The following is a 132,500-nucleotide window of genomic DNA, read 5'->3' as shown; positions in this document are numbered from 1 at the left end:
TCTAGGCTACGTGTGACATATTATATCATCCCGTATTGTAATACACCTGGTGTCTCTACCTGTCTGTAGGGGTTAATATAGCTTCATACCTGGTGTCTCCACCTGTCTGTAGGGGTTAATATAGCTTCATACCTGGTGTCTCTACCTGTCTGTAGGGGTTAATATAGCTTCATACCTGGTGTCTCTACCTGTCTGTAGAGGTTAATATAGCTTCATACCTGGTGTCTCTACATGTCTGTAGGGGTTAATATAGCTTCATACCTGGTGTCTCTACCTGTCTGTAGGGGTTAATATAGCTTCATACCTGGTGTCTCTACCTGTCTGTAGGGGTTAATATAGCTTCACACCTGGTGTCTCTACCTGTCTGTAGGGGTTAATATAGCTTCATACCTGGTGTCTCTACCTGTCTGTAGGGGTTAATATAGCTTCACACCTGGTGTCTCTACCTGTCTGTAGGGGTTAATATAGCTTCATACCTGGTGTCTCTACCTGTCTGTAGGGGTTAATATAGCTTCATACCTGGTGTCTCTACCTGTCTGTAGGGGTTAATATAGCTTCATACCTGGTGTCTCCACCTGTCTGTAGGGGTTAATATAGCTTCATACCTGGTGTCTCTACCTGTCTGTAGGGGTTAATATAGCTTCATACCTGGTGTCTCTACCTGTCTGTGGGGGTTAATATAGCTTCATACCTGGTGTCTCTACCTGTCTGTAGGGGTTAATATAGCTTCATACCTGGTGTCTCTACCTGTCTGTAGGGGTTAATATAGCTTCATACCTGGTGTCTCTACCTGTCTGTAGGGGTTAATATAGCTTCATACCTGGTGTCTCTACCTGTCTGTAGGGGTTAATATAGCTTCATACCTGGTGTCTCTACCTGTCTGTCGGGGTTAATATAGCTTCATACCTGGTGTCTCTACCTGTCTGTAGGGGTTAATATAGCTTCATACCTGGTGTCTCTACCTGTCTGTAGGGGTTAATATAGCTTCATACCTTGTGTCTCTACCTGTCTGTAGGGGTTAATATAGCTTCATACCTGGTGTCTCTACCTGTCTGTAGGGGTTAATATAGCTTCATACCTGGTGTCTCTACCTGTCTGTAGGGGTTAATATAGCTTCATACCTGGTGTCTCTACCTGTCTGTAGGGGTTAATATAGCTTCATACCTGGTGTCTCTACCTGTCTGTAGGGGTTAATATAGCTTCATACCTGGTGTCTCTACCTGTCTGTAGGGGTTAATATAGCTTCATACCTGGTGTCTCTACCTGTCTGTAGGGGTTAATATAGCTTCATACCTAGTGTCTCTACCTGTCTGTAGGGGTTAATATAGCTTCATACCTGGTGTCTCTACCTGTCTGTAGGGGTTAATATAGCTTCATACCTGGTGTCTCTACCGGTCTGTAGTGGTTAATATAGCTTCATACCTGGTGTCTCTACCTGTCTGTAGTGGTTAATATAGCTTCATACCTGGTGTCTCTACCTGTCTGTAGTGGTTAATATAGCTTCATACCTGGTGTCTCTACCTGTCTGTAGGGGTTAATATAGCTTCATACCTGGTGTCTCTACCTGTCTGTAGTGGTTAATATAGCTTCATACCTAGTGTCTCTACCTGTCTGTAGAGGTTAATATAGCTTCATACCTGGTGTCTCTACCCGTCTGTAGTGGTAGGGGTTAATATAGCTTCATACCTGGTGTCTCTACCCGTCTGTAGTGGTAGGGGTTACTATAGTTACATACCTGGTGTCTCTACCCGTCTGTAGTGGTAGGGGTTACTATAGTTACATACCTGGTGTCTCTACCCGTCTGTAGTGGTAGGGGTTGATACAGATGTCTTTCTGTTTGGATCCGAAGGCGAATTCACAGCACTCCAAGGCCTTGAGTTCGTGATGAGACTGTAGGTCGGGCCACCTCCACACTCTGCAGTAGATAACGTGGGGGAGACCCTTCCTGTGAGACACCTGGAGACGACCGTCCAGAGACCGAGGGATGGTCACACACTTACCTGTTGGAGGAGGTAGAGAGAGAGAGATTGGATCAGAGGTGCTTCAGAATAAGCTACAAAAAAGGGAACAGTTTTGGAACAGGTTGGTTCCTATAGATGTGTACTTCCTGTCTGTTATGGACACTGGGGAGTGATGTGTTTCCTGGTCCTAGCTGTGACATAATCTCTGGATAAACACTCTTTATCTGGTCACACACACACACACAGCGACTGTTTTACGTGCTCCTGACCAGTTCTGATATTTTTTTTGCTCCTCATAACTTTAAAAATGTTTTATTTTTTACATAATGTTCCCGTCATCGTTTCCTGTGATGAAAAGATCTTCTGGACATCAGAACAGAGATCACTAACCTCCATTTGGATGAACATTTCTACTTTCAACAGGTCGACAACGCAGGACTTCCTGCTCATCCCAATCCAGGCCCTAAAATCCCCGAGGCCCGGAAGCGAAAAGAGATGGGCGACATAGAGGCCGACGTGCGGCCGCCCTGATGAAACTATGGTGACGCATAAATAATAAATAAAGTAAATATAATATAATAGGGTAAATAAAGCCCCTCTGTAGTCGAACTGATCCGTTCGAGACCATCCTATGAACTGGACCTGAAGAATTGTAACATCCTACGCTTCCTGGGAGTCGTGGCTAAACAAGGACATGGATAATATACATCTAGCTGTTTTTATTTCTGTCCATCGGTGGGACAGAACGGCATTATTACAAGGGGGGGTCTAACATCTCTAACATTAAGGATCTCTGCTCACCTCAGACAGAATACCTCATTGATAAGCTGTAGACTATACTATTTACCGAGAAGAGTTTTCATCTATATTTTTCGTTGCTGTTGATTTACCACCACAAACCGATGCTGGCACTAAGACGGCACTCGATGAGCTGTATAGGACCATAAACAAACAAGAATATGCACATGCAGAGGCAGCACTCCTAGTGGTCGGTAATTTCAATGCAGGAAAACTGAAATCCGTCTTGTCTCATTTCTACCACATGTGCAACTGGAGGCGAAAAAAACTCTACCTTTACTCCAAAAATAGAGATGTATACAAAGCTCTCACTCACCCTCCATTTGGCATAACTGACCATAACTCTATCCTCCTGATTCATACTTACCAATAAAAACTCAAACAGGCACATCAGTTACTGGCTTCAGTAATAAGTGTATCGACAAAGTCATCCCCACAGTGACCGTACGTACATATCCCAACCAGAAGCCATGGATAGCAGGCAACATTCGTACTGAGGTAAAGGCTAGACCTGTCGCTTTCAAAGTGTGGGACACGAACCCGGATGTTTATAAGACATACAAAACATCAATACAGGACTAAGATTGAATCCTACTACACCGGCTCTGACACTCGTTGGATGTGGCAGGGCTTGCAAAATATCACGGGTTACAAAGGGAAACGCAGACGCGAGCTACCCAGTGACACAAGCCTACAACACATCCGCCACACTGACCCTTAACACGGAGGCCTCTCAGGGGTGAGTGCTCAGTCCCCTCCTGTACTCACTGATCACCCACGACTGCGTGGCCAAGCACAACACCAACACCATCATTAAGTCTGTTGACGACATAACAGTGGTAGGTCTGATCACTGACGGTGATGAGACAACCTATAGGGAGGAGGTCAGAGACCTAGCAGTGTGGTGCCCGGATAACAACCTCTCCCTCAACGTCAGCAAGACCAAGGAGCTGAGGGGTCGAGCAGACCCCCATTTACATCGACAGGGCTGTAGTGGAGCGAGTCGAGAGCTTGAAGTTTCTCTGTGTCCACATCACTAAGGATCTATCATGGTCCAAACACACCAACACAGCAGTGAAGAGGGCACGACAAAGCCTCTTCCCCCTCAGGAGGCTGAAAAGATTTGGCATGGGGCCCCTCAGCTCCTCAAAATGTTTTACAGCGGCACCATCGAGAGCATCTTGACTGTCTGCATCACCGGCTGGTGTGGCAACTGCTTGGCATCCGACCGCAAGGTGCAACAGAAGGTAGTGCGTACGGCCCAGTACATCACTGAGGCTGAGCTCCCTGCCATCCAGGACCTCTATACCAGGCGGTGTCAGAGGAAGGCCCTAAGAATGGTCAAAGACTCCAGCCACCCCATTCATAGACCTTTCTCTCTGCGGTACCAACGCACCAAGTCTGGAACTATCAAGACCCTGAACAGCTTCTACCCCCCAAGCCATAAGCCTTCTAAATATACTGAACAAAAATATAAATGCAACATGCAACAATTTCAACGATTTTACAGAGCTTCAGTAAGGAAATAAAGAAATCAGTCAATTGAAATAAATGCATTAGGCCCTAATCCTGGATTTCACTCGGTCATAGGTGGGGCATAGGCCCACCCACTAGTGTGCCAGGCCCAACCAATCAGAATGAGTTTTTCCCCACAAAAGTTCTTTATGACAGACAGAAATACTCCTCAGTTTCATCATCTGTCCAGGTGGCTGGTCTCAGACGATCCCACAGGGGAAGAAGCCGGATGTTGAGGTTCTGGGCTGGCGTGGTTACATGTACTCTGAGGCTGTGAGGCCTGTTGGAAGTGCTGCCATATTCTCTAAAACGAGGTTGAAGGTGGCTTACTGTATTGTATGGTAGAGAAATTAACATTCATTTTCCCCTGGTGGATTTTTCTCCAGCTCTGGTGGACATTCCTGCAGTCAGCATGCCAATTGCACACTTCCTCAAAACTTGAGACATCTGTGGCATTGTGTGGTGTGACAAAACTGCACATTTTAGAGTGGCCTTTTATTGTCCCCAGCACAAGGTGCACCTCTGTAATGGTCATGCTGTTTAATCAGATTCTTCATATGCCACACCTGTTATCTTGGCAGTGGAGAAATGCTCACTAACATGGATGTAAACAAATTTGTGTTTACAACATTTGAGAGAAATAAACTTTTTTCACATATGGAACATTTCTGGGATCTTATATTTTCAGCTCATGAAACATGGGACCAAACATTTGACATGTTGCGTTTTATATCTTTGTTCGGTGTAGTTAGTTAAATAGTTAACCAATAACTACCCACTAACCTTTTTGACTGATCACATACGCTACTGCTACTGTTTACTATCGCTAACTTTATTCCTATAACATAAATATTATGTTCATATCTACCTCACTTACCTCATACCCCTGCACATCGACTAGGTACTGGTACCCCGTGTATATAGCCACGTTATTACATGGTACTTCCTGTATATAACCTAGTTATCATCGACTCAGTACTGGTACCCCGTGTATATAGCCACGTTATTACCTGGTACTTCCTGTATATAACCTAGTTATCATCGACTCAGTACTGGTACCCCGTGTATATAGCCATGTTATTACCTGGTACTTCCTGTATATAACCTAGTTATCATTGACTCAGTACTGGTACCCCGTGTATATAGCCACGTTATTACCTGGTACTTCCTGTATATAACCTAGTTATCATTGACTCAGTACTGGTACCCCGTGTATATAGCCACGTTATTACCTGGTACTTCCTGTATATAACCTAGTTATCATCGACTCAGTACTGGTACCCCGTGTATATAGCCACGTTATTACCTGGTACTTCCTGTATATAACCTAGTTATCATCGACTCAGTACTGGTACCCCGTGTATATAGCCACGTTATTACCTGGTACTTCCTGTATATAACCTAGTTATCATCGACTCAGTACTGGTACCCCGTGTATATAGCCACGTTATTACCTGGTACTTCCTGTATATAACCTAGTTATCATTGACTCAGTACTGGTACCCCGTGTATATAGCCACGTTATTACCTGGTACTTCCTGTATATAACCTAGTTATCATTGACTAGGTACTGGTACCCCGTGTATATAGCCATGTCATCGTTACTCATTGTGATTTTTTTTTTTTTACATGTTATTACTTTTCTATTGTGTCTCTATTTTCTTTCTCTCTGCATTGTTGGGAAAGGCCCTGAGTAAGTAAGCATTTCACTGTTAGTCTACACCAACGCATGTGACAAATAAAATGTGATTTGATCAGACAGGGTTACTCACTGGGCTGTCCGGGACAGCTGAGGGCCTTCTCCAGCTCCTCCATCGCTCCCTTCTTCTTCTTTAGTTTCTTGACCAGAGAGTCCACAGCCTTCTCTGCCCACTTCTCCTCTTCATCCCCTTGTTTCCATCCCAGAAGCCTCTTCACTGCAGGGCTGGTGAAGGAGAAGAGGGACGTGATGGAGGTGGAGGAATGCATGATGAGGGAGGGAGGGTGCTATGTAGAGATGGATGGGTGGTGCTATGTAGAGATGGATGGAGGGAGGGATGGTGCTATGTAGAGATGGATGGAGGGAGGGAGGAGAACCACCACTTCGGGTGAAAGAGGGAGGGAATGTGATGAGAGAGGGGGGGGGACAGGGGAATAGAAGAGGAGCGTGAGGAATGGACTGTTGCCCAGATGGCTAAAGGAGAGCAGGAACGAGGGATCAGGGATGGAGCTCGAAGAGGAGTGTGTGGAGTCTATGTAAACAGAAACGGGGGTTCATTAGTTCCGTTGGTGCTTCCTGAAGAGACCAGGAGTAGGGAGGAAGGTCTGGAACGGAGGTGGGAATGTTGGAATAATCCCAAATATCTTATTTTTCTCTCTCTCTCTCTTCCCTCTCTCTCTCAGCAGAAATACGGTCTGGTCAGAATGGTAGCCTCCGGTCATGAATGTTATTCCTCGTGCAGGTCAGGTTTCAGTCATCTGACCAGAGAAGAGAGAGATGAAATTAGGCGCTAATTTAACAGAAACAAAGAGCTGTTCAGCGGGGCTGTGAGTCATATGAACCAGAGGTTAAATACAACAGAAGACTTAGGAGAGAATTAGGACTAGGACACTGAATCCAGTCTATGGGGACTATAGGGATGTTCTATGACCTTCAGAAAGTCTTCATACCCCGCTGACTTATTCCACATTAGCCTGAATTCAAAAATCGATTCAATAGATTTTTTTTCTCTCTCACCCATCTACACACAATGCCCCATAATGACATCGCAATACCCCATAATGACATCACAATACCCCATAATGACATCACAATACCCCATAATGACATCACAATACCCCATAATGACAAAGTGAAAACGTGTTTTTAGAAGTTGCCGGAGAGGAAGGAAACTGCTCAGGGATTTCTATCTGCATTGTGTCCCACCACCCGCCAACCCCTCATTTACACTGCTGCTACTCTCTGTTCATCATATATGCATAGTAACTTTCACCATATCTACATGTTCATACTACCTCAATCAGCTTAACTAACCGGTGTCTGTATGTAGCCTCGCTACTTTTATAGCCTCTCTACTGTTATAGCTTCTCTACTGTATATAGCCTCTCTACTGTATATAGCCTCGCTACTTTTATAGCCTCTCTACTGTATGTAGCCTCTCTACTGTATATAGCCTCTCTACTGTATATAGTCTCTCTACTGTATATACCCTCTCTACTGTTATAGCTTCTCTACTGTATATAGCCTCTCTACTGTATATAGCCTCTCTACTGTATATATCCTCTCTACTGTATATATCCTCTCTACTATATATAGCCTCTCTACTGTATATAGCCTCACTACTGTATATAGTCTGTCTTTTTACTGTTGTTTTATTTCTTTACTTACCTATTGTTCCCCTAATACCTTCTTTGCACTATTGGTTAGAGCCTGTAAGTAAGCATTTCACTGTAAGGTCTACACTTGTTGTATTCGGTGCACGTGACAAATAAACTTTGATTTGATTTGATGAGGCCAATGGTGACTTTAAAACAGTTACAGAGTATAATGGCTCTGATAGAAGAAGAATGAGGATGGATCAACAACATTGTAGTTACTCCACAATACTAACCTAATTGACAGAGTGAAAAGAAGCTTGTATACAATCAAATATAAAAACATGATTCCTGTTTGTAACAAGTCACTTTGGTAATACTGCAAAAATGTGGCTAAGAAATTAACTTTATGTCCTGAATATAAAGTGTTATGTTTGGGGCAAATCCAACACATCACTAAGTACCACTCTTCATATTTTCAAGCATGGTGGTGGCTGCATCATGTTATGGGTCTGCTTGTCATCGACAAGGACAAGGGAGTTTTTAAGGACAAATAGAAACAGAATACAGCTATAACCATCTGCAAAATTCCAGAGGAAAACCTGGTTCAGTCTACTTTCCAACAGACACTGGGAGACTAATTCACCTTTCAGCAGGACAATAACCTAAACCACAAGGCCAAATCTTCACTGGAGTTGCTTACCAAGAATACATTGAATGTTCCTGAGTGGCCTAGTTACAGTTTTGAGTGAAATCAGCTTGAGAATCTATGGCAAGACATAAAAATGTATGTCTAGCAATGATCAACAACCAACTTGACAGAGCTTGAAGAATTCTTTAAAGAATAATGGGCAAATATTGTACAATCCAGATGTGCAAAGCTCTTAGAGACTCAATCAAAAAAAAGACTCACAGCTGTAATCGCCGCCAAAGGTGCTTCTACAAAGTTTGGACTCAGTGTACATCCCTCTGTCTCATAGCGAGGAGCCCCACAGTCTGGCCAGCATAGGTCACACCACTCACAGATGGACGAACAGACAGACAGACAGACAGACAGACAGACAGACAGACAGACAGACAGACAGCATAGGTCACACCACTCACAGATGGACGGACAGACAGACAGACAGACAGACAGACAGACAGACAGACAGACAGACAGACAGACAGACAGACAGACAGACAGACAGCATAGGTCACACCACTCACAGATGGACGGACAGACAGACAGCATGGAAACGGAAACATTCTGATCCATGCTTTCTCTCTCTCTTGCTTGCTCTCTCTCTCTCTCTCTAGCTCTCTCTCTCTCTAGCTTGCTCTCTCTCTCTCTCTCTCTCTCTCTAGCTTGCTCTCCTACTCTCTCTCTCTCTAGCTTGCTCTCTCTCTCTCTCTCTAGCTCTCTCTCTCTCTCGAGCTTGCTCTCTCTCTCTCTTTCTCTAGCTCCCCCTCTCTGCCTTGTAGTCAGGCTGACTACAACATTACCTAATGTGCTATTCATAAGCTACTGTACTGGTAGATGGAAGAACTCAGATATTTGCTTTAAATAAACAACTTTAATGTGACAGCATCCTTTCTCTCTCTCCTTCTCCTCCCATACAAAAAGAGGGGATATGTATTCCATTGTAAAACAGTCTAAGGAAGCCTACACAGAGTAGTCCGGTAGTTGAAGTCGTTTATGTGGTCTTGTAAAAGAGTGATTCTTGTGATTTTCAGTCCTACGCTTTCTCCTGAAAAACCCTGGCTACTGTTTATGATCTGTTGCTCTTCATGAACCATGAACCTCTCTTGGACTGAGATGACAACAAAACGAATGTATTGTGATAATCATGATATTTCTGGATTAAAATCCATACCACATATAAATAATGTACTAGCCTGGGGAACATAGGAATGCCAAACATGCCGTGAGCAAGCATCACTATAATTCAGCAGCAGACACGTGAGTTGAGTTATGCTGTGCCGACGCGCAGCACTCTGTTCGAACGGCTACAGGACAGAAACTCTTATCTGTTCTTCAGTTCAGTCAGTCACGGTCAATTAAGAAATTCAATCATCTGACACCACATATTTAGTTTATATGTTAGTTGGAAAAGTAGCCTATAATAACAGCGTGGGTTTGTATTTTGGCAGAATGTGGTGCGCACTTCAGGCGCTCAACGCCCACTGCACTTGAATGCGGCAGTGCGGCACCAGCGCGTCTGTTCCGCTCTGCCTGCGTTGACTCCTTTCTGAAGCTGGCGTCACTCAGTCTACGGGCTGAGATAGGCTTAATTACCTAATGCTTTATCATCAGCACACAACCCCGAAGGTAAACACACCAGTTTCCCTTTACTACGAGAACGTTTTTTTCTTTTGTACATGACATGTTGAGGACGAGGTCCCCTCCCCAGCCCCCTGCACAGTTACACACTATCACAGAGCTACAAGGTAACCGCTTTCCGCTTAGAAGTAGGTTACATATGCATGACAATTTCGTCCTACTATTTCACAATGTTGTTTCCCACTATAGCCAAAAAAGCTAACCATGCTTTTAAACGGCACATTAACTTCCTATGAACACACAATAACCTAAGATCATTATTAAATATAAGGTGAAATAAAAAAGTTTGAGATAAAATAAAGCTAATCAGACATTTGAAAATGTCTGTCATGCTGTTCAACAGTCATCATGTTGATATTGTTTCACCTACCTACACTGTAAAAGGGTTACTGTGAATTTGACAGTAGCTTACAGGCAAATACAGTAAAATGCTGTATTTCATATTACAGCACACCTACTGTAAAATTAATACAGTATCAAAGCAAGTACACACTGTAAAATACAGTAAAAAACAAATTCTTCAGTAATCTGAATGAATTCATGGATGTTTGAAATTCATTGAGGTGAGGGGTTTTATTTCCCACGTGGTATACTGTAATAAGGACATATGATTGGTGCGAGCAGTTTGGCAGCTAGGTAAAGCTTTTAGACATTAACGTATATGAATTAATATTATTGGTGTTTTATATCAGTGGCACTTCTAAAGGCCTTAACAAATGCTTCCAAACTGGCAGTGACAACATGGCCTAAATGCTCAACTCTTTTAAGGTTTAAGACTTGCTGCCACTACAATCTGTCTCCTACACACATTGAAGGGGCTCTATAACCATATAGGAGTTAAATTGGTACAGCATTCTCACTCAGGGGTGCAACATGTAGAGCACGCCTCTAGATATGTCAATGAGCCAGAATCAACAATACCGTGCACCCACTAGTGGTCAAAAGGTTTTTGTCACTCCAAAAATACAGTATGGTACTGTATTCTGCGGGGTGGAATTACAGTACCGTTCAAAATACAGCAATTCCATTCCCACCCACAACATTTTCCCACAATGCACCATAATTTACAGTATGCCGCAGTAAAAAGTTTGAGAGTATTTTACTGTTGATAATACCCAAAATGACCGTATCATTTACCATTTTCCATTACACTGAACCCTTAAACAACATGCTCCTGCAAGTGATAGCCTACAATAACCCCTAGAAGACCCACACAAAGTTATTAATATCCTTTAAAAAAGGTACATTTTTCATCTCTCACCTCTGCCGTGTGATGTCCATTCACTACAGCGCTTCACTGTTGTGAAAGACGGGGGCAATTCCTTTCCCTCTGTTCCTGCGTGTGATGTCTGGCTGCCCAGTTGAGCGTGGCGCGGATAGAGCAAGGTGGGGAGCGTGTTTGCTTGGAGCCCTTGAGCCTCCACGAGCCGAGCGGAGCGCCACAACCCCGGCGTCAGCCAGGCTGGAGCCGCAGTGCCTGCGTGCCAGATCCCTCCGCCAGCCAGCCTGCCCCTGGAACTTTCCCAGGATTCGAGAAAGATTCAGACAGACAGCAGCGGTGTGCTCTCTCTCTGTCACTCTCTCTCTCTCTGTCACTCTCTCTCTCTGTCACTCTCTCTCCCTGTCTCTCTCTCTCTGTCTCTCTCAATTCAATTCAATTCAAGGGCTTTATTGGCATGGGAAACATGTGTTAACATTGCCAAAGCAAGTGAGGTAGATAATATATAAAGTGAATATATAAAGTGAAAAACAATTTTAAAAAATTAACAGTAAACATTACACATACAGAAGTTTCAAAACAATAAAGACATTACAAATGTCATATTATATATATACAGTGTTTTTACAATGTACAAATCGTTAAAGGGCACAAGATAAAATAAATAAAAATCTCTCTCTCTCTGTCTCTCTCTGTCTCTGTTTGCAGCTCATCCTAAAGTCATGATCGACAACACTGCAAAACTATTTGGAATTCTATTGCTCTTACAGAATTAATAGCCCACTATGAATAAATGAATGAATGAACCTAGTAGAGTGAATATGCATGGTTGGGTAGGCTGAGTATAAGGTAGGAGGATATTTTTTTATTTATTTAACCTTTAACCTTTAACTGACATTGATCGGCTCAGAATTATGAAAATGTTTCAAAACATTATTTTTCCACTTATCAAATATCTGTCACTCTATGTTGTGTAATGTTGATGTCTGAAATGCACAACATAACAACTTAATATCCTATTATTCTACTCCAGGTTATTAGGAGAGGGGCGGCAGGCAGCCTAGTGGTTCGAGACAGGTAGCCTAGTGGTTAGAGGCAGGTAGCCTAGTAGTTAGAGACAGGTAGCCTAGTGGTTAGAGACAGGTAGCCTAGTGGTTCGAGGCAGGGAGCCTAGTGGTTCGAGGCAGGGAGCCTAGTAGTTAGAGACAGGTAGCCTAGTGGTTAGAGGCAGGTAGCCTAGTAGTTAGAGACAGGTAGCCTAGTAGTTAGAGACAGGTAGCCTAGTGGTTAGAGACAGGTAGCCTAGTGGTTCGAGACAGGTAGCCTAGTGGTTCGAGGCAGGGAGCCTAGTGGTTCGAGGCAGGCAGCCTAGTGGTTAGAGGCAGGTAGCCTAGTGGTTAGAGACAGGTAGCCTAGTGGTTAGAGGCAGGTAGCCTAGTAGTTAGAGACAGGTAGCCTAGTAGTTAGAGACAGGTAGCCTAGTGGTTCGAGGCAGGGAGCCTAGTGGTTCGAGGCAGGGAGCCTAGTAGTTAGAGACAGGTAGCCTAGTGGTTAGAGGCAGGTAGCCTAGTAGTTAGAGACAGGTAGCCTAGTGGTTAGAGACAGGTAGCCTAGTGGTTCGAGACAGGTAGCCTAGTGGTTCGAGGCAGGGAGCCTAGTGGTTCGAGGCAGGCAGCCTAGTGGTTCGAGGCAGGGAGCCTAGTGGTTCGAGGCAGGGAGCCTAGTGGTTCGAGGCAGGGAGCCTAGTGGTTAGAGGCAGGTAGCCTAGTAGTTAGAGACAGGTAGCCTAGTGGTTAGAGACAGGTAGCCTAGTGGTTAGAGACAGGTAGCCTAGTGGTTAGAGGCAGGTAGCCTAGTAGTTAGAGACAGGTAGCCTAGTGGTTAGAGACAGGTAGCCTAGTGGTTAGAGGCAGGTAGCCTAGTAGTTAGAGACAGGTAGCCTAGTGGTTAGAGACAGGTAGCCTAGTGGTTAGATTGTTGGACTAGTAGCCAAAAGGTTACAAGATTGAATCTCTGAGTTGACAAGGTAAAAAATCTGTGGTTGTGCCCCTGAACAGGCAGTTAACCCACTGTTCCCAGGCCGTCATTTAAAATAAGAATGTCTTCTTAACTGACTTGCCTGGTCAAATGAAGGTAAAATAAATAGAAGGTGTTGGCTAGAGAGCACCACAGCATGTGTGAATATTTTAGTCCATTTTTTTTTTTTTTACAAAAAAATCACCCCATATAATGATTATTGTAATGATTACACTCTACAACTTTCCCTTGTAAATGTACAACATTTTCAGATAAATACATGTAATTTTAATTTACAAAAAAAGTACTTTACTGTAAATTGCATGGGATTGGTGCAAACAGGTTGGCGGCTGCTAAGTCTTTTCATATTACAGCAAATTAAACACACATATATATATATATATGGGGCCTGGTTATCAACAGGGATGATTGTGACACAGACACCGTTGACCTTGTTCCCGCCCACTGACCAATCATCTGACATGTCAGTTAGGGTGAGGTTGAAGCTGTCCATGATGCTTACATTACAGCCAATTAAACACACATTAATATGGGTATTCCGTGGAGCCTTTTTTAAAATTTATATTTTACCTTTATTTAACTAGGCAAGTCAGTTATAAGAGGGTAGTGACACCTAGAGTGGTGATGACGAGGACAATTCCGTGGAGCCTTTTTTTAAATTTATATTTTTTTAAATTTATATTTTACCTTTATTTAACTAGGCAAGTCAGTTATAAGAGGGTAGTGACACCTAGAGTGGTGATGACGAGGACAATTCCGTGGAGCCTTTTTTTAAATTTATATTTTACCTTTATTTAACTAGGCAAGTCAGTTATAAGAACAAATTCCTATTTTCAATGACGGCCTAGGAACAGTGCCTGTTCAGGGACAGAACGACAGATTTGTACCTTGTCAGCTTGGGGGTTTGAACTTGCAATCTTCCGTTTACTAGTCCAACGCTCTAACCACTAGGCTACCCTGCCGCCTCTGTCTCCACGAAGTTATTTAGTCATTCATTGTAGCCATTGGCATCCTGTAGGGTAGTGACACCTCTAACATGCCTTTAACCACTAGGCTACCTAAACTCTATTTTCATTGAGTTTTCTCTTGTCAATCAATAAAGTTAAATTTAATCAACAACTAAGAAGGTTAAAGGGTACAGGAATGTACATACACTATATTTACAAAAGTATGTGGACACCCCTTGAAATTAGTGGATTCCGCTATTTCAGCCACACCCTGTTGCTGACAGGTGTATACAATCGAGCACACAGCCATGTAATCTCCATAGACAAAACATTGGCAGTAGAAGATCTCAGTGACTCTCAATGTGAAACTGTCATAGGATGCCACCTTTCCAACAAGTCAGTTAGATCAAATTTCTTCCCTACTAGAGCTGCCCCCGGTCAACAGCAAGTGCTGTTATTGTGAAGAGGAAACGTCTAGGAGCAACAACGTCACAGCCGCAAAATGGTAGGCCACACAAGCTGGGGCTATTTTTCATGGTTTGGGTTTGGCCCGTTACTTCCAGTGAAGGGAATCTTAACTCTACAGCATACAATGACATTCTAGACGATTCTGTGCTTCCAACTTTGTGGCAGCAGTTTGGGGAAGGCCCTTTCCTGTTTCAGCATGACCATGCCCCCGTGCACAAATCAAGGTCCAAACAGAAATGGTTTGTCGAGATCGGTGTTGAAAAACTTGACTGGCCTGCGCAGAGCCCTGACCCCAACCCCATCGAACACCTTTGGGATGAATTGGAACGCCGACTACGAGCCAGGCCTAATTGCCCAACATCAGTGCCCGACCTCACTAATGCTTGTGGCTGAATGGAAGCAAGTCCCCGCAGCAATGTTCCAACATCTAGTGGAAAGCCTTCCCAGAAGAGTGGGGGCTGTTATAACAGCAATGTTCCAACATCTAGTGGAAAGCCTTCCCAGAAGAGAGGAGGCTGTTATAACAGCAATGTTCCAACATCTAGTGGAAAGCCTTCCCAGAAGAGTAGAGGCTGTTATAGCAGCAATGTTCCAACATCTAGTGGAAAGGCTTCCCAGAAGAGTGGGGGCTGTTATAACAGCAATGTTCCAACATCTAGTGGAAAGCCTTCCCAGAAGAGAGGAGGCTGTTATAACAGCAATGTTCCAACATCTAGTGGAAAGCCTTCCCAGAAGAGTGGAGGCTGTTATAGCAGCAAAAGGGGGGGGACCAACTCCATATTAATGCCAATGATTTTGGAATGAGATGAGCAGGTGTCCACATACTTTTGGTCATGTAGTGCATCTGGCTGTGTTGTCAAAATCACTACATGTCCTATTGAGTCAAACGACTTGAAACGTCCAGCAACGCCTGTGAATCTCAAAACCGAACTTGAATCCTTAACACTTAGGCTCCTTCCTGTGTGGTGCAGCGGTCTAAGGCACTGCATCTCAGTGTTAGAGGAGTCATTACAGACACCCTGGTTCAATCCTCTGCTGTATTTGGGAGTCCCGTAGGGGCGGTACACAATTGGCCCAGCGTCATCTTGGTTCGGCCATCATAGTAAAAAAGAATTTGTTCTTGTTTAACTGGCTTGTCTAGTTGAATAAAAACATAAAAACAATAATTTGCCACTTATGACATGAGTGACAGATAGCTCGAACCAGTCATGACTATTCAATAAAACAACACATTTTCAAGTGAATTTCTTAGTTAAATGATTGTATAACTTAGCAAATGGGTTTGGAAGTTGAGGGTGGAGTATTTATGAAGTTAGGCAATGAGGACGAAAACGAGCATAGTTCAGCTAGCCAACTACTTTTGCCAAGGAAAACCGGGGACAGGATATAGCTCGGCGCACATGTGAACTATGCTAATTCAGGACAGATTGTAGTTTTTATGCCTGGATATCGGGTGCTGTCGGCAAACGGTTTGATTAAAGAAATTCAGAGACTGAAACGAATACATCATATTTAAGGAGAACAAATCGATATAAATGCAATAAATCAGCTGTGACTTTCAATATTAAAACAAAGCTTAAAACGATTTTTGAGTGAACCTGAATCCAGAAGATAACACCCGGTACTCTTGCCGCTCTATGTATATGGTATACAGGTAACTGCAAAAATGAAGGAAACACCAACATAAAGTCTTAATAGGGGGTTGGGCCACCACGACCCACCAGAACAGCTTCAATGCGCATTCTCATATCTTCTACAAGTGTCTGAAATGATTGGTTGAGCCTCGTCAGTGTATTAGTCAGAGTACTTCTGTGCCTAATTTGAATCTTAAATAGCCCTGTTTCTATGCAAAAAAGGGATGAGGAAGGACCAGAAATATTTGTGAACTGTTTGATACTGGGATGATAGAAACACACATTCACTGCGTGCTTAGCGCTTCTCCGTGGGCGGGTTGGATGTAGGTACCTTGAGTCACGACCCACTCTGCACAGACGTCAATTAAACGTATATTCCACGTTGGTTCAATTTCATTTCATTGAAATGAGTGGAAACAACATTGATTCAACCAGTGTGACAGGTCTCCTGATTACTTTTCCACACTACGCTCTGGACACGATCCATCAGAGTCCCGATAAATATGGTTCGAGAGGATCTTTCTCGAAATGGATGCGCTTAAAATCGGAAGTATTGTTAAGTTCCACAGCAGTTGCTGTAAACTGTGAAAATGTCAAACTTCTAGACTGACTGTCGCCAGTCGGGCTTGCGTCATTAACGGACCAGGCACGGCACTCAGACAATACGGGTTGTATACATCCGCAATGAACAGCAGTCCGAGGGGGCTCTAGGATACTGATGCAAATGGATTAACTAGTATCACATGTTCATAGAAATGCATCAGCTTGAAGTTGATAATAAATAAAGAGAGAGCTTCTATGGCGTTTTTTGTAGGACATTATTGTTTATAACCTATTATAAACAAATCACAGGTGGGTTTTGTTTCATTATTTTCTTTATATTTTAGGACTCAATAACCTAACATTATGTCGTCACAATCGGACTTCTTGGGCTAAGGCTAGTAATATTTCGTTCTGGGTGTAGCTCAATAAACAACATAATTGTAACAACCAAATATGATATACTATAGGCTGTTATTATTAGAGGCGGCAGGTCGTCTAGTGGTTAAAGCGTTGGACTAATAATTGAAAGGTTGCAAGATCAAATCCTCGAGCTGACAAGGTAAAGAACTTTCGTTCTGCCCCCTGAACAAGGCAGTTAACCCACTGTTCCGAGGCCGTCATTGAAAATAAGAATTAGTTCTTATTAACTGATTTGCCTAGTTAAATAAAGGTAAAAAAAAAAAATGATGAGCAGAACATGTGTCCTATTAAAGGGAGGGTGATAGGAGGATAAAACCTGATCACATGATGGATATCAACTATATACTGTATATACACTGAATAGGTACGAATCACCTGCCCTTCCAGAGAGCTTAACAAAGGCTTCCAAACTTGCAGTGATGACAGGCAAAACACACCAAGGACATGGCAAATGTGCTACCTCTCCAATACACATTTCATCTTTGGGGCACTAATACCACCTATGAATTGCATTGACACCCGAACTCTTATTCACAGGCCCCATAAAATGCTTGCCTTTTACAAGGCACGCCTTAAAATATGACAATGAGCCAGAGACAACAATACCATGCACCCATTAGTGGTCAAAAGGTTTTAGGTGCTCCAGAGATATGGTATGGCACTGTTGCTTTGGGCTAAAATCTTGTTTTTTTTATATACAATAAAACTAACAGCAATGTAACATATTCATTATTTACAGTAAATTGTTGCATTTCGCAATGCACCCTGGGAGATTTTAGATGTAACTGGTGAATGATACCGTCAGTTCCAATGAAACCTTGGTTTAACAGTATATTACTGTAAAGAAGGACTGTATTCCAAATGGGAGCGTAATTCGACCCCACGGAATGCAGTAAGTACGGTAAATCTGGAGCGCCAAAAACCTTTTGACCACTAGTGGGTGCACGGTGTTGTTGTTTCTGATTTATTACAATATTTTAAGGCACGCCTTGAAAAATACAACAATTTTGTTGCACCCGTGAGTGAGAGTTGTGTATCAATTCAACTTACAGGTGGTAGTAGTGACCGAACAATTAAATGTGTATAAGAGACAGATTGAAGTGTCAGTAAGCCGTTTCTATGGTGTCAAAACTGAAGTAACACGAATCAAAATACAAAACAAACAATAAACATAACGAAAACCGAAACAGCCTAATACTGGTGCAAACTAACACACGACAGACCTAAGGACAAAAGGACAATCACCCACAAAACCCAACACCAAACAGGCTACCTAAATATGGTTCCCAATCAGAGACAATGACTAACACCTGCCTCTGATTGAGAACCATATCAGGCCAAAAACAGAAACAGACAAACCAGACACACAACATAGAATGCCCACTCAGATCACACCCTGACCAAACAAAACATATAAACATACAAAGCAAACTATGTCAGGGTGTGACATATGGCCTTTGTCTGTTTTTCCTGGTAGTCTTTGCAATACATATGGTTAATATACAGAATATTTGATAAATAAATACAAATTATATACAGTGCCTTGCGAAAGTATTCGGCCCCCTTGAACTTTGCGAACTTTTGCCACTTTGCGAACTTTTGCGAACTTTTCGGCCCCCTTGAACTTTGCGAACTTTTGGGACACAATCATGAAGTGGAACGACATTTATTGGATATTTCAAACTTTTTTAACAAATCAAAAACTGAAAAATTGGGCGTGCAAAATTATTCAGCCCCTTTACTTTCAGTGCAGCAAACTCTCTCCAGAAGTTCAGTGAGGATCTCTGAATGATCCAATGTTGACCTAAATGACTAATGATGATAAATACAATCCACCTGTGTGAAATCAAGTCTCCGTATAAATGCACCTGCACTGTGATAGTCTCAGAGGTCCGTTAAAAGCGCAGAGAGCATCATGAAGAACAAGGAACACACCAGGCAGGTCTGAGATACTGTTGTGAAGAAGTTTAAAGCCGGATTTGGATACAAAAAGATTTCCCCAGCTTTAAACATCCCAAGGAGCACTGTGCAAGCGATAATATTGAAATGGACGGAGTATCAGACCACTGCAAATCTACCAAGACCTGGCCGTCCCTCTAAACTTTCAGCTCATACAAGGAGAAGACTGATCAGAGATGCAGCCAAGAGGCCCATGATCACTCTGGATGAACTGCAGAGATCTACAGCTGAGGTGGGAGACTCTGTCCATAGGACAACAATCAGTCGTATATTGCACAAATCTGGCCTTTATGGAAGTGGCAAGAAGAAAGCCATTTCTTAAAGATATCCATAAAAAGTGTCGTTTAAAGTTTGCCACAAGCCACCTGGGAGACACACCAAACATGTGGAAGAAGGTGCTCTGGTCAGATGAAACCAAAATTGAACTTTTTGGCAACAATGCAAAACGTTATGTTTGGCGTAAAAGCAACACAGCTAATCACCCTGAACACACCACACCCACTGTCAAACATGGTGGTGGCAGCATCATGGTTTGGGCCTGCTTTTCTTCAGCAGGGACAGGGAAGAGGGTTAAAATTGATGGGAAGATGGATGGAGCCAAATACAGGACCATTCTGGAAGAATGATGGAGTCTGCAAAAGACCTGAGACTGGGACGGAGATTTGTCTTCCAACAAGACAATGATCCAAAACATAAAGCAAAATCTACAATGGAATGGTTCAAAAATAAACATATCCAGGTGTTAGAATGGCCAAGTCAAAGTCCAGACCTGAATCCAATCGAGAATCTGTGGAAAGAACTGAAAACTGCTGTTCACAAATGCTCTCCATCCAACCTCACTGAGCTCGAGCTGTTTTACAAGGAGGAATGGGAAAACATTTCAGTCTCTCGATGTGCAAAACTGATAGAGACATACCCCAAGCGACTTACAGCTGTAATCGCAGCAAAATGTGGCGCTACAAAGTATTAACTTAAGGGGGCTGAATAATTTTGCACGCCCAATTTTTTCAGTTTTTGATTTGTTAAAAAAGTTCACAAAACAATACAGTTTTATATCTTTATGTTTGAAGCCTGAAATGTGGCAAAAGGTCGCAAAGTTCAAGGGGGCCGAATACTTTCGCAAGGCACTGTATATACAGTACCAGTCAAAAGTTTGGACACCTACCAATTCAAGGGTTTTTCTTTATTTTTACTATTTTCTACATTGTAGAATAATATTGAAGACATCAAAAACTGTGAAATAACACATATAGAATCATGTAGTAACCAAAATAGTGTAAAACATAGTGTAAAACAAATCAAAATATTTGATATATTTCATATTCTCAAAGTAACTACCTTTTGCCTTGACGACAGCTTTGCACACTCTTGGCATTCTCTCAACCAGCTTCACCTGGAATGCTTTTTCAACAGTCTTGAAGGAGTTCCCACTTATGCTGAGCACTTGTTGGATGCTTTTCCTTCACTCTGTGGTCCAACTCATCCCAAGTCATCTCAATTGGGTTGAGGTCAGGTGATTGTGGAGATCAGGTCATCTGATGCAGCACTCCATCACTCTCCTTCTTGGTCAAATAGCCCTTACACAGCTTGGAGGTGTGTTGGATCATTGTCCTGTTGAAAAACAGATGATAGTCCCACTAAGCGCAAACCAGATGGGATGGCGTATCGCTGCAGAATGCTGTGGTAGCCATGCTGGTTAAGTGTGCCTTGAATTATAAATACATGAACATGCGGAGATCATCTGTTCACCTACTCCGTGTCTTTGTTGGAACCAAAAATCTCAAATTTGGACTCATCAGACCAAAGGCAAAGGATGGCTACTTTGAAGAAGCTCAAATATAAAATATATTTTGATTTGTTTAAGACTTTTTTTTGGTTACTACATGATTCCATGTTATTCCGTGTTTTTTCATAGTTTTGCTGTATTCACTATTATTCTACAATATAGAAAATAGTACAAATAAAGAACAACCCTTGGATGAGTGGGTCCAAACTTTTGACTGGTATCGCCCGCACGCGCACACACACACACACACACACACACACACACACACAGCCTTCGGAACGTATTTATGACTTTCTCCAAATTTTATCAAGGATCTCTGTACTTTGCGCCATTCGTCTCCCAGTCCCTGCCACTGAAAAACATCCCCAAAGCATAATGCTGCCACCACCATGCTTCACCGTAGGGATGGTGCCAGGTTTCCTCCAAACGTGATGCTTGACATTCAGGCCGAAAATGGTTATCCTTCTGGAAGGTTCTCCCATCTCCACAGAGGAACTCCAGAGCTCTTTCAGAGTGACCATCAGGTTCCTGGTCACCTCCCTGAGCAAGGCTCTTCTCCCCTATTGCTCAGTTTGGCCGGGCGGCCAGGTCTAGGAAGAGTCTTGGTGGTTCCAAACTTCTTCCATTTAAGAATGATTGAAGCCACTTGAGGACATTCAATGTTGCAGAACTTGTTTTGGTTCCCTCCTCCAGATCTGTGACTCAACACAATCCTGTCTTGGAGCTCGATGGACAATTCCTTTGACCTCATGGCTTGTTTTTTTTGCTCTGACATGCACTGCCAACTGTGGGACCTTATATAGACAGGTGTGTTCCTTTCCAAATCATGTCCAATTAATTACATTTTTAAAGTTGTAAAAACATAAAAGCTATTCAGTAGAAACAGGATGAACCTGAGCTCATTTTCGAGTCTCATAGCGAAGGGTTTAAATACTTATGTAAATTAGGTATTTCTGTTTTTTATTTGTACCAAAATTGCAAAAACATTCATAAAACCTGGTTTCGCTTTGTCATTATGGGGTATTGTTTGTGGATTGATGATGAAACACATGTATTTAATCCATTTTAGAACAAGGCTGTAATGTAACAACGTGTGGACAAAGGGAAGGGGTCTGAATACTTTCTGAATGCTCTGTGTCCAGGTAACTGCCAAAATAAAGGAAACACTTGAGTAACCCCTTCATTGATCTAGGCAAATTCTTAATTACAATGACGGCCAATACACCAGCCAAACCCGGATGATGCTGGGCCAATTGTGCGCCGCCTTATGGGACACTCAATCACAACCACAATACAGCCTGGAATCGAACCAGGGTGTCTGTAGTGACGCCTCAAGCACTGAGATGCAGTGCCTTAGACCCCTGCGCCACTCTGGAGTATATTGAAAGTATATTGAAAGCAGGTGTTTCCACATAAGTGTGGTTCCTGAGATAAGTAAGCAATTCACATCCCATATATCCCATAATGCTGGTTAGGCCATTATTTTGGCTACGATGGCTATGCCCCCATAGGGTGATAATGCCCCCACCCACAGGTCACTGAATGGTTTGATGAACATGAAAATGATGTAAACCATATGCCATCTCGTAGCCACAAGAATCCCAATTGAACACTTATGGGAGATTCTGGAGTGGCGACAGTGTTTTCCACCACCATCAACAAAACACCAAGTGATGGGATTTCTAGTTTGGTGTCATATCCCTCCAATAGAGTTCCAGACACTTGTAGAATGAATGCTAAGGTGCACGAAAGCTGTTCTAGCTGCTGGTGGGCCACCTCCCTATTAAGACACTTGGTGTTGGTGTTTCCTTTATTTTGGCAGTTACCTGTATATAGAAGGACTATTTGGAAAAATGACTTCCAGACTGGGAGCTGCAGCAGAACCAGATGAAGATGGAGAGAGAGAGGAGGGGGGAGAGAGGGAGGGGGAGAGAGGAGAGAGAGATGGAGGGGGGAGAGAGGAGGGGGAGAGAGAGAGAGAGAGAGAGAGGGAGAGAGGAGGGGGAGGGGAGAGAGGGAGAGGAGGGAGAGAGAGAGAGAGGAGGGGTAGAGGGAGAGAGAGATGAGAGAGAGAGAGAGAGAGAGAGGGGGAGAGGGAGAGGAGGGGGAGAGAGGAGAGAGAGATGGAGAGAGAGAGAGGGGGAGAGAGAGGAGGGGGAGAGCGGAGAGAGAGAGGGAGGGAGGGGAGAGAGAGAGGAGGAGGGGGGAAAGGGGAGAGGGGAGAGGAGGGGGAGAGATGGAGAGAGAGAGAGAGAGAGCAGGGGGAAGAGGGGAGAGAGAGAGAGGAGTGGGGGAGAGAGAGAGGAGGGAGGGGAGAGAGGAGCGGGGAAAGGGGAGAGAGAGGGGGAAGAGAGAGATGGAGAGAGAGAGAGAGGGGGAGACTTACAGGCAACCAGCAGGACAAACAGGAAGTACAGGGAGAGAGATACAGACAATCAGCAGGACAAACAGGAAGTGCAGGGAGAGACATACAGACAACCAGCAGGACAAACAGGATGTGCTCTCCGGGGCTCAAGGAGGCAACCCGTAGACACATCCACATTATTAGCCCGGTGCCAAACCTCAGCCTCGCACTACAACCCAGTAAATTACCCAGAGACTTCATTTAGTCAGACCGCAAGAACTCTGTGTGCTTGTGTCCCAAATGGCATCCCAGTCCCTATATTGTGCACTACTTTTGACCAGGGACCATAGGGCTCTGATCACAAGTAATGCACTAGCAGATGGGGTGTCATTTGGGATGTATTCTCTGTTATGTGGAGGAGATGTTTCGAAACAAGTGCCCCTCACAGGACCTATCAGTCAAAAAAAAAACAATAGAAAAGTACAAAGGAATGTATGGGAACCAGAGTTAATCTGGGTTGCTATGGGAACCAGAGTTAATATGGGTTTCTATGGGAACCAGGGTTAATATGGGTTGCTATGGGAACCAGAGTTAATATGGGTTGGCTATGGGAACCAGAGTTAATATGGGTTGGCTATGGGAACCAGAGTTAATATGGGTTGCTGTAGGAACCAGAGTTAATATGGGTTTCTATGGGAACCAGAGTTAATATGGGTTGCTGTAGGAACCAGAGTTAATATGGGTTTCTATGGGAACCAGAGTTAATATGGGTTGCTGTAGGAACCAGAGTATATGGGTTGGCTATGGGAACCAGAGTTAATATGGGTTGCTGTAGGAACCAGAGTTAATATGGGTTTCTATGGGAACCAGAGTTAATATGGGTTGCTGTAGGAACCAGAGTTAATATGGGTTTCTATGGGAACCAGAGTTAATATGGGTTGCTGTAGGAACCAGAGTTAATATGGGTTGGCTATGGGAACCAGAGTTCATATGGCTTGGCTATGGGAACCAGAGTTAATATGGGTTGCTGTAGGAACCAGAGTTAATATGGGTTTCTGTAGGAACCAGAGTTAATATGGGTTGGCTATGGGAACCAGAGTTAATATGGGTTGGCTATGGGAACCAGAGTTAATATGGGTTGGCTATGGGAACCAGAGTTAATATGGGTTTCTATGGGAACCAGAGTTAATATGGGTTGCTGTAGGAACCAGAGTTAATATGGGTTTCTATGGGAACCAGAGTTAATATGGGTTGCTGTAGGAACCAGAGTTAATATGGGTTTCTATGGGAATCAGAGTTAATATGGGTTGCTGTAGGAACCAGAGTTAATATGGGTTGGCTATGGGAACCAGAGTTAATATGGGTTGCTGTAGGAACCAGAGTTAATATGGGTTTCTATGGGAACCAGAGTTAATATGGGTTGCTGTAGGAACCAGAGTTAATATGGGTTTCTATGGGAACCAGAGTTAATATGGGTTGCTGTAGGAACCAGAGTTAATATGGGTTGCTGTAGGAACCAGAGTTAATATGGGTTGCTGTAGGAACCAGAGTTAATATGGGTTGCTGTAGGAACCAGAGTTAATATGGGTTGCTGTAGGAACCAGAGTTAATATGGGTTGCTGTAGGAACCAGAGTTAATATGGGTTGCTGTAGGAACCAGAGTTAATATGGGTTGGCTATGGGAACCAGAGATAATATGGGTTTCTATGGGAACCAGAGTTAATATGGGTTGGTTATGGGAACCAGAGTTAATATGGGTTGGCTATGGGAACCAGAGTTAATATGGGTTGGTTATGGGAACCAGAGTTAATATGGGTTGCTGTAGGAACCAGAGTTAATATGGGTTTCTATGGGAACCAGAGTTAATATGGGTTGGCTATGGGAACCAGAGTTAATATGGGTTTCTATGGGAACCAGAGTTAATATGGGTTTCTATGGGAACCAGAGTTAATATGGGTTTCTATGGGAACCAGAGTTAATATGGGTTTCTATGGGAACCAGAGTTAATATGGGTTGCTGTAGGAACCAGAGTTAATATGGGTTGCTGTAGGAACCAGAGTTCATATGGGTTGCTGTAGGAACCAGAGTTAATATGGGTTGCTGTAGGAACCAGAGTTAATATGGGTTGCTGTAGGAACCAGAGTTAATATGGGTTGCTGTAGGAACCAGAGTTAATATGGGTTGCTGTAGGAACCAGAGTTCATATGGGTTGCTGTAGGAACCAGAGTTAATATGGGTTGCTGTAGGAACCAGAGTTAATATGGGTTGGCTATGGGAACCAGGGTTAATATGGGTTTCTATGGGAACCAGAGTTAATATGGGTTGGCTATGGGAACCAGAGTTAATATGGGTTTCTATGGGAACCAGAGTTAATATGGGTTGCTGTAGGAACCAGAGTTAATATGGGTTGGCTATGGGAACCAGAGTTAATATGGGTTGCTGTAGGAACCAGAGTTAATATGGGTTGCTGTAGGAACCAGAGTTAATATGGGTTGGTTATGGGAACCTGAGTTAATATGGCTTGGCTATGGGAACCAGGGTTAATATGGGTTGCTATGGGAACCAGAGTGAATATGGGTTGGCTATGGGAACCAGAGTTAATATGGGTTGGTTATGGGAACCAGAGTTAATATGGGTTGCTGTAGGAACCAGAGTTAATATGGGTTTCTATGGGAACCAGAGTTAATATGGGTTGGCTATGGGAACCAGAGTTAATATGGGTTGCTGTAGGAACCAGAGTTCATATGGATTGCTGTAGGAACCAGAGTTAATATGGGTTGCTGTAGGAACCAGAGTTAATATGGGTTGCTGTAGGAACCAGAGTTAATATGGGTTTCTATGGGAACCAGAGTTAATATGGGTTGGCTATGGGAACCAGAGTTAATAGGGGTTTCTATGGGAACCAGAGTTAATATGGGTTTCTATGGGAACCAGAGTTAATATGGGTTTCTATGGGAACCAGAGTTAATATGGGTTTCTATGGGAACCAGAGTTAATATGGGTTGCTGTAGGAACCAGAGTTAATATGGGTTGCTGTAGGAACCAGAGTTCATATGGGTTGGCTATGGGAACCAGAGTTAATATGGGTTTCTATGGGAACCAGAGTTAATATGGGTTGCTGTAGGAACCAGAGTTAATATGGGTTGGCTATGGGAACCAGAGTTAATATGGGTTGCTGTAGGAACCAGAGTTAATATGGGTTGCTGTAGGAACCAGAGTTAATATGGGTTGCTGTAGGAACCAGAGTTAATATGGGTTGCTGTAGGAACCAGAGTTAATATGGGTTGCTGTAGGAACCAGAGTTAATATGGGTTGCTGTAGGAACCAGAGTTAATATGGGTTGGTTATGGGAACCAGAGATAATATGGGTTTCTATGGGAACCAGAGTTAATATGGGTTGGTTATGGGAACCAGAGTTAATATGGCTTGGCTATGGGAACCAGGGTTAATATGGGTTGCTATGGGAACCAGAGTGAATATGGGTTGGCTATGGGAACCAGAGTTAATATGGGTTGGTTATGGGAACCAGAGTTAATATGGGTTGCTGTAGGAACCAGAGTTAATATGGGTTTCTATGGGAACCAGAGTTAATATGGGTTGGCTATGGGAACCAGAGTTAATATGGGTTTCTATGGGAACCAGAGTTAATATGGGTTTCTATGGGAACCAGAGTTAATATGGGTTTCTATGGGAACCAGAGTTAATATGGGTTGCTATGGGAACCAGAGTGAATATGGGTTGGCTATGGGAACCAGAGTTAATATGGGTTGGTTATGGGAACCAGAGTTAATATGGGTTGCTGTAGGAACCAGAGTTAATATGGGTTTCTATGGGAACCAGAGTTAATATGGGTTGGCTATGGGAACCAGAGTTAATATGGGTTTCTATGGGAACCAGAGTTAATATGGGTTTCTATGGGAACCAGAGTTAATATGGGTTTCTATGGGAACCAGAGTTAATATGGGTTGCTGTAGGAACCAGAGTTAATATGGGTTGCTGTAGGAACCAGAGTTCATATGGGTTGCTGTAGGAACCAGAGTTAATATGGGTTGCTGTAGGAACCAGAGTTAATATGGGTTGCTGTAGGAACCAGAGTTAATATGGGTTTCTATGGGAACCAGAGTTAATATGGGTTGGCTATGGGAACCAGGGTTAATATGGGTTTCTATGGGAACCAGAGTTAATATGGGTTTCTATGGGAACCAGAGTTAATATGGGTTGCTGTAGGAACCAGAGTTAATATGGGTTGCTGTAGGAACCAGAGTTCATATGGGTTGCTGTAGGAACCAGAGTTCATATGGGTTGCTGTAGGAACCAGAGTTCATATGGGTTGCTGTAGGAACCAGAGTTAATATGGGTTGCTGTAGGAACCAGAGTTAATATGGGTTTCTATGGGAACCAGAGTTAATATGGGTTGGCTATGGGAACCAGGGTTAATATGGGTTTCTATGGGAACCAGAGTTAATATGGGTTGGCTATGGGAACCAGAGTTAATATGGGTTTCTATGGGAACCAGAGCTAATATGGGTTTCTATGGGAACCAGGGTTAATATGGGTTGGCTATGGGAACCAGAGTTAATATGGGTTTTTATGGGAACCAGAGTTAATATGGGTTTCTATGGGAACCAGAGTTAATATGGGTTTCTATGGGAACCAGGGTTAATGCATCTGAATGCATCAGCCAAATGTCTGTAACAATGTGGAAAGATCACTGAAAGAAGTGGCTTGCGCTTCCCAAATGGCACCCCACTACTCCCTTTCTAGTGCACTTTGGCCAGGGCCCATAGTACTGTGGTAAAAAGGTAGTGCATTATATAGGGAATAAGATGCCAACATGGGACACAATCTGAGAGAAGACGTGTTCTCCTCTAGGTGCAGGTCTAGGATCAGTTCCCTCTCCCCCAATCGTTAAGACAGGGAAATGCTAAACTGACCCAAGATCAGAGGAAACTTCACCTTACACCATTACAGGGTTGGCACCCCTCAGTATTCTCCACAATATGGTGATTATTGTAGAGAATTCGAAGGGCAGCCTTGGACGAGACTCAAAAATGGGCACAGCAACTGTCAACCCAACACCTTACCCATAATGCAAAGAGATCCTAACCCCTTGACAAGTTGTTGGGTTAAGGTCACTACGATATTTAGAATTATATTTTGCATTTAATTTCTTCTAAGCCACATTACCAGTTACAACATGTGATAATAATTTACATCAAGAAAAAAAAAAACATTAATCATTAGAGCTGATTTTCATTTAATTTGGTTCAGTCCTTCTACATTACAGACATACTTATACAACCAATTAACACTCATTGAAAATGACACCTTCAATTTTACCTAACCAAAATCATGCTAAAAACCAGAACATGATCCATTTGATCCCTCAGCGACACCGTCAACATTACTCTTCACCCACACAAACAGTTTGACAGAAATGTAAAAAAAAAAAAATGAGTAACATGGTACACGGATTGATCATGTGGTGCGTGTATCTGTAACCGTGGCAATGGCATGTGCATGTTACCACGGACACCACAAACCCTTTTTCAGGTGAAGCAAAGAAACGAGTATTCTGAACCTGGCAATAGGCGGGACAGACCGGGACCTGTCAATCAATCATCTAAAGATTTCTCAGCCAATGGCAATGTTCGGAAGAGAACATAGCCCTCCCATTGATACCTTCATTTAACCAGGCAAGTCAGTTAAGAACAAATTCTCATTTTCAATGACGGCCTAGGGACAGTGGGTTAATTGCCTGTTCAGGGGCAGAACGACAGATTTGTACCTTGTCAGCTCGGGGATTTGAACTTGCAACCTTTTGGTTACGAGTCCAACGCTCTAACCACTAGGCTACCCTGCCGCCACCAAAATCTCAATAGTCTAAAAATAGCTTCCTCTCCTCAATCTGCAAAGGACATTAAAGAGCTGAACAGGTGAAAATAAACTCCCAGTAGGCATTCTCTTCAATGCTTTCACCTGCTAGGTCAGATCAGTGCAGCTGGAGGAGAGGACACAAGGAGAGCAAGCCACATCAAGACTATTGAGCCGCAGCCCACAACGGAGTTCACGGTAATCCCGTCCAACGAGGAAGTTCATCTGTCCAATCGGAGGGCTGTCCCGTTGTGCGAGGGCTGATGTGATTGGCTCTAGTCGGTCTTGCGAGGGCTTTCCAGTCTCCAGGCACCAGTGACGTAACGCAGGCGGATGAACACCAGGTCTCGACCCATCTGTAGCCAGCTCCACACTGGCACCAGCTTGGACCCTACAACAACACATGACACATTAAGGGCTGTGTCCAGGTTGAACTCCACTTTGCCTCGAGCTTAAGAAGAACAGTCCTTAGCTGTGGTATATTGGTCATATACCCCACCTCCTCGGGCCTTATAGCTTCCTTATACCCCACCCCACCGGGCCTTATACCCCACCCCCTCGGGCCTTATATCCCACCTCCTCGGGCCTTATAGCTTCCTTATACCCCACCCCACCGGGCCTTATACCCCACCCCCTCGGGCCTTATAGCTTCCTTATACCCCACCCCACCGGGCCTTATACCCCACCCCCTCGGGCCTTATACCCCACCCTCTTGGGCCTTATATCCCACCCTCTTGGGCCTTATATCCCACCCCCTCGGGCCTTATACCCCACCCCCTCGGGCCTTATAGCTTCCTTATACCCCACCCCCTCGGGCCTTATACCCCACCTCCTCGGGCCTTATAGCTTCCTTATACCCCACCCCCTCGGGCCTTATACCCCACCTCCTCGGGCCTTATAGCTTCCTTATACCCCACCCCACCGGGCCTTATACCCCACCCCCTCGGGCCTTATATCCCACCTCCTCGGGCCTTATACCTTCATTATACCCCACCCCCTCGGGCCTTATATCCCACCCCCTCGGGCCTTATACCTTCATTATACCCCACCCCCTCGGGCCTTATACCCCACCCCCTCGGGCCTTATACCCCACCCCTCGGGCCTTATACCCCACCCCCTCGGGCCTTATACCCCACCCCCTCGGGCCTTATACCCCACCCCCTCGGGCCTTATAGCTTCATTATACCACATAACCAGCTTATAACACCTCAAGCCAGCAGGCAGCCTAGCGGTTAAGATGGGTTATAACCTTATAACACATTATAATGTACTAGAACAGCATGTTTGGTCTGGGTGTTACCGCTGCACTGCAGAACTTCACAGCACATTGCTGAGAGAAAGTCATGTTTCAGGCCTACGTGAATAAAGTCGACCCAAACAGCCCAGACAGGTTTGATTAGGTTAAAACTCGAAGCTACAGTACGTAAGACTGAATACGACACTACTGATTATCCACCTTAAAACTCACCTCTCTCACTCCAGTTGTGTGCGCGTATGTGTGTGTATTAGGGTTGAATAGCGGTAACCGGGTTACTGAGATTTCCCCACACAAACCATCTCCCTTTTCCCGGGATAAATAGCTGTGAGAAACCGGTCAATTATATATATATATAAATATATATCCCATTTAGCAGACGCTTCTGTCCAAAGCGACTTACAAGTCGGCTGGGGCCACTACTTTTACATATGGGTGGCCCCAGCGGGAATCGAACCCACGACGCTTGGCGTTGCAAGCGCCATGCTCTACCGACTGAGCCACACAGATAAATTATTTATATGAACAGCATGCTGTGAAACGGAACTGTTAGATTATACGCAATGTATAAATCTGTCTTCTCCACGGGTCATGACCTAATCTCTGCTATCTGCATGATCAATCATCAACACTCAGGGTGAGGACAGACAGCACATTTCAGTATGAACGCATCATCTCGTCATGTTCAACATTTTTGTTGTTGTTGTGAATGATGGGTTATGCATAGGCTAAGCTAAGCTTCGAACTTATAGCCTCGGTCTCTTGTGCAATACACACCTGAGCTCCCACTGGACCCTCTCCTTCATGTTCCTAGACGAGACTTGAACAGCTTGCTGGACATTTCTTATACTCATGGACTATTGGAAGAGGGACGCAAGTTCTTGTTTGCCGAATGTTGAATACAGCAGCCAATAGAACTCACGGCCACAGGCCAGGTAGTTTGTAAGAAGAGTGGATGTGTGATGGCATCAGGCTATGTAACAGTTATCCTATACCCTTCAATCTTCGTGAAGAGGAGTGATCGACCGTCTACATCTCATTTCCGAGTCCAATATTATTCAAGGATGTCATTAGAATGATGAAGTGCAATGAAACAGTTGAAAGCGAGGAAAGAATGAAGCAACGAGAGAAAGAGGTGGTAGCTAATAGCATTATGGGAAATATTATGAAAATATATATATATATATATATTTATATAAATAAGTCAGCCTACTAACTAAATATTAAAACAAAAAAATTCAAAATTTAAATGAAATTCGCCACGTCCTGCACCATAATCACGTTCTCTCCCAGCTTCCTGGTTTGAATGAGAAGCGTAAATCCAGTCTATATAATACAGTATAATTCAATACAGTACCATAATACAGTTTACACTCAAACGTTAGCCTACTGGAGCCAGCTTCATTCATTTACCCAAGAGGCTACATGTAGGTCTGTTGGATAACAGCACAATTATTTTGGCTTTTATGGGCTTGTGATCATTAAATATCTTTAACGTAGGGATCATGAAATATTTTTAACGTAGGGATCATTAAATATCTTTAACGTAGGGATCATTAAATATCTTTAACGTAGGGATCATTAAATATCTTTAACGTAGGGATCATTAAATATCTTTAACGTAGGGATCACTAAATATCTTTAATGTAGGGCTCATGTAGGGATCATGAAATATCTTTAATGTAGGGCTCATGAAATATCTTTAATGTAGGGATCACTAAACATTTTTAATGTAGGGATCATTAAATATCTTTAACGTAGGGATCACTAAATATCTTTAACGTAGGGATCACTAAATATCTTTCACGTAGGGATCACTAAATATCTTTCACGTAGGGATCACTAAATATCTTTCACGTAGGGATCACTAAATATCTTTCACGTAGGGATCACTAAATATCTTTAACGTAGGGATCACTAAATATCTTTAACGTAGGGATCACTAAATATCTTTAACGTAGGGATCACTAAATATCTTTAACGTAGGGATCACTAAATATCTTTAATGTAGGGATCATTAAATATCTTTAATGTAGGGATCATCAGAGTCAGGTAGCATCAGGTTAGAATGTTCATGCTGATCAAAGCTCTAATCAAATCCAGACAGTTATCTGCTTTAGAATGACACTCCCGGTTTTGTCGGGAAATACAGGACTAACTGGGAGAAAAGTTTATTTTCTCGGGATGCAACATTTTTAAAATACTGGGGAAATATTCAACGCTAGTGTGTATGTTTAAGTATGAGAGACTCACACATCTCAGTCTAGTTGACAGACTTACCTTCTATCTCAGTCCAGTTGACGGCCACCTCGGCTATGGGTATCTGAAAGCACTGAGCGATATACAGCAGCTCCACGTCAAAGGCCCTGTGGAACAGTACAACATCCTAGTTACAATGTTTTTACAACGACGACAAGAACAACAACAACAAAGGCCCTGTGGAACAGTACAACATTCTAGTTACAATGTTTTTACAACGACGACAAGAACAACAACAACAAAGGCCCTGTGGAACAGTACAACATTCTAGTTACAATGTTTTTACAACGACGACAAGAACAACAAAGGCCCTGTGGAACAGTATCACACCATATTCAGTGCTAGTCCTTGACTAGTAAACTTTGTTGTTTTTCCGTCATGATCAAGTTGTTTAGGGAGCCTATACCAGTGCACCGTTCATTCAAATTGTAGTTATTTGAAGGACAGATTGTGTGCTTAATGGTCTCGTCCAGAGAGAGTGACCGTACCATTGCTCCACTCAAATTCAAGTTGTGGTTATTGTGAGTTAGTGTTCTCGTAAAGTGAGAGACCGGACCACTGCGCCAGAGAGAAGGTCTTGCACTTTCCCCATACGTTTTCTTGTTTAAATTAAGCCATCGAATTACTACGTAATAACCATCATTCACAACTTGCAAATATAAATGAGAGGTAAAATTTGCTCCTTCAGATAATTTTTTGAAGGGGTTAGAATAGAACTACAACTACCCCGTTAGTATAGAATTTCTTATAGCAGGTAAACGTTGGTATAAGAAAGAGAGAGACCTTACTATCGCTCCACATGCAGGGAGGATAATTATTTTAACTAAGTAGAATACAATACGGGGTAAACACCAATACATTTTGGTATTGGGTGAGCGGTTAAGTTAGCGTTTTGGGGGGGGTGGACCTTACCATCGCTCCACATGTAAGGAGGAGAAGGTTTTGAGGGCGGCCTCGCGGGTGAAGAGCTTGAAGCCACACTGTGTGTCCTTGATGCCTCGCACACAGAAAAACCAAACCAGGAAGTGGAACCCATACATCAGGAACGTACGGAACATGGACCGCTAACATGGAAACACAAACAAAACAAATCCATCTACAAGACCTTGGTGTGTTGTTTTTTTGGGGCATCTATGCATTTCATCACAGGGTTACTTAGGTGAGAGAGTGAGTGAGTGAAGAGAGATGGCAAAAAGAGATGGGAGAAAGCGAGAGAGAGATGGGAGAAAGCGAGAGAGAGATGGGAGAAAGAGAGAGAGATGGGAGAAAGAGAGAGAGATGGGAGAAAGAGGTGGGAGAAAGAGGTGGGAGAAAGATGAGAGAGATGGGAGAAAGAGAGAAAGAGAGAGAGATGGGAGAAAGAGAGAGAGAGATGGGAGAAAGAGAGAGAGATGGGAGAAAGAGAGAGAGATGGGAGAAAGAGGTGGGAGAAAGAGGTGGGAGAAAGATGAGAGAGATGGGAGAAAGAGAGAGAGATGGGAGAAAGAGGTGGGAGAAAGAGGTGGGAGAAAGATGAGAGAGATGGGAGAAAGAGAGAGAGAGATGGGAGAAAGAGATGGGAGAAAGAGATGGGAGATGGGAGAAAGAGAGAGATGGGAGAAAGAGGTGGGAGAAAGAGGTGGGAGAAAGATGAGAGAGATGGGAGAAAGAGAGAAAGAGAGAGAGAGATGGGAGAAAGAGAGAGAGAGAGAGATGGGAGAAAGAGAGAGAGAGAGAGATGGGAGAAAGAGAGAGAGAGAGAGATGGGAGAAAGAGAGACAGTACCGAAGCGACTGCCTCCTCCTCCAGGTGTGCTCTGGACCCACAGGATATAGCCATGTTCTCCTGTAACACACCAGCCTTTCGTTATTTAACCGGGAGATATACAGAAAGTCCCATTGAAATCAAATCAACATTTGATTAGTCACATACACATGTTTAGCAGATGTTATTGGTCACATACACATGTTTAGCAGATGTTATCGCAGGTGTAGTTAAATGCTTGTGTTCCTAACTCCAACAGTGCAGTAACATCTAACAATATACAACAATACACACAAATCTAAAAGTAAAATAATGGAATTAAGAAACATATAAATATTAGGACGAGCAATGTCAGAGTAGCAATTAATAAAATACAGTAGAATAGAATACAGCATATACATATGAGATGAGTAAAGCCCTATGTAAGCATTATTAAAGTGACGAGTGTTCAATGCAGTATAGACAGTAGTTATATAGGATGGTGTGTATAGACAGTAGTTATATAGGGTGGTGTGTATAGACAGTCGTTATATAGGATGGTGTGTATAGACAGTAGTTATATAGGATGGTGTGTATAGACAGTAGTTATATAGGATGGTGTGTATAGACAGTATAGACAGTAGTTATATAGGATGGTGTGTATAGACAGTAGTTATATAGGATGGTGGGTATAGACAGTATAGACAGTAGTTATATAGAATGGTGTGTATAGACAGTAGTTATATAGGATGGTGTGTATAGACAGTAGTTATTTAGGATGGTGTGTATAGACAGTAGTTATATAGGATGGTGTGTATAGACAGTAGTTATATAGGATGGTGTGTATAGACAGTAGTTATATAGGGTGGTGTGTATAGACAGTAGTTATATAGGATGGTGTGTATAGACAGTAGTTATATAGGATGGTGTGTATAGACAGTAGTTATATAGGATGGTGTGTATAGACAGTCGTTATATAGTATGGTGTGTATAGACAGTAGTTATATAGGATGGTGTGTATAGACAGTAGTTATATAGGATGGTGTGTATAGACAGTAGTTATATAGGATGGTGTGTATAGACAGTAGTTATATAGGATGGTGTGTATAGACAGTATAGACAGTAGTTATATAGGGTGGTGTGTATAGACAGTAGTTATATAGGATGGTGGGTATAGACAGTAGTTTTATAGGATGGTGTGTATAGACAGTAGTTATATAGGATGGTGTGTATAGACAGTAGTTATATAGGATGGTGTGTATAGACAGTAGTTATATAGGATGGTGTGAATAGACAGTATAGACAGTAGTTATATAGGATGGTGTGTATAGACAATAGTTATAGAGGATGGTGTGTATAGACAGTAGTTATAGAGGATGGTGTGTATAGACAGTAGTTATAGAGGATGGTGTGTATAGACAGTAGTTATAGAGGATGGTGTGTATAGACAGTAGTTATAGAGGATGGTGTGTATAGACAGTAGTTATAGAGGATGGTGTGTATAGACAGTAGTTATAGAGGATGGTGTGTATAGACAGTAGTTATAGAGGATGGTGTGTATAGACAGTAGTTATAGAGGATGGTGTGTATAGACAGTAGTTATAGAGGATGGTGTGTATAGACAGTAGTTATAGAGGATGGTGTGTATAGACAGTAGTTATAGAGGATGGTGTGTATAGACAGTAGTTATAGAGGATGGTGTGTATAGACAGTAGTTATAGAGGATGGTGTGTATAGACAGTAGTTATAGAGGATGGTGTGTATAGACAGTAGTTATAGAGGATGGTGTGTATAGACAGTAGTTATAGAGGATGGTGTGTATAGACAGTAGTTATAGAGGATGGTGTGTATAGACAGTAGTTATAGAGGATGGTGTGTATAGACAGTAGTTATAGAGGATGGTGTGTATAGACAGTAGTTATAGAGGATGGTGTGTATAGACAGTAGTTATAGAGGATGGTGTGTATAGACAGTAGTTATAGAGGATGGTGTGTATAGACAGTAGTTATAGAGGATGGTGTGTATAGACAGTAGTTATATAGGATGGTGTGTATAGACAGTAGTTATATAGGATGGTGTGTATAGACAGTAGTTATATAGGATGGTGTGTATAGACAGTAGTTATATAGGATGGTGTGTATAGACAGTAGTTATATAGGATGGTGTGTATAGACAGTAGTTATATAGGATGGTGTGTATAGACAGTAGTTATATAGGATGGTGTGTATAGACAGTAGTTATATAGGATGGTGTGTATAGACAGTAGTTATATAGGATGGTGTGTATAGACAGTAGTTATATAGGATGGTGTGTATAGACAGTAGTTATATAGGATGGTGTGAATAGACAGTATAGACAGTAGTTATATAGGATGGTGTGTATAGACAGTAGTTATATAGGATGGTGTGTATAGACAGTAGTTATATAGGATGGTGTTTATAGACAGTAGTTATATAGGATGGTGTTTATAGACAGTAGAGACAGTAGTTAAACAGGATGGTGTGTATAGACAGTAGTTATATAGGATGGTGTTTATAGACAGTATAGACAGTAGTTAAACAGGATGGTGTGTATAGACAGTAGTTATATAGGATGGTGTGAATAGACAGTATAGACAGTAGTTAAACAGGATGGTGTGTATAGACAGTAGTTATATAGGATGGTGTGTATAGACAGTAGTTATATAGGATGGTGTGTATAGACAGTAGTTATATAGGATGGTGTGTATCGACAGTAGTTATATAGGATGGTGTGTATAGACAGTAGTTATATAGGATGGTGTGTATAGACAGTGATATAGTATGGTATGTATAGACAGTCGTTATATAGGATGGTGTGTATAGACAGTAGTTATATAGGATGGTGTGTATAGACAGCAGTTATATAGGATGGTGTGTATCGACAGTAGTTATATAGGATGGTGTGTATAGACAGTAGTTATATAGGATGGTGTGTATCGACAGTAGTTATATAGGATGGTGTGTATAGACAGTAGTTATATAGGATGGTGTGTATAGACAGTGATATAGGATGGTATGTATAGACAGTAGTTATATAGGATGGTGTGTATAGACAGTAGTTATATAGGATGGTGTGTATAGACAGTAGTTATATAGGATGGTGTGTATAGACAGTAGTTATATAGGATGGTGTTTATAGACAGTAGTTATATAGGATGGTGTGTATAGACAGTATAGACAGTAGTTATATAGGATGGTGTGTATAGACAGTATAGACAGTAGTTATATAGGATGGTGTGTATAGACAGTATAGACAGTAGTTATAGAGGATGGTGTGTATAGACAGTATAGACAGTAGTTATATAGGATGGTGTGTATAGACAGTAGTTATATAGGATGGTGTGTATAGACAGTAGTTATATAGGATGGTGTGTATAGACAGTAGTTATATAGGATGGTGTGTATAGACAGTATAGACAGTAGTTAAACAGGATGGTGTGTATAGACAGTAGTTAAACAGGATGGTGTGTATAGACAGTAGTTATATAGGATGGTGTGTATAGACAGTAGTTATATAGGATGGTGTGTATAGACAGTAGTTATATAGGATGGTGTGTATAGACAGTAGTTATATAGGATGGTGTGTATAGACAGTAGTTATATAGGATGGTGTGTATAGACAGTAGTTATATAGGATGGTGTGTATAGACAGTAGTTATATAGGATGGTGTGTATAGACAGTAGTTATATAGGATGGTGTGTATAGACAGTAGTTATATAGGATGGTGTGTATAGACAGTAGTTATATAGGATGGTGTGTATAGACAGTAGTTATATAGGATGGTGTGTATAGACAGTAGTTATATAGGATGGTGTGTATAGACAGTAGTTATATAGGATGGTGTGTATAGACAGTATAGACAGTAGTTATATAGGGTGGTGTGTATAGACAGTAGTTATATAGGATGGTGGGTATAGACAGTAGTTTTATAGGATGGTGTGTATAGACAGTAGTTATATAGGATGGTGTGTATAGACAGTAGTTATATAGGATGGTGTGTATAGACAGTAGTTATATAGGATGGTGTGAATAGACAGTATAGACAGTAGTTATATAGGATGGTGTGTATAGACAATAGTTATAGAGGATGGTGTGTATAGACAGTAGTTATAGAGGATGGTGTGTATAGACAGTAGTTATAGAGGATGGTGTGTATAGACAGTAGTTATAGAGGATGGTGTGTATAGACAGTAGTTATATAGGATGGTGTGTATAGACAGTAGTTATATAGGATGGTGTGAATAGACAGTATAGACAGTAGTTATATAGGATGGTGTGTATAGACAGTAGTTATAGAGGATGGTGTGTATAGACAGTAGTTATAGAGGATGGTGTGTATAGACAGTAGTTATAGAGGATGGTGTGTATAGACAGTAGTTATAGAGGATGGTGTGTATAGACAGTAGTTATAGAGGATGGTGTGTATAGACAGTAGTTATAGAGGATGGTGTGTATAGACAGTAGTTATAGAGGATGGTGTGTATAGACAGTAGTTATAGAGGATGGTGTGTATAGACAGTAGTTATAGAGGATGGTGTGTATAGACAGTAGTTATAGAGGATGGTGTGTATAGACAGTAGTTATAGAGGATGGTGTGTATAGACAGTAGTTATAGAGGATGGTGTGTATAGACAGTAGTTATATAGGATGGTGTGTATAGACAGTAGTTATATAGGATGGTGTGTATAGACAGTAGTTATATAGGATGGTGTGTATAGACAGTAGTTATATAGGATGGTGTGTATAGACAGTAGTTATATAGGATGGTGTGTATAGACAGTAGTTATATAGGATGGTGTGTATAGACAGTAGTTATATAGGATGGTGTGTATAGACAGTAGTTATATAGGATGGTGTGTATAGACAGTAGTTATATAGGATGGTGTGTATAGACAGTAGTTATATAGGATGGTGTGTATAGACAGTAGTTATATAGGATGGTGTGTATAGACAGTAGTTATATAGGATGGTGTGTATAGACAGTAGTTATATAGGATGGTGTGTATAGACAGTAGTTATATAGGATGGTGTGTATAGACAGTAGTTATATAGGATGGTGTGAATAGACAGTATAGACAGTAGTTATATAGGATGGTGTGTATAGACAGTAGTTATATAGGATGGTGTGTATAGACAGTAGTTATATAGGATGGTGTTTATAGACAGTAGTTATATAGGATGGTGTTTATAGACAGTAGAGACAGTAGTTAAACAGGATGGTGTGTATAGACAGTAGTTATATAGGATGGTGTTTATAGACAGTATAGACAGTAGTTAAACAGGATGGTGTGTATAGACAGTAGTTATATAGGATGGTGTGAATAGACAGTATAGACAGTAGTTAAACAGGATGGTGTGTATAGACAGTAGTTATATAGGATGGTGTGTATAGACAGTAGTTATATAGGATGGTGTGTATCGACAGTAGTTATATAGGATGGTGTGTATAGACAGTAGTTATATAGGATGGTGTGTATAGACAGTGATATAGTATGGTATGTATAGACAGTCGTTATATAGGATGGTGTGTATAGACAGTAGTTATATAGGATGGTGTGTATAGACAGCAGTTATATAGGATGGTGTGTATCGACAGTAGTTATATAGGATGGTGTGTATAGACAGTAGTTATATAGGATGGTGTGTATCGACAGTAGTTATATAGGATGGTGTGTATAGACAGTAGTTATATAGGATGGTGTGTATAGACAGTGATATAGGATGGTATGTATAGACAGTCGTTATATAGGATGGTGTGTATAGACAGTAGTTATATAGGATGGTGTGTATAGACAGTAGTTATATAGGATGGTGTGTATAGACAGTAGTTATATAGGATGGTGTTTATAGACAGTAGTTATATAGGATGGTGTGTATAGACAGTATAGACAGTAGTTATATAGGATGGTGTGTATAGACAGTATAGACAGTAGTTATATAGGATGGTGTGTATAGACAGTAGTTATATAGGATGGTGTGTATAGACAGTAGTTATATAGGATGGTGTGTATAGACAGTAGTTATATAGGATGGTGTGTATAGACAGTAGTTATATAGGATGGTGTGTATAGACAGTAGTTATATAGGATGGTGTGTATAGACAGTATAGACAGTAGTTAAACAGGATGGTGTGTATAGACAGTATAGACAGTAGTTAAACAGGATGGTGTGTATAGACAGTAGTTATATAGGATGGTGTGTATAGACAGTAGTTATATAGGATGGTGTGTATAGACAGTAGTTATATAGGATGGTGTGTATAGACAGCAGTTATATAGGATGGTGTGTATAGACAGTAGTTATATAGAATGGTGTGTATAGACAGTAGTTATATATAGGATGGTGTGTATAGACAGTAGTTATATATAGGATGGTGTGTATAGACAGTAGTTATATAGGATGGTGTGTATAGACAGTAGTTATATAGGATGGTGTGTATAGACAGTAGTTATATAGGATGGTGTGTATAGACAGTAGTTATATAGGATGGTGTGTATAGACAGTAGTTATATAGGATGGTGTGTATAGACAGTAGTTATATAGGATGGTGTGTATAGACAGTAGTTATATAGGATGGTGTGTATAGACAGTAGTTATATAGGATGGTGTGTATAGACAGTAGTTATATAGGATGGTGTGTATAGACAGTAGTTATATAGGATGGTGTGTATAGACAGTAGTTATATAGGATGGTGTGTATAGACAGTAGTTATATAGGATGGTGTGTATAGACAGTAGTTATATAGGATGGTGTGTATAGACAGTAGTTATATAGGATGGTGTGTATAGACAGTAGTTATATAGGATGGTGTGTATAGACAGTAGTTATATAGGATGGTGTGTATAGACAGTAGTTATATAGGATGGTGTGTATAGACAGTAGTTATATAGGATGGTGTGTATAGACAGTAGTTATATAGGATGGTGTGTATAGACAGTAGTTATATAGGATGGTGTGTATAGACAGTAGTTATATAGGATGGTGTGTATAGACAGTAGTTATATAGGATGGTGTGTATAGACAGTAGTTATATAGGATGGTGTGTATAGACAGTAGTTATATAGGATGGTGTGTATAGACAGTAGTTATATAGGATGGTGTGTATAGACAGTAGTTATATAGGATGGTGTGTATAGACAGTAGTTATATAGGATGGTGTGTATAGACAGTAGTTATATAGGATGGTGTGTATAGACAGTAGTTATATAGGATGGTGTGTATAGACAGTAGTTATATAGGATGGTGTGTATAGACAGTAGTTATATAGGATGGTGTGTATAGACAGTAGTTATATAGGATGGTGTGTATAGACAGTAGTTATATAGGATGGTGTGTATAGACAGTAGTTATATAGGATGGTGTGTATAGACAGTAGTTATATAGGATGGTGTGTATAGACAGTAGTTATATAGGATGGTGTGTATAGACAGTAGTTATATAGGATGGTGTGTATAGACAGTAGTTATATAGGATGGTGTGTATAGACAGTAGTTATATAGGATGGTGTGTATGGACAGTAGTTATATAGGATGGTGTGTATTGACAGTAGTTATATAGGATGGTGTGTATAGACAGTCGTTATATAGGATGGTGTGAATAGACAGTAGTTATATAGGATGGTGTATATAGACAGTATAGACAGTAGTTATATAGGATGGTGTGTATAGAGAGTAGTTTTATAGGATGGTGTATATAGACAGTAGTTTTATAGGATGGTGTGTATAGACAGTATAGACAGTAGTTATATATAGGATGGTGTGTATAGACAGTAGTTATATAGGATGGTGTGTATAGACAGCAGTTATATAGGATGGTGTGTATAGACAGCAGTTATATAGGATGGTGTGTATAGACAGCAGTTATATAGGATGGTGTGTATAGACAGCAGTTATATAGGATGGTGTGTATAGACAGCAGTTATATAGGATGGTGTGTATAGACAGCAGTTATATAGGATGGTGTGTATAGACAGCAGTTATATAGGATGGTGTGTATAGACAGCAGTTATATAGGATGGTGTGTATAGACAGCAGTTATATAGGATGGTGTGTATAGACAGTAGTTATATAGGATGGTGTGTATAGACAGTAGTTATATAGGATGGTGTGTATAGACAGTAGTTATATAGGATGGTGTGTATAGACAGTAGTTATATAGGATGGTGTGTATAGACAGTAGTTATATAGGATGGTGTGTATAGACAGTAGTTATATAGGATGGTGTGTATAGACAGTAGTTATATAGGATGGTGTGTATAGACAGTAGTTATATAGGATGGTGTGTATAGACAGTAGTTATATAGGATGGTGTGTATAGACAGTAGTTATATAGGATGGTGTGTATAGACAGTAGTTATATAGGATGGTGTGTATAGACAGTAGTTATATAGGATGGTGTGTATAGACAGTAGTTATATAGGATGGTGTGTATAGACAGTAGTTATATAGGATGGTGTGTATAGACAGTAGTTATATAGGATGGTGTGTATAGACAGTAGTTATATAGGATGGTGTGTATAGACAGTAGTTATATAGGATGGTGTGTATAGACAGTAGTTATATAGGATGGTGTGTATAGACAGTAGTTATATAGGATGGTGTGTATAGACAGTAGTTATATAGGATGGTGTGTATAGACAGTAGTTATATAGGATGGTGTGTATAGACAGTAGTTATATAGGATGGTGTGTATAGACAGTAGTTATATAGGATGGTGTGTATAGACAGTAGTTATATAGGATGGTGTGTATAGACAGTAGTTATATAGGATGGTGTGTATAGACAGTAGTTATATAGGATGGTGTGTATAGACAGTAGTTATATAGGATGGTGCGTATAGACAGTAGTTATATAGGATGGTGCGTATAGACAGTAGTTATATAGGATGGTGCGTATAGACAGTAGTTATATAGGATGGTGCGTATAGACAGTAGTTATATAGGATGGTGCGTATAGACAGTAGTTATATAGGATGGTGCGTATAGACAGTAGTTATATAGGATGGTGCGTATAGACAGTAGTTATATAGGATGGTGCGTATAGACAGTAGTTATATAGGATGGTGCGTATAGACAGTAGTTATATAGGATGGTGTGTATAGACAGTAGTTATATAGGATGGTGTGTATAGACAGTAGTTATATAGGATGGTGTGTATAGACAGTAGTTATATAGGATGGTGTGTATAGACAGTAGTTATATAGGATGGTGTGTATAGACAGTAGTTATATAGGATGGTGTGTATAGACAGTAGTTATATAGGATGGTGTGTATAGACAGTAGTTATATAGGATGGTGTGTATGGACAGTAGTTATATAGGATGGTGTGTATAGACTGTAGTTATATAGGATGGTGTGTATAGACTGTAGTTATATAGGATGGTGTGTATAGACAGTAGTTATATAGGATGGTGTGAATAGACAGTATAGACAGTAGTTATATAGGATGGTGTGAATAGACAGTATAGACAGTAGTTAAACAGGATGGTGTGTATAGACAGTAGTTATATAGGATGGTGTGTATCGACAGTAGTTATATAGGATGGTGTGTATAGACAGTAGTGATATAGGATGGTGTGTATAGACAGTAGTTATATAGGATGGTGTGTATTGACAGTAGTTATATAGGATGGTGTGTATAGACAGTCGTTATATAGGATGGTGTGAATAGACAGTAGTTATATAGGATGGTGTATATAGACAGTATAGACAGTAGTTATATAGGATGGTGTGTATAGAGAGTAGTTTTATAGGATGGTGTATATAGACAGTAGTTTTATAGGATGGTGTGTATAGACAGTATAGACAGTAGTTATATATAGGATGGTGTGTATAGACAGTAGTTATATAGGATGGTGTGTATAGACAGCAGTTATATAGGATGGTGTGTATAGACAGCAGTTATATAGGATGGTGTGTATAGACAGCAGTTATATAGGATGGTGTGTATAGACAGCAGTTATATAGGATGGTGTGTATAGACAGCAGTTATATAGGATGGTGTGTATAGACAGCAGTTATATAGGATGGTGTGTATAGACAGCAGTTATATAGGATGGTGTGTATAGACAGTAGTTATATAGGATGGTGTGTATAGACAGTAGTTATATAGGATGGTGTGTATAGACAGTAGTTATATAGGATGGTGTGTATAGACAGCAGTTATATAGGATGGTGTGTATAGACAGCAGTTATATAGGATGGTGTGTATAGACAGCAGTTATATAGGATGGTGTGTATAGACAGTCGTTATATAGGATGGTGTGTATAGACAGTCGTTATAATAGGATGGTGTGTATAGACAGTAGTTATATAGGATGGTGTGTATAGACAGCAGTTATATAGGATGGTGTGTATAGACAGCAGTTATATAGGATGGTGTGTATAGACAGCAGTTATATATAGGATGGTGTGTATAGACAGTATAGATAGTAGTTATATAGGATGGTGTGTATAGACAGTATATACAGCAGTTATATAGGATGGTGTGTATAGACAGTATAGACAGTAGTTATATAGGATGGTGTGTATAGACAGCAGTTATATAGGATGGTGTGTATAGACAGCAGTTATATAGGATGGTGTGTATAGACAGCAGTTATATAGGATGGTGTGTATAGACAGCAGTTATATAGGATGGTGTGTATAGACAGCAGTTATATAGGATGGTGTGTATAGACAGCAGTTATATAGGATGGTGTGTATAGACAGCAGTTATATAGGATGGTGTGTATAGACAGCAGTTATATAGGATGGTGTGTATAGACAGCAGTTATATAGGATGGTGTGTATAGACAGCAGTTATATAGGATGGTGTGTATAGACAGTATAGACAGTAGTTATACAGGATGGTGTGTATAGACAGTAGTTATATAGGATGGTGTGTATAGACAGCAGTTATATAGGATGGTGTGTATAGACAGTATATACAGCAGTTATATAGGATGGTGTGTATAGACAGTATAGTATATGCCTGATAAAGAGAAGCTAGGATATATAAGTTATCCTGTATGAGCGTTGTTGGGGAATAATCAGAATTAGTTGGTAACATAGGTAAGATGTTTTAAATTCATCATATATTTGTAAGCTACTTCTCATCAGAATGTTATTTTGCATCTCTTGGCTCCACGATGTCTGTGTGCCAGTCAGTGTGTCTCTGTGATCTTGTCAAGATAGGATGGATTTGATATATGCCTGTTGATATGGAGGATTGGTTTATGGTTCTGAGTTTGAGAAAGGAGACAAAGCTGAACGATGAATTATGCCGATGCTTTTTTATCCTGTGTGTCTCTGCTATAAAGGATCTCAGTTGAAATGTGTAAGGGACTCTCGGAGAATTCATTGATAGACACTGAATTGATCTGAGAGTCACAGGGTTTGTGATAGAGCTCATATAATTAAAGATGGACTTTGATAACTAACTCTGACTTGTGTCTGGTTTGCTCTCATGATTTGGTAAATAGAGGAAATTTCCACGACAGTGTATAGACAGTAGTTATATAGGATGGTGTGTATAGACAGTAGTTATATAGGATGGTGTGTATAGACAGTAGTTATATAGGATGGTGTGTATAGACAGTAGTTATACGGGATGGTGTGTATAGACAGTAGTTATACGGGATGGTGTGTATAGACAGTAGTTATACGGGATGGTGTGTATAGACAGTAGTTATACGGGATGGTGTGTATAGACAGTAGTTATATGGGATGGTGTGTATAGACAGTAGTTATATGGGATGGTGTGTATAGACAGTAGTTATATAGGATGGTGTGTATAGACAGTAGTTATATAAGTGAGTAAAGCAGTATGTAAACATTATTAATGTGACCAGTGATTCCATGTCTATGTACATAGAGCAGCAGCCTCTAAGGTGCAGGGTTGAGTAACCGGGTGGAAGCCGCCCAACGATGGCTATTTAACAGTCTGACGGCCTTGAAAAAGAAGCTGTTTTTCAGTCTCTCGGTCCCAGCTTTGACGCACCTGATCTTTTCGGCCTTCCTGTGACATTGGGTGCTGTAGGTGTCATGGAGGGCAGGCAGTGTGCCCCCAGTGATGTTTTGGGATGACCGTACCACCCTATGGAGAGCCCTGCGGTTGAGGACGGTGCAGTTGTCGTACCAGGCGGTGATACAGCCCGACAGGATGCTCTCAATTGTGCATCTGTAAAAGCTTGTGAGGGTCTTAGGTGCCAAGCAGAATTTCTTTAGCCTCCTGAGGTTGAAGAGGCGCAGATTGTCAATGATGTGTACGCCAAGAAACTTGAAGCTTTTCACCTTCTCCACTGCGGTCCTGTTAATGTGGATAGGGGCGTGCCCCCTCTGCTGCGTGCCCCCTCTACGACCAGCTCCTTCATTTTGTTGATGTTGAGGGAGAGGTTATTTTCCTGGCACCACTCTGGCAGGGCCCTCACCTCCTCCCTGTAGGCAGTCTCGTCATCGTTGGTAATCAGGCATTCTACCGTTGTGTCGTCTGCAAACTTGATGATTGAGTTGGAGGGGTGCGTGGCCACGCAGTCATGGGTGAACAAGGAGTACAGGAAAGGGCTGCGCACACACCCTTGTGGGGCCCCTGTGTTGAGGATAAGCAAAGAAAATGTGTTATTTCCTAACTTAACCACCTGGGGGTGGCCCGTCAGGAAGTCCAGGACCCAGTTGCATAGGGTGGGGTTCAGACCCAAGGCCCCAAGCTAAATGATGAGCCTGGATAGTACTATGGTGTTGAAGGCTGAGCTGTCGTCAATGAACAGCATTCTTATATAGGGATTCTTCTTGTCCAGATGGGATAGGGTAGTATGTAGTGCGTCGGTGGATCTATTGGGGCGGTAAGCAAATTGAAGTGGGTCTAGGGTGCCAGGTAAGGTAGAGGTGATATGATCCTTGACTTGCCTCTCAAAACACTTCATGATGACAGAAGGGAGTGCTACGGGGCGATAGTAATTTAGTTCAGTTACCTTTCGCTTTCTTGGGTACAGGAACAATGGTGGACATCTTGAAGCAAGTGGGGACAGTAGACTGGGATAGGGAGAGATTGAATATTTCCGTAAACACTCCAGCCACTCCAGGAATCGACTAGGGATGCAGTCTGGACCGGCAGCATTGCGAGGGTTAACATGCTTAAATGTCTTACTCACGTCGGCCACGGAGAATGAGAGCCCACAGTCTTTGGTAGCAGGCCACGTCGGTGGCATTGTGTTATCCTCAAAGTGGGCGAAGAAGGCGTTTAGCTTGTCCGTGAGCAACACGTCGGTGTCCGTGACGTGGCTGGTTTTCCTTTGTAATCCGCGATTGAAGTCAATAGACCAGAGCAAGCTTCTGCTTCAGTTAGCCAGCTTCAGCTAGCCAGCTTCAGCTTCAGTTAGCCAGCTTCAGTTAGCCAGCTTCAGCTTCAGTTAGCCAGATTCAGTTAGCCAGCTTCCGCTTCAGTTAGCCAGCTTCCGCTAGCCAGCTTCAGTTAGCCAGCTTCCGCTAGCCAGCTTCCGCTTCAGTTAGCCAGAGTCCGCTAGCCATCTTCCGCTTCAGTTAGCCATCTTCCGCTTCAGTTAGCCATTCGAGCTCAGGCTTCATCCGTACTACGACAGTAGATATTGCTTGCTACGTCTGCCATTAATTCTAGCAGACTTGGAACTGAGCGTGCCTGTCACACATGGCTAGTTGAACGCCAAACTCTTTATTGAGACAAAGCCGAAACGTCACTCCACGGATGTGTCAGTAGCCACAGCTTCATTTGTGCCAAAAAAGTTATCTTGCAGATTCGGCAGGCTATTACTTTGCCCGTCGCAAATGTCAAAATACAATCTGTAATACGTAGTTGGGAAAGCAAATGCTGTCCTTAGTAAAATGTGATAGTTATTTTTTGACCCATTTTTTCTCCCCAATTTCAATCTTGTCACACTGCCTCTGAAACCCACCGAACCAGGCTTCCTAACACCACACTTAACCCGGAAGCCACTCGCATCAATGTGTCGGAGGAAACCTGCAGGCGCCCTCAAACCACCACACAGAGTCGCTAGAGCGCGGTGAGCTAAGTAAAGTCCCCCCGGCCAAACTCTCCTCTAACCCGGACCACGCTCAGCCAATTATGCCCCGCCCTATGGGACTTCCAATCACGGCCAGTGATACAGCCTGAGATCGAACCCGGGTCTGTAGCGACGCCTCTGGCACTGAGATGCCTTAGATGGTTACACCACTCTGGAGACAACGTGATTGGCATTTTAACATTACAATTTCTTTACACATAAAAAAAAAACAATTGATGAATAAAACATGTGAATCAGTCATCTTGACGATAATAATATCTCTGTGAGAGGGAGGGAATCTGATTTCATTGGTCCCCAACTTGTGGCTCAGACACTTCATTCAGGATAAACGGAGTTAGCCCTGAGTCAGTCAGTACCCAGAGCAGGATCATTCTGAAGGATTCGTTGCCATAGAAACGTCCCTGGCTAAAAGATGAGCCACTTTCATGGCTTATCCTGAGTTATCCTGAGTTGAACTCAAAAGAGTTTACCAAAGCTACCTGGCTAACTCGTCAAACCTGTTTGGTAGAACAGGACTCTGGTCAAAACAGAAACGTTATAGTCAGGGAAATTACATGTATATTCTAGACAACATAAAGAATCATAACACCCACTGGTTTGATGTTTACGTCATGAAGGCCGGCCTCCACCTTCTCCACGTCTGCAAACTTAGTGGCTCCGTCCGCGTCCGCCATCAATATCAGCTTCCCTCTGGAACTCAGAGTACCCTGACACACACGCAGACACACGCAGACACACACACACAATTCTAAGTTGAATGTGACAGTTGTGGTGAACGGCATTCTGTTGTCAAAGGCAGTACGGAGTTACTACATTCAAGATAATAGCCTGATTTTAAATGAGGCAGTGAGCAGAGATAGAGAATTAAATATCTCTAAATTTACAAGCAGAGCTCTCACCATCGTGCGTGTGTGCGCGTGTGTGCGTGTGTGTCTGCGTGTGCGCGTGTGTCTGCGTGTGTGTGCGTGTGTCTGCGTGTGTGTGTGTGTGTGTGTGTGCGTGTCTGCGTGTGTGTCTCACCATCCTGACGGCCCCTCCTTTCCCTCTGTTTTTCACCAGGGTCAGAACTCTGACTTTGTCTGCGCCATACTTTCTGGTGTACCGCAAGGCAACCTGGGAAGGACAACGCCAATACGTACACTTTACTATTTTACCTATACATGTCCTGGTGTCCTGCAAGGCACCCTGGGAAGACAGGGCCAACACGTTAAAAACTATTACTCTCTTACAAAAACATACATTCTTCAAACCCTCGAAAACGGGGTCCGATTCTACCATTTTATATGGAGGAACAATATTTCTGAAAGACAAATCGCTGTCAACAACAACAACAACAGTGTTTATAACAGATCGTCACGGTGGTACCTCTGTTGTTTGGTCACTGCTGCCGTCGTCCACCACAATGACCTCATAGGTAAACAACGGCTGCTGTTTCTGTAGGGAGAGAGAGATTTCCTATTACACTGTGACAAATACTCAGACCTAAGATAATATTTATTTCCCAAAGTTCTAATTCAACACAAAGAATTTGAAACTATAAAAAAAATAAAAATAAGAAAAAAAATTGAATATTTATTAGGTGAAAAGCCAAAATGTGCTGTTTCGGCAGCCAAATATGTGTCCCCCTGCCACAACTTGAGGGACAGCGAGTGAAAAGTGCAATGTAATGTCGATAATATTTCCCACCATGTTTTGTTTTGTCTTTCATACCAGGTCATGTGTCTTCTCAGTCATGTTGACACTGGTCTACTACCATTGCTTTAATGTATTGTTGTTCTCATTAATATTGTTGTTGTAATTGTTGTTAATGGTAATCCCATGTCCACTACTACTATTATTATTGCTGTTGGTCCCAACATTTTTATTTATATATTTTATCCTATATGAATACTTTGACAATGTAAGTAATAATGAACTTGCCATGTCAATAAAGTCAGTTTTATTGAATTGAGAGAGAGAGACAGGAGAGAGAGAGAGACAGGAGAGAGAGAGACAGGAGAGAGAGAGACAGGAGAGAGAGAGAGAGAGAACAATATTTTGATGTTCTTTTTCTTATATATATTCTTTGTTTTGATCGTATCAATATTTATTATTTTAGTCACATTAAATATAACCTGTCTCTGGATTATTTTAGTCGGTTAACATCAAGTATTTCAGAGAGTGTTTGCAGTCTGCAATTTCATAAAGGAAAACATTGAAACTTTAACTAAAAAGAGGGGATGGGTCAACAAACCAACACATTTAATTGTAAATCATTACTGCCATCTGGTGGCTACTTTGAACAATGACAGAATAATGATTTTCACCGCTGGTTGTTGACTTCACAACGTGAACAGTTTAGAGCCCTAACTCATTATTAAATTTATCAACTAAAAAGGCTGTGTTTACACAGGCAGCCAAATTCTAATATTTTTTCCACTAGTTGTTTTTTTCACCAATCACATCAGATCTTTTTTTTTTACCAGAGATCTTTTTCTGAGCTGATCTGATTGGTCAAAAGACTAATTTGGAACAAAATCCTGCACACACTGTCCCTCCATGATCATATTGTTGCTTCTTACTTCCATTCCTAACAGTGGGAGTGGCCACTCACCTGTCTGTTCTCCAGGTATCCCATAGCTTCCTCCATCATCACAGGCACTGCAACGGCAAAATACATAGACCAGGTCACACATATGTAGTCTACGGCTGCGTTTACACAGGCAGCCCAATTCTGATATTTGGCTCAATTGAAATAGCTGATCTGAATGGTCAAAATACTAATTATTAGTGATACATTATCAGTATTGGGCTGCCTGTGTGAACGCAGTCTATCCCAGGTATAAGTCGGGCAAAAGAATCATCGAAGCCAAGATTGACGCTAGTCACTAGCTGCAAGGCAATGAAAGCTGTTGTTGCAATCTGTTGTGACAATCTGTTATTATAAGGCTAGCACTGAATATGATCCTACTGTCTCATCCACCTTTAACTCCTAAGAGGAAACATGTTCAGGGGAAATGTGTGTGTGTGTATGCCTCTGTCTGCCCACCCACTTCTAGCCCCTCGTTGTGAGCAGGCACTACCAGAGAGCTTTCTGTCTATCTGCCCGTCTGTGACTCACTTCGTAGCTCCTCATTATAGGCAGGCACTATTACAGACAGCTCCAGGGAGCTGGGGTCCTGAAGGCTGGGGAAGGACTCCTCCTCTCCAGTCGCGGTCGGGAACAGCGTCTCCTTCTCATGGCGTTTCAGGTCCACCATCCCGGCAGTCAGGTGGGCTACCAGCAGCACCTGTCAAATAGAATCACAACAGAGTTAAGAATCAGGTTCTAGATTGTTCTGTCTGTCCGTTTTGGTTCCGTTGATTCTATATTCTTGTCAATATGTAAACAAAGACTATTAGGCATATTAAATAGTATTCAAAGCTATGATTGATTGATTGATTGATTGGATGCACACAGAAGTGCCCTCTACCTCATTCTGACAGCTCAATAACATGAACAAGACTTGGACATACACAACATTACCGGTTAGACAAATACTGTAGCAAGTGTACCACTTACCACGATCAAAGCAGCCACTGCCAATGCAACCAGGCAGTGAATTATTTCACATAGACAATCCATTCTCCCATTCCCTGAAGCATAGACAAACACCTGCAGTAAGGAGAGAGTGGCTAGCTACCGTGGCTAGTTAGCCTGCTAAATAACTTAACTGTACTGTTCCGTGGCGACTATCGCTGACAAACACTCTTCGGAGAAGGAAAGATAGACTATCATAGCCGTAATATTTCCAGTATTGTATCGGTCGGATCAGTTTGAACTTAACTTCCAGTCACAGGGAAACACCTAGGCGGAAGTAACTCGGTGTAGAAAACCACATCATCAAATAGATGCAAGCGGGACCGAAGCGATTTCCATCGAATGAAACTCTGACCCCTGCTGTCTTGGAGTGTGAAAGTGTGCAACGCTTATTCTTTGCCTTCTAACCTTTTATTTTACAAGATTAATTAATTAATTTATTATTTAAAAAAATACAAGATGAATTCAAGGCTTAAATGTGCAAGTTTCGCGATAACTTTGCGATACAATGAAAACATTTCTTAAATTGAGTTTCAAGGAACCGAAACGGATTTGTGGGCTTCCGTTCTGACGTCGGAACATTAGACGAACCCACGTGGGAAATAAAAACACCATGGCGGCTGGATTCAAGTAAGTGTACATTTTACATTCATCAAATAATCTACATGAACTGTCTGATATTCTTACACGTCTCCGTGTAATAGACTCCCCACGGATCAGTGGCTTGTTCGACACGCAGGCTCATCGTGTAATGGCTAGTTGGGCTATTCAGTAATGGTATCCAACACAGATCAGATGCTCTCTGGCTCCACAGACCATACAGGCTACTGACACAACGAACGTTAGTTAGCAAAGTTGTTTGCCGTCAAACGTTAATTAGCTAGTCAGTTATTCTAACTAGTTGAATTTGTGTCCCCAGAACTGCTGAGCCCTTGGAATATCACCGGAGTTTTCTGGTTAGTAGTGCCGTCTTACATCACAGGAGGTTGGTGGTGCCTTAATTGTGGAGGACGGGCTCGTGGTAATGGCTGGAGTGGAATGGTATCAAACACACGGTTTGATGCCATTCCATTTGCTCGTTCCAGCCATTATTATGAGCCGTCCTCCCCTCAGCAGCCTCCTCTGTCTTACACATGACTTTTAACCTTTGTAAATGTTAGGCTAGTTATGTGGACTTGACACTGACTGCTAGAATATGATTCCCTGAACAAACCATGATGGTAATGGTGAACGGTTAGAATATGATTCCCTGAACAAACCATGATGGTAATGGTGAACTGCTAGAATATGATTCCCTGAACAAACCATGATGGTAATGGTGAACTGCTAGAATATGATTCCCTGAACAAACCATGATGGTAATGGTGAACTGCTAGAATATGATTCCCTGAACAAACCATGATGGTAATGGTGAATGGTTAGAATATGATTCCCTGAACAAACCATGATGGTAATGGTGAACTGCTAGAATATGATTCCCTGAACAAACCATGATGGTAATGGTGAACGGTTAGAATATGATTCCCTGAACAAACCATGATGGTAATGGTGAACTGTTAGAATATGATTCCCTGAACAAACCATGATGGTAATGGTGAACTGTTAGAATATGATTCCCTGAACAAACCATGATGGTAATGGTGAACTGCTAGAATATGATTCCCTGAACAAACCATGATGGTAATGGTGAACTGCTAGAATATGATTCCCTGAACAAACCATGATGGTAATGGTGAATGGTTAGAATATGATTCCCTGAACAAACCATGATGGTAATGGTGAACTGCTAGAATATGATTCCCTGAACAAACCATGATGGTAATGGTGAACTGCTAGAATATGATTCCCTGAACAAACCATGATGGTAATGGTGAATGGTTAGAATATGATTCCCTGAACAAACCATGATGGTAATGGTGAACTGCTAGAATATGATTCCCTGAACAAACCATGATGGTAATGGTGAACTGCTAGAATATGATTCCCTGAACAAACCATGATGGTAATGGTGAACTGCTAGAATATGATTCCCTGAACAAACCATGATGGTAATGGTGAACTGCTAGAATATGATTCCCTGAACAAACCATGATGGTAATGGTGAACTGCTAGAATATGATTCCCTGAACAAACCATGATGGTAATGGTGAACTGCTAGAATATGATTCCCTGAACAAACCATGATGGTAATGGTGAATGGTTCTCTGCAGAAAGAGAACTGCCGTCCTGATGGAAGGGAGCTGGGTGAATTCAGAACCACTACATTGAATATAGGTGAGAACAACTACTACGTCTCTCTCTCTCTCCCCCCCCCACGTCTCTCTCTCTCTCTCTCCTCCCCACGTGTCTCTCTCTCTCTCTCCCCCCCCTACCTCTCTCTCTCTCCCCTACGTCTCTCTCTCTCTCTCTCCCCTACGTCTTTCTCTCTCTCTCTCCCCTACGTCTCTCTCTCCCTCTCTCTCCCCTACGTCTCTCTCTCCCTCTCCCTCTCTCTCTCCCCTACGTCTCTCTCTCTCTCCCTCTCTCTCTCCCCTACGTCTCTCTCTCTCTCCCTCTCTCTCTCCCCTACGTCTGTCTCTCTCTCTCTCCCTCTCTCTCTCCCCTACGTCTCTCTCTCTCTCTCTCTCTCTCCCTCTCTCTCTCTCTCCCCTACGTCTCTCTCTCTCTCTCTCTCTCTCTCCCCCTACGTCTCTCTCTCTCTCTCCCCTACGTCTCTCTCTCTCTCCCCTACGTCTCTCTCTCCCTCTCTCTCCCCTACGTCTCTCCCTCTCCCCTACGTCTCTCTCTCTCTCTCCCCTACGTCTCTCTCTCTCTCCCACGTCTCTCTCTCTCTCTCCCCCCGTCTCTCTCTCTCTCCCCCTACGTCTCTCTCTCTCTCCCCTCGTCCCTCTCTCTCTCTCCCCCACGCCTCGTCTCTCTCTCTCTCTCCCCTACGTCTCTCTCTCTCTCTCCCCTACGTCTCTCTCTCTCTCCCCACGTCTCTCTCTCTCTCTCCCCTACGTCTCTCTCTCTCTCCCCCCTCCCTACGTCTCTCTCTCTCCCCCCTCTCGTCTCTCTCTCTCTCCCCCTACGTCTCTCTCTCTCCCCCCTACGCTCTCTCTCTCCCCCTACGTCTCTCTCTCTCTCCCTCCTACGTCTCTCTCTCTCTCTCCCCCTCGTCTCTCTCTCTCTCCCCCCCGTCTCTCTCTCTCCTACGTCTCTCTCTCCCCCCCCACGTCTCTCTCTCCCTCATGTGTATCTTTCATATCCTCTTCCATCTTCCCATGTCTCTCTCCCCCATCCTCTTCCATCTCCCTCTCTCCCCTACGTCTCTCTCCCCCCACGTCTCTCTCTCCCTCATGTGTATCTTTCATATCCTCTTCCATCTGCCCATGTCTCTCTCTCTCCCCCATCCTCTTCCATCTCCCCCATGTGTCTCTCTTCCTCATCCTCTTCCATCTCCCCCATCCTCTTCAATCTCCCACCTGTCTCTCTCTCTCATCCTCTTCCATCTTCCCATGTCTCTCTCTCCCCATCCTCTTCCATCTCCCCCATGTCTCTCCCTCATCCTCTTCCATCTCCCCCATCCTCTTCCATCTCCCCCATGTGAATCTCTCCCCCATCCTCTTCCATCTCCCCCATGTGTCTCTCTCCCTCATCCTCTTCCATCTCCCCCATGTGTCTCTCTCCCTCATCCTCCTCCATCTCCCCCATGTGTCTCTCATCCTCTTCCATCTCCCTCATCCTCTTCCATCTCCCCCATGTGTCTCTCATCCTCTTCCATCTCTCTCTCTCCAGGTTCTATATCCACAGCAGACGGCTCAGCCCTGGTGAAGATTGGAAACACCACGGTCATGTGTGGCATCAAAGGGGTGAATAGTAACCTCTCCTCAAGTAAAGAACTAAAGCAGAACCTTAGTGACCCGAACAGCCCAACTCATTCCCCGTTGTCTGTGATCCACAGGAACTGACGAGCCCGGCAGTAGATGCTCCTAGTAAAGGCTACATTGGTACGTGGAAGAGTTACCTTCTGGGATTTCTGTATACAAGTTCTACAAAGATAGAGAGCAAAAAAACCAAACACAAGTAATTAATGTGTCAACAACTTTACATTCCCTTGCTGAGTAGCATGTGTATATGCTGTAAGTCTGTATGTCTGTGTGTGTGTGTGTATATATACTGTATGTCTGTGTGTTTGTGTGTATATATACTGTGTGTGTGTTTGTATATATACTGTATGTGTACGTCTCTGTGTGTTTGTATATATACTGGGTGTGTACGTCTCTGTGTGTTTGTGTATTTGACCTCTCTCTCTCTCAGTCCCCAATGTAGACCTGCCTCCTCTGTGTTCGTCTCGGTTCCGTCCTGGACCGCCGGGAGAACAGGCTCAGGCCGCCAGCCAGTTCATCGCTGATGTCATAGAGAGGTAACTCTGTGTTTAAAGGTCCAGGGCAGTTTAAAAAAACACACACAATTTTCCTGTTTTATTATATACACTGAGTGTACAAAACATTAAGAACACCTTCCTACTATTGAGTTGCACTCTCCCCTTTTAACCATCAGAACAGCCTCTATTCGTCGGGGCATGAAACTCTACAAGGTGTTGAAAGCGTTCCACAGGGATGCTGGCCCATGTTGACTCTACAAGGTGTTGAAAGCGTTCCACAGGGGTGCTGGCCCACGTTGACTCTACAAGGTGTTGAAAGCGTTCCACAGGGATGCTGGCCCATGTTGACTCTACAAGGTGTTGAAAGCGTTCCACAGGGGTGCTGGCCCACGTTGACTCTACAAGGTGTTGAAAGCGTTCCACAGGGATGCTGGCCCATGTTGACTCTACAAGGTGTTGAAAGCGTTCCACAGGGATGCTGGCCCATGTTGACTCTACAAGGTGTTGAAAGCGTTCCACAGGGATGCTGGCCCATGTTGACTCTACAAGGTGTTGAAAGCGTTCCACAGGGATGCTGGCCCATGTTGACTCTACAAGGTGTTGAAAGCGTTCCACAGGGATGCTGGCCCATGTTGACTCTACAAGGTGTTGAAAGTGTTCCACAGGGATGCTGGCCCATGTTGACTCTACAAGGTGTTGAAAGTGTTCCACAGGGATGCTGGCCCATGTTGACTCTACAAGGTGTTGAAAGTGTTCCACAGGGATGCTGGCCCATATTGACTCTACAAGGTGTTGAAAGCGTTCCACAGGGTTGCTGGCCCATATTGACTCTACAAGGTGTTGAAAGCGTTCCACAGGGATACTGGCCCATGTTGACTCTACAAGGTGTTGAAAGCGTTCCACAGGGGTGCTGGCCCATGTTGACTCTACAAGGTGTTGAAAGCGTTCCACAGGGATGCTGGCCCCATGTTGACTCTACAAGGTGTTGAAAGCGTTCCACAGGGATGCTGGCCCATGTTGACTCTACAAGGTGTTGAAAGCGTTCCACAGGGATGCTGGCCCATGTTGACTCTACAAGGTGTTGAAAGCGTTCCACAGGGATGCTGGCCCACGTTGACTCTACAAGGTGTTGAAAGCGTTCCACAGGGATGCTGGCCCACGTTGACTCTACAAGGTGTTGAAAGCGTTCCACAGGGTTGCTGGCCCATGTTGACTCTACAAGGTGTTGAAAGCGTTCCACAGGGATGCTGGCCCACGTTGACTCTACAAGGTGTTGAAAGCGTTCCACAGGGATGCTGGCCCATGTTGACTCTACAAGGTGTTGAAAGCGTTCCACAGGGATGCTGGCCCATGTTGACTCTACAAGGTGTTGAAAGCGTTCCACAGGGATGCTGGCCCATGTTGACTCTACAAGGTGTTGAAAGCGTTCCACAGGGATGCTGGCCCATGTTGACTCTACAAGGTGTTGAAAGCGTTCCACAGGGATGCTGGCCCACGTTGACTCTACAAGGTGTTGAAAGCGTTCCACAGGGATGCTGGCCCATGTTGACTCTACAAGGTGTTGAAAGCGTTCCACAGGGATGCTGGCCCATGTTGACTCTACAAGGTGTTGAAAGCGTTCCACAGGGATGCTGGCCCACGTTGACTCTACAAGGTGTTGAAAGCGTTCCACAGGGATGCTGGCCCATGTTGACTCTACAAGGTGTTGAAAGCGTTCCACAGGGATGCTGGCCCATGTTGACTCTACAAGGTGTTGAAAGCGTTCCACAGGGATGCTGGCCCATTTTGACTCTACAAGGTGTTGAAAGCGTTCCACAGGGATGCTGGCCCACGTTGACTCTACAAGGTGTTGAAATCATTCCACAGGGGTGCTGGCCCCATGTTGACTCTACAAGGTGTTGAAAGCGTTCCACTGGGATGCTGGCCCACGTTGACTCTACAAGGTGTTAAAAGCGTTCCACAGGGATGCTGGCCCATATTGACTCCAATGCTTCTCACAGTTGTCAAGTTGGCTGGATGTCCTTTGGGTGGTGGACCATTCTTGATACACACAGGAAACTGTTGAGTGTGGAAAAACCCAGCAGCGTTGCAGTTCTTGACACAAACCAGTGCGCATGGCACCTACTACCATACTCCATTCAAAGACACTTAAATATTTTGTCTCCCATTCACCCTCTGAATGGCTCACACACACAATCCCTGTCTCAACTGGCTTAAAAATCCTTCTTTAACCTGTTTCCTCCCCTTCATCTACACTGACTGAAGTGGATTTAACAAGTGACACCAATAAGGGATCACAGCTTTCACCTGGTCAGTCTATGTCATGGAAAGAGCAGGTGTTCCTAATGTTTTGTACACTCGGTGTACATCTCCATACTATGCGGTTGGAATAATACTGTGATCATGATGATGCATGACCTTTTTGACGAGCCTCAAATGGTTACGGCCATTTCAAATGTCTTCTATCTCCGTGGATGTTTGTAAACATTGTTTTGCCTTGCAGCTCTGCCGTCGTCCAGAAAGAGGACTTGTGCATTGTGAAAGGAAAGGTATTTGCGTTTAACTTCACCATGTGACACACTGAGAGGACTGTTTACACACTGTGTTTTACCATCACGGCTTAATTACATGTCGTCTACCGGGGTTGGGGATCCATTCAGGAAGTAAACCACATTCCAAAGTGTTCCTCGTTGAAAAGCATTGTAGAGAATTTGAATTTCACTGTACTCAGATTGATTGGACTTGACCTCAACCACCTCAGATTGATTGGAATTGAACATGACCTCAACCACCTCAGATTGATTGGAATTGAACTTTGACCTCAACCACCTCAGATTGATTGGAATTGAACTTTGACCTCAACCACCTCAGATTACTGATGTCTAGTCTTCAGCTGTGATTCTGATACTTGGCTCTGCTGTTCTCTAGCTGTGTTGGGTCCTGTACTGTGACATTGTGTGTCTGGACTATGATGGCAACTTGTTGGACGCATGCCTCATCGCCCTGCTGGCTGCTCTTAAGAACGGTGAGACCTGGGCTCTATTCATTAGTCCGATTGCGTTGCAAAACATTTTTTAATAAGCAGAAAATGTTTTGCAATGGGGGGGGAACAAGCATTTCTTTTAGAGTTTGCAACAGACATTTTGTGACTAATGAATACACCCCTGCTGACGTTTTCACCGTGCTGATGTAGTGTACATGGGGTGGCAGGGTAGCCTAGTGGTTAGAGCGTTGGACTAGTAACCAAAAGGTTGCAAGTTCGAATCCCCGAGCTGACAAGGTACAAATCTGTCGTTCTGCCCCTGAACAGGCAGTTAACCCACTGTTCCTAGGCCGTCATTGAAAATAAGAATTTGTTTTTAACTGACTTGCCTAGTAAAATAAAGGTAAAATAAAAATAAATGGTTGTATATAATTGTATTAGTATGACCTTAGGGGAAAAATGGCAATTCCTGATTTTGAAAAAACATCTTATTTTTGAAACCGCCTGACGTTTTGCTATAATATATAATGCCCTTGTCGCCGGTTTTCACACAGCACGTCTCCCAGAGGTGACAGTCAACAAAGAGACAGAGGTTCCCGAGTTGACCCTGGAGAACAGGAGAGGTCTGGACATCCACAAACACCCTGTAGGGGCCTCTTTCATTGTGTTTGATGAGTAAGTGTCTTTCAGTCACTCAGGGCCATTTCCTGTTTTTAGTTCACACCCAGAGAGGAGATTTTAAGCTTAATTTTAACCTATGTGAATTGTAACTCTTTACTATGGACTTATTGTGACGTGAGTTATCATAGATATGTATTATATTAGTGGTCACCAACATTTACTGAGTGAAGATCACTTTCACAGCCGAGATCTGCCGCTCTAATTGTATTTTATTATGACTTAAAAAAGGACGTTAACCTAATAAAAGTTTGTGCAGTAGGTCTGATACATTATCACATATTGGCTATATGCATGGCCTGATACATTATCTCAGCATGTTGACTATATGCCTGGCCTGATACATTATCTCAGCATGTTGACTATATGCATGGCCTGATACATTATCACATCATATTGACTATATGCCTGGTCTGATGCATTATCACATCATATTGACTATATGCATGGGCTGATACATTATCTCAGCATATTGACTATATGCATGGGCTGATACATTATCTCAGCATGTTGACTATATGCCTGGCCTGATACATTATCACATCATATTGACTATATGCATGGCCTGATACATTATCACATCATATTGACTATATGCATGGGCTGATACATTATCATATTGACTATATGCATGGCCTGATACATTATCATATTGACTATATACATGGCCTGATACATTATCATATTGACTATGCCTGGCCTGATACATTATCACATCATATTGACTATATGCCTGGCCTGATACATTATCACATCATATTGACTATATGCCTGGCCTGATACATTATCACATCATATTGACTATATGCATGGGCTGATGCATTATCACATCATATTGACTATATGCATGGGCTGATGCATTATCACATCATATTGACTATATGCATGGGCTGATGCATTATCTCAGCATATTGACTATATGCCTGTCCTCATACACCGAAGTCGGATTTTGGAGATATCCGAGTTCCTAGTTGTTTTGAAGGCTCTGAGGTCAGAAGTCTTAGAGTTCCCAGGTGTTTTGAATGCGGCATTAGTCTCAGTGGAGGAGGAGAGCAGCAGAGGGTCTGTCTCTCACGGTACCTGCCTTCTCTCCTTCCTTTCCTCTGGTGAGACTGACCAGAGAGGGGTCACGGTACCTGCCTTCTCTCCTTCCTTTCCTCTGGTGAGACTGACCAGAGAGGGGTCACGGTACCTGCCTTCTCTCCTTCCTTTCCTCTGGTGAGACTGACCAGAGAGAGGGGTCACGGTACCTGCCTTCTCTCCTTCCTTTCCTCTGGTGAGACTGACCAGAGAGGGGTCACGGTTCCAGCCTTCTCTCCTTCCTTTCCTCTGGTGAGACTGACCAGAGAGAGGGGTCACGGTACCTGCCTTCTCTCCTTCCTTTCCTCTGGTGAGACTGACCAGAGAGGGGTCACGGTACCTGCCTTCTCTCCTTCCTTTCCTCTGGTGAGACTGACCAGAGAGAGGGGTCACGGTACCTGCCTTCTCTCCTTCCTTTCCTCTGGTGAGACTGACCAGAGAGGGGTCACGGTCCCAGCCTTCTCTCCTTCCTTTCCACTGGTGAGACTGACCAGAGAGGGGTCACGGTCCCAGCCTTCTCTCCTTCCTTTCCTCTGGTGAGACTGACCAGAGAGGGGTCACGGTACCTGCCTTCTCTCCTTCCTTTCCTCTGGTGAGACTGACCAGAGAGAGGGGTCACGGTACCTGCCTTCTCTCCTTCCTTTCCTCTGGTGAGACTGACCAGAGAGGGGTCACGGTCCCAGCCTTCTCTCTCCTTCCTTTCCTCTGGTGAGACTGACCAGAGAGAGGGGTCACGGTCCCAGCCTTCTCTCCTTCCTTTCCTCTGGTGAGACTGACCAGAGAGAGGGGTCACGGTCCCAGCCTTCTCTCCTTCCTTTCCTCTGGTGAGACTGACCAGAGAGGGGTCACGGTCCCAGCCTTCTCTCTCCTTCCTTTCCTCTGGTGAGACTGACCAGAGAGAGGGGTCACGGTCCCAGCCTTCTCTCCTTCCTTTCCTCTGGTGAGACTGACCAGAGAGGGGTCACGGTCCCAGCCTTCTCTCCTTCCTTTCCTCTGGTGAGACTGACCAGAGAGGGGTCACAGTCCCAGCCTTCTCTCCTTCCTTTCCTCTGGTGAGACTGACCAGAGAGGGGTCACGGTCCCAGCCTTCTCTCCTTCCTTTCCTCTGGTGAGACTGACCAGAGAGGGGTCACGGTCCCAGCCTTCTCTCCTTCCTTTCTTCTGGTGAGACTGACCAGAGAGGGGTCACGGTCCCAGCCTTCTCTCTCCTTCCTTTCTTCTGGTGAGACTGACCAGAGAGGGGTCACGGTCCCAGCCTTCTCTCTCCTTCCTTTCCTCTGGTGAGACTGACCAGAGAGGGGTCACGGTCCCAGCCTTCTCTCCTTCCTTTCCTCTGGTGAGACTGACCAGAGAGGGGACACGGTCCCAGCCTTCTCTCTCCTTCCTTTCCTCTGGTGAGACTGACCAGAGAGGGGTCATGGTCTTCCACCTGATGGAGAAACTCAAGTCACACCGTCTCTACCTCAGGCACAAATTCATGTTGTTCCTATGACCAGAGAAAGTGAAATATTCCTCAATATAAAAATAGACACGACTAGCTGCTGATAATAACAAAACCGCAGGGCTTTCGATACGGGGCTTCTGATTAAAGTGCAGCTACCGCCAACAGGGCTTCTGAATCAAGTGCAGCTACCGCCAACAGGGCTTCTGAATCAAGTGCAGCTACCGCCAACAGGGCTTCTGAATCAAGTGCAGCTACCGCCAACAGGGCTTCTGAATCAAGTGCAGCTACCGCCAACAGGGCTTCTGAATCAAGTGCAGCTACCGCCAACAGGGCTTCTGAATCAAGTGCAGCTACCGCCAACAGGGCTTCTGAATCAAGTGCAGCTACCGCCAACAGGGCTTCTGAATCAAGTGCAGCTACCGCCAACAGGGCTTCTGAATCAAGTGCAGCTACCGCCAACAGGGCTTCTGAATCAAGTGCAGCTACCGCCAACAGGGCTTCTGAATCAAGTGCAGCTACCGCCAACAGGGCTTCTGAATCAAGTGCAGCTACCGCCAACAGGGCTTCTGAATCAAGTGCAGCTACCGCCAACAGGGCTTCTGAATCAAGTGCAGCTACCGCCAACAGGGCTTCTGAATCAAGTGCAGCTACCGCCAACAGGGCTTCTGAATCAAGTGCAGCTACCGCCAACAGGGCTTCTGAATCAAGTGCAGCTACCGCCAACAGGGCTTCTGAATCAAGTGCAGCTACCGCCAACAGGGCTTCTGAATCAAGTGCAGCTACCGGCAACAGGGCTTCTGAATCAAGTGCAGCTACCGCCAACAGGGCTTCTGAATCAAGTGCAGCTACCGGCAACAGCTCAACACAAAGACAAACAAAAAGAAGTGCAAGTCATTGTGTCTTTTCTGCAGAAATGTTTGGTGATCGCCTAGGAATGCCTTGGAAGATCGACCAGGTGCTTGCGATCGACTGGTTGGTGACCACTGTGTTATATGGCTCTAACAGTGTTGTCTGTCCTGTGTAGCTCTATAATGATTGTCGACCCCACCGCTGAGGAAGAGAGCCTGTCTACAGCCACAATCACGGTGGTAACGGACGAGGAAGAGCGACTCTGTGCCCTCCACAAGCCAGGTTAGAGAACCACACTGTCTGGTCCCCTAACCCACTCCTATAGTCAATGTCTGGTCCCCTAACCCACTCCTACAGTCACTGTCTGGTCCCCTAACCCACTCCTATAGTCAATGTCTGGTCCCCTAACCCACTCCTATAGACACTGTCTGGTCCCCTAACCCACTCCTATAGACACTGTCTGGTCCCCTAACCCACTCCTATAGTCACTGTCTGGTCCCCTAACCCACTCCTATAGTCACTGTCTGGTCCCCTAACCCACTCCTATAGTCACTGTCTGGTCCCCTAACCCACTCCTATAGACACTGTCTGGTCCCCTAACCTTACCACACTGTCTGGTCCCCTAACCCACTCCTATAGTCACTGTCTGGTCCCCTAACCCACTCCTATAGACACTGTCTGGTCCCTAACCCACTCCTACAGACACTGTCTGGTCCCTAACCCACTCCTACAGTCACTGTCTGGTCCCCTAACCCACTCCTACAGTCACTGTCTGGTCCCCTAACCCACTCCTACAGTCACTGTCTGGTCCCCTAACCCACTCCTATAGACACTGTCTGGTCCCCTAACCCACTCCTATAGTCAATGTCTGGTCCCCTAACCCACTCCTATAGTCACTGTCTGGTCCCCTAACCCACTCCTACAGACACTGTCTGGTCCCCTAACCCACACCTATAGTCAATGTCTGGTCCCCTAACCCACTCCTATAGACACTGTCTGGTCCCCTAACCCACTCCTATAGTCACTGTCTGGTCCCCTAACCCACTCCTATAGTCACTGTCTGGTCCCCTAACCCACTCCTATAGACACTGTCTGGTCCCCTAACCTTACCACACTGTCTGGTCCCCTAACCCACTCCTATAGTCACTGTCTGGTCCCCTAACCCACTCCTATAGACACTGTCTGGTCCCCTAACCCACTCCTACAGACACTGTCTGGTCCCCTAACCCACTCCTACAGTCACTGTCTGGTCCCCTAACCCACTCCTACAGTCACTGTCTGGTCCCCTAACCCACTCCTACAGTCACTGTCTGGTCCCCTAACCCACTCCTATAGACACTGTCTGGTCCCCTAACCCACTCCTATAGTCACTGTCTGGTCCCCTAACCCACTCCTACAGTCACTGTCTGGTCCCCTAACCCACTCCTACAGACACTGTCTGGTCCCCTAACCCACACCTATAGACACTGTCTGGTCCCCTAACCCACTCCTATAGACACTGTCTGGTCCCCTAACCCACTCCTATAGACACTGTCTGGTCCCCTAACCCACTCCTATAGACACTGTCTGGTCCCCTAACCCACTCCTATAGACACTGTCTGGTCCCCTAACCCACTCCTATAGACACTGTCTGGTCCCCTAACCCACTCCTATAGACACTGTCTGGTCCCCTAACCCACTCCTATAGACACTGTCTGGTCCCCTAACCCACTCCTATAGTCACTGTCTGGTCCCCTAACCCACTCCTATAGTCACTGTCTGGTCCGCTAACCCACTCCTATAGTCACTGTCTGGTCCGCTAACCCACTCCTATAGTCACTGTCTGGTCCGCTAACCCACTCCTATAGTCACTGTCTGGTCCGCTAACCCACTCCTATAGTCACTGTCTGGTCCGCTAACCCACTCCTATAGTCACTGTCTGGTCCGCTAACCCACTCCTATAGTCACTGTCTGGTCCCCTAACCCACTCCTATAGTCACTGTCTGGTCCCCTAACCCACTCCTATAGTCACTGTCTGGTCCGCTAACCCACTCCTATAGTCACTGTCTGGTCCGCTAACCGACTCCTATAGTCACTGTCTGGTCCCCTAACCCACTCCTATAGACGCTGTCTGGTCCGCTAACCTTACCACACTGTCTGGTCCCCTAACCCACTCCTATAGACACTGTCTGGTCCGCTAACCTTACCACACTGTCTGGTCCCCTAACCCACTCCTATAGTCACTGTCTGGTCCGCTAACCCACTCCTATAGTCACTGTCTGGTCCCCTAACCCACTCCTATAGTCACTGTCTGGTCCCCTAACCCACTCCTATAGACACTGTCTGGTCCCTAACCCACTCCTATAGACACTGTCTGGTCCCCTAACCCACTCCTATAGTCAATGTCTGGTCCCCTAACCCACTCCTATAGTCAATGTCTGGTCCCCTAACCCACTCCTATAGACACTGTCTGGTCCGCTAACCTTACCACACTGTCTGGTCCCCTAACCCACTCCTATAGTCAATGTCTGGTCCCCTAACCCACTCCTATAGACACTGTCTGGTCCGCTAACCTTACCACACTGTCTGGTCCCCTAACCCACTCCTATAGACACTGTCTGGTACCCTAACCCACTCCTATAGACACTGTCTGGTCCCCTAAACCCACTCCTATAGACACTGTCTGGTCCCCTAAACCCACTCCTATAGACACTGTCTGGTCCCCTAACCCACTCCTACAGTCACGGTCTGGTCCCCTAACCCACTCCTACAGACACTGTCTGGTCCCCTAACCCACTCCTACAGACACTGTCTGGTCCCCTAACCCACTCCTACAGTCACTGTCTGGTCCGCTAACCCACTCCTACAGTCACTGTCTGGTCCGCTAACCCACTCCTATAGACACTGTCTGGTCCCCTAACCCACTCCTATAGACACTGTCTGGTCCCCTAACCCACTCCTATAGACACTGTCTGGTCCCCTAACCCACTCCTACAGTCACGGTCTGGTCCCCTAACCCACTCCTACAGTCACTGTCTGGTCCGCTAACCCACTCCTATAGACACTGTCTGGTCCCCTAACCCACTCCTATAGACACTGTCTGGTCCCCTAACCCACTCCTATAGACACTGTCTGGTCCCCTAACCCACTCCTATAGTCACTGTCTGGTCCCCTAACCACTCCTAAAGTCACTGCCCAAATTAACCCGCCTGTCAATCTCTAGCTCTTTCCCTAGTCCTCACTGCTCAGTATTAAATCCACCACTACCCAGACCCAAATCATCGACGACGTCGTCCCCACAGTGACCGTACGTACGTACATATCCCAACCAGAAGCCATGGACTACAGGCAACATCCGCACTGAGCTAAAGGCTAGAGCTGCTGCTTTCAAGGAGAGGGATAACTAGTCCAGATGCTCATTAAAAATCCAGCCCTCGGGAACAACGGGTAAAGCATCAATACAGAACTAAGATTGAAACCAACTACACTGGCTCTGACACTCGTTGGATGTGGCAGGGCTTGCAAACTATTACGGATTTCAAAGGGAAAACCAGCCCCGAGCTGCCCAGTGTCCTCTATGCTCGCTTCGAGGCAAACAACACTGAAACATGCGTGACAGCACCAGCTGTTCTAGACGACTATATGATCACGCTCTCCGTAGCCAATGTGAGTAAGACTTTTAAACAGGTCAACATCCTCAGACCGATTACCAGGACGTGTACTCAGAGCATGCGTGACCAATCGGCAAGTGTCTTCACTGACATTTTCAACCTCTCCCTGATTGAGTCTAATACCTCAATCCCTGTGCACAAGAACACCAAGGTATCCCGCCTAAAAGGGAAGGGGGGATACCTAGTCAGTTGTCCAACAATGTATTGAACTGAAATGTGTATTCCGCATTGAACCCAACCTCTCAGAGAATCAGAGAGGTGTGGGGGGGCTGCAATAATCAACATCCACATCTTCAGTGCCTGGGGAACAGTGGGTTAACGGCCTTGTTCAGGGGCAGAAGGACAGATTTGTACCTTGTCAGCTCTGGGATTTGATCCAACAACTTTTCGGTTACTGGCCCAATGCTCTAACCAAATGACCCCGTAGCACTCACATTTGTAGCTATGAAATTCTTTGAAAGGCTGGTAATGGCTCACAACACCATCATCCCAGAAACACTCGACCCAATCCAATACGCATACCGCCCCAACAGATCCACAGATGATACAATCTCTATCGCACTCAACACTGCCCTTTCCCACCTGGATACAAGAAACGCCTACATGAGAATGCTGTTCATTGACTACAGCTCACCGTTCAACACCATAGTGCCCTCAAAGCTCATCAATATGCTAAGGACCCTGGGACTAAACACCTCCCTCTGCAACTGGATCCTGGACTTCCTGACGGGCCAGCCCCCAGGTGGTGAAGGTAGGAAACAACACGTCTGCCACGCTGATCCTCAACACTGGAGCCCCTCAGGGGTGTGTGCTTGGTCCCCTCCTGTACTCGCTGTTCACCCACGATTGTGTGGCCAAGTACACTGCAACGTGAAGTTTGCCGACGACACAAGGGTGGTAGGCCTGATCACCGACAACGATGACAGCCTATAGGGAGGTCAAAGACCTGGCAGTGTGGTGCCAGGACAACAGCCTCTCCCTCAAAGTGAGCAAGACAAAGGAGCTGATCGTTGACTTCAGGAAAAGACGGGCCGGACATTGACGCAGGTTGAGAGCTTCAAGTTCCTTGATGTCCACATCACCAACAAACACACCAAGACAGTTGCGAAGAGGGCACTACAACGCCTATTCTCACTCAGGAAAAGATTTGTCACGGGTCCCCAGATCCTCAGTTCTACAGCTGCACCATCGAGAGCATCCCGACTAGTTGCATCACAGCCTGGTATGGCAACTGCTCGGCATCAAGGCGCTACAGAGGGTAGTGCGTACAGTACATCACTGGGGCCAAGCTTCCTGACGCGCAGGTCCTCTATACCAGGAAGGCCCTAAAAATGGTCAGATTCCAGCCACCCAAGTCAGAGTATTCTCTCTGCTGCTGCACGGCAAGCCGTACCGGAGGGCCAAGACTAGGACCAAAAGGCTCCTTAACAGCTTCTACCCCCAAGCCATAAGACTGCTGAACAGTTGATGAAATGGTGACCCAGACTATTTTCATTGACCCAGTGTTTTTTTTTCTTGTATGCTCCTGCTACTCTATCATCTATATGCACAGTCACTTGAATAACCCTACCTACATGTACAGTTGGGCAAAAAACGTATTTAGTCAGCCACCAATTGTGCAAGTTCTCCCACTTAAAAAGATGTGGCTATACTTATTTTCCACCATAATTTGCAAATTAATTAATTAAAAATCCTTGTGTGATTTAATATTTTTTTTTTCTCATTGTCTGTGATAGGTACACTTCAACTATGATGACAATTACAGGCCTCATCTTTTTAAGTGGGAGAACTTGCACAATTGGTGGCTGACTAAATACTTTTTAAATAAGTTATACTCTGTTCGCAATAAGTGTTTGATTTGACTATCTCATCTCTGTACCCCACATATACAATTACATGTGAAACGGCTAGCTTAGTTAGCTGTGGTGCGCGCTAAATAGCGTTTCAATCGGTGACGTCACTCGCTGAGACCTTGAAGTAGTGGTTCCCCTTGCTCTGCAAGGGCTGCGGCTTTTGTGGAGCGATGGGTAACGATGCTTCGTGGGTGACTGTTGTTGATGTGTGCAGAGGGTCCCTGGTTCGCGCCCGGGTCGGGGCGAGGGGACGGTCTAAAGTTATACTGTTACATGTCGAAGTGAATTTCAAACACAGATTCAACCACAAAGACCAGGGACGTTTTCCAATGTCTCGCAAAGGAGGTCACCTATTGATAGATGGATAAAAATAAAAAAGCAGACTTTGAATATCCCTTTGAACACAAAGTTATAATTACACTTTGGATGGTGTATCAATGCTCCCAGTCCACACAAAGATACAGGTGTCCTTTCTAACTCAGTTGCTGGAGGGATTTTACCTGAGGTTAAACTGAGGAAGAATAAAAAATATTCCGCAACAAGGCACTAAAGTAAAACTGCAAAAAAATAAGTGGCAATACTAACCGTTATGTTTGGGGCAAATCCAACACATCACTGAGTACCACTCTTCATGTTTTCAAGCATGGTGGTGGCTGCATCATGTTATGTGTCTGCTTGTCATCGATAAGGACTAAGGGGTTTGTTAGCTATTTTTTAAATAAAAAAACAATAAAGCGCGGGCAAAATCCTAAAGGAAAACCTGGTTGTCTGCTTTCCAACAGACACTGGGAGAGAAATTCACCTTTCAGCAGGACGAATAACCTTAAAACACAATATCAAATATACTCTGGAGTTGCTAACTAAGACACTGAATGTTCCCGAGTGGCCGAGTTAAGTTATGAATTAAAATCAGCTTAAATCTATTTCAAGACTTGAAAATGGCTGTCTAGTAATGACAAACAACCAACTTGACAGAGTTATGAAAATAATATTGTACAATCCAGGTGTGCGAAACTCTTAGAGACTTACCCAGAAACTCTCAGCTGTAATCACTGTGAAAAGGTGATTCTAACATGTATTGACACCATCATTGTGTGTAGCTGGGTGAAGAAAGAAATAACTTTCATCCATTTTGAATTCTAGGCTGTAAACAACAATGTGGAATAAGTCAAGGGGTGTGAATACCTTCTGATCTCTTTAGAAGTTCTCAGGGGTCAGCTGTTGTCTGAACACTCTCCTTTGTTGCTCTTCTTCCTCTCCAGGTGGTACGTCATTATCAGGTGAGAAGCTTCAGGATTGTATCAGCCGAGCCACGACGAGACACAGGGAGGTCCGCAAACTCATCGACAAAGTCACACAGAGCGACAAGACACCGAAATAAACACACACGTTTATTTTTCTCTAAAAGTTGTATTTTCCTGTCAATATATATTTTCTTTATCACAACAAACTGCTGATAAAGACCATTTAAAACATTCTGCCTCAGTGTCCCAGAAATGTCTCACACAAATATACACTTGTTCTTGACTGCCCAGCCCCCTCCCCCCACACTAGTACAAGAAAATGCCTTATGAAAAACGCACTCAGCAATTGCATGCTGGGAAAACAAGTTCTCTGTGTTCGGCGTCATGATCATCTTCCCGCAGAGAGAGCTATTCTGTGACCGTAAAATGGCACACTTTCCTACATAAGTGCACTAGTTTTAACCAGAGCCTGATCAACAGTAGTACACTATGGAGGGAATAGTGACCCATTTTCAGATGCACCCAAAGCCATGGAGAATCAGGCACGGTCGTTGACGAGGAGTCTTCTGAGTTGTGCTGTCCGTCCATGAGTTAGGCTCTGTTCGAGTCACCGCAGGGGGGGGGCATAACAGGACAGACGTCGGGGAGGAAACACCTCCCTCCCACTAACAAAAGAACGCATTTCCTAACACATTTCAAAAATAGGTTATTTTAAAAACGGTGAGTTCTCTGTTTCTAAAAAACAGTTCTATGGTTGTCGGGACAACCTGATTCGGGCTCACACCAACCAAAAAGCATTATTGATTACACTTTACTCTACACCCATAACCTCTCAATATGGTCAACACACTTATGACCCATGTATTTACCCCGGTTGTGACATTGTTATTTAATGGTCGGCGAAAAACCCTACAAAAGTGTCAAAACCAACACTAACTCAAATCAGTTTTTTTCACCAGGCAAAGTTCCTTTTAAGTTTTTGTTCCATCATATTTAAAATAAAAACTTGTAGAAAAGACACTTTATGCCCGTCATAATCAGTCCTTTCCTGTACATGTCCTTGTGTCAGTCACAAAGAGGGTGTCTTGTCCTGCATTCATCCCAGTCATCAACAACAGAGCATTGGACTAGGTGCATGTCTGACATCAATGTGTACACAATTAATATTTAATATGGTACATTCAAAAAAAAAATGTTATAACAAATGTACTGTTGACACATAGGTTACGGTGCAATGGAATGTTTTGCCTTGTGTGGTAGGTTGACACTTATGTAGGTGTCACAACAGCCATATAACGCAATACATGTCACAACCGGTCTAAGTATGTGTGTTATGATGCTGGGTGAGAGTGTTATCCATTATTACATCATACATTTCATCTTCTTTCCGCTACAAAATAACAAGAATTTTTGCCTGTAGTCTCCACAGTGAGGGAGTTGGGAAGCAACCGAGTCTCCACAGTGAGGGAGTTGGGAGGCAACCGAGTCTCCACAGTGAGGGAGTTGGGAAGCAACCGAGTCTCCACAGTGAGGGAGTTGGGAAGCAACCGAGTCTCCACAGTGAGGGAGTTGGGAAGCAACCGAGTCTCCACAGTGAGGGAGTTGGGAGGCAAGAGAGTGTCCACAGTGAGGGAGTTGGGAGGCAACAGAGTCTCCACAGTGAGGGAGTTGGGAGGCAAGAGAGTGTCCACAGTGAGGGAGTTGGGAGGCAACAGAGTCTCCACAGTGAGGGAGGAGAGTGCAGTTTGGATCATTCACGTCTTCGTGAAGGGGAAGGGGTTGGTTTTCTCTCCATGATTTGGGGAGGTGCCATGGCATTGCTCACCAGATGGCTGGGGGTCATTTTATGAGTGTGTGCGTGTGTGTGTGTGTAGGGGGTCGTCATCGTCATGATTAGGGGTGGGGCTGCGGTGTGCTCCTCTTCCTCTTACTTCTTGGTTGGCTGGCGGTATGTAGCCGTGGCGACACCCCCGGAGGCGCCGCCCCCCTCATAGCCATTTGCTGCTGCATTTGGTGCAAGAATTGCAACTGATGGAGAGAGAGAGAGAGAGAGAGAGGGGGGAGGGATGGAGTTCACAGGTCAGTTCAATAGTATGCACTCTGGGTAACCCTTTACTTGGACCTTCTGTCATAACAGCAGACTGGCACCCAGATTAGCATCACGTGAAGATAACAGTATCAGATTAGCATCACGTGAAGCTATAACAGTGTCAGATTAGCATCACGTGAAGCTATAACAGTGTCAGATTAGCATCATGTGAAGCCATAACAGTATCAGATTAGCATCACGTGAAGCTATAACAGTATCAGATTAGCATCACGTGAAGCTATAACAGTGTCAGATTAGCATCACGTGAAGCTATAACAGTGTCAGATTAGCATCATGTGAAGCCATAACAGTATCAGATTAGCATCACGTGAAGCTATAACAGTATCAGATTAGCATCACGTGAAGCTATAACAGTATCAGATTAGCATCAAGTGAAGATAACAGTATCAGATTAGCATCACGTGAAGCTATAACAGTATCAGATTAGCATCATGTGAAGCTATAACAGTACCAGATTAGCATCACGTGAAGCTATAACAGTATCAGATTAGCATCATGTGAAGCTATAACAGTATCAGATTAGCATCATGTGAAGCTATAACAGTATCAGATTAGCATCATGTGAAGCTATAACAGTATCAGATTAGCATCAAGTGAAGATAACAGTATCAGATTAGCATCATGTGAAGCTATAACAGTATCAGATTAGCATCACGTGAAGATAACAGTATCAGATTAGCATCATGTGAAGCTATAACAGTATCAGATTAGCATCATGTGAAGCTATAACAGTATCAGATTAGCATCACGTGAAGCTATAACAGTACCAGATTAGCATCACGTGAAGCTATAACAGTATCAGATTAGCATCACGTGAAGCTATAACAGTATCAGATTAGCATCACGTGAAGCTATAACAGTACCAGATTAGCATCACGTGAAGCTATAACAGTATCAGATTAGCATCACGTGAAGCTATAACAGCATCACGTGAAGCTATAACAGTATCAGTGAAATAATCTAGCAGTCTTGACACATTTAGTTGATTATTAAGAAAATGTAGCTAGGCTAATGGAGGAAATCATTCTTGGTTTGTATAAACAGAGCTTTCCTATACAGGAAAATCAAAAGTGTAAGGAATATACTACACATAATGATTAAACAGGCTCTGGTACTAATGGGAGGCCCAGGGAACATGTTCACCCATCCTCTCAGTTTAACAACATACTATAGCATATACCAGTGTCGTAGTCAGACAGACAGGATGCTCTGTGTTAGTACAGCTGAGATGAAGCTTGGAGGGGTGAAGGCAGGGAGGGTGGATAGGTGAAGGGAGGGAGGGTGGAAGGGTGAAGGGAGGGAGGGTGGAAGTGTGAAGGGAGGGAGGGTGGAAGGGTGAAGGGAGGGAGGGTGGAAAGGTGAAGGGAGGGAGGGTGGAAGGGTGGAAGGGAGGGAGGGTGGAAGGGAGCGAGGGAGGGAGGGTGGAAGGGAGCGAGGGAGGGTGGAAGGGTGAAGGGAGGGAGGGTGGAAGGGTGAAGGGAGGGAGGGTGGAGGGGAGTAGAGAGACGGAGGAATGGGTAGATGGGGGAGAGGTGAAATGGTTTCAACACAGGAGGGAGAGGGGACAAGGACAGGGTGTTAGGAGTGTAGAAGGGGGTGGCACAGTCAAGCAGCACCAGTGACACAGACTGAAAGGAAATTAGCCTATCTTTGGGCCAAGATGACCCGGAAGCAGAAAGATCTTCATTAACTGTGACCCCGGCAACAACAGACAACCAATGCTTAGCAACCAGCAGAGTTTGTAAAGTAAGTCAGCAACTTCAATGGTGCTTTTCTTTTCCTACAAGACTAACTTAGTTAAATGGGGTGAGAATAGATACAATTAACATTTTAAAAACTCATGCTTTACATGTTAAAACTTAAAATTAAATACCTGTCCTCGATTACATTTTTTTTGTTGACATCAAAAAAAGTGCAAAATTTCAATGAAATTTATCGGACAAAAAACAACAACATTTAAATTAGCTGTTAATGCTTTACGTGGAAGCAATACATTGTTAATCAAAGCAGTAAAAACCAAACCTTCTATATCTACTTGAATGTTATTCAATCCAACAGAAATACGGGATGAGAGGGGAATGGATCTATAGCTAATACATAGAGAAAAGAATGAAAACAACTATTTGAAACGATTGGTGCTGCAAAGACAAATGGTTTTGTATAATCTGGTAGTGCAATAGAATCCAAATAGACGTGCATTTCTTGGGAGCAGGTTAGGTGGAGGAGTCTTCTTGGTAAGAGTATTGTCATCAGGTGTTTAAAGGGATCCGGGTGATTTATGTCGAAGTTGTTGCATTATTTTTGGACTTGTGGCTTGAGTGGAATCTGAATATTGTTATTTTATTTATTTAACTAGGCAAGACAGTTAAAGAACAAATTGTTATTTACAATGACGGCCTAGGAACAGTGGGTTAACGTCCGTGTTCAGGGGGCAGAACGAACAGATTTTTACCTTGTCAGCTCGGGGATTCGATCTAGCAACCTTTCGGTTACTGGCCCAACGCTCTAACGCCCCTGAATAATGACATCTGTAGCTAGAATATGTATATAGTGTGTTACAGTTGCTGCATTACTTGGATCTGGTGCTGTCGTCTCTCATACGAGGGTAGATCTATAGATATGTATAATATAGATAGGATATATTAAGGGTGTAATGGTAAAACATTTTATTTTACCTTTATTTAACTAGGCAAGTCAGTTAAGAACAAATTCTTAGTTTGGAACAGTGGGTTAACTGCCTGTTCAGGGGCAGAACGACAGATTTGTACCTTGTCAGCTCGGGGGGGTTGAAATTGCAACCTTCCGGTTACTAGTCCAACGCTCTAACCACTAGGCTACCCTGCCGCAACGTGTATTCGTTCGGTACGGGAACCACGGTTCGGTCCGCACTGTGAACCAGACTGAATACATAAAAAAGAAAAATTACAAAATAAAACCGTTATGGCTACACTGCGTTGTATGCATCTTGAGTAAATATGTGCTAAAAAAAATACAAATTCCAAATTATTTCCCGTTAAAACAACTAGAGCCTGTACGCACGTTATAAACCAACTTCTAACTGGGGTATTTCAAACTGTCCTTTTGTGAGGCGCAGCCGGAAACTAGTTCTGTATGACGACGAGAGATGGGGTCGATAAACCAGGAGGATCCTCCATCATCATTTAAATCTCCGGTTTGAGAACATTTAGGCTTCCCAGTAGATTACAACGGCGACGGTACAGAGAGTTGTGGGATAAAACGTTAACATATGTCGCCGCGCTCAACGAGAATATCCTATGCAGCTGCCAACACCTCAAATGTGTTGACACGCCTCCTTTATGAGAGTCACAAGTGCGCATCTGGCACGGTCTGTGCTATTCGGCCTCCTTGGGACGTCCATACCCTAAAACCTATACCCTTAACCCCTACCGTTACCTAACCTTAATAAAACTCTTTACCATTTTACATTGTAACTTCAATGTGGTAGGGACGTCCCAAAGATCCCGGATAGCACGGACCCACCAGGCAACGAAGGAGGCGGTGTCATGCAGCGTTCGCAACCAAGTGGGAATTTACCACATACGACTGGGAAAAAGCCACTTGAACGGCCCTCCAACTGGTAATTTACTAGTGGGAAACTCGTCTATCATCGTGAGCACCCACTTCTCCCACATGGTGACCTCTGACGCCAACTACTAAGGAAATGGCCTCTATAACAGCATTTTCACCAATTAAATGTAACAAAATATTAATTCTAAAAGGCAATCTATAAATGCATTTGATAAAAACTCTAAAACTGATTTACAAGCATGACATCTGTACTTTTAGTTTATGGTTGGCGCAGCTTGTTGGCAATTAGCCAATCTGCATTTTCTCATCCGAGTTCAAATCACATGAAAGACTTCACAACACGTAAATTCCCACCTCCCACAAGGTTACAAACACAGCATGGAAACTTGAGAGGCCCAACAGACAATGCAAGCAACACTGTGAATGGCATTTACATTTTCCTGCTGTACCGAAATGTGACCCCAAAACCGAAATACGTACCGAACCGTGGGTTTGGTGAACCATCCCAACACTAGTATATACACACAAAAGTATGTGGACACCCATTCAAATTAGTGGATTCAGCTATTTCCACCACACCCGTTGCTGACAGGTTTATAACAATCAAACACACCGCCATGCAATCTCCATAGACAAACATTGGCAGGACTTACTGAAGAGCTCGGAGACTTTCAACGTGGCACCGTCATAGGATGCCACCGTTCCAACAAGTCAGTTAATCAAATTTATGCCCTGCTAGAGCTGCCCAGGTTAAACTGTAAGTGGTGTTATTGGGAAGTGGAAACGTCTAGGAGCAACAACGGCTCAGCCTCTAATTGGCAGGCCACACAAGCTCACAGAACGGGAGCGCTGAAGTACGTAGAGTGTAAAAATAATCTGTCCTCGGTTGCAACACTCACTACCGAGTTACAAACTGCCTCGGAAGCAACGTCAGCACAAAAACTGTTCGTTGGGAGCTTCGTGAAATGGGTTTCCAATGCCGAGAAGTCGCACACATTCTAGACGATTCTGTGCTTCCAATGTTGTGGCAACAGTTTGGGGAAGACCCTTTCCTGTTTCAGCATGACAACGCTCATGTGCACACAGCGAGGTCCAAATAGTTTGTCAAGATCGGTGTGGAAGAACATGACTGGCCTGCAAAGAGTCCTGACCTCAACCCCATCAAAAACCTTTGGGATGAATTGGAACGTTGACTGCGAGCCAGGCCTTATCACCCAACATCAGTGCCCAACCTCACTAATTGTGGCTCTTGTGGCTGAATGGAAGCAAGTCCCCGCAGTGATGCTCCAACATCTAGTGGAAAGCCTTCCCAGAAGAGTGGAGGCTGTTATAGCAGCAATGTTCCAACATCTAGTGGAAAGCCTTCCCAGAAGAGTGGAGGCTGTTATAGCAGCAATGTTCCAACATCTAGTGGAAAGCCTTCCCAGAAGAGTGGAGGCTGTTATAGCAGCAATGTTCCAACATCTAGTGGAAAGCCTTCCCAGAAGAGTAGAGGCTGTTATAGCAGCAATGTTCCAACATCTAGTGGAAAGCCTTCCCAGAAGAGTGGAGGCTGTTATAGCAGCAATGTTCCAACATCTAGTGGAAAGCCTTCCCAGAAGAGTAGAGGCTGTTATAGCAGCAATGTTCCAACATCTAGTGGAAAGCCTTTCCAGAAGAGTGGAGGCTGTTATAGCAGCAATGTTCCAACATCTAGTGGAAAGCCTTCCCAGAAGAGTGGAGGCTGTTATAGCAGCAATGTTCCAACATCTAGTGGAAAGCCTTCCAAGAAGAGTAGAGGCTGTTATAGCAGCAATGTTCCAACATCTAGTGGAAAGCCTTCCCAGAAGAGTGGAGGCTGTTATAGCAGCAATGTTCCAACATCTAGTGGAAAGCCTTCCCAGAAGAGTGGAGGCTGTTATAGCAGCAATGTTCCAACATCTAGTGGAAAGCCTTTTCAGAAGAGTGGAGGCTGTTATAACAGCAATGTTCCAACATCTAGTGGAAAGCCTTCCAAGAAGAGTGGAGGCTGTTATAACAGCAATGTTCCAACATCTAGTGGAAAGCCTTCCCAGAAGAGTGGAGGCTGTTATAGCAGCAATGTTCCAACATCTAGTGGAAAGCCTTCCCAGAAGAGTAGAGGCTGTTATAGCAGCAATGTTCCAACATCTAGTGGAAAGCCTTCCCAGAAGGGTGGAGGCTGTTATAGCAGCAATGTTCCAACATCTAGTGGAAAGCGTTCCCAGAAGAGTGGAGGCTGTTATAGCAGCAATGTTCCAACATCTAGTGGAAAGCCTTCCCAGAAGAGTGGAGGCTGTTATAACAGCAATGTTCCAACATCTAGTGGAAAGCCTTCCCAGAAGAGTGGAGGCTGTTATAGCAGCAATGTTCCAACATCTAGTGGAAAGCCTTCCCAGAAGAGTGGAGGCTGTTATAGCAGCAATGTTCCAACATCTAGTGGAAAGCCTTCCCAGAAGAGTAGAGGCTGTTATAGCAGCAATGTTCCAACATCTAGTGGAAAGCCTTCCCAGAAGAGTGGAGGCTGTTATAGCAGCAATGTTCCAACATCTAGTGGAAAGCCTTCCCAGAAGAGTAGAGGCTGTTATAGCAGCAATGTTCCAACATCTAGTGGAAAGCCTTTCCAGAAGAGTGGAGGCTGTTATAGCAGCAATGTTCCAACATCTAGTGGAAAGCCTTCCCAGAAGAGTGGAGGCTGTTATAGCAGCAATGTTCCAACATCTAGTGGAAAGCCTTCCAAGAAGAGTAGAGGCTGTTATAGCAGCAATGTTCCAACATCTAGTGGAAAGCCTTCCCAGAAGAGTGGAGGCTGTTATAGCAGCAATGTTCCAACATCTAGTGGAAAGCCTTCCCAGAAGAGTGGAGGCTGTTATAGCAGCAATGTTCCAACATCTAGTGGAAAGCCTTCCCAGAAGAGTGGAGGCTGTTGTAGCCGCAATGTTCCAACATCTAGTGGAAAGCCTTTTCAGAAGAGTGGAGGCTGTTATAACAGCAATGTCCCAACATCTAGTGGAAAGCCTTCCCAGAAGAGTGGAGGCTGTTGTAGCCGCAATGTTCCAACATCTAGTGGAAAGCCTTCCAAGAAGAGTGGAGGCTGTTATAACAGCAATGTTCCAACATCTAGTGGAAAGCCTTCCCAGAAGAGTGGAGGCTGTTATAGCAGCAATGTTCCAACATCTAGTGGAAAGCCTTCCCAGAAGAGTAGAGGCTGTTATAGCAGCAATGTTCCAACATCTAGTGGAAAGCCTTCCCAGAAGGGTGGAGGCTGTTATAGCAGCAATGTTCCAACATCTAGTGGAAAGCGTTCCCAGAAGAGTGGAGGCTGTTATAGCAGCAATGTTCCAACATCTAGTGGAAAGCCTTCCCAGAAGAGTGGAGGCTGTTATAACAGCAATGTTCCAACATCTAGTGGAAAGCCTTCCCAGAAGAGTGGAGGCTGTTATAGCCGCAATGTTCCAACATCTAGTGGAAAGCCTTCCCAGAAGAGTGGAGGCTGTTGTAACAGAAATGTTCCTACATCTAGTGGAAAGCCTTCCAAGAAGAGTGGAGGCTGTTATAGCAGCAATGTGCCAACATCTAGTGGAAAGCCTTCCCAGAAGAGTAGAGGCTGTTATAGCAGCAATGTTCCAACATCTAGTGGAAAGCCTTCCCAGAAGAGTGGAGGCTGTTATAGCAGCAATGTTCCAACATCTAGTGGAAAGCCTTCCCAGAAGAGTAGAGGCTGTTATAGCAGCAATGTTCCAACATCTAGTGGAAAGCCTTCCCAGAAGAGTGGAGGCTGTTATAGCAGCAATGTTCCAACATCTAGTGGAAAGCCTTCCCAGAAGAGTGGAGGCTGTTATAGCAGCAATGTTCCAACATCTAGTGGAAAGCCTTCCCAGAAGAGTGGAGGCTGTTATAACAGCAATGTTCCAACATCTAGTGGAAAGCCTTTTCAGAAGAGTGGAGGCTGTTATAACAGCAATGTTCCAACATCTAGTGGAAAGCCTTCCCAGAAGAGTGGAGGCTGTTATAACAGCAATGTTCACGCATTCACTCTTCATCGCGCTGTTCGTGTGTCTAGACTGCCTCTATAGCTAATACTGGACACGCATTCACTCTTCATCTCGCTGTTCGTGTGTCTAGACTGCCTCTATAGTTAATACTGGACACGCATTCACTCTTCATCGCGCTGTTCGTGTCTATAGACTGCCTCTATAGTTAATACTGAACACGCATTCACTCTTCATCGCGCTGTTCGTGTGTCTAGACTGCCTCTATAGTTAATACCGGACACGCATTCACTCTTCATCGCGCTGTTCGTGTGTCTAGACTGCCTCTATAGTTAATACCGGACACGCATTCACTCTTCATCGCACTGTTCGTGTGTCTAGACTGCCTCTATAGCTAATACCGGACACACATTCACTCTTTATAGACACGAACAGCGCGATGGACTGCCTCTATAGCTAATACCGGACACGCATTCACTCTTCATCGCGCTGTTCGTGTCTATAGACTGCCTCTATAGTTAATACCGGACACGCATTCACTCTTCATCGCGCTGTTCGTGTGTCTAGACTGCCTCTATAGCTAATACCGGACACGCATTCACTCTTCATCGCGCTGTTCGTGTGTCTAGACTGCCTCTATAGTTAATACCGGACATGCATTCACTCTTCATTGCGCTGTTCGTGTCTATAGACTGCCTCTATAGTTAATACCGGACACGCATTCACTCTTCATCGCGCTGTCTTCTAAACTCCCGTCTCCATTTAAATGCCAAGATGTTTATATTTATTTAAATTATACTTTTGTAATGCTTTTGCGTGATGTGGATCATAATTACATAGATACAATCTATCAGGTTGATAGTGATATCGGTAAGCTTCTCTGACAGCTGATGCTTAAAGTTAGAGAGGGAGATATAAGTCTCCAGCTTCAGTGATTTTTGAAATTCGTTCCAGTCATTGGAGGCAGAGAACTGGAAGGAAAGGCAGCTAAAGGAAGTGTTGGCTTTGGGGATGACCAGTGAGATATACCTGCTGGAGCGCGTGCTACGAGTGGGAGATGCTATGGTAGCCAGTAAGCTAAGATAAGGCGGGGCTTTACCTAGCAAAGACTTATAGATGACCTGGAGCCAGTGGGTTTGGCGACGAGTATGTAGCGAGGGCCAGCCAACGAGAGCATACAGGTCACAGTGGTGGGTAGTGTATGGGGCTTTGGTTACATAACGGACGGCACTGTGATAGACTACATCCAGTTTGCTGAGTAGAGTATTGGAGGCTATTTTGTAAATGACATCGCCGAAGTCAAGGATCGGTATCTGCGTACATGGACAGATAATTGCGTAGTTGGTACGCAAAATGCGTGCATGTTGGCAGGTCTGCACCCTCTTTCCCCCCAGGACTGCCTCAATTCATCAGGGGGCATGGGCTCTACCAGATGTCGAAAACATTCCACGGGGATGCTGGCCCATGTTGACACAACTGTGGAAAGCATTGGAGTCAAGTTGGCTGGATGTCCTTTGGGCGGTGGACCACTCTTGATACACACGGGGAACTGTTGAGCATAGTTCTTGATTCAAACCAGTGCACCTGGCACCTACGACCATACCCCGTTTAAAAAGGCACTTAAATATTTTGTCTTGCCCATTCACCCTCGGAATGGCACACATACACAATCCATGTCTCAATTGTCTCAAGGCTTAAAAATCCTCCCCTCTCTCTCCTCCCCTCCATCTACAGTGATTAAAGTGGATTTAACAAGTGACATCAATAAAGGGTCATAGCTTTCACCTCGTCAGTCTATGTAAAGGAAAGATATGTATAATACAACTATACAGTCCGTACGTATAGACATGTATACTATAGATATACAGTCTGTATGTATAGACATGTATACTATAGATATACAGTCTGTATGTATAGACATGTATACTATAGATATACAGTCTGTATGTATAGACATGTATACTATAGATATACAGTCCGTATGTATAGACATGTATACTATAGATATACAGTCCGTATGTATAGCCATGTATACTATAGATATACAGTCCGTATGTATAGCCATGTATACTATAGATATACAGTCCGTATGTATAGACATGTATACTATAGATATACAGTCCGTATGTATAGACATGTATACTATAGATATACAGTCCGTATGTATAGACATGTATACTATAGATATACAGTCCGTATGTATAGACATGTATACTATAGATATACAGTCCGTATGTATAGACATGTATACTATAGATATACAGTCCGTATGTATAGACATGTATACTATAGATATACAGTCCGTATGTATAGACATGTATACTATAGATATACAGTCCGTATGTATAGACATGTATACTATAGATATACAGTCCGTATGTATAGACATGTATACTATAGATATACAGTCCGTATGTATAGACATGTATACTATAGATATACAGTCCGTACGTATAGACATGTATACTATAGATATACAGTCCGTACGTATAGACATGTATACTATAGATATACAGTCCGTACGTATAGACATGTATACTATAGATATACAGTCCGTACGTATAGACATGTATACTATAGATATACAGTCCGTACGTATAGACATGTATACTATAGATATACAGTCTGTATGTATAGACATGTATACTATAGATATACAGTCTGTATGTATAGACATGTATACTATAGATATACAGTCCGTATGTATAGACATGTATACTATAGATATACAGTCCGTATGTATAGACATGTATACTATAGATATACAGTCTGTATGTATAGACATGTATACTATAGATATACAGTCTGTATGTATAGACATGTATACTATAGATATACAGTCCGTATGTATAGACATGTATACTATAGATATACAGTCCGTATGTATAGACATGTATACTATAGATATACAGTCTGTACGTATAGACATGTATACTATAGATATACAGTCCGTACGTATAGACATGTATACTATAGATATACAATCTGTATGTATAGACATGTATACTATAGATATACAGTCTATATGTATAGACATGTATACTATAGATATACAGTCTGTATGTATAGACATGTATACTATAGATATACAGTCTGTATGTATAGATATGTATACTATAGATATACAGCCCGTACGTATAGACATGTATACTATAGATATACAGTCTGTATGTATAGATATGTATACTATAGATATACAGTCCGTATGTATAGACATGTATACTATAGATATACAGTATGTATGTATAGATATGTAGTCCGTATGTATAGACATGTATAATATAGATGTGTAATGATTACATAGGGCTTTACTCATTTCATATGTATATACTGTATTCTATTCTACTGTATTCTATTCTACTGTATTCTATTCTACTGTATTCTATTCCACTGTATTCTATTCTACTGTATTCTATTCTACTGTATTCTATTCTACTGTATTCTATTCTACTGTATTCTATTCCACTGTATTCTATTCTACTGTATTCTATTCTACTGTATTCTATTCTACTGTATTCTATTCTACTGTATTCTATTCTACTGTATTCTATTCTACTGTATTCTATTCTACTGTATTTTATTCTACTGTATTCTATTCTACTGTATTCTATTCTACTGTATTTTAGTCATTGCCACTCGGACATTGCTCAATCTAATATTTATATATTTCCTAATTCCATTCTTTTACTTTTAGGTGTGTGTGTGTGTGTGTGTGTGTGTGTGTGTGTGTGTGTGTGTGTGTGTGTGTGTGTGTGTGTGTATTATTGTGAATGGTTAGATACTACTGCACTGTTGGATCTAGGAACACAAGCATTTTGCTACAACCAGCAGTAACATCTGATAAACATGTGTATGTGACCAATAAACCGTGATATGTATATAGGTGTATAATTATAGATATCGTCTGTATGTACAGTTGAAGTCGGAAGTTTACATACACCTTAGACAAATACATTTAAAAACTCACAATTCCTGACATTTAATCCTAGTAAAAATTCCCTGTTTTAGGTCAGTTAGGATCACCACTTTATTTTAAGAATGTGAAATGTGAGAATAATAGTAGAGAGAATGATTTATTTCAGCTTTAATTTATTTTGTTTACATTCCCAGTGGGTCAGACTTTTACATACACTCAATTAGTATTTGGTGGCATTGCCTTTAAATTGTTTTACTCGGATCAAATGTTTCAGGTCGCCTTCCACAAGCTTCCCACAATAAGTTGGGTGAATTTTGGCACATTCCTCCTGACAGAGCTGATGTAACTGAGTCAGGTTTGTAGGCCTCCTTGCTCGCACACACTTTTTCAGTTCTGCCCACAAATGTTTTATACGATTCAGGTCAGGGCTTTGTGATGGCCACTTCAATACCTTGACGTTGTTGTCCTTAAGCCATTTTGCCACAACTTCAGAAGTATGCTTGGGGTCATTGTCCATTTGGAAGACCCATTTGTGACCAAGCTTGAACTTCCTGACTGATGTCTTGAGATGTTGCTTCAATATATCCACATAATTTTCTTCCTCGTGATGCCATCTATTTTGTGAAGTGCACCAGTCCCTCCTGCAGCAAAGCACCGCCACAACATGATGCTGCCACCTCCGTGCTTCACGGTTGGGATGGTGTTCTTCAGCTAGCAAGCTTCCCCTTTTTCCTCCAAACATAACGATGGTCATTATGGCCAAACAGTTCCTATTTTCTTTCATCAGACCAGAGGACATTTCTCCAATGTCAAAGGACATTTCTCTGAGGTCTTGGCTGATTTCTTTTGATTTTCCCATGATGTCAAGCAGAGTTTGAAGGTAGGCCTAGAAATACATCCACATGTACACCTCCAATTGATTCAAAGTATGTCAATTAGCCTATCAGAAGCTTGTAAAGCCATGACATCATTTTCTGGAATTTTCCAAGCTGTTTAAAGGCACAGTCAACTTAGTGTATGTAAACTTCTGACCCACTGGAATTGTGATACAGTGAATTATAAGTGAAATAATCTGTCTGTGAACAATTGTTTGAAAAATGACTTGTGTCATGAACAAAGTAGATGTCCTAACCGACTTGCCAAAGCTATAATTTGGTTAACAAGACATTTGTGGAGTGGATGAAAAATGAGATTAAATGCCTCCAACCTAACTGTATGTAAACTTCCGACTTCAACTGTATATAGGTGTATAATTATAGATATACAGTCTGTATGTATTAATATCTATAATATAGATGTATAGATATGTATAATATAGATATACAGTCTATGTATATAGGTGCATAATTATAGATATACAGTCTATGTATATAGGGGCATAATTATAGATATACAGTCTGTATGTACAGATATGTATACTATAGATATAGAATATATAAATACACAGTCTATGTATATAGGTGCATAATTATAGATATACAGTCTGTATGTATAGACATGTACAATATAGATATACAATATATAGATATACAGTCTATGTTATACATATCTATACATAAAGACTGTATAACATAGATAGACTGTATATCTATATATTGTATATCTATATTATACATGTCTATACATACAGACTGTATATCTATATATTGTACATGTATATAGTTGTATAATATAGATATACAGTCTATATGTATAGATATGTATAATAGATATACAATATCTATACATACAGACTGTATAACATAGATATACAGGGAGGGAGGGAGGGACCAGAGCCATCCAGACCACAGCCTAACTGGGACAGCACTACAGTACAGTATGGAGGGAGGAGAGGAGGGAGGGAGGAGAGGAAGGCAGGGAGGGACCAGAGCCATCCAGACCACAGCCTAACTGGGACAGCACTACAGTACAGTATGGAGGGAGGAGAGGAGGAGGGAGAGGAGAGGAAGGCAGGGAGGGACCAGAGCCATCCAGACCACAGCCTAACTGGGACAGCACTACAGTACAGTATGGAGGGAGGAGAGGAAGGCAGGGGGGGACCAGAGCCATCCAGACCACAGCCTAACTGGGACAGCACTACAGTACAGTATGGAGGGAGGAGAGGAGAGGGAGGAGAGGAAGGCAGGGGGGGACCAGAGCCATCCAGACCACAGCCTAACTGGGACAGCACTACAGTACAGTATGGAGGGAGGAGAGGAGGGAGGGAGGGAGGAGAGGAGGAGGGAGGGACCAGAGCCATCCAGACCACAGCCTAACTGGGACAGCACTACAGTACAGTATGGAGGGAGGAGAGGAGGGAGGGAGGGAGGAGAGGAGGAGGGAGGGAGGGACCAGAGCCATCCAGACCACAGCCTAACTGGGACAGCACTACAGTACAGTATGGAGGGAGGAGAGGAGGGAGGGAGGAGAGGAAGGGACCAGAGCCATCCAGACCACAGCCTAACTGGGACAGCACTACAGTACAGTATGGAGGGAGGAGAGGAGGAGAGGGAGGAGAGGAAGGCAGGGGGGGACCAGAGCCATCCAGACCACAGCCTAACTAGGACAGCACTACAGTACAGTATGGAGGGAGGAGAGGAGGGAGGGAGGGAGGGAGGGAGGAGAGGGTGGGAGGAGAGGGAGGGGAGGAAGAGAGGGAGGGTGGAGGAGAGGGTGGGAGGAGAGGAAGAGAGGATGGAGAAGAGGAAGAGAGGATGGAGGAAGAGAGGATGGAGGAAGAGAGGATGGAGGAAGAGAGGATGGAGGAAGAGAGGATGGAGGAAGGGAGGGATGAAAGGAAGAGGGAGGAAAGGAAGAGGGAGGAAAGGAAGAGGGAGGATGGAGAAGAGGAAGAGAGGATGGAGAAGAGGAAGAGAGGATGGAGAAGAGGAAGAGAGGATGGAGAAGAGGAAGAGAGGATGGAGGAAGAGAGGAAAGGGAGAGGGAGGGAGGAAAGGAAGAGGGAGGGAGGGAGGAAAGGAAGAGTGAGGGAGGGAGGAAGAGAGGAGGGAGGGAGGAAGAGAGGAGGGAGGGAGGAAGAGAGGAAGAGAAGAGGGAGGAAGAGAGGAGGGAGGAAGAGAGGAAGATGGAAATAGGGAGGGAGAGGAGGGAGGAGAGGAAGGTGTGAAAGAGGGAGGGATAGAAGAGGAGAGGGAGGATGGAAAGAGGGAAGGAGGGAGGGAGGAGAAGAGGAGGGAGAGAGGATGGAAAGAGGGAAGGAGGGAGGTAGGAGAAGAGGAGGGAGGGAGGAGAGAGGATGGAAAGAGGGAGGGAGAAGGAGAGGAGGGAGGCAGGAGCGAGAACGAGGGGGCAGTTAGGGATGGCAGGGGAGGGAGAGAGGGATGAAGCCAGGTCACGGTGTAGCAAAGGAAAACAGGGGGATATAGGTAGAGGAGAGGATCAGTTGGTGAGACGACAAAGCAGGGGAGGACAGAAGGAGGAGTGGAAGGGTGGAACAGGAGGAAGGAGGGAAAGAGGGAGGGATAGAAGAGGAGAGGAAGAGGGAGGATGGAAAGAGGGAAGGAGGGAGGGAGGAGAGAAGGATAGACGACAAAGCGGGGGAGGACAGAAGGAGGAGTGGAAGGGTGGAAAAGGAGGAAGGAGGGAAAGATAGAAGAGGAGAGGAAGAGGGAGGATGGAAAGAGGGAAGGAGGGAGGGAGGAGAAGAGGAGGGAGGAGAGAAGGATAGACGACAAAGCAGGGGAGGACAGAAGGAGGAGTGGAAGGGTGGAAAAGGAGGAAGGAGGGAAAGAGGGAGGGATAGAAGAGGAGAGGAAGAGGGAGGATGGAAAGAGGGAAGGAGGGGGAGGGAGAGGAGAGAAGAGGGAGGGAGGAGAGAAGGATAGAAGAGACGAAAGAGGGAAGGAAGGAGGGAGGGGAGGACAGCAGGGGAGGACAGGAGGAGTGGAAGGGTGGAAAAGGTGGAAGGAGGGAAAGAGGGAGGGATAGAAGAGGAGAGGAAAAGGGAGGATGGAAAGAGGGAAGGAGGGAGGGAGGAGAAGAGGAGGGAGGAGAGAAGGAGGAGTGGAAGGGTGGAAAAGGAGGAAGGAGGGAAAGAGGGAGGGATAGAAGAGGAGAGGGAGGATGGAAAGAGGAGGGAGGAGAGAAGGATAGACGACAAAGCGGGGGAGGACAGAAGGAGGAGTGGAAGGGTGGAAAAAGAGGAAGGAGGGAAAGAGGGAGGGGAAAAAGAAGGGGGGGTTGGGAGGAAACAGAAACAAAAAAAGGAGAGAATGTAGCAGAGAAGTGGGGGGGGGGGGGGTGTCGTTTGACCTTTGACTTATTACATCAGTTTGACCTTTGACAGGTTACTTTACAAACACACTCCAGAACAGAGCAGAACAGCATGACTGGTCTGATGCTTTTCTACTGTAGTAAATAGATATCAGGTTTTGATCTACAGTGAGCGACACTGATACACTACATGACCAAAAGTATGTGGACACCTGCATGAGGAACATCTCATTCCAAAATCATGGCCATTAATATGGAGTTGGTCCCCTCCCTTTTGCTGCTTTCCTCCACTCTTCTGGGAAGAAGTTTCACTAGACTTGGGGCGGCAGGGTAGCCTAGTGGTTAGAGCGTTGGACTAGTAACCGGAAGGTTGTCGTTTTGCCCCTGAACAGGCAGTTAACCCACTGTTCCCAGGCCGTCATTGAAAATAAGAATTTGTTCTTAACTGACTTACCTGGTTAAATAAAGGTAAAATAAAAATAAAAAAAGATGTTGGAAGATTTCTGCGGGTGAGGTTGGGCACTGATGTTTGGCGATTAGACCTGGTCCACAATCGGCATCCCAATGGTGTTCCATGTGGTTGAGGTCAGGGCTCTGTGCAGGCCAGTCAAGTTCTTCCACACCATTTTTGACAAACCATTTTAAAATGTTATCCCATTTTTTCTCCCCAATTTTGTGGTATCCAATTGTTTTTAGTAGTTACTATCTTGTCTCATCGCTACAACTCCCGTACTGGCTCGGGAGAGACAAAGGTCGAGAGTCATGCGTCCTCCAACCCCCAACCAAGCCGCACTGCTTCTTAACACAGCGCGCATCCAACCCGGTAGCCAGGAAACACCGTGCACCTGGCAGCCTTGGTTAGCGCCCGGCCCGCCACAGGAGTCACTAGTGCATGATGAGACAAGGATATCCCTACCGGCCAAACCCTCCGACGCTGGGCCAATTGTGCGTCGCCCCACGGACCTCCCGGTCGCGGCCGGCTGCGACAGAGCCTGGGCTCGAACCCAGAGTCTCTGGTGGTACAGCTAGCACTGCGATGCTGCGATGCAGTGCCTTAGACCACTGCGCCACCCGGGAGGCCAAGACAAACCATTTGTGTTTGGACCGTGCTTTGTGCATGGGGCATTGTTATGCTGAAACAGGAAAGGGCCTTCCCCAAACTGTTGCCACAGTTGGAAGAACAGAGTTGTCTAGAATGTCATTGTACGCTGTAGTGATAAGATTTCACTGCACTGGAACTAAGGGGCCTGAACCATGAAAAACAACCCAGACCGTTATTCCTCCTCCACCAAACTTTACAGTTAGCTCTATGAATTGGGGCAGGTAGCGTTCTCCTGGCATCCACCAAACCCAGATTAGTCCGTGGGACTGCTAGATGGTGAAGCGTGATTCATCACTCCAGAGAACGCGTTTCCACTGTTCCAGAGTCCAATGGCGGCGAGCTTTACACCACTCCAGCTGACACTTGGCATTGTGCATGGTGATCTTAGGCTTGTGTGCGGCTGCTCGGCCATGGAAACCCATTTCATGAAGCTCCCGACTAACAGTTCTTGTGCTGATGTTGCTTCCAGAGGCAGTTTGGAACTCGGTAGTGAGGACAACCAATGACGGACGATTTTTACACCCTACGCAGTTCAGCACTCGGAGGTCCCGTTCTGTGAGCTTGTATGGCCTGCCAATTAGAGGCTGAGCCGTTGTTTCTCCAAGACATTTCCACTACACAATAACAGCACTTACAGTTGACCGGGGCAGCTCTAGCAGGGCAGGAATTTGACAAATTTACTTTTTTGTAAAAGGTGGCATCCTATGAAGGTGCCACGTTGAAAGTCACTGAGCTCTTCAGTAAGGCCATTCTACTGCCAATGTTTGTCTATGGAGATCGCATGGCTGTGTTCTCGGTTTGATACACCTATCAGAAATGGGTGTTCCTGAAATAACAGAATCCACTAAATGTGAAGGGGTGTCCACATACTTTTGAATATATTGTGTATGAGATCTACAGTGAGGGACTTTTATTTAACAATGTGCCTCGTAAAGAGGCAACTATTTACATATCGCTCAGTTTACTAATCAAAGAGGTTTATGGTAAATGTTGCACTTAACACATTGCTTTTGAACGATGAACTTCTCACCGTTGGGTCAGTGCTGCAGTCCTACATTTGATAACGCCTCAGTAATGTCTGGTTGTTATCAGTTTGACTGGTGAAAAACTACAAGTCGTGTTACTGAAGAAAGAGGAAAACATTTACAAAGAGAGAGATTGTGTAAGCGATGAAGAGTTTGTGTGTGTGTGTGTGTGAGTGAGAGCGACAGGGAGAGAGAGAGAGAGAGAGAGCGACAGGGAGAGAGCGACAGGGAGAGAGACAGGGAGAGAGAGAGAGAGAGACAGGGAGAGAGAGAGAGTGAGAGAGAGCAACAGGGAGAGAGAGTGAGAGCAACAGAGAGAGAGTGAGAGCGACAGAGAGAGAGCGACAGAGAGAGAGTGAGAGCGACAGAGAGAGAGAGAGCGACAGAGAGAGAGAGTGAGAGCGACAGAGAGAGAGTGAGAGCGACAGAGAGAGAGTGAGAGCGACAGAGTGAGAGCGACAGAGAGAGAGAGCGACAGAGAGAAAGAGTGAGAGCGACAGAGAGAGAGAGAGTGAGAGCGACAGAGAGAGAGAGTGAGAGCGACAGAGAGAGAGAGTGAGAGCGACAGAGAGAGAGAGTGAGAGCGACAGAGAGTGAGAGAGAGAGCGAGAGAGAAACAGAAGCAGAGTGTGTATTAGAGTGTGTGTGTCCTACCTGCTGTCTGTGGGGACTTAAAGCTTCCTACTCCAGTCAGGTTGATGACAGCAGTCTGTTGAGCACCCATACCCTGGTCTGACCCCTGATCACCCTAAAACCAGGGCAAAGGTTAGAGGTCATCACCACAGAGAAAGATGTGTGTCGTACTGTGTCTCTGTTGCTGTGGGCTTAATATCATTACTTACGCTACCGTTCAAAGGTTTTAGAACACCTACTCATTCAAGGGTTTTTCTTTATTTTATACTATTTTCTACATCGTAAAGACATCAAAACTATGAAATAGCACACATGGAATCATCAAAGTAACCAAAACAAGTGTTAAACAAATCAAAATATATTTTATATTTGAGATTCTTCAAAGTAGCCACTCTATGCCTTGATGGCAGCTCTGCACCTCTTGGCATTCTCTCAACCAGCTTCATGAGGTAGTCACCTGGAATGCATTTCAATTGTGCCCTGTTAAAAGTTAATTTGTGGAATTTCTTTCCTTCTTAATGCATTTGAGCCAATCAGTTGTGTTGTGACAAGGTAGGGGTGGTATACAGAAGATAACCCTATTTGGTACAAGATCAAGTCCATATTATGGTAAGAACAGCTCAAATAAGCAAAGAGAAACGACAGTCCATCATTACTTTAAGACATGTAGGTCAGTCAATGCGGAACATTTCAAGAACTTTGAAAGTTTCTTCAAGTGCTGTCGTAAAAACCCATCAAGCGCCATGATGAAACTGGCTCTCATGAGGACAGCCACGGGAAAGGAAGACCCAGAGTTACCTCTGCTGCAGAGGATAAGTTCATTCGAGTTAACTGTCTCTCATGAGGACCGCCACTAGGAAAGGAAGACCCAGAGTTCCCTCTGCTGCAGAGGATAAGTTCATTCGAGTTAATTGCACCACAGAAATTGTAGCCCAAATAAATGCTTCACAGAATTCAAGTAACAGACATCTCAACATCAACTGTTCAGAGGAGACCGTGTGACTCAGGCCTTCATGGTCAAATCAATGCAAACAAAACACTACTAAAAGGACACTAATAAGAAGAAGAGAGGTGCTTTTGGGCCAAGAAACACGAGCAATGGACATTAGCCCACAGCAATGGACATTGGGGCAGCAGGGTAGCCTAGTGGTTAGAGCGTTGGACTAATAACCGGAAGGTTGCAAGTTCAAACCCCCGAGCTGACAAGGTACAAATCTGTCGTTCTGCCCCTGAACAGGCAGTTAACCCACTGTTCCTAGGCCGTCATTGAAAATAAGAATTTGTTCTTAACTGACGTGCCTCGTTAAATAAAGGTCAAATAAATAAAAAGACCGGTGGAAGTCAGTCCTTTGGTCTGAAGTCCAAATTGAAGATTTTTGGTTCCAGCCGCCGTGTCTTTGTGAGACGCAGAGCAGGTGAACGGATGATCTCCGCATCTGTGGTTCCCACCGTGCAGCGATACGCCATCCCATCTGGTTTGGGCTTAGTGGGACTATCATCTGTTTTTCAACAGGACAATGACACAACACACCTACAGGCTGTGTAAGGGCTATTTGACGGAGAGTCATGAAGTGCTGCATCAGATGACCTGGCTTCCACAATCACCCAACCTCAACCCAATTGAGATGTTTTGGGAGGAGTCGGACCGCAGAGTGAAGGAAAAGCTGCCAACAAGTGCTCAGCATATGTGGGAACTCCTTCAAGACTGTTGGAAAAGCATTCCATGTGAAGCTGGTTAGGAGAATGTCAATAGTGTGCAAAGCTGTCATCAAGGCAAAGGGTGGCTATTTGAAGAGTCTCATATATAAAATATATTTTCATTTGTTTTACACTTTTTTGGTTACTACATGATTCCATGTGTTATTTCATAGTTTTTCACTATGATTCTACAATGTAGAAAATAGTTCAAATAAAGAAAAACCCTGGAATGAGAAGGTCTTCTAAAACTTTTGACCGGTAGTGTATATGTGCTGTGAACAATAGCCTTTGGACGAGGTTACTGTGGGCTAGACGTAGCAGACTGACTGAGGCAGAAGGTGTGTGTGTGTGTGTGTCATACCATGTCTCCTTGCTGCTGTGGGCTGGACGTAGCAGACTGACTGAGGCAGAAGGTGTGTGTGTGTGTGTGTGTGTCATACCATGTCTCCTTGCTGCTGTGGGCTGGACGTAGCAGACTGACTCTGTTGAGGAGAGAACTGGGAGAGCTGCTGCTGCTGCAGAGAGTTAAAGATCAGAGGACCTGTAGGGATCTGGAGGGAGAGAGAGAGATGGGGGGAGGAGGAGAGGAGATGGGGAGGAGGAGGAGAGAGATGGGGAGGAGGAAGAGGAGGGGGGAGGATGAAGAGGAGGAGGGAGAGAGAGAGATGGGGAGGAGGAGGAGGAGGAGGAGAGAGATGGGGAGGAGGAAGAGGAGGGGGAGGATGAAGAGGAGGAGAGAGATGGGGGAGGAGGAGAGAGATGGGGAGGAGGAGGAGGAGGAGGAGGAGAGAGATGGGGAGGAGGAAGAGGAGGGGGGAGGATGAAGAGGAGGAGGGAGGGAGGGGGAGAGAGATGGGGAGGAGGAAGAGGAGGGGGAGAGAGATGGGGAGGAGGAAGAGGAGGGGGAGAGAGATGGGAGGAGGAAGAGGGAGGGGGAGAGAGATGGGAGGAGGAAGAGTAGGGGGGAGAGAGATGGGGGAGAGAGATGGGGAGGAGGAAGAGGAGGGGGAGAGATGGGGAGAGAGATGGGGAGGAGGAAGAGGAGGGGGAGAGAGATGGGGGAGGAGGAAGAGGAGGGGGAGAGAGAGAGAGATGGGGAGGAGGAAGAGGAGGGGGAGAGAGATGTGGGAGGAGGAGAGAGATGGGGAGGAGGAGGAGGAGGAGAGAGATGGGGTGGAGGAGGAGGAGAGAGATGGAGAAAGAAGGGAGGAGGAGGAGGGAGGGGGAGATGGGGGAGGAGGAGAGCGGTGGAGGAGGAGGAAGGGGGGGAGATAGGGGAGGAGGAAGAGGAGGGGGAGGAGGAAGAGGAGGCGGAGAGAGATGGGGGAGGAGGAAGAGGAGGTGGAGAGAGATGGGGAGGAGGAAGAAGAGGGGGAGAGAGATGGGGGAGGAGGAAGAAGAGGGGGAGAGAGATGGGGGAGGAGGAAGAGGAGGGGAGAGAGATGGGGAGGAGGAAGAGGAGGGGGAGAGAGATGGGGAGGAGGAAGAGAGAGATGGGGAGGAGGAAGAGGAGGGGAGAGAGATGGGGAGGAGGAAGAGGAGGGGGAGAGAGATGGGGAGGAGGAAGAGGAGGGGGAGAGAGATGGGGAGGAGGAAGAGGAGGGGGAGAGAGATGGGGAGGAGGAAGAGGAGGGGGAGAGAGATGGGGAGGAGGAAGAGGAGGAGAAGAGAGATGGGGAGGAGGAAGAGGAGGGGGAGAGAGATGGGGAGAATGGAAGGGAGGAGGAGGAGGATGGAAGGGAGGGGGAGGAGGATGGAAGGGAGGGGGGAGGATGGAAGGGAGGGGGGGAGAGAGAGGGACAAAAGAAGAGAGATGAAGGGAAGAAGGAGAAACAGAAGGTTAGATCTCAAGTTTGGGATTCAGCCCATTGTCACAGTGTGAAGAGGAGGGGAGGAGGAGAGAGAGAGAGAGGAGGGGTGGAGGTGGGAGAGAGAGAGCGAGGGAGAGGAGGAGGGAGAGAGAGAGGAGTGGAGGAGGAAGTGGTACCTGTAGCAGGTTGAGGGGTCTCAGGCCTGGACTAGTGTTCAAACCAAATGGACTCCCTGGGGAACACAAACACACATGATGAGACAGCTGGCAGTGTTGTATCAGTCTCTGTGGTAGGCAGTGTGTTGTATCAGTCTCTGTGGTAGGCAGTGTGTTGTATCAGTCTCTGTGGTAGGCAGTGTGTTGTATCAGTCTCTGTGGTAGGCAGTGTGTTGTATCAGTCTCTGTGGTAGGCAGTGTGTTGTATCAGTCTCTGTGGTAGGCAGTGTGTTGTATCAGTCTCTGTGGTAGGCAGTGTGTTGTATCAGCCTCTGTGGTAGGCAGTGTGTTGTATAAGTCTCTGTGGTAAGCAGTGTGTTGTATCAGTCTCTGTGGTAGGCAGTGTGTTGTATCAGTCTCTGTGGTAGGCAGTGTGTTGTATCAGTCTCTGTGGTAAGCAGTGTGTTGTATCAGTCTCTGTGGTAGGCAGTGTGTTGTATCAGTCTCTGTGGTAGGCAGTGTGTTGTATCAGTCTCTGTGGTAAGCAGTGTGTTGTATCAGTCTCTGTGGTAGGCAGTGTGTTGTATCAGTCTCTGTGGTAGGCAGTGTGTTGCATCAGTCTCTGTGGTAGGCAGTGTGTGTGTGTGTGTGTTTTATACCTGTTTGTGTGGTTGGTTGCATGGTAGGCATCAGTCCTCCTAGACCACTCAGGTTGAGACCAGGACCCAACATTTGACTAGAATTCATCAGAGTCTGGGGACTGCTGAGACACATGGAGTGAGAGAGAGAGAGACACGGAGAGAGAGAGACGGAGAGAGAGACACGGAGAGAGAGAGACACGGAGAGAGAGACACGGAGAGAGAGATGGAGAGAGAGACACGGAGAGAGAGAGACACGGAGAGAGAGATGGAGAGAGAGACACGGAGAGAGAGAGACACGGAGAGAGAGATGGAGAGAGAGACACGGAGAGAGAGAGACACGGAGAGAGAGAGACACGGAGAGAGAGATGGAGAGAGAGACACGGAGAGAGAGAGTGAAAGACAAGGAGAGACACAGAGACGGAGAGAGAGGCACGGAGAGAGTGAGAAAGAGACAGGGAGAGAAAGAGACAGGGAGAGAGAGACAGGGAGAAAGAAAGAGACAGGGAGAGAGACAGAGAGAGAGAGAGAGAAAGAGACAGGGAGAGAAAGAGACAGGGAGAGAGAGAGACAAAACCCAAAGAGGTCATGAGAAATGTCTTGGTTTAAAAGACCTTGAGGTGTATTAATAATATTTCAGAGATGAAGAAGAGGCTGCATTGTACCACCCTGCAGACCTACAGTGGGCAAAAAAGTATTTAGTCAGCCACCAATTGTGCAAGTTCTCCCACTTAAAAAGATGAGAGAGGCCTGTAATTTTCATCATAGATACACTTCAACTATGACAGAAAAATGAGAAAAAAAATCCAGAAAATCACATTGTAGGATTTTTTATGAATTTATTTGCAAATTATGGTGGAAAATAAGTATTTGGTCAATGTGATTTTCTGGATTTTTTTTCTAATTTTGTCTGTCATAGTTGAAGTGTACCTATGATGAAAATTACAGGCCTCTCTCATCTTTTTAAGTGGGAGAACTTGCACAATTGGTGGCTGACTAAATACTTTTTTGCCCCACTGTATATGAGCAACGAGCAGGAAGAGAGAGGAGACCGATGGAGTACAGACTGCAAGTGACAGTCATAGTGAGAGACAATGCTTTAAGTCTAGTGTCTCCAGTCAGAAGCTTTACCAGACAGATCCTCGTGTCTACAGAGAAACAGAACCCGTATCAAAACGGATAGAGGAAGTAGACATTTCACGACGTTGTTGTAGCCGTGAACTAGTTTACCTGATTCACCTAGTCAGACGCTGGATGATTAGTTGAGGAATGGAATCAGGTTTCGCTAACTCTGGAATAGATTAAATACGTGGAAGAGTTGGGGATCCCCGAGGAGAGGATTAAGAACCACGAGACTGTGTCAGTCCTTACCAGACAGATCCCACCACGTTGATGAAGTTGAGTCCAGCAGGGTTAGCCATGACCTGAGAGGAGCTGGTCCCCGTTGTGATGGAGGTTCCCATGGTGGGAAGAGGGATGGTCATGATGGGCAAAGGCTGGGACAGGGACAGCTGCTGCTGAGGGTACGGAGCCAGGAGGGCCTGGGGCTCCGGGGGCGGGGGGGACAGAGGACGGGAGGGGACAGAGGGAGAGGAGGGAGTCGGCGGGGTGAGGGGTGGAACAGGGGTGCTGGTGGGGGTGGAGGGTTTGGGGGTCCCCGATCCTGAGAGGTCAGAGACAAGACAGGGAGAAAAGAGAGAGTCAAGAAGGAGAGTCGGAGGGAAGGGGGGGGGCAGGGAGAGGAGAGGGGAGAGAAGAGTCAGGAAGAAGAGGGGGTGGGGGTTAAAAGAGGGGGAGAGAAGAGAGCGTCAGGGTGAAGAGGGGGAGAGAAGAGAGGGTCAGGGTGAAGAGGGGGAGAGAAGAGAGCGTCAGGGTGAAGAGGGGAGAGAAGAGAGCGTCAGGGTGAAGAGGGGGAGAGAAGAGAGGGTCAGGGTGAAGAGGGGGAGAGAAGAGAGGGTCAGGATGAAGAGGGGGAGAGAAGAGAGGGTCAGGGTGAAGAGGGGGAGAGAAGAGAGGGTCAGGGTGAAGAGGGGGAGAGCAGAGGGGGTCAGAGAAGGCATTTGCAGGGCACAGAGTCATTTTTTAAAGAAGATTGAGCTGTGTAAGGTAAGTGTAAGGGCCTGTTCCCAACGACAATATGGGACACCCAGTACAGAGAGCCATGAGTCCATTCTTAATGGTGAAAAACAGATGGCCACGAGTCCATTCTTAATGGTGAAAAACAGATGGCCACGAGTCCATTCTTAATGGTGAATAACAGATGGCCACGAGTCCATTCTTAATGGTGAATAACAGATGGCCACGAGTCCATTCTTAATGGTGAAAAACAGATGGCCACGAGTCCATTCTTAATGGTGAATAACAGATGGCCACGAGTCCATTCTTAATGGTGAATAACAGATGGCCACGAGTCCATTCTTAATGGTGAATAACAGATGGCCACGAGTCCATTCTTAATGGTGAATAACAGATGGCCACGAGTCCATTCTTAATGGTGAATAACAGATGGCCACGAGTCCATTCTTAATGGTGAATAACAGATGGCCACGAGTCCATTCTTAATGGTGAATAACAGATGGCCACGAGTCCATTCTTAATGGTGAATAACAGATGGCCACGAGTCCATTCTTAATGGTGAATAACAGATGGCCATGAGTCCATTCTTAATGGTGACAAACAGATGGCCATGAGTCCATTCTTAATGGTGAATAACAGATGGCCACGAGTCCATTCTTAATGGTGAATAACAGATGGCCACGAGTCCATTCTTAATGGTGAATAACAGATGGCCACGAGTCCATTCTTAATGGTGAATAACAGATGGCCACGAGTCCATTCTTAATGGTGAATAACAGATGGCCACGAGTCCATTCTTAATGGTGAATAACAGATGGCCATGAGTCCATTCTTAATGGTGAATAACAGATGGCCACGAGTCCATTCTTAATGGTGAATAACAGATGGCCATGAGTCCATTCTTAATGGTGAATAACAGATGGCCACGAGTCCATTCTTAATGGTGAATAACAGATGGCCATGAGGACCTTTATTCTTCTTCCACTTCCAGCAGGCATCAGATAATTCTGCTTTCATTTTATTCCATATACTGGGAGTCCTATGAACCCTGTTATTCCATATACTGGGAGTCCTATGAACCCTGTTATTCCATATACTGGGAGTCCTATGAACCCTGTTATTCCATATACTGGGAGTCCTATGAACCCTGTTATTCCACATACTGGGAGTCCTCAGAACCCTGTTATTCCATATACTGGGAGTCCTATGAACCCTGTTATTCCACATACTGGGAGTCCTATGAACCCTGTTATTCCATATACTGGGAGTCCTATGAACCCTGTTATTCCACATACTGGGAGTCCTATGAACCCTGTTATTCCACATACTGGGAGTCCTATGAACCCTGTTATTCCATATACTGGGAGTCTTATGAACCCTGTTATTCCATATACTGGGAGTCTTATGAACCCTGTTATTCCATATACTGGGAGTCCTATGATCCCTGTTATTCCATATACTGGGAGTCCTATGAACCCTGTTAATCCATATACTGGGAGTCCTATGAACCCTGTTATTCCACATACTGGGAGTCCTATGAACCCTGTTATTCCACATACTGGGAGTCCTATGAACCCTGTTATTCCACATACTGGGAGTCCTATGAACCCTGTTATTCCATATACTGGGAGTCCTATGAACCCTGTTATTCCATATACTGGGAGTCTTATGAACCCTGTTATTCCATATACTGGGAGTCTTATGAACCCTGTTATTCCATATACTGGGAGTCCTATGAACCCTGTTATTCCACATACTGGGAGTCCTATGAACCCTGTTATTCCATATACTGGGAGTCCTATGAACCCTGTTATTCCATATACTGGGAGTCTTATGAACCCTGTTATTCCATATACTGGGAGTCCTATGAACCCTGTTATTCCATACACTGGGAGTCCTATGAACCCTGTTATTCCACATATTGGGAGTCCTATGAACCCTGTTATTCCATATACTGGGAGTCCTATGAACCCTGTTATTCCATATACTGGGAGTCCTATGAACCCTGTTATTCCACATACTGGGAGTCCTATGAACCCTGTTATTCCACATATTGGGAGTCCTATGAACCCTGTTATTCCATATACTGTGAGTCTTATGAACCCTGTTATTCCACATACTGGGAGTCCTATGAACCCTGTTATTCCACATACTGGGAGTCCTATGAACCCTGTTATTCCATATACTGGGAGTCCTATGAACCCTGTTATTCCATATACTGGGAGTCCTATGAACCCTGTTATTCCACATACTGGGAGTCCTATGAACCCTGTTATTCCACATACTGGGAGTCCTATGAACCCTGTTATTCCACATACTGGGAGTCCTATGAACCCTGTTATTCCATATACTGGGAGTCCTATGAACCCTGTTATTCCATATACTGGGAGTCTTATGAACCCTGTTATTCCATATACTGGGAGTCTTATGAACCCTGTTATTCCATATACTGGGAGTCCTATGATCCCTGTTATTCCATATACTGGGAGTCCTATGAACCCTGTTATTCCATATACTGGGAGTCTTATGAACCCTGTTATTCCATATACTGGGAGTCTCATGAACCCTGTTATTCCATATACTGGGAGTCCTATGAACCCTGTTATTCCACATACTGGGAGTCCTATGAACCCTGTTATTCCATATACTGGGAGTCCTATGAACCCTGTTATTCCATATACTGGGAGTCTTATGAACCCTGTTATTCCATATACTGGGAGTCCTATGAACCCTGTTATTCCATACACTGGGAGTCCTATGAACCCTGTTATTCCACATATTGGGAGTCCTATGAACCCTGTTATTCCATATACTGGGAGTCCTATGAACCCTGTTATTCCATATACTGGGAGTCCTATGAACCCTGTTATTCCACATACTGGGAGTCCTATGAACCCTGTTATTCCACATATTGGGAGTCCTATGAACCCTGTTATTCCATATACTGGGAGTCTTATGAACCCTGTTATTCCACATACTGGGAGTCCTATGAACCCTGTTATTCCACATACTGGGAGTCCTATGAACCCTGTTATTCCATATACTGGGAGTCCTATGAACCCTGTTATTCCACATACTGGGAGTCCTATGAACCCTGTTATTCCATATACTGGGAGTCCTATGAAACCTGTTATTCCATATACTGGGAGTCCTATGAAGCCTTTGCATATTCATACATTGCAGGTGAACAGTTGTCTTGCCTCGAGCACAGCCTTTGTCCAAGGCGATTTCTGGGCCTCTCCCCAGCTTCCCCTAATCAGAGCACTTGAGCAACTTTCAACATTGTAATGCATAACAGCATAATATGAAGAGATACAGTGTTTAAGTCTTTCAGCAGGAGATTGTCCACTGGGATTTTTGTATTGGGTTTATGTGGTTCTGGTATTTTTGTATTGGGTTTATGTGGTTCTGGTATTTTTGTATTGGGTTTATGTGGTTCTGGTATTTTTGTATTGGGTTTATGTGGTTCTGGTATTTTTTTATTGGGTTTATGTGGTTCTGGTATTTTTGTATTGGGTTTATGTGGTTCTGGTATTTTTGTATTGGGTTTATGTGGTTCTGGTATTTTTGTATTGGGTTTATGTGGTTCTGGTATTTTTGTATTGGGTTTATGTGGTTCTGGTATTTTTGTATTGGGTTTATGTGTTTCTGGTATTTTTGTATTGGGTTTATGTGTTTCTGGTATTTTTGTATTGGGTTTATGTGTTTCTGGTATTTTTGTATTGGGTTTATGTGTTTCTGGTATTTTTTTATTGGGTTTATGTGGTTCTGGGATTTTTGTATTGGGTTTATGTGGTTCTGGTATTTTTGTATTGGGTTTATGTGGTTCTGGTATTTTTTTATTGGGTTTATGTGGTTCTGGGATTTTTGTATTGGGTTATGTGGTTCTGGGATTTTTTTATTGGGTTTATGTGGTTCTGGGATTTTTGTATTGGGTTATGTGGTTCTGGGATTTTTGTATTGGGTTATGTGGTTCTGGGATTTTTGTATTGGGTTATGTGGTTCTGGGATTTTTGCTCACCGCTCTTTGGTCTTGGCCATAGTGGAGTTTGGAGTGTGACTGTTTGAGGTTGTGGACAGGTGTCTTTTATACAGATAACAAGTTCAAACAGGTGCCATTAATACAGGTAACGAGTGGAGGACAGAGGAGCCTCTTAAAGAAGAATTTACAGGTCTGTGAGAGCCAGAAATCTTGCTCGTTTGTAGGTGACCAAATACTTATTTTCCACCATAATTTGCAAATAAATTCCTTAAAAATCCTACGATGTGATTTTCTGGATTTTTTCCCCCTCATTTTGTCTGTCATAACTGAAGTGTACCTATGATGAAAATTACAGGCCTCTCTCATCTTTTTAAGTGGGAGAACTTGCACAATTGGTGGCTGACTAAATACTTTTGCCCCACTGTATATAAAATGCAACCAGGATACAGATCATTTTGATCAGATTAATTCTACCCAACCGTGATAATGTCAAGTCCATCCATCTGTCTAGGTCTTCCTTAACTGCCCTCCAGGTACAAAGCTGCTGTTGGACAGGTTGAAGTTCTTAAAATGTTTTTACACCAAGATACACAAAAAAATACATTTGTCCAATTGAACGTGAAGTCATTCGAACTGTTGTTGTCACTCAAGCTCCCTAGAGGGCATAGCTTCTGACTTATTCAAATACATTTTGTAACCCCAAATTAATTTTGATTAGGCATGGGTCCCCATATCCTCAAAAGGTTACACAGCTGCACCACCGAGAGCATCCGGAGTGGTTGCACCACCGAGAGCATCCGGAGTGGTTGCATCACCGCCTGGTATGGTAACCGCTCAGCATCCGACCGTAAGACACTACAGAGGGTAGTGCGTACGGCCCAGTACATCTCTGGGGCCAAGCTTCCTGGCATCCAGGACCTCTATACCAGGCGGTGTCAGAGGGAAGCCCCAAAAAATTGTCAGAGACTCCAATCACCCAAGTCATTGACTGTTCTCTCTGCGACCACACAGGAAGCGGTGCCGGGGCGCCAAGGTCCAAGTCTCCTTAACATCTTCTACCCCCAAAACATAAGACTGCTGAGCAATTAATCAAATGGCCACCGGACTATTTACATTGACCCCCCCTCCCATTAGTTTTGTACACTGCTGCTACTCGCTGTTTAACTTCTATGCATAGTTCATTTACACCTACCTACATGTACAAATTACCTCAATAAACATTGACTCGGTACCCCCTGTATATAGCCTTGTTATTGTGTTACTTTTTACTTTAGTTTATTTTGTAAATATTTTCTTAACTCTTCTTGAACTGCACTGTTGGTTAAGGGCTTGTAAGTTAGCATTTCACAGTAAAGTCTACGCTTGTTGTATTCAGCATTTCACGGTAAAGTTAGCATTTCACGGTAAAGTCTACGCTTGTTGTATTCAGCATTTCACAGTAAAGTCTACGCTTGTTGTATTCAGCATTTCACAGTAAAGTCTACACTTGTTGTATTCGGCATTTCACAGTAAAGTCTACGCTTGTTGTATTCCGCATTTCACAGTAAAGTCTACGCTTGTTGTATTCTGTATTTCACAGTAAAGTCTACACTTGTTGTATTCGGCATTTCACGGTAAAGTCTACACTTGTTGTATTCGGCATTTCACGGTAAAGTCTACACTTGTTGAATTCAGTATTTCACGGTAAAGTCTACACTTGTTGTATTCGGCATTTCACGGTAAAGTCTACGCTTGTTGTATTCAGCATTTCACGGTAAAGTCTACACTTGTTGTAGTCGGCGCCTGTGACGAAAAAAGTTTGATTTGATAAAAAGAGCTAAACCAATAGCAATGGGAATAGTTAAGTGAATAGTTAAATATCATCTGCATATAGAGACATAATGTGGGTTTCTTTTCCAATCTGACACTTGTCCTGGGTACGTATAGCCTCTGGCAGGGGCTCTAATACCAAGGCATGATAGACCTCCTGGGTACGTATAGCCTCTGGCAGGGGCTCTAATACCAAGGCATGATAGACCTCCCTGGGTACGTATAGCCTCTGGCAGGGGCTCTAATACCAAGGCATGATAGACCTCCCTGGGTACGTATAGCCTCTGGCAGGGGTTCTAATAACAAGGCATGATAGACCTTCCTGGGTACATATAGCCTCTGGCAGGGGCTCTAATACCAAGGCATGATAGACCTTCCTGGGTATGTATAGCCTCTGGCAGGGGCTCTAATACCAAGGCATGATAGACCTTCCTGGGTACGTATAGCCTCTGGCAGGGGCTCTAATACCAAGGCATGATAGACCTTCCTGGGTACGTATAGCCTCTGTCAGGGGCTCTAATACCAAGGCATGATAGACCTTCCTGGGTACGTATAGCCTCTGGCAGGGGCTCTAATACCAAGGCATGATAGACCTCCTGGGTACGTATAGCCTCTGGCAGGGGCTCTAATACCAAGGCATGATAGACCTTCCTGGGTACGTATAGCCTCTGGCAGGGGCTCTAATACCAAGGCATGATAGACCTCCCTGGGTACGTATAGCCTCTGGCAGGGGCTCTAATACCAAGGCATGATAGACCTTCCTGGGTACGTATAGCCTCTGGCAGGGGCTCTAATACCAAGGCATGATAGACCTCCCTGGGTATGTATAGCCTCTGGCAGGGGCTCTAATACCAAGGCATGATAGACCTCCCTGGGTACGTATAGCCTCTGGCAGGGGCTCTAATACCAAGGCATGATAGACCTTCCTGGGTATGTATAGCCTCTGGCAGGGGCTCTAATACCAAGGCATGATAGACCTTCCTGGGTACGTATAGCCTCTGGCAGGGGCTCTAATACCAAGGCATGATAGACCTCCCTGGGTACGTATAGCCTCTGGCAGGGGCTCTAATACCAAGGCATGATAGACCTCCTCGGTACGTATAGCCTCTGGCAGGGGCTCTAATACCAAGGCATGATAGACCTTCCTGGGTACGTATAGCCTCTGGCAGGGGCTCTAATACCAAGGCATGATAGACCTCCCTGGGTACGTATAGCCTCTGGCAGGGGCTCTAATACCAAGGCATGATAGACCTTCCTGGGTACGTATAGCCTCTGGCAGGGGCTCTAATACCAAGGCATGATAGACTGGCTGATAGACTGTTTGACAGACTGACAGGTCAGATAGGACAGAGACTGTTTGACAGAGACTGTTTGACAGAGACTGTTTGACAAAGACTGTTTGACAAAGACTGTTTGACAGAGACTGTTTGACAGAGACTGTTTGACAGAGACTGTTTGACAGAGACTGTTTGACAGAGACTGTTTGACAAAGACTGTTTGACAGAGACTGTTTGACAGAGACTGTTTGACAGAGACTGTTTGACAGCGACTGTTTGACAGCGACTGTTTGACAAAGACTGTTTGACAAAGACTGTTTGACAAAGACTGTTTGACAGAGACTGTTTGACAGAGACTGTTTGACAGAGACTGTTTGACAGAGACTGTTTGACAGAGACTGTTTGACAGAGACTGTTTGACAGACTGACTGACAGACAGAGACTGACTGACAGACAGACTGGCCAGGTACTCACTCTGTGTCGTCCCCATGGGAGATAGGGCTACCGGGGACAACAACCCCACCTGTCCTAACTGCCCCCCCAGCTGTAACCCCTGCCCCAGCTCCACAGAGTGCTTCCTACTCAGAGACTGGGGCTTGGATGAGCCGGGGCCTGTTCCCGGGGGGGGCGTAGGACACTTAAGGAGACCACTGGTAGCCTGGGCTGAACTATACAGGTTACCTGGAGAGAGAGATATGGAGAGAGGAGGAGGTGGGGTGGAGGAGGGGAGGGAGAGAGAGAGAGGAGGTGGGGTGGAGGAGGGGAGGGAGAGAGAGAGAGGAAGCAGGGTGAGGAAGGGGGAGAGGTGAGAGAGAGAGGGGGAGAATAGGAGTTAGCACCAATCAGATGTGAGATCGGGAACAACAACTTTGTGGAATGAGATGCAGCCCCGGACCTCCAGGCTGGTTAGAGAGTGAGTTACCCGTGGAGCTGCTGCCCGACGCGGATGGTAGTTTGATAGGGGGAGGCCGGTGCTTCACCCCCTTCCCCAACACACCCGACGACTGAACCAGGGCTGGTAGACCATCCGCCTGAGGACACACAACGGGCTTTAGGTGAATCAACAACATCAACCAGCTCCGTCTCTCTGCTTGGTGAGAGCCGGTTCTATAGTGTGTCATGACTCTCCTTGTGAGGATCAGGTTTCAGTGGATCAGCTCTACAGAGATCTCTCTCTCTCTCTCTCCCGCGGGGGAGAGAGAGAGGCAGCAGACGATTCCTTTTCGGGGGCCTAAAAGGGGGCCTAGTTTGAGTGATCGGAAAGTCTGTGTTCCTTATCATAAGTTTACCACCAGAAACTACAACATCAAACAATGGACACCGGGACAATATATTTCATCCTCCAAACATTGATAATGATGAGAGATGGAACGTGGAAAATGAATGTCTATTTTGTGATGTCATTAAAAGTTGCATGAAGACATTGTAACGAAAACATGGTAACTTCAAGAGTTTTCATACGGTGTATATCATATGTTTACATACTTTACGTTGCGTGGAAAATATCCAGGATAAAAGAGAACGTTGTTGTTGTTGTGGTGACGATAAGATTGTGATTTTAGTTCTCTAAACGAGATCATAGTAAATTGTGATACCTTGCCTCGTAACTAGCTACGCCCCCAGGGAACCCAGAGAGCATGTCAGCAAGACGTAAACACACCCCCTTTCTACCCGAGGGTTTAAAGCATTTGAGTTTAGAGTGAACATATCAGACGAGAAGGGCCACAAGCTGCAGCTGAGGTCTACGGTTTGATCACGACCCTGAAACGCAGGAAAATTATTCATTGATGACTAATGTGAGGAAATTATGAATTGATGACTGATATGTCTACATAGTTAATTCGGGAAACAAACTTTTCCCGTGGTGCCCCAAATTCCTAATGAGTTAATTGTTCCATAATAACAGTCATCACATCAATGATCGTCACGACAAGTGTGTGTGTGTGTTGTGGTACGTGTACCTCTGTCTCTCTGCCGGGTGAGAGCCGGTTCCGTCCCACGAATCCTGAGTTATGAGACATCTTCACCTGGCACTTCACGTCTGACTCATACACACCCTTATACTGGGACAGGAACCTAGAAACACACACACACACATCACGTCTGACTCACACACACTCTTATACTGGGACAGGAACCTAGAAACACACACACACACATCACGTCTGACTCATACACACCCTTATACTGGGACAGGAACCTAGAAACACACACACACACATCACGTCTGACTCATACACACCCTTATACTGGGACAGGAACCTAGAAACACACACACACACACATCACGTCTGACTCATACACACCCTTATACTGGGACAGGAACCTAGAAACACACACACACACATCACGTCTGACTCATACACACCCTTATACTGGGACAGGAACCTCGGAAAAGCAACATTTTTTGTCAACCGCCTACAACACAGTCAACAGCCTACAACACAGTCAACCGCCTACAACACAGTCAACCGTCTACAACATCGTCAACAACACAGTCAACAGCAGTCAACAACAGTCAACAGCCTACAACAGTCAACAACCTACAACAGTCAACAGTCAACAGCAGTCAACAACCTACAACACAGTCAACAGTCAACAGCAGTCAACAACACAGTCAACAGCAGTCAACAGCAGTCAACAACAGTCAACAGCAGTCAACAACACAGTCAACAGCAGTCAACAACAGTCAACAGCAGTCAACAACAGTCAACAGCAGTCAACAACAGTCAACAGCAGTCAACAACACAGTCAACAGTCTACAACATCGTCAACAGTCTACAACATCGTCAACAACAGTCAACCACCCAAAACACAGTCAACCGCCTACATTATAGTCAACAACAGTCAACAGCCCACAACACAGTCAACAACAGTCAACAGTCTACAACACAGTCAACAGCCTACAACACAGTCAACAACACAGTCAACAACACAGTCAACAACAGACAACCATATGACTGGACAGATACCGATCCAATAACTTATTGAATAAGTGCCTATTGAAAGTTAAATGCGTTACCTTTTAGGTATTTTAACGGTCTGTAAATGTCTAACTGTCTACCACTGTCTTTCAACGTAAACCGTTAAGTATTTCGACCCCAGGAAGACGAGCCTTTTCCACAGGGATCCTAATCAACTCAAACAGCCGACAGCACAGAACAGATGTTCAGAAAGCACACAGTCACTGTTGGTCCACTTACCGATTGGCATCCATCTTCGAGCCGATTAGGAAACTGGTGGGGGAAAAAGACAAGAAAAAAACTATCTAAGTTAAAATATTCTGTGTCTAGAATGTTACATTAAATTGTCCTCTGCCGCGTTGCACCCCCCTACTGTCCTTACGATGGGTGTAGGAGCTGAAGGTCGCTGCTGTCCTCCTCACCCCCCCGCCCCCTTCTTACGATGGGTGTAGGAGCTGAAGGTCGCTGCTGTCCTCCTCAACCCCCCTTCTTACGATGGGTGTAGGATCTGAAGGTCGCTGCTGTCCTCCTCACCCCCGCCCCCTTCTTACGATGGGTGTAGGAGCTGAAGGTCGCTGCTGTCCTCCTCAACCCCTTCTTACGATGGGTGTAGGATCTGAAGGTCGCTGCTGCCCTCCTCAACCCCCTTCTTACGATGGGTGTAGGATCTGAAGGTCGCTGCTGTCCTCCTCACCCCCCCGCCCCCTTCTTACGATGGGTGTAGGATCTGAAGGTCGCTGCTGTCCTCCTCACCCCCCCGCCCCTTCTTACGATGGGTGTAGGATCTGAAGGTCGCTGCTGTCCTCCTCAACCCCCCTTCTTACGATGGGTGTAGGATCTGAAGGTCGCTGCTGTCCTCCTCAACCCCCCTTCTTACGATGGGTGTAGGATCTGAAGGTCGCTGCTGTCCTCCTCACCCCCCCCCCCCTTCTTACGATGGGTGTAGGATCTGAAGGTCGCTGCTGTCCTCCTCACCCCCCCCCCCCCCTTCTTACGATGGGTGTAGGATCTATCTGAAGGTCGCTGCTGTCCTCCTCACCCCCCCCCCCCTTCTTACGATGGGTGTAGGATCTGAAGGTCGCTGCTGTCCTCCTCAACTTTGGGTTGTTTGGCGCAGTAGATCTTTCCGTAGACCAGAGGGTCGCCCACCGACTGGAAGATGGACACCTTGGTCCTCTGGGTCTTACCCCCGACCTCACACTCAAACGTATAGTCATCTATCACTTCCTGTTATGGGGGAAGAGAACAGGTGTGACACAAGGAAGTTCAAAAAAGAGACACCTTGGTCCTCTGGGTCTTACCCCCAACCTCACACTCAAACGTACAATCATCTTATCACTTCCTGTTCCGTGGGTGTGACACCAGGAAGTGAGGAGAAACCTTGGTCCTCTGGTACCGTTTTTTGATCAAAGCTGACAGGAAACACATCTTCTGTGATAAAATGAGATTTGCAGCAGCTTGTTGTGGTCTTTTGAGATGATGCCGGTGTTTAATTACTTAGATCTGTAACAGGGGGAAGATAAAGAGTGTGACACCAGGAAGTCTTACCTCTGCAGGCCATACAGTGGGTTGAGATTCCTCCAGTTTCACAGACTTCTCCACCACTGCATATTTCTCCACCTGGGAACACAGAGAGAGTCTGAGTTACGAAGACCAAACGGTTCATTTAAGGGTTTGGATTCATTTCAATTGAAGTCAGTCCATTCAAGAAGTAAAGTGAAATTTCCAATTCAATGATTGGAAAAAAAAAGGGAAATCTATTTTCAAATGACTTCTGAATAAGAAGAAGGTATTTTACGTCAAAAGTTTTTCCCATTTTGGGGAATTTTTAATTCAAATCACTTCCTGAATTGACTGAGTTCAATTGGTATTGACCCCAACCTTGGTCCATATCTGAAGAGTACCAGTCACTGACTGACAGACAGGTTGGGGTGTTTGACAAGGCGAGAGAGAGTGTGACTTACATCAATCTCCTTGGGGACAGTCAGCTGGCAGTTGCTCTGCTTCCACATGTCCACACACTGTAAATGAGGGAGGGAGAAAGACAGGAGAACAGCGGAGAGAGATCAGTCTGTTGGTGTGGTCTATCTAGAGGTGGTAGTGTGGTCATTCTAGAGGCGGTCTATCTAGAGGTGGTAGCGTGGTCTATCTAGAGGTGGTAGCGTGGTCTATCTAGAGGTGGTAGCGTGGTCTATCTAGAGGTGGTAGCGTGGTCTATCTAGAGGTGGTAGCGTGGTCTATCTAGAGGTGGTAGCGTGGTCTATCTAGAGGTGGTAGCGTGGTCTATCTAGAGGTGGTAGCGTGGTCTATCTAGAGGTGGTAGCGTGGTCTATCTAGAGGTGGTAGCGTGGTCTATCTAGAGGTGGTAGCGTGGTCTATCTAGAGGTGGTAGCGTGGTCTATCTAGAGGTGGTAGCGTGGTCTATCTAGAGGTGGTAGCGTGGTCTATCTAGAGGTGGTAGCGTGGTCTATCTAGAGGTGGTAGCGTGGTCTATCTAGAGGTGGTAGTGTGGTCATTCTAGAGGTGGTCTATCTCGAGGTGGTAGTGTGGTCTATCTAGAGGTGGTAGTGTGGTCATTCTAGAGGTGGTCTATCTCGAGGTGGTAGTGTGGTCTATCTAGAGGTGGTAGTGTGGTCATTCTAGAGGTGGTCTATCTCGAGGTGTTATATCTAGAGGTGGTAGATCTCGAGGTGGTCTATCTAGAGGTGGTAGATCTCGAGGTGGTCTATCTAGAGGCGGTCTATCTAGAGGTGGTAGTGTGGTCATTCTAGAGGTGGTCTATCTAGAGGTGGTCTATCTAGAGGCGGTCTATCTAGAGGTGGTATATCTAGAGGTGGTAGTGTGGTCATTCTAGAGGTGGTCTATCTAGAGGGGGTCTATCTAGAGGGGGTCTATCTAGAGGTGGTCTATCTAGAGGCAGTCTATCTAGAGGCGGTTTATCTAGAGGCGGTCTATCTAGAGGCGGTTTATCTAGAGGCGGTCTATCTAGAGGCGGTCTAACTAGAGGCGGTCTATCTAGAGGTGGTAGTGTGGTCATTCTAGAGGTGGTCTATCTAGAGGCGGTCTATCTAGAGGTGGTCTATCTAGAGGTGGTCGATCTAGAGGTGGTCATTCTAGAGGTGGTCTATCTAGAGGCGGTCTATCTAGAGGCGGTCTATCTAAAGGTGGTAGTGTGGTCATTCCAGAGGTGGTCATTCTAGAGGTGGTCTATCTAGAGGTGGTCGTGTGGTCATTCTAGAGGTGGTCTATCTAGAGGCGGTCTATCTACAGGTGGCAGTGTACAGAGTGTAATGTGATCTCACGCTTCCGGCCTTGGGGAACTTCAGGTCTATCGAGGGGGCCGGCTTCCTCTCCTTCCTCCTCTGCAGGTAGTCATAGAGACGCAGCTGGGGGGGCATGGGCAGGTAGGACAGCTCCTGCTGACGGTTCAACGCCGCCCGAGAGTGACGCTTAAAACAACTACGGAGAGAGGAGAAACACTGTGTGTCTCATAGCGTGTTTTTAGGTCTCTCTCTGTGTGTCTCATAGCGTGTTTTTAGGTCTCTCTCTGTGTGTCTCATAGCGTGTTTTTAGGTCTCTCTCTGTGTGTTTCATAGCGTGTTTTTAGGTATCTCTGTTTGTGTTTTTAGGTCTCTCTGTTTGTTTGTGGGTCTCTCTCTGTGTGTTTTTAGGTATCTCTCTGTGTGTTTTTAGGTATCTCTCTGTGTGTTTTTAGGTCTCTGTGTGTGTTTTTAGGTCTCTCTCTGTGTGTGTTTTTAGGTCTCTCTCTGTGTGTGTTTGCGGGTCTCTCCCTGTGTGTGTTTGCGCGTCTCTCTCTGTGTGCGTCTGCGCGTCTCTCTCTGTGTGCGTCTGCGGGTCTCTCTCTGTGTGCGTCTGCGGGTCTCTCTCTGTGTGCGTCTGCGCGTCTCTCTCTGTGTGCGTCTGCGCGTCTCTCTATGTGTCTCTCTGTGTGTACCGTTTCATAGAGTGAGTGTTCATCTTCTGCTTGTTATAGAGCAGGTGGTTGGCTGTACAGGTGACAGAGAGAGATGGATCCAGACACAGAGGATCAGCTGTGGCCAGCAGTAACTGGCTCTCCAACTGGAACTTATCGTCCTGGAGAGAGGAGAGAGGAGAGAGAGGAGAGGGGAGAGGAGAGGGAGGGGGAGAGGGGAGAGAGGAGAGGAGAGAGGAGAGGGAGAGAGGGGAGGGAGAGGGGGAGAGGGAGAGAGGAGGGGAGGGAGGGGGAGAGAGGGGGAGGAGAGGGGGAGAGAGGAGGGAGAGAGGAGAGAGGGAGAGAGGAGAGGGGAGAGAGAGGAGAGGAGGGGGAGAGGAGGGAGAGAGGAGAGAGAGGGAGAGAGGGAGAGGGGAGAGGGGAGAGAGGAGAGAGGAGAGAGAGGAGGAGGGGAGAGAGGAGAGAGGAGAGAGGAGAGGGAGAGAGGAGAGGAGAGGGGGGGGAGGGGAGAGGAGGGAGAGGGAGAGAGGAGAGGGGAGAGGGAGAGGGAGAGGAGGAGAGGAGGAGAGAGAGAGGGAGAGAGGAGAGGGGAGAGAGGAGAGGAGGAGGAGGGGAGAGGGGGAGAGGAGAGGGGAGAGGGAGGAGAGGGGGAGGGAGAGAGGGGAGAGGGAGAGGAGAGGGAGGAGAGGAGGGAGAGAGGGAGAGGGAGAGGGGAGAGAGGGGGAGAGGAGAGGGGAGAGGAGAGGGAGAGAGGGAGAGGGAGAGGGGAGAGGGAGAGGGAGAGAGAGGAGAGGGAGAGAGGGGAGAGAGGAGAGGAGAGAGAGGGAGAGAGGAGAGGGGAGAGAGGAGAGGAGAGAGGAGAGGGGAGAGGGAGAGAGGAGAGAGGGAGAGAGGAGAGAGAGGGAGAGGGAGAGAGGGAGAGAGGAGGGAGAGGAGGAGGAGGGGAGAGAGGGAGAGAGGAGAGAGGAGAGAGGGAGGGAGAGAGGGAGAGAGGAGAGAGGAGAGGGGAGAGGAGGGGAGGGAGAGGGAGAGGGGAGAGGAGGGAGAGGGGAGAGGAGGGGGAGAGAGGGGAGGAGAGAGGAGGGAGGGAGGGAGGGAGAGGGGGAGAGGAGAGAGGAGAGAGGAGAGGAGAGGGAGAGGGAGAGAGGAGAGGAGAGGAGAGGAGAGAGAGGGAGGGGAGAGAGGGAGAGGAGGGGAGAGGGAGGGAGAGAGGAGGGGAGAGAGGAGAGAGGAGAGGGGAGAGGGGAGAGAGGAGAGAGGAGAGAGGAGAGGAGAGGGGAGAGAGGAGAGAGGGAGAGGAGAGGAGAGGGAGAGAGGGAGGAGGAGAGGAGAGGAGGAGGGGAGAGGAGAGGGAGAGAGGAGGAGAGGAGAGAGGGGAGGGAGAGGGAGAGAGGAGAGAGGGAGGGAGAGAGGAGAGGGGAGAGAGGGGGAGGAGAGAGGAGGGAGAGAGGGAGAGGAGGAGAGGAGGGAGAGAGGGAGGAGAGGGGAGGAGAGGGAGAGGGGAGAGGGAGAGGAGGGGAGAGAGAGGGGAGAGAGGAGAGAGGGAGAGAGGGAGAGGGAGGGGGAGAGGGGGAGAGAGGGGAGAGGGAGAGAGGGGAGAGGGGAGAGAGGGGAGAGAGGGAGAGGGGAGAGGGAGAGAGGAGAGAGGGGAGAGAGGGGAGAGGGGAGAGGGGAGAGGGAGAGGAGGAGAGGGGGGAGGGAGAGAGGGGAGAGGGGAGAGGGAGGAGGGGAGAGAGGAGAGGGGGAGAGAGGGAGGGGAGAGAGGGAGAGGGGGGAGAGAGAGAGGGGAGAGGGAGAGAGGGAGAGAGAGGAGAGGGAGAGAGGAGGAGAGAGGGGAGAGAGGAGAGAGGGAGAGAGGAGAGAAGGGAGAGAGGGAGAGAAGGGAGAGAGAGGGAGAGAGGGAGAGAGGGAGAGAGAGGAGAGAGAGGGGAGAGGAGAGAGGGAGAGAGGGGAGAGAGGGGGAGAGGGAGAGAGGAGAGGGGGAGAGAGGAGAGAGGAGAGAGGGGAGAGGGAGAGAGGAGAGAGAGGAGAGAGGGGGAGAGAGGGGGAGGGGAGAGGGGAGGGAGAGGAGAGGGGGAGAGAGGGGGAGGGGGAGAGAGGAGAGAGAGGAGAGGGGGAGAGGGAGGGAGAGAGAGGAGAGAGAGGAGAGAGGGGAGAGGAGAGGGGGAGAGGGGGAGAGAGGAGAGGGGGAGCGAGGAGAGAGAGGAGAGAGGGGAGAGAGGAGAGGGGAGAGAGGAGAGAGGGGAGAGAGGAGAGAGGAGAGAGGGGAGAGAGGGGAGAGGGGGAGAGAGAGATCGATGAAGAGGGGAGAGGCAGGTGATAAGGGAATATGAGAGGAATGAGAACAGTATTACCATTTTGATGGTGTGACCAGGTTTGTATGACCTCGGCAACTCACCTGAGTCCATTTGTGGTGGTCACTGGTCATGGCATGGACGTCACAGATCAGTGTCTGGGGAGGTCAAAGGTCAGAAAATAGTATCAACAGTGTAAGGATCGATCATTCTGATTACATATGACCACCACCACCCTAACGCAGTGCTAGTTCCTACCTGCATAGTGTCAGCTCTACCTCTTCTATTTCTATGGTTCTAGAACGCAGTGCTAGTTCCTACCTGCATGGTGGGTCGTAGCAGGACGTGTCTGCTCTGGAAGGAGGGCATCTTAGTGTTGCCAGACTGTCTGTAGTCTCGAACCTCAGCTACCACACAGCCACAGTGGAAGATGTTCACCTGGACAAGGAGTCAGAGAGGAGACAAGGAGTCAGAGAGGAGACAAGGAGTCAGAGAGGGGATAAGGAGTCAGAGAGGAGACAAGGAGTCAGAGAGGAGACAAGGAGTCAGAGAGGAGACAAGGAGTCAGAGAGGAGACAAGGAGTCAGAGAGGAGACAAGGAGCCAGAGAGGAGACAAGGAGCCAGAGAGGAGACAAGGAGCCAGAGAGGAGACAAGGAGCCAGAGAGGAGACAAGGAGCCAGAGAGGGGACAAGGAGCCAGAGAGGGGACAAGGAGCCAGAGAGGGGACAAGGAGCCAGAGAGGGGACACTGAGCCAGAGAGGGGACAAGGAGTCAGAGAGGGGACAAGGAGCCAGAGAGGAGACAAGGAGCCAGAGAGGAGACAAGGAGCCAGAGAGGGGACAAGGAGCCAGAGAGGGGACAAGGAGCCAGAGAGGGGACAAGGAGCCAGAGAGGAGACAAGGAGCCAGAGAGGAGACAAGGAGCCAGAGAGGGGACAAGGAGCCAGAGAGGGGACAAGGAGCCAGAGAGGAGACAAGGAGCCAGAGAGGAGACAAGGAGCCAGAGAGGGGACAAGGAGCCAGAGAGGGGACAAGGAGCCAGAGAGGGGACAAGGAGCCAGAGAGGGGACACTGAGCCAGAGAGGGGACAAGGAGTCAGAGAGGGGACAAGGAGCCAGAGAGGAGACAAGGAGCCAGAGAGGAGACAAGGAGCCAGAGACAAGGAGCCAGGAGAGACAAGGAGCCAGAGAGGGGACAAGGAGCCAGAGAGGGGACAAGGAGCCAGAGAGGAGACAGAGAGAGCCAGAGGGAGACAAGGAGCCAGAGAGGGGACAAGGAGCCAGAGAGGGGACAAGGAGCCAGAGAGGAGACAAGGAGCCAGAGAGGAGACAAGGAGCCAGAGAGGGGACAAGGAGTCAGAGAGGGGACAAGGAGCCAGAGAGGAGACAAGGAGCCAGAGAGGGGACAAGGAGCCAGAGAGGAGACAAGGAGTCAGAGAGGGGACAAGGAGCCAGAGAGGGGACAAGGAGTCAGAGAGCGGACAAGGAGCCAGAGAGGGGACAAGGAGCCAGAGCGGGGACACTGAGCCAGAGAGGGGACAAGGAGTCAGAGAGGGGACAAGGAGCCAGAGAGGAGACAAGGAGCCAGAGAGGAGACAAGGAGCCAGAGAGGAGACAAGGAGCCAGAGAGGAGACAAGGAGCCAGAGAGGGGACAAGGAGCCAGAGAGGGGACAAGGAGCCAGAGAGGAGACAAGGAGCCAGAGAGGAGACAAGGAGCCAGAGAGGGGACAAGGAGTCAGAGAGGAGACACGGAGCCAGAGAGGGGACAAGGAGCCAGAGAGGGGACAAGGAGTCAGAGAGGGGACAAGGAGCCAGAGAGGAGACAAGGAGCCAGAGAGGGGACAAGGAGCCAGAGAGGAGACAAGGAGCCAGAGAGGAGACAAGGAGCCAGAGAGGGGACAAGGAGCCAGAGAGGGGACAAGGAGCCAGAGAGGGGACACTGAGCCAGAGAGGGGACAAGGAGCCAGAGAGGAGACAAGGAGCCAGAGAGGAGACAAGGAGCCAGAGAGGAGACAAGGAGCCAGAGCGGGGACACGGAGACAGAGAGGGGACAAGGAGCCAGAGCGGGGACACGGAGACAGAGAGGGGACAAGGAGCCAGAGCGGGGACACGGAGCCAGAGAGGGGACAAGGAGCCAGAGCGGGGACAAGGAGTCAGAGAGGGGACAAGGAGTCAGAGAGGGGACAAGGAGTCAGAGAGGGGACAAGGAGTCAGAGAGGAGACAAGGAGTCAGAGAGGGGACAAGGAGCCAGAGAGGAGACAAGGAGCCAGAGAGGAGACAAGGAGCCAGAGAGGAGACAAGGAGCCAGAGAGGAGACAAGGAGCCAGAGAGGGGACAAGGAGCCAGAGAGGAGACAAGGAGCCAGAGCGGGGACACGGAGACAGAGGGTTAGAGGGAACACACACCTGGGACTTCTCTAAGAGATCCACCAGGATAGGAGGAAGCTCCTCAGCATCCAGGTACTCCAACAGCTGGCCTTCCTCATACGGCAGACGGATCGTCTCAGAGTCTACAGAGAGAGGGGGGAAGAGGGGGAGGGAGGAAAGAGAGAGAGGGGGGAAGAGGGGGGAGGGAGGAAAGAGAGAGAGGGGGGAAGAGGGGGGAGGGAGGAAAGAGAGAGATGGGGAGAGAGAGGGAGATGAGGGAAAGAGAGAGACATCATTATGCAGTTGAATCAAACAAAGCGACACTGTTACTACTACAGTCCTGTAGAAACACACTGTTACCACTACAGCCCTGTAGAAACACACTGTTATTACTACAGCCCTGTAGAAACACACTGTTACCACTACAGCCCTGTAGAAACACACTGTTATTACTACAGCCCTGTAGAAACACACTGTTACCACTACAGCCCTGTAGAAACACACTGTTATTACTACAGCCCTGTAGAAACACACTGTTATTACTACAGCCCTGTAGAAACACACTGTTACTACTACAGCCCTGTAGAAACACACTGTTACTACTACAGCCCTGTAGAAACACACTGTTACCACTACAGCCCTGTAGATACACCCTGTTACTACTACAGCCCTGTAGAAACACACTGTTACCACTACAGCCCTGTAGATACACCCTGTTACTACTACAGCCCTGTAGATACACCCTGTTACTACTACAGCCCTGTAGAAACACACTGTTACCACTACAGCCCTGTAGAAACACCTTGTTACCACTACAGCCCTGTAGAAACACCTTGTTACCACTACAGCCCTGTAGAACCACCTTGTTACCACTACAGCCCTGTAGAAACACTGTTACCACTACTGCCCTGTCGAAACACACTGTTACCACTACAGCTCATCTGCTTGAACGTGTCGTAGACATGCTGCAAGGAGGCATGAGGACTACAGATGTGGCCAGGGCAATAAATTGCACTGTCCGTACTATGAGACACCTATGACAGCGCCACAGGGAGACGGGACGGACAGCTGATCGTCTTCGCAGTGGCACAGGATCGGTACAAAACCTGCACAGGATCGGTACATCCGAACATCACACCTGCGGGACAGGTACAGGAGGGCAACAACAACTGCCTGAGTTACACCAGGAGCACAATCCCTCCATCAGTGCTCAGTCTGTCCTCAATAGGCTGAGAGAGGCTGGACTGAGGGCTTGTAGGCCTGTTGTAAGGCAGGTCCTCACCAGACATCACCGGCAACAACGTCGCCTATGGGGTGATGGTCGGATTTGGCGTTTATCGTCGAAGGAATGAGCGTTACACCGAGGCCTGTACTCTGAAGCGGGATCGATTTGGAGGTGGAGGGTCTGTCATGGTCTGTGGCGGTGTGTCACAGCATCATCGGACTGAGCTTGTTGTCATTGCAGACAGTCTCAATGCTGTGCGTTACTGGGAAGACATCCTCCTCCCTCATGTGGTACCCTTCCTGCAGGCTCATCCTGACATGACCCTCCAGCATGACAATGCGACCAGACATACTGCTCGTTCTGTGCGTAATTTCCTGCAAGACAGGAATGTCAATGTTCTGCCATGGCCAGCGAAGAGCCTGGATCTCAATCCCATTGAGCACGTCTGGGACCTGTTGGATCAGAGGGTGAGGGCTAGGGCCATTCCCCCCAGAAATGTCAGGGAACTTGCAGGTGCCTTGGTGGAAGAGTGGGGTAACATCTCACAGCAAGAACTGGCAAATCTGGTGGAGTCCATGAGGAGGAGATACACTGCAGTACTTAATGCAGCTGGTGGCCACACCAGATACTGACTGTTACTTTTGATTTTGACCCCCCTTTGTTCAGGGACACATTATTCCATTTCTGTTAGTCACATGTCTGTGGAACTTGTTCAGTTTATGTCTCAGTTGTTGAATCTTGTTACGTTCATACAAATATTTACACGTTAAGTTTGCTAAAAAATAAATGCAGTTGACAGTGAGAAGATGTTTCTTTTTTTGGCTGAGTTTACAATACTCGCTACATAGCAGTGATTTATGCAGGACAGAGTTTACCTTGGGCCTCTTGAGGTTTTTAAGCCAAGTATCTTTGCTACATGTTGCATGACAAATAACTTAATTGTGAATATTTGATAAATTGATAAGAGTGATTGATCGATAGTGCTCTCACCAGATCCATTCTTGCCGCGGAGCATGAGGGAGTATCCCTGGTTGCCAGGGTAGAGGTTGACGACCAGACACGACACGGACTCTTGACACATTAGCTTCTCCAGTAGGTTCACATTCCTACGCAGCTTCTACACATAACAGCAAATCATTCATAACAATAAATGGTATTGGTTTACAAATAATGATTCAATTCACATTCCTACGTAGCTTCTGATGTGAACTTGTCCAATAAGAACCCTGGCTTTCATTTTCCGTTACAACACATTTTTTGCTACGTGTGCCCTAATGAACACAAGCTACAGGTCAATGGGTCCAATGATTAGGTCTGTCAAATGCTTTCTACACGACCTACTCTGACTTCGACCTGGTTACCTTGAGCTCTGGTTCTTTGTCACACTCTTCGATGTAGAGCTCGTATAGTTTCTGGTATAAACTCTTCTTCCCTCCGGATGAGGCTCTCCTCTTCGCTGGCCTTTGACGAGCACTTTCAACAATGTACTGAAGAAGATGAAATACATCAACGTCAGATGTATATGCATGAACACCTATAGACACTTGTTCCTGCAGAATAAATAGGACATAGTCTTACCTCAGCCCGATCCAATGCATATTCCAAAACGTGTTGCTGCAAATAGAACAGTAGTCATCCGTTACTGTTCGTAGATAGACACATAGAGTGCTGGATCGACAGATAGATAAATCAATGGATAGAGGGATAAACAGATGGATATATATATATTAAGGGGTAGATGGACAGAGGGTTAGTGGAAGGGATGCTTACCATTGTGGTCTGCCAACCGGTATTTGGGTGAGTGATGGTCAGCAGGAGACTTAGCACACCGTCACCTCCATATAGCGACCATTCAAACCCTGTGTGTACACACACACACACACACACACACACACACACACACACACACACACACACACACACACACACACACACACACACACACACACACACACACACACAGGGTTAAACCTAGTCTACACACAGTCAACAGCAGCAGCAAAACGACAGGCACCGACCGTTTGAGCGGGTTGGTAAGTGTTAAGTAATATATAATTATGTTCGTATGGCGATTTCGCAAATAATCAACTTAAATGATGCACAATATATATGGCTGTGAAATGTCACCCAGTTTCTATCCATACACTTTGACGGAACAGCGTTGTTTTTAATGAAACCCAGTAAACTTGATGATAGTTTTATGCTCACAGACAAGCGATTTGTTCAGAGCAACAAGCTCGCTGACTGGCTAGCCGGCTAACGTTAGCATCGCTAGCTTGCTTCTTGGGAAGCTGCCAAAGTTAGCTAGCAATACAACGGCTGAGACACAAACGCATGAAGAAGCTTCAATCTTAAACATTAGAATATGGACTTGCCTTACGAGTTGCATTATTATAGATCGTAACTCCAATGCAAGAAACAAGATATTATTTCAGTGCCTTCATTGAAAAAAAACTCACAGCAGCAGCCATTTTCTTCCAGTGTGACAACAAAAGCTAAACTTCCGGTTAAGGTAGTGGGCGGAACCCTGGAATGCTCTCCTGTCTAACATTTTCATTCAAGGAATAACTTGGAAAGATACTTTTATTTTGTAACGTAACGAATGTTTTATATTTCAATAAGATTAACATATTGGTTGTTATATTGTGACATTTTATTTAAGCTACACATTGAGAGACAAATGTGCACACACTGTAGTATAGATTAGCGGCTACGGAGTGGATCGGCATCTCAGTGCTACAGGCGTCACTACAGACCCGGGTTCCATTCCAGGCTGTATCACAACCGGCCGTGATTGGGAGTCCCATAGGGCGGCGCACAATTGGTCCAGCGTCGTCAGGGTTAGGCCTGGGTAGACCGTCATTGTAAATAAGAATTAGTTCTTTCTGACTTGCCTAGTTAAGTAAAGGTTAAATAAATAAATACATAGACCAGTGGTTCACAACCAGGGGTACTAGGACCTTGGCCTATCCACGGGGGGTAACTGAGAAGACTCATGAGACAATAGGCCAGTGGTTCACAACCAGGGCACTAGGACCTTGGCCTATCCACAGGGGGGTAAGTGAGAAGACTCATGAGACAATAGGCCAGTGGTTCACAACCAGGGGTACTAGGACCTTGGCCTATCCACAGGGGGTAAGTGAGAAGACTCATGAGACAATAGGCCAGTGGTTCACAACCAGGGGTACTAGGACCTTGTCCTATCCACAGGGGGGTAAGTGAGAAGACTCATGAGACAATAGGCCAGTGGTTCACAACCAGGGGTACTAGGACCTTGGCCTATCCACAGGGGGTAACTGAGAAGACTCATGAGACAATAGGCCAGTGGAGGCTGCTGATGGGAGGTTGGCTCATAATAATGTCTGGACTGGAGCAAACGGAGTGGTATCAAGCACTTGGAAACCACGTCTTTCATGTGTTTGATATCATTCCATTGACCACATTCCAGTCATTATGAGCCAGCCTCCACTGCCATAGGCCAACTGATAAAATGCACATGGAGGGGTACATTCATTTGGTGGTACAATAACCAAAAAAGGTTGGGAACCACTGGTACAGACTAGTTTAGGACTGTATCGAATTAGATACATTTTGACCAAAGAAATCAGTGAGGTGTGTTTGAAAAGTGTAGACCCTTTGTAACCCTAGGCAACCTACTAGGTAACTGGTAGGCCTTGTTATCCTGCACGGGGCCTTCAGATTGGATTGGATTCTTTTTCGATCAGTGCACACATAAAAAAAAGAGGAATCTGACACACACTTAAACTACTTACCTGGTAAGCCAATCACAGGCTTTGTTGTTATGAAGGCCACACCAGTAAAGTTGTCCCTCCAATAAAAGGAATCTAAATGGTTACACAACTTTAAAAATGTAAAGTTATGAAAGTTAAGTTATAATAGACTAATCAGAGAGATCAGTTAACACAACTCTCTTTCTCTGATGAACAATGAGAGAGACAACAGACGTTAAAGGGCCTTTTAGACTTGCGTCACACACTGAGAGGAGACGTTACATAGATGAACACTAGAGGGCAGTGCAGGACAAATATATATATATATATTTATATCATTAATCCTGAGAGAATTTGTCCTACACTGCCCTCTCGTGTTCATCAATTTAAAAATTGGGTAACTATTTAGATTCCTTTTATTGGAAGGACAACTTTATTGGTGTGGCCTTCATAACAACAAAGTCTGTGATTGGCTTACCAGGTAAGTAGTTTAAGTTTGTGTCAGATTCCTTTTTTTATGTGTGCACTGTATATATATATATATATATATATATATATATATTGTATTTTACCTGTATTTAAATAGGCAAGTTAGTTAAGAAAAAAATATTATTTTCAATGAAGGCCTAGGAACAGTGGATTAAACTGCCTTGTTCATAATGATGTACACATATACTGTAGCTAGGGGACATAGACAGAGAAGAAGAGGCCATAGATGACATAGGTCAAACAAAGATGGTGGATAAATGAAGATGTCTTTACTCAGGCCATTTACCATAGATCTTTTTTCTTCTCCCTCTCCAGTCTACTTAAGGGGTGTTCTCCCATAGGCACCAATGCATTAGCAGCTGGCTCTGTCGTCTGGTCTACTTAGTTCATCGACTGTATATGAACCCCAAAAAAGGAGCTTTATGAAATGTCTGGCCTCCTCTTCCATCTCTGTGTCAAGTAGCTCATTTGAAAAGTATTTGAGGTGAGCTGGAATTTACACTTTTGGGGACTTTCCCATTTGGTTCCATGGTACCAGCAGGCAGATACATTAAAAATAGGTCAGTATGAACTCTATACTGGGGTCAAATACACAGGTCTGTATGGACTCTATACTGGGGTCAAATGCACAGGTCAACACAGGTCAGTATGGACTCTATACTGGGGTCAAATACACAGGTCAACACAGGTCAGTATGGACTCTGTACTGGGGTCAAATATGACCCTGTCACACAGGTTAGTATGGACTCTATACTGGGGTCAAATACACAGGTCAACACAGGTCAGTATGGACTCTATACTGGGGTCAAATACACAAGTCAACACAGGTCAGTATGGACTCTGTACTGGGGTCAAATACACAGGTCAACACAGGTCAGTATGGACTCTATACTGGGGTCAAATGCACAGGTCAACACAGGTCAGTATGGACTCTATACTGGGGTCAAATACATTGCAATGGCCAAATAAATAAACCTGTGATATCCTGATGGACTCTAGCTACCCTGTGGTATCCTGATGGACTCTATCTACCCTGTGGTATCCTGATGGACTCTAGCTACCCTGTGGTATCCTGATGGACTCTAGCTACCCTGTGGTATCCTGATGGACTCTAGCTACCCTGTGGTATCCTGTGGTGATGGACTCTATCCCCTGATGGACTCTATCTACCCTGTGGTATCCTGATGGACTCTATCTACCCTGTGGTATCCTGATGGACTCTAGCTACCCTGTGTAATCCTGATGGACTCTAGCTACCCTGTGGTATCCTGATGGACTCTAGCTACCCTGTGGTATCCTGATGGACTCTAGCTACCCTGTGGTATCCTCTAGCTACCCTGGATCTGATGGACTCTAGCTACCCTGTGGTATCGTGATGGACTCTAGCTACCCTGTGGTATCCTGATGGACTCTAGCTACCCTGTGGTATCCTGATGGACTCTATACCCTGTGGTATCGGATGGACTCTAGCTACCCTGTGGTATCCTGGACTCTAGCTACCCTGTGGTATCCTGATGGACTCTAGCTACCCTGTGGTATCCTGATGGACTCTAGCTACCCTGTGGTATCCTGATGGACTCTAGCTACCCTGTGGTATCCTGATGGACTCTAGCTACCCTGTGGTATCCTGATGGACTCTATCTACCCTGTGGTATCCTGATGGACTCTATCTACCCTGTGGTATCCTGATGGACTCTATCTACCCTGTGTAATCCTGATGGACTCTAGCTACCCTGTGGTATCCTGATGGACTCTAGCTACCCTGTGGTATCCTGATGGACTCTATCTACCCTGTGGTATCCTGATGGACTCTATCTACCCTGTGGTATCCTGATGGACTCTATCTACCCTGTGGTATCCTGATGGACTCTATCTACCCTGTGGTATCCTGATGGACTCTAGCTACCCTGTGGTATCCTGATGGACTCTAGCTACCCTGTGGTATCCTGATGGACTCTAGCTACCCTGTGGTATCCTGATGGACTCTAACTACCCTGTGATATCTAACACGTCTGATGGTAAGTTGGTGGTTGAAGATATCCCTCTAGTGGTGTGGGGGCTGTGCTTTGGCAAATGGGTGGGACTACCTGACATGATGACTCCTTGCTGTCCCCAGTCTACCTGACTGTGCTGTTGCTCTAGTTTCAACTGTTCTGACTTATTATTATTAGACCATGCTGGTCATTTATGAACATTTGAACATCTTGGCCATGTTCTGTTATAATCTCCACCCGGCACAGCCAGAAGAGGACTGGCCACCCCACATAGCCTGGTTCCTCTCTAGGTTTCTTCCTAGGTTTTGGCCTTTCTAGGGAGTTTTTCCTAGCCACCTTGATTCTACACCTGCATTGCTTGCTGTTTGGGGTTTTAGGCTGGGTTTCTGTACAGCACTTTGAGATATCAGCTGATGTACGAAGGGCTATATAAATAAATTTGATTTGATTTGATTTGACTCTTACTGCCCTGTATAATCCTGATGGACTCTATCTACCCTGTGGTATCCTGAGGGACTCTATCTACCCTGTGATATACTGATGGACTCTATCTACCCTGTGGTATCCTGATGGACTCTATCTACCCTGTGATATACTGATGGACTCTATCTACCCTGTGATATACTGATGGACTCTCTCTACCCTGTGGTGTCCTGATGGACTCTATCTACCCTGTGGTATCCTGAGGGACTCTATCTACCCTGTGATATCCTGATGGACTCTAGCTACCCTGTGATATACTGATGGACTCTAGCTACCCTGTGGTATCCTGATGGACTCTCTCTACCCTGTGATATACTGATGGACTCTATCTACCCTGTGGTATCCTGATGGACTCTATCTACCCTGTGGTATCCTGATGGACTCTAGCTACCCTGTGGTATCCTGATGGACTCTAGCTACCCTGTGGTATCCTGATGGACTCTAGCTACCATGTGGTATACTGATGGACTCTAGCTAAAAAAAAGAAGTGTTAAACAAATCAAAATTAAATTTATATTTAAGATTCTTCAAAGTAGCCACCATTTTCCTTGATGACAGCTCTACACACTCTTGGCATTTGAGATTTTTGGTTCCATCCGCCGTGTCTTTGTGAGACGCAGAGTAGGTGAACGGATTATCTCCGCACGTGTGGTTCCCACCGTGAAGCATGGAAGAAGAGGTGGGATGGTTTGGGGGTGCTTTGCTGGTGACACTGTCAGTGATTTATTTAGAATACAAGACACACTTAACTAGCATACCCCCCCCGCCCCCCCCACACGCAATTGCAAGAACACACACATTTACAGTTACCTCAGATTTATGTAAGGGTGAGGGGCTAATCTACGGCCGTACATGACTGACCTTGTACACGATCAGTCACTGTACAAAAACACAGGAAAATGACTTTCTCTAATATACGCAAGGGCCAGAACCACCTCACAATGGTCACTATGGTTACATGAACAGAATCACCTCACTATGGTCACATCAACAGAACCACCTCACTATGGTCACTATGGTTACATCAACATAATCACCTCACTATGGTCACTATGGTTACATCAACAGAATCACCTCACTATGGTCACATCAACAGAACCATCTCACAATGGTCACATCAATAGAACCATCTCACTATGGTCACATCAACAGAACCACCTCACTATGGTCACATCAACAGAACCACCTCACTATGGTCACATCAACAGAACCGCCTCACTATGGTCACATCAACATAATCACCTCACTATGGTCACATCAACAGAACCATCTCACTATGGTCACATCAATAGAACCATCTCACTATGGTCACATCAACAGAACCACCTCACTATGGTCACATCAACAGAACCACCTCACTATGGTCACATCAACAGAACCAACTCACTATGGTCACTATGGTCACATCAACAGAACCACCTCACAATGGTCACATCAACAGAACCACCTCACTATGGTCACATCAATAGAACCATCTCACTATGGTCACATCAACAGAACCACCTCACTATGGTCACATCAACAGAACCACCTCACTATGGTCACATCAACAGAACCACCTCACTATGGTCACTATGGTTACATCAACATAACCACCTCACTATGGTCACTATGGTTACATCAACAGAACCACCTCACTTTGGTCACTATGGTTACATTAACAGAACCGCCTCACTATGGTCACTATGGTTACATTAACAGAACCACCTCACTATGGTTACATCAACAGAACCACCTCACTATGGTCACATCAACAGAACCATCTCACTATGGTCACATCAACATAACCACCTCACTATGGTCACTATGGTTACATCAACAGAACCACCTCATTTTGGTCACTATGGTTACATTAACAGAACCGCCTCACTATGGTCACTATGGTTACATTAACAGAACCACCTCACTATGGTTACATCAACAGAACCACCTCACTATGGTTACATCAACAGAACCACCTCACTATGGTCACTATGGTTACATCAACATAACCACCTCACTATGGTCACTATGGTTACATCAACAGAACCACCTCATTTTGGTCACTATGGTTACATTAACAGAACCGCCTCACTATGGTCACTATGGTTACATTAACAGAACCACCTCACTATGGTTACATCAACAGAACCACCTCACTATGGTTACATCAACAGAACCGCCTCACTATGGTCACATCAATAGAACAACCTCACTATGGTCACTATGGTTACATTAACAGAATATATTTTTATTATTTAACCAGGCAAGTCCGTTAAGGACAAATACTTATTTTCAATGACGGTCTAGGAACAGTGGGTTAACTGGTCTAGGAACAGTGGGTTAACTGGTCTAGGAACAGTAGGTTAACTGGTCTAGGAAGAGTGGGTTAACTGGTCTAGGAACAGTGGGTTAACTGGTCTAGGAACAGTGGGTTAACTGGTGTAGGAACAGTAGGTTAACTGGTCTAGGAACAGTGGGTTAACTGGTCTAGGAACAGTGGGTTAACTGGTCTAGGAACAGTGGGTTAACTGGTGTAGGAACAGTAGGTTAACTGGTCTAGGAAGAGTGGGTTAACTGGTCTAGGAACAGTGGGTTAACTGGTGTAGGAACAGTAGGTTAACTGGTCTAGGAACAGTGGGTTAACTGGTCTAGGAACAGTGGGTTAACTGGTGTAGGAACAGTAGGTTAACTGGTCTAGGAAGAGTGGGTTAACTGGTCTAGGAACAGTAGGTTAACTGGTCTAGGAACAGTGGGTTAACTGGTCTAGGAACAGTGGGTTAACTGGTCTAGGAACAGTGGGTTAACTGGTCTAGGAACAGTGGGTTAACTGGTGTAGGAACAGTAGGTTAACTGGTCTAGGAAGAGTGGGTTAACTGGTCTAGGAACAGTGGGGTTAACTGGTCTAGGAACAGTGGGTTAACTGGTCTAGGAACAGTGGGTTAACTGGTGTAGGAACAGTAGGTTAACTGGTCTAGGAACAGTAGGTTAACTGGTCTAGGAACAGTGGGTTAACTGGTCTAGGAACAGTGGGTTAACTGGTCTAGGAACAGTGGGTTAACTGGTCTAGGAACAGTGGGTTAACTGGTGTAGGAACAGTAGGTTAACTGGTCTAGGAAGAGTGGGTTAACTGGTCTAGGAACAGTGGGGTTAACTGGTCTAGGAACAGTGGGTTAACTGGTCTAGGAACAGTGGGTTAACTGGTCTAGGAACAGTAGGTTAACTGTTCAGGGGCAGAACAACAGATTTTTTTACCTTGTCAGCTCGGGGATTTGAACTAGCAACCTTTCGGTTACTGGTACAACACTCTAACCACTAGGCTACCTGCTGCCTCTACGCTCTAATCACTAGGCTACATGCCTCCTCTACGCTCTAAACACTAGGCTACCTGCCATCTCTACACTCTAACCACTAGGCTACATGCCTCCTCTACGCTCTAACCACTAGGCTACCTGCCTCCTCTACACTCTAACCACTAGGCTACATGCCTCCTCTACGCTCTAACCACTAGGCTACCCGCCATCTCTACACTCTAACCAATAGGCTACCTGCCATCTCTACACTCTAACCACTAGGCTACCTGCCACCTCTACACTCTAACCACTAGGCTACCTGCAACCTCCACACTCTAACCACTAGGCTACCTGCCACCTCCACACTCTAACCACTAGGCTACCTGCCTCCTCTACACTCTAACCACTAGGCTACCTGCCGCCTCTACGCTCTAACCACTAGGCTACCTGCCACCTCTACGCTCTAACCACTAGGCTACCTGCCACCTCTACACTCTAACCACTAGGCTACCTGCCACCTCTACGCTCTAACCACAAGGCTACCTGCCGCCCCTACGCTCTAATCACTAGGCTACATGCCTCCTCTACGCTCTAACCACTAGGCTACCTGCCATCTCTACAATCTAACCACTAGGCTACCTGCCGCCCCTACGCTCTAATCACTAGGCTACATGCCTCCTCTACGCTCTAACCACTAGGCTACCTGCCATCTCTACACTCTAACCAATAGGCTACCTGCCATCTCTACAATCTAACCACAAGGCTACCTGCCGCCCCTACACTCTAATCACTAGGCTACATGCCTCCTCGACGCTCTAACCACTAGGCTACCTGCCATCTCTACACTCTAACCAATAGGCTACCTGCCATCTCTACACTCTAACCAATAGGCTACCTGCCGCCTCTACGCTCTAACCACTAGACTACCTGCCACCTCCACACTCTAACCACTAGGCTACCTGCCACCTCTACACTCTAACCACTAGGCTACCTGCAACCTCCACACTCTAACCACTAGGCTACCTGCCACCTCTACACTCTAACCACTAGGCTACCTGCCACCTCTACACTCTAACCACTAGGCTACCTGCCACCTCTACGCTCTAACCACTAGGCTACCTGCCACCTCTACACTCTAACCACTAGGCTACCTGCCACCTCTACACTCTAACCACTAGGCTACCTGCCACCTCTACACTCTAACCACTAGGCTACCTGCCACCTCTACACTCTAACCACTAGGCTACCTGCCTCCTCTAAACTCTAACCACTACCTGCCTCCTCTACACTCTGCCACTAGGCTACCTCTACACTCTAATCACTAGGCTACATGCCACCTCTACACTCTAATCACTAGGCTACATGCCACCTCTACACTCTAACCACTAGGCTACCTGCCGCCTCTACACTCTAATCACTAGGCTACATGCCACCTCTACACTCTAACCACTAGGCTACCTGCCGCCTCTACACTCCAATCACTAGGCTACATGCCACCTCTACACTCTAACCACTAGGCTACCTGCCGCCTCTACACTCTAATCACTAGGCTACATGCCACCTCTACACTCTAACCACTAGGCTACCTGCCATCTCAACACTCTAATCACTAGGCTACCTGCCACCTCTACACTCTAATCACTAGGCTACATACCACCTCTACACTCTAACCACTAGGCTACCTGCAGCCTCTACACTCTAATCACTAGGCTACATGCCACCTCTACACTCTAACCACTAGGCTACCTGCCATCTCAACACTCTAACCACTAGGCTACCTGCTACCTGCCGCCCCCATATATCTCACCCAGACCTCTGGGACATCTGTTATCACAGAACGTTTAGATTTTAGAATATCATATAATTTCCATGAATATCTCCACGCCACATTTTACGTAAAAGCTCCCTCATCCAATCAGCTCCCTGGCCCTTTCCTTAATTTGGGCTAATTGGACCAATAACGGGTGAAACTGTTGATTGCACCCGCAGCTCTATGTTAACCCCATGGTAACCCCATGGTAACCCCATGGTAACTCCATGGTAACGCTGCAGCCTCTGTGTCTGATTCATCTCAGCGTGATGAGTCATGCTATTTATTTATTGGTCTAATGAGCTGATCAGGGCCGAAAGATTTAAACCATCTGCTGTGGCAAGTGGTGTGTGTGTGTGTGTGTGTGTGTGTGTGTATATATATGTGTGTGTGTGTGTGTGTGTGTGTGTGTGTGTGTATATATGTATGTGTGTATATATGTGTGTGTGTGTGTGTGTGTGTGTTTGTGTATGTGTGTGTGTGTGTGTGTGTGTGTGTGTGTGTGTGTGTGTGTGTGTGTGTGTGTGTGTGTGTGTGTGTGTGTGCAACCTTAAGAGTGTGTATGTGTGTGTGTTAGTTGTTTGTTTGTTTTTATGTCAGTGTGTGTGTACGCAGTTGTGTGGGTGTGTGCGCGCAACAGTGTATGTGTATGTGTGTGTGTGTGTGTGTGTGTGTGTGTGTGTATGCAACCTTAAGAGTGTGTGTGTGTGTGCTAGTTGTTTGTTTGTTTTTATGTCAGTGTGTGTGTACGCAGTTGTGTGGGTGTGTGCGCGCAACTGTGTGTGTGTGTGTGTGTGTGTGTGTGTGTGTGTGTGTGTGTGTGTATATATGTGTGTGTGTGTGTGTGTGTGTGTGTGTGTGTGTGTGTGTGTGTGTGTGTGTGTGTGTGTGTGTATGTTCTAACTGAGACCCCTGCACTCTGGCATCTCAGCAGGCTTGTCTCTATCCAGGAAACTGTAAAGCTCCCTGTCATTGGTGTTACACAAAATGAAGTCCTCCTAATTGCTTGGAAAGAAACCCCCCCCAGCTAGATATGATGTGTTCTTCCCAGCAGAGACTGTCTGACTCTGGTTAAGTCTTGGAGGGAGCTCGGGCTCGGTAATGTACAACAGCTGCAGGACTCGGACGCTGCATGGGTAGCAGAGTTGAGATGTCATTCGAAAAAGACCAAACCGTTTTAGGAGATTAAAAGGCATGAAAATAAACCTGACAAGCGTGGTATCTGCGTAGGGAAAGGAACATGGCTCCGTGCTGGCATCCATGTGTTTGTGTGTGTGTGTGTATACAGTATGTGTTTGTGTGTCTGTATGTGTATATAGTATGTGTGTGTGTGTATACAGTATGTGTGTGTGTATACAGTATGTGTGTGTGTATACAGTATGTGTTTGTGTGTCTGTATGTGTATATAGTATGTGTGTGTGTGTATACAGTATGTGTGTGTGTATACAGTATGTGTGTGTGTGTGTGTGTGTATACAGTATGTGTGTGTGTGTGTGTGTGTGTATACAGTATGTGTGTGTGTGTGTGTATGTGTATATAGTATGTGTGTGTGTGTATACAGTATGTGTGTGTGTATACAGTATGTGTGTGTGTGTGTGTGTGTGTGTGTGTGTGTGTATATATACAGTGTGTGTGTGTGTATACAGTATGTGTTTGTGTGTGTGTATGTGTATATAGAATATGTGTGTGTGTGTGTATACAGTATGTGTGTGTGTGTGTATATACAGTATGTGTGTGTGTGAGTGTGTATGTGTATATACAGTGTGTGTGTATATACAGTATGTGTGTATACAGTATGTGTGTGTGTTTGTCTGTGTGTGTGTGTGTGTATACAGTATGTGTGTATACAGTATGTGTGTGTGTTTGTCTATGTGTGAGTGTGTGTATATACAGTGTGTGTGTGTGTCTGTGTGTATATACAGTGTGTGTGTGTCTGTGTGTACATACAGTGTGTGTGCGTTTGTGTGTGTGTATACAGTATCTGTATGTGTGTATACACAGTATGTGTGTGTCTATACAGTGTGTGTGTGTGTGTGTATGTATATACAGTGTGTGTGTGTGTGTGTGTGTGTGTATATACAGTATGTGTGTGTGTTTATATATAGAGTGTGTGTGTGTGTGTGTGTGTGTGTATACAACATGTGTGTGTGTGTATGTTACGAATCCCTTTTGGCCCGACAGTCTAGGGGGGATGGTAATGAGACCCGTAACATAACTCATGCAAATTATAATTGTGACAAAGTAAAAGTGAGAACGAAATAACCACGACAACAGAAATCTACCGTCAAACTCAAGGTTTATTTGAAAACACACGGTAATGGGGGGGAGCAGGAAAAGGGGCTGAGCTGGACCCAAGGAAAGAAACAATAAGTATTCAAAAACCCCCTAAGCTAGACTAGCCTACTTTAACAACAACTAACTAACCAAAAATACAGTAGGTGGTTCTAACTAGTGTATTTAACAAAGTCTACCTACGGGTAGTGTATGCCCATGGGCGACTTGTCTTGGTTTCCCCTTTTCCCACCAGCAATCAAACACAAACAGGGTATGTGTGTGTGTGTCTGTATGTGTGTGCGTGTATATACAGAATGTGTCTGTGTGTGTGTGTTTATATACAGAATGTGTCTGTGTGTATATACAGTGTGTGTGTATGCCTGTGTGAGTGTATGTTGTGTGTGTGTATATACAGTGTGTGTGTGTATGCCTGTGTGTGTGTATGTTGTGTGTGTGTATATACAGTGTGTGTGTGTATGCCTGTGTGTGTGTATGTTGTGTGTGTATATACAGTGTGTGTGTGTGTGTGTGTGTGTGTGTGTGTGTGTGTGTGTGTGTGTGTGTGTGTGTGTGTGTGTGTGTGTGTGTGTGTGTGTGTGTGTGTGTGTGTGTGTGTGTGTGTGTGTGTGTGTGTGTGTGGTATCTGCATGGCTTCTACAACAGGTCTTTGGACCTGTTTGCTTCCTGTTTAGAGAAACACAATGGAATCATTGTGGATAAACAAATATTATGTTATTCAATCTAAAAAACAAATATTATGTTATTCAATCTAAAAAACAAATATTATGCTATTCAATCTAAGAAACACATTTAAAGTATGCTTTTTTTGTGGTTTAAAAACAGACATTTTACTATATAATTACAGTCATATTTGGTTCCAAATTTACCATGACAGCTGTAACAGATTCCAAACTAATGTTTATAGACCTTTAAGTTCCCCAACTTGGCTAGTTCTTATTATGACAATGAAGGAGAAAGATAAAGACGAGGGGAGATGAAGAACGAGGACTGAATGTGACAAAAAGCTGATAGAATACATCTCTCCCCATTCTGTACCACCAGTCCTTGTGCTCCATGCAGTTCTATCTGATGTCCTGAAGGTGGTGCTGTTGTATTACTTGCTGGACAAACAGGATGGCGTCACCCTCAGACACTGGTCTAAGGTCAGTTTCTTGCATTTATCCTTAATGGTTATGGCAACATGACATGACAACAACACGGTAGCAACACAACATGACAACACAGCATTGTAGCAAAACGACATGACAACAACACGGTAGCAACACAACATGACAACACAGCATAGTAGCACCACGACATGACAACAACACGGTAGCAACACAACATGACAACACAGCATTGTAGCAACACAACATGACAACACAGAATGGTAGCAACACAACATGACAACAACATGGTAACAACACAACATGACAACACAGCATGGTAGCAACACGACATGACAACAACACGGTAGCAACACAACATGACAACAAAGCATTGTAGCAACACGACATGACAACACAGCACGGTAGCAACACAACATGACAACACAGCATGG

At 45.1% G+C, this 132,500-nt stretch overlaps 4 protein-coding genes across 7 annotated transcripts in view; 1 reads left to right on the top strand and 3 right to left on the bottom strand.

The window, feature by feature from the left end:
- Positions 1-11,453, bottom strand: part of smad9 (SMAD family member 9) — a 23,913-nt gene extending 12,460 nt beyond the window's left edge. The window contains exons 1-3 of the mRNA XM_064971376.1: positions 11,153-11,453; positions 6,047-6,731; positions 1,785-2,000 (exon numbers count right to left, since the gene is read on the bottom strand). Of these exons, the coding sequence (XP_064827448.1) occupies positions 1,785-2,000; positions 6,047-6,242 (412 nt within the window). The 5' untranslated portion in view covers positions 6,243-6,731; positions 11,153-11,453. The remainder of the gene's footprint in view (positions 1-1,784; positions 2,001-6,046; positions 6,732-11,152) is intronic.
- Positions 11,454-28,488: 17,035 nt separating this feature from the next.
- On the bottom strand, positions 28,489-52,249 carry alg5 (ALG5 dolichyl-phosphate beta-glucosyltransferase). The gene is made up of 10 exons (XM_064971373.1): positions 51,956-52,249; positions 51,515-51,683; positions 51,008-51,054; positions 49,780-49,848; positions 49,435-49,527; positions 49,008-49,121; positions 34,401-34,460; positions 33,549-33,700; positions 32,658-32,743; positions 28,489-29,513 (listed from the first exon to the last, which is right to left on the bottom strand). Exons 1-10 carry the CDS (start codon positions 52,016-52,018, stop codon positions 29,398-29,400), a joined length of 969 nt encoding a protein of 322 aa, XP_064827445.1. The 5' UTR covers positions 52,019-52,249; the 3' UTR covers positions 28,489-29,397.
- A 117-nt stretch (positions 52,250-52,366) lies between these two features.
- exosc8 (exosome component 8) lies at positions 52,367-70,351 on the top strand. Its single transcript, XM_064971375.1, has 11 exons — positions 52,367-52,603; positions 52,893-52,929; positions 54,184-54,247; positions 55,751-55,824; positions 55,917-55,962; positions 56,273-56,378; positions 58,843-58,888; positions 59,268-59,364; positions 59,877-59,997; positions 63,549-63,655; positions 70,139-70,351. The coding sequence occupies exons 1-11, from the start codon at positions 52,587-52,589 to the stop codon at positions 70,255-70,257; spliced, it is 834 nt and encodes a 277-aa protein (XP_064827447.1). The 5' UTR covers positions 52,367-52,586; the 3' UTR covers positions 70,258-70,351.
- Positions 70,255-118,711, bottom strand: supt20 (SPT20 homolog, SAGA complex component). 4 transcript variants are annotated; one of them, XM_064971369.1, is made up of 22 exons: positions 118,657-118,711; positions 118,465-118,500; positions 118,248-118,373; positions 117,877-118,003; positions 115,701-115,804; positions 113,615-113,731; positions 113,398-113,451; positions 111,021-111,160; positions 110,368-110,524; positions 109,030-109,086; positions 108,614-108,685; positions 108,123-108,292; positions 107,306-107,338; positions 106,064-106,178; positions 105,025-105,133; positions 104,577-104,783; positions 96,330-96,621; positions 94,980-95,083; positions 94,342-94,397; positions 92,795-92,905; positions 90,678-90,771; positions 70,255-72,148 (listed from the first exon to the last, which is right to left on the bottom strand). In XM_064971369.1, exons 1-22 carry the CDS (start codon positions 118,657-118,659, stop codon positions 72,048-72,050), a joined length of 2,385 nt encoding a protein of 794 aa, XP_064827441.1. In that variant the 5' UTR covers positions 118,660-118,711; the 3' UTR covers positions 70,255-72,047. The 4 variants fall into 4 exon arrangements, with proteins under 4 accessions (XP_064827441.1, XP_064827443.1, XP_064827442.1 ...); XM_064971371.1 differs by having other exon boundaries at positions 90,678-90,762; XM_064971370.1 differs by having other exon boundaries at positions 94,980-95,080.
- Between the last annotated feature and the right edge of the window lie 13,789 nt (positions 118,712-132,500).

The sequence above is a fragment of the Oncorhynchus masou genome, chromosome 8 (genome assembly GCF_036934945.1).
Source record: "Oncorhynchus masou masou isolate Uvic2021 chromosome 8, UVic_Omas_1.1, whole genome shotgun sequence".
In the NCBI taxonomy this organism is placed as follows: domain Eukaryota; kingdom Metazoa; phylum Chordata; class Actinopteri; order Salmoniformes; family Salmonidae; genus Oncorhynchus; species Oncorhynchus masou.
Note: the sequence above shows the minus strand (reverse complement) of the source record. Positions and strands in the feature narration are given on the sequence as shown.

Excerpts from the sequence above, each read along its gene's own strand:
- alg5 (XM_064971373.1), bottom strand. The coding sequence starts at position 52,018 with ATGGATTGTCTATGTGAAATAATTCACTGCCTGGTTGCATTGGCAGTG. Across the intron at positions 51,055-51,514 it reads CTATAATGAGGAGCTACGAA|TGCCTGTGATGATGGAGGAA; the intron begins GTGAGTCACAGA and ends TTGCCGTTGCAG. Across the intron at positions 29,514-32,657 it reads CAACTGGACTGAGATAGAAG|GGTCCAAGCTGGTGCCAGTG; the intron begins GTAAGTCTGTCA and ends GTGTTGTTGTAG.
- exosc8 (XM_064971375.1), top strand. Across the intron at positions 54,248-55,750 it reads AACCACTACATTGAATATAG|GTTCTATATCCACAGCAGAC; the intron begins GTGAGAACAACT and ends CTCTCTCTCCAG. Across the intron at positions 63,656-70,138 it reads CTGTGCCCTCCACAAGCCAG|GTGGTACGTCATTATCAGGT; the intron begins GTTAGAGAACCA and ends CTTCCTCTCCAG.
- supt20 (XM_064971369.1), bottom strand. Across the intron at positions 118,004-118,247 it reads ACAAAGAACCAGAGCTCAAG|AAGCTGCGTAGGAATGTGAA; the intron begins GTAACCAGGTCG and ends TGTTATGTGTAG. Across the intron at positions 90,772-92,794 it reads CACAGCAGCAAGGAGACATG|GGTGATCAGGGGTCAGACCA; the intron begins GTATGACACACA and ends CCCTGGTTTTAG.